Genomic DNA, 125,667 nt, shown 5'->3' with positions numbered 1-125,667 from the left:
TCTCTAGTCTAACGCTCTCCCAACTGAGTTATCCCCGCTGTTTATTAATGTAAAAATGCATAAGTAGAGTTATCCCCTAATTAGTTGAATATGCATAAATCCTCAATTTATTACCATCAAAATTAATAATGGGTAACTTTGTTATCAAAGTTTAAAATCGCAAATAACTTCCCCTTTTCCCATTGCAAGAATTATGAAATTAAAAATAATAAATAAAGTTTTCTAAGAACTTATCAATAAGTGCAATTTATAACAACTTCATCGGCTACTTCAACCATGTAAATGTTCACTTCTTAACCTCCAAATAGTCCTTCCTCAATCGAATTAGCTTGTAGCACATGAACTAATGGTTGAATCAAGCCTATCCAATTTTGTAAATGAAGAATGAATGCTTGTTGAATATTTTTGGTTTTTGATCGTGTAATTGGTATAGTTGGAACATTTAGAACGCTGTGATCCTTATCACGAACTTTCATCAAGGATAAATTGGTAACACGATCAGGTAAGTGATCTTACTGTTGGAGTTAGGTAGTTGAATAATGTATGATAGTGCATGTCCCGTAGCCCCTACCATGTTGTTTGTGTTATGTGTGTATATTCTATGTATGACATATGATTCTATGATATGTATGCATGTGATATCCATTAATATGCCAGTTGTAAATGAAATGAATTACTGTGTACGTCATGTTATGTATTGCCATGTAAAGTTATGTGCTGGATCATATGATGATTGTCATGTATGCACCATGCATATATAAAATATGTAATGGATGAAAAGAGAAAAGAAATAAGATTAATGTTATGTTAGGAATGAAAATCATGGGACCTCATGCATGTTTGTATGCCATGTGTATCGGGATACTTCCCCCATTATGTTATGTTAGTACGGACGCGTACGTTTGATATTTATGTTCGCCGTGATATCATGCAGGTCTTTCCTTTTTTGAGACATCAGGTGACGTGTAATGCATTGTGCCCGACCAAGCCAGACTTAGGGGGTACGCATACGAGCCAGCTTAGTGGGCCCATGTGCTCGTACATGGACCGTGTATGGAGAAATACTATGCATCCAATCCTGCTCGGGAGTAAAGGAGTCTAAGGTCATGTTATGTTTTTAAAAGTTAGGTCTCACTCATGTATTGTATGTGATTGAATTACTAACCCCAACAATGGAGTGACTTACTGAGTATTTCATAAAATACTCAAGTCATGTGCTACCCTTGTATTTTTCAGGTAAAGGTAAAGCCCGCATGCACGGACGACGGTGAATGGTGAAAAGACCATGGAAGTAAGAATTGGGTTGTAGATCGCATTGAATCTCAATTAGTAGTTGATAGGTGTTTTTAATGCAGTTTGTTTTACATTTAAACTATGTTATGTTTAATTTCGTGTTTTGAACTAAATATGTAAGTCAATGGCTTTACTATAAAGGTATTATTATGAATTTCAACATATGTACTTACATGGTATGACGTTACTAGTTAGGTTAAGCAAATTAGGGATATTACATTTCCGTTGTTGACATTACACTCCCCAACTCTTTGTATTGGCCACCTCATGTGGCAATCGTTGTAGTGACGTTTCTCTCTGTCTTCCCGTATCTTCATTCTTTTGTTGCCTTCATATCTAGCCGGCTGCTCCTTCTTGAACAAATGTTATTCTTGACATCTATTGTGACGTCATCCACCTTAGGCAAGAGGGGATAGTTCAAGAAATTCACGTGTCCTCGCTTCTTGGAGCATTCTTATAGAGTGAGCAACTCATTCTCTCATGCTCTACCCCACTCAACTAACCCTGAATTCTTTGCTTGCAACTATTGCCATTATTTCTATCATGTAATGACGTCTTCAAGGAATTTGTGAATCTTCTCCTACGGAGTCTATAGAGACAAAATTCATGAAGTTTTGTTAGGATTAAAGGATAGAATCGAAGGATCAAGCGTTCTGAAAAATACACGAGTTTACCTTTAGTTTGGTCCTCGATTTTCTCCTCTCTTGTGGCTCATTCATGCGCATGACGCCCATAGAGCTCGAGCTTATCCCTCAATGAAATAAATCCCCAAAACCAATAAATTGAACAATGAACTAGGAAATTAAAACAAGAAATGAACTTTTTTTTTGGAAATGAACAATGAACTTTGTTTGGAAATGAACAATGGTAACATTTAGAACATGTTTTTTTATTGAAAAATGAATTGAATTCATCAAACTTTAGAATTAGAACTTAGTTTTTTTGTTTGAGAAAAAAACAACTAAAAAATGTTTTTTTTTTTATTTAAAAGATGAGTCTAAATTCATCAAATTTTAATGTCTCAATCGACCATGCATGTTGGCCACTTCTTTCACATTGGAAGGACTTCAGCTATAAGCCCCACATCACTCTTCCTAGACGGAATTGTGAAGTTAGGAGAAAATCGTGAAAAGTATATATTATGTTATCACTCACGCTTGACTCGATTCCCGCTCCTTAGTTAGTACTGTCTCACTATTTTACCTCTCGCTCAAACTCCGAGTCAAAAATCTAAAAAAAAAAAAACCCTACTCCTCTCTTTCCCTTCACGAAACTTCCTAAAAAGAAAAACCCGACATACGAGTGATTAAACAACACAGAATAAACGTAAAGACATTGAAATAACGATACGAGGTTAGAAATCTAAATACCAAATGGCACGAAAGAGGTATGTAATTATGAATTATTACAAATTTAGGGTGATGGAAATCTAATGGAAAAATGATATGAGTGGAGAATAAGAAGATGGCATGAACTCCCAGGTGAAAGCAAAGGCAGCAGAGATTGGTATGAGTTAGGCACGAAACCAAAGGAAGTTGCATCACTATGATGAGGCTTTGGGTTCTGCTGCGGCTTCTGCTATTGCTTCTGCACCGCCACCTACCAACCCTACTTTCTTTGTGGTTTCTGTTAGTTTTAAATGGAAACTACAAAACACACTTACCCAATGGAATGTTTGGTGGGTCCTCAAAAACAAACAAACCCACTTTTCTTTCTCTTTTTCACTATATGTATGAGTTGTAGGGCATAGTTTTTATTATATTCTCCTCTGGTTGGGGTCAATTTGATGTACTGGTTTTTATTTTATCACGAATTGCATTTGAATAGTAAAATACCCGTATAAAATCCACCGCTCAAATCCACCCCTAGTAGAGATTATTTTGTTTTGACTTTCGTTTTTAGGGTTTCCCTTTTTAGGGTTTCCCTCCAGGTTAGGCTATGGAGAGGTTTCCACACCTTTATAAGAAAAGTTTCATTTCTCTCTCCGGTCGAGGTGGAATCTCATAATCCACGTCGACTATGGAGAGGTTTCCATACCCTTGTAGCGCCCGGTGACGGGCTCCAATACCATTTGTAACAGGCTAAGTCCACCGCTAGCAGATATTATCCTCACTAGACTTCCTAAGGTTTCAAAAAGTGTCTAAGGAGAAGTTTTTTCATTCTTATAAGAAATGTTTCGTTCCCCTCTCCAACTGAACTGATGTGGGATCTCACAATCCACGTCAACTATGGAGAGGTTTCCACACCCTTATAAGAAAAGCTTCGTTCCCTCTCCAACTGAGGTGGGATCTCATAATCCACCCCTTTACCAGTCCAGCGCCCGGTGACTGGCTCCAATATCATTTGTAATAGTCAAGCCCACCGCTAGCAGATATTGTCCTTTTTGAACTTCCCCTCAAGGTTTTAAAATGCGTCGGAGATGTTTCCACACCCTTATAAGAAATGTTTTGTTCTCCTCTCCAACCAATGTGGGATCTCACAATCCACGTCGGCTAGGAAGAGGTTTCCACACCCTTATAAGGAAAACTTCGTTCCCTCTCCAACCGTGTGGGATCTCACAATCCACCCCCTTGCAGGCCCAGCGTTCTTCACTAACTCACCTCCCAGTGACTGTCTCTGATATCATTTGTAACAGTTCTAAGCCCACCGCTAGCGGATATTTTCCTCTCTAGACTTCCTCTAAAGGTTTCAAAACATGTCTGCTAAAGAGAGGTTTCCACACTCCTATAAGAAATGTTCGTTCCTCTCTCCAATCGATATGAGATCTCACAATTACATAATTCATTTAGGGATTGACAACTTATCATGGGTAAATTTAATAATAGATGCCAGAGATTGACGAGTTACCCATTTAACAACTTTGGTATTGAACATTCAAAAAACGTAGTACTATCAACCAATAAGTTGGTATTTCTAAGCCTATAACATCAATGGGGAATGTAAAAAGGTTGCCAAGTAGCTCACAAATCAACAAAACAAAGTATTGACTAAACTTAATAAAGGAAGCTAAGCATATAGCATTTGCATCAATCGGATTAGCACAAGTCAAAAAGGTAGGGGGCATAGAGGGTTATTTAAAAAGGACAAAAAGGGAAGGGGAATGCCCTTCATTGGCAATGGGGCCTCAATGATCTGTCTTTTTCAGGTCGTGTGTAAGTAAAGGACTTATTCATGAAATGCAATGCTCTGTGGTGTGATTATTCCTTTCCTTCTTGGGATTCTACCTTGCCTAATCAACTTGACTTTGGCTACCTTTTTTCCATACATGAACATGAATGACATGAAGACACGACCTCTCGATAAGGCCTTTAATTATGTATTTCGGTCGAAATGGATGTTTAAGTGGAAGAAGAATCCGAGTGACCAAAATTTCCTTTTATTTTATGTAATAATCATGAAAACCTCTAAGAAACTTTTGAAGTTCACCAAAAAACAATGCTTCAAAACCGATACACAAAATAAAAAATGGAAGAGAAACACAAGAAAGGTAAAAGAAAAACCCTATAGTTAGTTTGTTCATCAAACTCCAAACAAAATCACCCCACCACCAACCAACACCAAGCTGTGGTAAAAAAAAAAAAAAAAAAAAAAAAAAACACCATTTTTCTTCATCTTTTTTTAGTAACATATCTATTTAAAGTAAAAAAAAAAAAAAAAAAAAAAAAAAAAAAAAAAAAAACAACAGTAAAAGAATGAAATTTTACCATGATCCACCACCCAACATCCCATTCCAAAATCCACCACTTGAATTATCCCCTCCATGCCGACCTCCTCCTCTATTCTGTTCAAATTCATCACTCCCATTACTTTGCTTCAAATCTTGAATTGGAAACATAACAGCCGTCTGATCTTGATGATCTTGATGATGATGATGATGATTCCCATACCCACCGCCACTCTCAAACCCATCCAGGGAAAAACTTAAGCTTGATGGTTTCAGCTCATTAAATCCAAACCCACCAGCGCCATTGAAGACTCCGGCCGCCGCAGCCGGCGGCGGCGGCGGCGGCGCCATGAAAGAACCGAAAAGGTGAGAAGAAGAAGTAGTAGAAGAAGGAGAAGAAATAGGGTTATTATTATTAGGAGGGAAGATTGCAAGATTGAGATCCTGATGAGCATGGTGGATCATTTTAGGGTTTTGATCAGAGCCGTTGATCTTCTTATCAACTGGTGCTGAAAGTGAAGATCTTTTGTTCTTCCTTGAGCCGCCACCCACTGGAACATTCCTTAAAGAGCCACCTTCCGTCCAATACCTCCGACAAGACTTACAAAAATACCTCGGCTGAGACAGGCTGTAATTGTTGTAGTAACAGAATTTGGTGTTGGTCGAATTACACCTCGGACAGTTCAAAGCTTGCTCCTTTTGAGGCCTTGCCTTTCTCTCCAACAAATTACCATTATTGTTATTATTATTAATATTAATATTAACATTATTAATATTAATATTACCAGCCTTTGAAGAACTCGACGACTCACCTCCTTCCATTTGTTTAACAACCACTCCACCACCTGCAAACTGATAACCAAATCCACAAAAATCAATCATTTCATCATCAAATTCAGCGTTTTTTTTACCCTAATCATCAAAAAAGACTCCATTTCTCAAACCCAGATCAAAAAAAGTGTTTCTCCGACGACCCATCTGATAATTAGAGAAAAAAATTATCTTTTTTCGATGACCCATCAAAGAACTAGAGAAAAAAAAGTGTTTTTTTCGACGACCCATCTGAAAATTAGAGAAAAAAAAGTGTTTTTCGGATGACCCATATGAGAATTAGAGAAAAAAACATGTTTTTTGGATGAGCCATTAGAGAATTTAGAGGAGTTGATGTAAAGGAAAAGGGAAAGAGAAGCCATGAAATGAAAAGTTAAAAAGCTTAGAAGTAGAGAGGTTAAGAGAGAGAAAGAGGAGGAGGAGAGAGAGAGAGATTACCTGTGGCCAAGGAGGAGTATCCATGGGGATTAAGAAGAGGAAGAGAGAAAAGGGGAAAAGGAAAAGGAAAAGGAAGTGATGAAAAAGGGAAGAAAAGGAGAGAAGAAAAAAGAAGAAATGAAGAAGAAAAATGGTGTGTAAAAGCAAACATGGGATTGGGATCCATTCATATCCATCACTCTTATTTGTCGGCCAACTCACTCTCATTTCAGGGTGTTTTCGTCATTTCACCCTCTCCAACCCTTTTGCTTTATTATTATTATTATTATTATTATTATTATTATTATTATTATTATTATTATTAAACTAAACTAATCCATGTTTTGGTTCAATCTTGTTCTTCACAGTGCTCACACTGTGGCCACCCCAATTTTCTACGACCATTCATCATGCCAACAACTGCCAATGTTCCCATACCCCATTTCAACGTTAAATTTCTATAATCTTTCTTTAAATCACTATTTTACTTTTTTTTTTTTTTTAATTAATTTTATAAGTATCGACCGAATTTCGATCCGTTGCCCGCTTTTTAAAAGCGTTTTTCAAAATTCAAGCTAAATTTTAAAAATCCAAAAATATAGACTACGTTCGATGACAATTTGCTTTTTTTTACCTTTTTCTTTTATAAAAATGAACTTTAGAGTTCTATCAAACACAAGTGTGACACTCGAGTAAATGAGAGATATATGAATGAATCAATACCATATATGAATGAGAGTGATCCTTAAGGATATGATGCTAAGAAAGCATGGAACTTCAAAATTAAGTGTGCTTAGCTTAAAGTGATTTATGTATTAGGGGAACTCCTAAGGAGTATGTAAGTGAGGATAAAGCATAATGAAGAATCCATGTTGAGTAATAAGTAGGTCATGTGATCATATCGCAGGTGATGCATAAGAATTGTAGGTCCTTAAACTATCGAATCTTTTCAAATCCTCGTTTAAATCCTATACACGGGGCGTTACAATGGCATTAGAGTGGAACATTTTCCAGTCGGATGTAGTTAAAGGATAAACTAAGATGGATGTAACCGCTCAAGCCCAACGTTAGCAGATATTGTCCTTTTTGGAACTTTCCAACTTTCCCTCAAAATTATTAAAATGCGTCTGTTAGGGAGAGGTTTTCATACTCTTACCATAGGTGTTTCGTTCTCCTCTCCAACTGATGTGGGATCTCAGAGCTGAAATATCTGATTTGATTACGAATATTTCGATCAAAACAACATAAAAGAGAAGATATATTTGAATGTGAGGTTGTTTCACCAGCTTGGCTTAGGGCTATCTTCTAAGTTTCCACTTTTGAAAGGATGAATTTATTAAATTTCCTTGGTTGGAGAGACATAGAGGAAAGTTGGTAGAAGGTAGGTTGGTATTAAAAGAATAAGGCCATTATGCTATGTGTAATGGCCAATATGAATAATATATCATATGCTCACTCTAATTAAGCTTTCTTAATCACTAATTAACTTATTTTAATCTATCAAAAACAAAAACATCTTTATTTCAAATCCAAAATCTAGCTCACCATAATATTCTTTGTGGAAAGATTTGATACATTTGAGCTAAGCTAATGAATATCTCTCAATGATCGATGACATTGTTTCGTAACCGATATATATATTAAAGTTGTAGCAATTGAGATCGTACGTCAAGTTGATAAAAAAAAAAAAAAAAAAACGAAGTCATGTGAGGTACATACCATAATTTCTATGTTATATTATCTTGGACTTCTAAACTTCTGATCTAATTCAGAGAGTTTGTGTAGGAGTGTGCATATAACCTAATAACCTGACAAACTCAGACTATTCAACCCAAATCATAAAAAGTTAAATTTGGTACGATTTTTTTTTTTTCTTTTTCTTTTTTAATTTGGTTTGTATTGAATTTTTAAAAAAATAAAAAAATTTGGTTCGGTTTGTGGATTGACATTTTTTTTTATCGAGTCAACTTGATTTACGTGCAAATAGGGTTACAATCCAACTCAGCTCAACCCTACCGTAGTTTTAATAAGATTAAGAATATTTAAACTTATAATCGATGTTAATAATGCGTTATAACATGTAAATGTTTGATATTTAAAATTTTATGAAATTTTAATTATTAATATAATATGTCACGTGAATTAGTAGAATTTTTTAAATAATTTTAAAAAAAATAACTCGACAACCTAATCCAATCCTACCGTTGATTAGATTGTGAGTAATATTTGAATTACTCGGATCACCTACTCGATCAAGTGAATGGTCTAAAAGAATTTGGCAACTCAGCTCACTCAATTCGTGCACACTTCTTAATTAATTTTGTGTATATAATTAATTTTGGTAATTCTTTTTGTTATAAAAAAGAAAATATCATTCTCACCGGCTAATTCCTTATTTAGTACTCCTAATAAAGGAGTCCTTAATTTATTGATATGGATGGAGGGGTCGTTGGAAGAGTGGTCCTATGTTAAATAGACATCCAAGCTCCATTTTTTAAAATATTATATTTTTTTACTTCATCGTTGAAAATGTGACTAAAGATTATAAGGTATATATAAGTAAGAGATATTCTAAAGATATAAGTCATGCACCGGGTTTTTCTGTTTAACGAGGTTGTAACAACCCTAAATTTCTACTATTCTAAAGATATAAGTCATGCACCGGGTTTTTCTGTTTAACGAGGTTGTAACAACCCTAAATTTCTACTTATTCAAAGTCGTTACTAATGTATTGTACTCTTCTAAAATGTGGAATATAACTTTTGAAAGAACATCTCATCTTTAGTATAAATGTCGAAAACATTTAAGACATCTTGTATCTCTAGAAAACACCGTCATGGTCTTACGTGTTTAAACACCAAATACTGAAATTTAGAGAAAATAAAAACAAATATGAAATTATTTAAAACAATGAAATGCAAAACAACTTATTCTAACCTAAGACTAGGAATTTAAATATGAGTTTATCCTATGCACGTGCCATAGTCTCTGCTCACGATGTCGCAGTCATCCGTACATGTGCGTCTTGCCTTTACCTGAAAAATGATGTGATACACAGCGTAAGTATTTCGAAGAATACTCAATAAGTGACTCCAATATAGGGGGTCATGCAAATGCAAGCAAATACAATCATGCTCTTGGGACCTATGTTTATCTCATCTAAGTAGCCTCCAGTCTTGGACTACTATGGATGTATGGTACTTCCCTACACACGACCCACGTGTGAGTGTGAATCTCCAAGGAGCTCGCACACCCCCTAGACCCTCTCTGGTCAAGCTACTCTATAGTGACATCCGGAAGTCAGCGGAACCCCTAGTGTCATGCTCCTCATAAACACCCTCATCATCATATTGTGCACGTCCGCACTCATCATCTCTAGGGGAAGTATCTCTATGCTTATGAACATACAACATGCATGAGGTCCCTCTAAATTTCATCTTATCATCTCTTATGACACAACCCTCTAGTCTCATCTTTTTGTTACATCAAGTAACACATGCTCGTTAATATATTTATATTATATCATTTTCATGTTCTTAGGGTTGTGCCCTATGTCAGTCTATCGACATGATGCAATACGATACTCATCATCATATAGCATGCTTAATATGAAAAACATCACCATATTAACACAAACGTCATGTAATCATCATATCGCCATAAAGTACATCAAGCATATCAAGTACGTCATACATTGAACTATATATATTACACACATCATCAAGTATCATAACTCATAGATCATCATGTACTAGTATAGTTATTGTTATTTAATTTCTAACTAAAATCTAAATAAGGTAACAAAATCAAGAATAAAATAGATTTAACTAACTACTCTAACAATTTGTGACATCCTAGGATAAATCCACCTAAAATCATTTTAGGGAAGGAGGGAGAGAGATGGAAAGAGAGGTGGTATGTTTTTTTACCGTTGTTAAGGTGGTTCAATAGTATTGTACCACGTGTCAAATCTTTTTTTTTTTTTCCTTTTATTTTATGAATAACATTTTATATATTTATATTCCAAAGAAAAATAAATTTTATAAAATTTAAAATTTTGATATTTTCAAAAAGTTTATTAAAAATGAAAAAGAAAAAAAAGTCATTTAGGTTATAAAACATGTTCTTTTATTTTTAGCTCTCAATTTCAATTAATTAATACAAAAATATATGAAATCTTTGTTAGTTTTAAATTAAATATATTTCACACATCATTATTTTCAACTCACAATTCTCAATTGTTTATAGAAAATAAATGGTAGTTTGCATATGATAAAAAGAAAATAAGAAGAAAATTAAATAATAAAAAAAAATTAAAATACAAGTAATATTGTTGAGATTGTTTATTATTTGTTTTAGATATGTCGGATAATTGATGACCAAAAATAAAATATTGGGTTTCTTTTAAATTTTTTATAAATTATATTTAATTAATTAAGTAAAATGTGATTGTAAATTAGAATTAGTATTATTAGCGTATTGTTATACAATTTAAATAATTAATCAGTAAAAAAAATATTTTTACATTGAAACATGAACTAAAAGTAATATTAAAATGAAATAATTTAATTTAATTACTAAAAATGATTAAATAAGTATAAATTAATTAAAAATATGAACAATAAATAATTATATTACAACTAAAAAATATTATTGCATAAGTTAATTGTTTTCAATCCAAATAATATTTTAAATCAAATTAATTAATTAATTAATTATAAAATAATAATATTAATTAATTAATTAGGTTATATTTTTACCCTTCCCTTCATCGATAATACTGTTTTTGAATTTAAAAAGGTGAAAGGTGTCAGCTGAGAAATGGGGCGGCGGCGGCCAATAAGATGGAAGCCGGCTGTATATCATGTGGGAGGAGGAGGACACGTGGGAGAAAGGTATTGGGCGGTGATGAACTTGCGGCATTCAACCGGGGAGCGTAACGTGTAATTGACGCGACGTGGAGAATAATTATTGTTTCAAAAACGTGGGTCCCACTCTGTCAATCACTTCATCATCCATCACCGTTCATTCCACTTTCCTCACGTGCATCTTAGTTCCCGCACGTGCACACCACTCTCACCTTCTCTTCCCCCTTCCATTCAAATCAATTTAGACTATTTATTATATATTTTTTAAAACATATAACTTTTTACATATATATATATATATATAATTTTTTAAAATCTAATTTCAAAATAAATGCGAAATAGATAATAAATAATTAAAATAAATTATAGAAATTGACACGATAATTAATGGGTAATTTATTAGGAATGCATAATTATCATCGAAAAAAATATGGTTAAAATTATTTACGTAATCAATTTTTACACGATTTGAATCGTAATTCTTCGATATGGGCCCATAAAATTTAAGTGGGCCCACACCCACTAACATGAGGGCCCAAAAGAATTTAAATAATAATTTTTAAATAAATAAATAAGACTTTTGGCTGACCATTTAAGTATTGAGCTAGAAGCTTCCCACATGAGCCAAGCACTTGTGTGGGTGTGGAATTTAAAAAATAATAATAATAATTAAAAAAGAGAAAGGTTATTTAATAATTAATAATAAATTTAATTTCACATCTTCCATAGAATCATTTTCTGCCTAACAACTCATCTTTATTTTAAATTTTAATAACCAACTGACCAATACCATTGAAGCTTAGTGCTATGATGACCCATCTTTGAAAACAATGGCCAAATTCTTTCTTAATTAATAAATTAAATTCCATTCAAGTTGTGATAAATAAATAAATTATTTATTATTAATATTTTGTGGGTGCTTATGGTTTTGTGCATTCAACCAAACTTCATCTACTCTTTTGCTTATTTTTAAATGATTAATGGTTAGGGAAAATTATATTAATTGTGAGAACAAAAAGCCATTAACTAAGGTTGTTTTGTCCCCTAAATTGGACATGTGAAATGAATGAGGCTTTTTAAAGCTAAGCATCAATCAATTTTATGTGCTTAAAACAAATTTGAGAGAAAGTTCTTAAATGATGGGAATGCACTCGTCGTTTTCGTAAAGGTGTGATTCGATAACATTGTATGTACCATATGAATATATCTGTCTGTGGCTCGAATAGTGTTTAGAGGTTACTACTTTTTGACATAAAATAAAAACGGATTGTTGTAATTTATACAGTAATTTACAAGAAGTTTTGAAGAAAGTTGGGAGATTCCACGTTAGTTGGTGAGGGGAACAAAACACTCTTTACAAGTACGTGGAAACCTTTTCCTAGCAAATGCTTTTTAAAAACTTTGAGGGAATGCTTAAAAGAGAAAGTCAAAAGAGGATAATATCGACCAGCGGTGAGCTTGGAATGTTATAATTAGTATCAGAACCAAAGATCGGGCGGTATGCCTGTGAGGACACTGAACACCAAAAAAGGGTGGATTGTGAGATCCTATATCGATTGGAGAGAAGAACGAGTGCCAGCAAGGATGCTGGCCCCGAATGGGATAGATTCATAATTTATTTGCAAACTTTATTTATTATTTTAATTCCAGAACTTCTAACAAAAGGGTGGGAAGTTACTCGTCAAAATCATTTTAACTTCCTTTTTTAGTGAACATTTGATTTTAGTGAACATTTGATTTTAGTGAACATTTGATTTTAGTGAACATTTGAAGGGTAGTGGGGAGCAACTTAACAATCATCACCACTAACTTATTTTAGTGGACGTTTTGGAAGCTTATTTTGCTGAGAGACTATGAATACCCACAAGTTACTGCGTCAAAAAAAATGAGATTTTTTAGGGATGAAATTGAGTACTAAAGTTGAGGCTATTTTAGTATAATCCTTATCATTTTCAAATCAATTTTTGTGGTAGATTGCATCCAAGCCATTCACAAGTTTGATTATGGAGTGAATGAATTTAAAACAAGGTTCGAAATTTTGCTTTTAGATCTTAATCCATAATCTAATTCTAGCTTTTATCTCTGTGTTGATTTGAATTTTGTACAAAGAAGTGTTAATTTCTTTTCGAAGGATTCTTGTTTCAACAAGAGGTTGTATAATTGGGTTGATGATTAGGATTCTCTTAATCACTTACAAGACTCAAGATAGGGATTCAAGGTTATGTTGTGGCCCATGCCTCTTCTCACTATGCCATGCTCTAGTATCATCATTCTTATGGACATGCACCAACAAAAGGGTAAACACACAACTGTTGTTCAGACCATTCTACTTCCCTAAGGAAAACAAGGAAATTCGAGAGGTTTTCATCCAGATCTGATAGACATGTGGGCATTTTTTACTTTAAGGTCGAGTTGTAGTCCAGGATAGAGCTTTAAACCCCAAGTACCATCGTAATCACTGAGGGGAGTGCCTTGCTAGAACAATTGGATGTTTCGGCATCGCGTAGTAGACTGTCCACACAAGAAGAATCTAGAGGATAACCGTCTAGTCGAGAATTACTTGAGGGGTCGAGGAGTCCAACAACAGTAGGGGCGTGGTGTAGCTCATGCAACCACGGCCAAGAGAGATAATAAGCTCAACATTGTGGTGACGGGTACATTACCCGTTTTTGGACATTTGACATTCACGTTATTTGATTCTAGTTCAATGCGCTCCTTCAATTTCGAGAGATTTGTTGAGCAAGCATACCTAAAACTAGAAACTTTAGAGTACACACTTACAATATCCACACCTGGGGAGAAACGGCTGATGGCTACCCACAGAGTTAAGGAAGGTAGTGTAACAGAGTTCGGATGGGACTTGGATGCTACTTTAATTGTTCTGTGCATACAAGACTTCAATGTCATCCTGCGAAGGATTGGCGGGAGAGAATTGTGTCTTATTGATTGGGAAACTACATGGTAACCTTCATAGGAGAGCTTTGTGTACAGTAAATTACATCCAAAGGTACCTCGAGAGTTGTCACAGTCGTGAAGATCAAGAAATTAATTCGCAAAGGTGCTTCGGCATTCCTAGCCAATGTGATAGTTGACTGTAGAGTTAAGAGTTACGTTGACAATTTCTTCGGTCCCCATGGTTAGAGAGTTCGAAGATGCCTTCTTTGAAGAGTTGTTTGGGCTGCCTCCGGTCAGAGAAGTCGACTTTGGGATTTACTTAGAATGAGGTATCGCACCGATCTCTAAAGCACCTTACGAAACGACATCCACAAAACTCAAGGAATTGATGGAGCAACATCAAGAAATTTTAGATAAGGGTTTCATTTGACCTATTGTCTCGCTGTGGGTAGCTCCTATGTTGTTCATGGAGAAGAAGAATGGAACTTACAATTGTGTATAGGCTGCATGGAGTTGAATAAGGTCACTATTAAGAACAATTATCTATATTGCATTACTGACGACCTATTTGATCAATTACAAGGTGCAACAATGTTCTCTAAGATTGACCTAAGTTCGGTGTATCATCAATTGAGGATCACATAGGAGGACATATCCAAGATGGCTTTTAGGAGTTGCTATGCACACTATGAGTTTATATTGATGTCATTCAGTCTTACCAATGCGTCAACGATGTTCATGAAACTCATGAACAGGGTGTTTAAGGAGTATCTCAATGCATTTATCATTGTGGTTATCGATGACATCTTGGTGTACTCTAAAGATTTAGATAGAGCATGAAGATCACGTAAAGATGGAACTGACAATCTCGTGGTATATAGAGATGCCTCGAAAAAGAGACTAGGGTGTATACTTATGCAGAATGGAAAAGTAATTGCCCACGATTACGAACACAATTACATATCATAAGAGCCTATAAAGTATCTGTTCAATTACAAGAATTTGAATAGGAGATAGAGAGTTAGTGAAATATTATGGCATGGAGATTTTGTAACGGCCCAAGCCCACCGTTAACAAATATTGTCCATCTTTGGGCTTTATCTTTCGCTTTCGGGCTTCCCCTCAAGGTTTTTAAAATGCATCTACTAGGGTACTAGGGAGAAGTTTTCACTTGTAAACAATGTTTTGTTCCTCTCTCCAAACAATGTAGGATCTCATAATCCACCCCCTTCAGGGTCCGACGTTCTCTCTGACACTCGTTCCTCTCTCCAATCAATGTTCATTCACAATCCACCCTCTCCTCAGGGCCCAGTATCCTCGTCGGTACACCACCTAGTGTCTGACTCTGATACCATTTGTAACAACCCAAGCGCATTATTGATACTGTCCTCTTTGAGCTTTCCCTCTCGGACTTCCCCTCAAGATTTGTAAAACGCATCTGTTTGGGAAAAGTTTCCACACCTAAAAATAATTCTTTGTTCCCCTCTCCCACCAATGTGGGATCTCACATCATGCAAGAAAAGCTAATATTGTGGTGGATGCCTTGAATAGGAAAATAGTCCACATATCTGTGTTGATCACCCGGCAGAGGGAATTACACAACGAGATTTAGAGGGTCGGTACCAAAGTGGTGGTCAGCGGTGTCACCGTGCAGTTAGCACAGTTGACAATCCAACCTACCCTCATAAAGTATATCGTAGATACACAAACACCCAATACACACTTTTGCAAGGTCTGGGTACAATGTGTTATTATGGCAGGCTCATTTGTATGTGCCTAGAGGAGATATTGAAGGAGATCTAAGACTTGAAGGGTAGTCAGAAGGTATATCAAGACTCGAAGGGTAGTCAGAGAGTAGCAAGAATTGCTTGTCTAGAGCCTAAAGGAAAAGCTAGTAGATACCCATTAAGTCAAGGATGCGATATGAGTTTACAACTAGATTGCTTATTAGGTATAAATTTTATACTCACCCTTTCTTTTATTGGTTTTCTTTAGGTGATTGATGTCACTAGTCGAGACAAAGGATGCATGGGAGCTCTATAGCCACAGAGGGTATCAACCCGAGGTGTCTAGACTGTCTACATATAATAGAATGTTTTACTTCGAAATTCATGTATTCCAATCTCATTCCCTATTTTGAAAACAGTCTTCAAAAGTGACAACTAGATTAAGAATATTAAAAGAAAACAAGTTTAAATTGGCTTCTCTCGATCCTTATCGTCTTAAATATTATCGTTGACAACTAGATTAAGAATATATTATGGAATATTTAAAATTAAAATAGAGAAAAAATGACCATTGAAGGAGTTTAGGTTATAGAATATAGCCAAAGAATAAAAAGATAATAAAGAGGAGTTTGGTTTGGTCTTCAAAAGTGAATCTAATTCCAAAACATAGTGCTTTTAAATTGCATGAAAGTGATAGAGAATATATATGGATTATTATTGATTATAATCTTTGAATTAAATTCCTCAACTTTGACTCTTTTAATTTTGAATAAAAAAAATTTGCACTTGGTTGACTGCTAAAGAATTTAAAATAAAAATTCTTTGGCACCGTCTGCAATGTGTTCTAAGCAGCATCGACATTCATTGAGCATTCTGCGTGGATTAGCTATGGTTTACGTCGGCTAAAGACTCCTCGATCCCATTTTTAGAAAAAAAAAAATCATAATTAGTGTTTTTATTTGTACTTCGGAATGTTCGAGTAAGAAACAAATACGGTATCAAACTCATTAACCTACCATTATTAGGATCGACCTATAATGACTTTCTAAGTACTGTTTTTTTCATTAAAAAAAAATCATTTGGAACAAGTTTTAGGTTGGATCAATATTCATCTTTTAATTTTTTAAAATTGTGTTTTTTTCTTTTATTTACACTAAATTTTTAACCAAATTTCACAAATTAAAATATTTTATATATATAAAGATTATTAATTAAAAAGAAACAAGAAGATGACAAATAAAATAATTAAAGTAGGAATTCACCTTTTGATGGCTTCATTTTGTTTCATAGTACACTTCAAATTTGTCACTTCCTCAATTTTGCAAAACTCATTAATTTTTACTCATATAAAAACCAACAAATATGCTGACGAAAAATATCAACGGGTTTGATATGACTTTTTACCATCGTTCGACTTTTGCTTATATTCAATATATAATGATGTAAGCTAACTTTGGTTGGTTAATCCAATCAGTTCATAGATGGTCGGCAAATATGTTGGTTTTAGTGATAATCTTGCACGTGTTTTAAGTGTATCTCATGAATGGATTTAAAAAACTTTGTGACTTGACTCAAATATTCTAATTTTAAATAATTATTACACTAAATTATTTTTTGAACAAGTCTAAATATTTGTTGATTTGTTTTTAGTGAATATTTATTATACATAGGTAACAACTTAAGCCTACCGTTAATAGATATTGTTCGTTTTGGCCCTTACGTATCGTCGTCAGTCTCACAGTATTAAAACGTGTCTGGCTGGCGGAGATACCTAACGGGCCAAAACGGACAATATGTGTTAGTAGTGGGCTTGAGCTGTTACAAATGGTATCAAAGATAGACAACGGGCGGTGTGCTAGCGAGGACACTAGCCCTCAAGGGAGGTAGATTGTGAGATCCGCATTAGTTTAGAGGTAATGAAGGGTGTGAAAACGTCTCCCAAGTAGATGTGTTTTAAAATCGTGAGGCTAACGACGATACGTAACAGGCCAAAGCATACAATATCTACTAGCGGTGGGTTTGGGTTGTTACAACATGAGTTTGGGTTGTTATACACACGAGACATAGATCACTTGTGTAGAAGACCTAAGAAAAATGTTTCCTTTGATGATGAAAGTAAGTCATAAGGAGGACCAGTTCTTTGCCCTAGAGTTCGAAACGATCAATAACTTTATGATCAATCTAACTTGCTTATTTTCGTTACTTATAACCAAATTAATGACCTGTAAAGAGAAGATCAACGCTCTCGTATGTTGGAGATCGTAGAAAATGAGAGAATAGTTTCACTCAAATTCAACCTTTTCAACCCGAAAAGTTTCTATATATCTGATGACGTACTAGAAAACCCTAAAACGCTTAAGCCTTTACAATAAAAAAAAAAAAAAAAAGTCACAAATGTCCACCAAATTACATTGGGCCTTAAGAAAGACTTATTGGGCCTTAAGAAAGACTTAATGGGCCTTAAGAAGGACTTATTGGGCCTTAGATCCTATCCGTTACCAAAAATATTCACTTTTAGAGGGTATTCGGCCCATTTGTGAGCCCATGAAGCTGAAACCCATTTGGAGCCCAGCGGGTGTTTAAGGCCCATAGGGTTTATGAAAGAGAGAGAGAGAGAGAAGACAACTGTCGCTTTGGTAATGGCGCTGAGTTTTGCCGGGAAACGAAAAAGCGCGCGCAATGCCCTAATTGGCTCTTCAAATACCCATTTCTAACACAATCTCAACATCCAGCCGATTTCTCCTTCTCCCAATCCGAATCCATCCATCCGCCAAAATGATGCAGAAACGAAGAACTCTCGCTCTGAAACCCTCAAGCCGCCATGATTTTGCGTCAGATCACGAGGAATACGACGACGTTTCCTGTCAGAAATGCGGCTCCGGCGACTCTCCGGCTGAGCTTCTTCTCTGCGACAAATGTGATAGAGGGTATCATCTCTTTTGTCTTTCGCCCATCCTCGTTTCCGTCCCCAAGGGATCGTGGTTCTGCCCGACTTGCTCCAACCACAAGAAGCTCCAATGTATGATGTGTTTTTCATCCGTTTGATTTTAATTTATTTTACTCGATCTGGACTCTGGAGTAGGCCTAATTTGTTCGATTTTTTTTTGCATGCGTTGTGGAATTGAAGACACATTGTGTATCTCCTTGTAAATTTTAATTAGTATTATGTGTTATATACGAATTGATTTATTTGTTTCCGAGCGAATCGCATTTAAAATCAAGTTCTTATTTGTTCTGTGTATTGTTCTGGTGGGTTAGGGATTTTCATAACAATTTCCTGTACATTTCTTTCGTTGCTAGTTACCGACTCAAAACAAGTTCAATTATTGATTTTCATTTTTTCTAATCGTTCTTACTCTTACTGTTCTCTTATTTTGCAGCCTTCCCTCTTGTTCAAACTAAAATTGTTGATTTTTTCCGCATCCAACGACCCGTTGACTCTCAAACGGACTTAAACCAAGGTAGAAAAGTCCTACTACTGGAGATTTGAGCTTACCGCCATCCATTTCATGGTTAAGGGTTTCTCTGGATCATGATTGAAATCTTTTTCCCTTGTATTTTGGTTTTTCAGAGAACCGAAAGAAACGAAGACGAACTGGTAGCTTAGTACTTAGTAAAAAGAGAAGAAAGCTCTTGCCATTTAAGCCGACTGCAGATACCGCGAGACGCTTGGAACAAATGGCATCACTGGCAACAGCATTGACGGCTACAGGCACAGATTTCAGTAACGAGCTTACATATATGCGTGGCATGGCACCAAGGTCTGCAAACTGCGCATCTCTTGAGCACGGAGGAATGCAGGTAAAGTTGAAACTCTCAACATCTTTCATAAATGTTAGTTATCATTATTGGCCATTTGTTCAGATATTATCGCTTCTTAGTGGATAACTTTTTAGGGGGTGCCTTTGTTATTAATTGGACGCAATGGAATTTCAAATTATAGAAATGCATAGACCAAATACTACTGTCATAACAATGAATTACTGAAGGTCTTTATTCTTTAAACTATTTAAGGACCATTTTTTTCGTTTACGCTTAGTGAGACGATGATGAGATGGATAAATGTAACGATCAACTACAAAATAAGTTTCTGCCTAACTTTGTAGGATTGTTGTTTTTCAGTGCCAAAATATATGATAATCTTCTATGATGCTGACGTCTTTTGGTTACTGCATTCTAGGTTCTTCCAAAAGAGGACGTTGAAACCTTAAACTTGTGCAAAAGTATGATGGAAAGAGGAGAATGGCCTCCTCTTATGGTTGTTTTTGATCCTCGAGAAGGGTATGTGAATCTGCAGTTTCCTATGTTTTCTTCTTTCTCTTGATAGGATCATCAATTGATTCATACATTATCACAATTCACAGGTTTACTGTGGAGGCTGATAGGTTTATAAAGGACTGGACCATAATTACAGAATATACTGGTGATGTTGATTACTTGAGGAATCGAGAACATGATGATGGGGATAGTATGATGACATTACTGTCTGCGACTAACCGATCTAAAAGCCTCGTCATTTGTCCCGACAAACGTAGTAACATTGCCCGTTTTATTAATGGAATCAACAACCACACACCGTAAGCTCATCCCTCGTTTACTTCGTTTATTATCATACTCTTATGTTTGAGAAGCCTGAGAGGAATAGTTCCCCATTCTATCCTTTTCTTTTCCTTGTTTTCTCCTTTTGATTTGAGGCTGTATCTTAACGCAGGGATGGTAGGAAAAAGCAAAACCTTAAGTGTGTCAGGTTCAATGTAAATGGTGAATGTAGAGTTCTACTGATTGCAAACAGAGATATATCTAAGGGTGAGAGATTGTATTATGACTACAATGGATATGAGCATGAATACCCCACTGAGCACTTCGTGTAACCCTTTACGTTGTAAAACCCACACAATGTCTATAGATTATATAGACACAAGCTGATCGATGAAAGCCTAACTAATTGTCTGGTTAGTTCTCTAATCTTCAAAGTCCAAAACCACATGTTAGTGCAAATGTAATTGTCCAAAAATGTCAAGTGTTTCTTCTTTGATTCAATTGTCCACATGTTCTGGTTTTCTCTCTTGAATGATTTCGATTGTTAAGAACTAAAGATACTGCCCTGAGCTCAAAGAACATATTGCTGGTGAAAGGTCCATAGTATGGGCCGAGTGTTGCAGAATTTCATTCACTCTGGCCTGTCTAGATGTCTTATAGGGACAAGGGTCTTTGTGTTTGTGTTGGAATTCATTGAAGAAAACCAAAACTGTGTTGGAAAGGATGTTGCTTACTTTAAAGGTTAGGTGAAGTAGTTATGGATTGTCAGCTGGGTTTTGCTTAGTCGTGTCAACATTACCATGAACTGATCTTCATTCCTATGCACCAACTAAAGAATCATTTGATGACCTCTTGAAATTCTGGATAATTTGGGTCATCAAATTCCTTTCTCTTTGAGTTCCACTAGAAAGGGATAGATAGCTAATTTTGAAAGATAATTGTATCCCAGATGTGCCTCAGAAGCCTTTTGATTGATTGATTGATTGTTTATAGAGTACTTTGTTTTGTTTTGTTTTGTTTGGTTTTTGTTTTCCTTTGGCAGCCGCTCTCTGCTTGTATCTGTGTGTTTTCCAGAGATCTCTTCCATCAGAACTCAGATCCCTATGAGTCTGCTTTTTGTGTTCATCTTTTGCATTCATTGTTTGATTATGACACAAGCTGATCTTTAAATTCAATGAAAGCCCCTCCTACCCAACTTCACTTCCTTCTTAGATATGTCAACCCATGTCTCTCAAAACCCATAAACTTTGAAGGGTCCTAGCAAAGCGACTGTTATGAGAAATTCGAAATGATTGAATCAGCAAAAAAGAGGGTCGGCCCCATAATATGAGTGAACACCCACTTGTTAGGAATGGGCGCCACGAGACCGACCTTAATCCAGCTAGATTTTATTTATGTGTCTAGGTCAGTGACAACCGAATACTTTTAAGGAAAACCTCCAACGATAATGACATTATATTATTTTAGGAATTCGATCAATGTAGGATTGAGGCATTAATAGTTCATGTTCTATATGGTATCGTTCAAAGTGGATGAGCAGTGGGAGGGCCGAAATAGTGCAGGGAAATGCAGCTATCAAGACCCTAAAGGCAGCACCAGCTTTGTTTGGTGGGAAGCTGTCTGCACCATTCATCAGAACAACACCCATGTTTTCCATTTTGCCATTTATTCTGTCTCTCTTCACTAAGCCGTGGTACTGTATATTGCTTTAGCCATTGGCCCACACTCCCTCTCTCTCTTTTATCAACCCCCTCACAAAATTATGCCATTTTTAGCCATAAAACTCATACCCACATTTCAAATTTTATGGAGCCTCACCTCCCAGTACAGTCATCATAAGTCATGCTTGCACGTGTACGTATTTTCCAACTTCGAAAATGAGTTCACTTACATATAAGAGTTAGAACATCTTAAACGAGTGACAATGATTGCTACAGAGACTTGTAATATTTTTGTTCTGAAAAATATCCATAATAATACATGTGGTAACAGTCAAAGTCGAATCCTAAGAGTAGGGTCGTTACATGATTTATTTATACACAGAAACGAGTGAATCTCACTAGTAATGATTGTGCGAATCTCACTAGTGATGATGCTATCAAGTCATTAAAAATAAGATCATTTTGTCTTTAAAAAAAGATCATTTTGTCTTTAAAAAAAGAGTATAGATAATGAAATGACATCAAATAATTTAAGGAGGTAACTTGTCAAAGCGTTTAATTGATATCATTAGCCAACACAATTTGACCTTTGAAACACAGTTTCACCGAAACAAAAACAAAACAAAACACATCTCCGACATTATGTCTCTTTAATCCACCACTTTTGGCTTCATCATTCTACTTTTACCCACCAAGTTTAGGCTTTAGTGGAATTTATTTTCAATATCCCATTTTAAATTCAATTAATAAATAAAAGCATAATTAATGATTCCACCCACGTTCGACCCCGACATAATTTCATGAACCGTCTTAAAATATTTTCGATTCAAATATAAATGAAGAATTTTTTGGTGACGAGAACGAGTAGCCATTCTCACACTGCACCCGATGAACATCTCTACTTGAATGTATCCAAATATTTTTGTGAGTTTGAAATTTGTGAAATGAGAGCTAAAAGAAATGGTGGAAATTGAGGAATTTTAGTAAAGAAAAGAGTGGTAGGGCATGTTATTTTATATGTCGGCCATCAATGTGGAACAATAATTATTAAAGAACAAACCCAATGCATCAAATAACATTACATGCCACTTTACCATCCAAACGTGTGGCCTTCTTTCACAAACACGCACATCATTCAACTCGTCTTGAAATACGAATCAAGAAGTCTAATATGTAAGTTAACGGGTGAGTAAATTGTAAGGTGTAAGGAAGCTAATGGGTGGAATTCCTTTAAGGCTTGCACCACCAATCAACCTTAATCTTTTGAGAAGGGTTCCGAGTGTGACCATGCTTGTCAAGAATCAAAAGATGGTGAACTATACCTAAGCAGGACAAAGCTAGAGAAAACTTTGATGGAGGCTTACAACAATACTAACGTGTAAATCGTTTAATCTAACTTGGGTATAGCGGTAAAAGACTATTTAAACCGTCTACTAGTTGATTCCCTCTCAAGTTTTCCACAACATAACTAGAGCCCCAAGTGAGCTCTATTGAGTAAACTCAATGATTAGAGGTATCGAGGACACAATGCCCACAACCTTTTCTCAAACTTTCAATAGGTAAGACAACACGACTACTTTATAAGTAGAAGTGGTGATGCGGGTAAATTGAAAGTCGGGTTACATAGCCTAAGTGCATGTTAACCGGAGGTTGGTTGATTAATGAATTTTAAATTTTGTATTTATTATATTCCTCGTCTCATAAATATTAAATACATCCCAAAATTTTCAATTTTTTATGGGATAGATTCCGCCGACATAAAAGTTTAATTTTTTTTTGTTTAATAGTATAATCAATTTTTAATTTTATATCTAATAAATATACGTTTAAGGTAAATCATTTAAAAATCAAGTTGATAATTAAAAAAAATATATAATTTTATTGCTAAGTTGTATGCAAATAATTTTCATTAAATAAATAAAATAATTGTATCTAAATTATGATTTTTATGATTAATTAAACCCATATCATGGAAAATGCAAAACCATGTGCTAGGCAGCTAATATGCAATAATCATAAACCCTAATATATATTTATTATATATTATATTGAATTAATTTGGAAAAAAAAAATATTAAAAAAAGAAAAAGAAAGAGAAGGGAATTAAGTGAAGCCACGTGGCAATCATTTATTTTGCTAACACTTTAAACTTCAACCATTCCCTTTTCCACTTTTCTTTTCCTATTTTTAATTAATTAATTTCTATTTAACAAAAACCCTAAAAAAAATACAAGAATTTTAAATATAGAATTTATATTACAAAAATAATCTAAGAAAATTCAAAAAAATTTATTTATTTTCAATTTCTTAATGGGGTAATTTTTTTTTCTTAATTTCTTTCTCTAAAAATTCATATAAATAAATAAATATATATATATATATAATTATTAATGTCAATACAAAAGTTGATGAAAACATTTTGAAATGATAACCCAAAAGCAAAAAGAGCTTTTTTTTTTTTTTTTTTTTAATTAAGAAAAAATAAGTGGTTGTTTGTAAATTGTTTGGTTAATTGGGAACACGAGTAGGTTTAACTTTTAGACTTTTTTGAAAATTGTATGGCTTTTTAGGGAACACACTAATTTATTGGCTAATAAAAGGTTATAATATCATATATTCTGGTTGTAATTATGAAGATTTATTACCATCATAATAATTATATACTCAACGTGAGGGTATTTTAGGCATTCCTTTAATATGTAGCGTTAGAACTACAAGAAAGTGTGTCGAGCTAATAATTAAAAAAATATAGAGCTTCGAGACAAATTATTCAATTCAAGCTAGTATTTAAAATAATATATATAGTTCGAGACAAATTATTCCATGTTTGTACTTTCCTCCCTAACCACTGTTAAATTCAAAAGAGGTTTATAAATTCGAAATATTTGTCTTAAAAAATATTATTAAAAGAATTAAATAAGGGTAATCAAAAAATACAATTTGAAAATAAAATAAACTGATGTTTTATTCATTATTATTCTAGTCTTCCCGAACAAACCTAACCAACATAACCTAAAAAATTTATGATTGAGTTGGGTTCGGTTCGGTTGGGTTTATAATTTAATAAGAGTTATCTTGGTTAAAAAAATTTATAATCCGAACACCTAAATCGATCTAAAAAATATCCCAGCTCGGCTCAAACGAACCTACGAATACCTCTAAAATTAAGAGTCGTTTATATTGTGGTCATTTTCTCTGTATTTTACAACGGGTCCTTGTTCCTTGTAATCTTAAATAAGATCATTTCAAAACACGAGAGCCTTTTCTACGTAACCGTTGATTACAAAATCATTTTTCGCTTTGATGCTTTTAAACTCGAGAACCAAATGTATGTGATGGTCAACTAATATACAAAAATGGCATATGATTTGTTAATGGGAAAATCAAAAATAAATTTGAAAATAAGGAAATGAAATTAAAGAGAGACATATGGATAAGAACCATATCCCACAAAGGGTACTGACGCGTTTGACTTTTTACTACGTATTTCTAACGGTATACTTGGAAAACTCCAAGGGTAATTGCGTCATTACACTTTATTGAATCTTTGTCAAAAGCAAACGGTGAATCGTCAATTTTCTAATCGTTGACTATTCCTAATCGCCCAGTCATCGTCCACCGCCACTTTTTTATTCCCTAAATAAAATAATATTTTTTTAAAGTATCTATTAAATTTTTAATTTTTTTTATTAGCCCGTGACGTGTTCAAAAATTTTATAAAATAATTGATTTGTTATATTTTATGTTAATTAAAATCTTAAAGCTTTCAGAATTTAAAGAATATTAAAAATAAATACCAAAATTTGAGTTTTTTTTTTTAAATTCAAATGACTAAATTTGTAATTTAAATTTTTAATTTTAGTTTTCACAAATTAAATTTATAAACTATTTTTTATGAACTTAGAAAATTTCATTTAATTCGTAAAATATATTTTTATTTATTTTTAAATATTTAATTAAATTTGGTTCAATTTCAATAGATACCTTCCAAATATACATACGTGTTAGAAAATAAATAATAATAAAAAAAATTATGAAATTAGTTAAAATATTCATTTAGTTTAGTTATAGAATAAGAGGAAGAATTATATATAGTTCAACAAAGTTCAGTGAAAATAAGAGAAGACAGCTGACCGGAGATCTCTATTCATTACCACCCCTTATATAGGTCGGGAAAAACAGAAGTGCGCTCCTGCTCGCTAGCGGAAGGAAGGATCTTTGATATAAAGTACCTGATTATTAGAGAAACGGGTAAGCCAAAACCAACTCCTAAAAAGTTACTGGATCGAAGTATCTCGAACATTCTCTATATGCCCGCCAGCTACAGAGAGGGTTCCATTCCCGTTATACACAATGTGGCATAAAAACAAATTCAACTAGATATGCCTTGCCTCCATTAAGATTATATATATATATAAATGAGTCAAACTTTGACGGTAACTCGAAGAAAAAAACATATTTAATTGGATTATATTAAAATTTGATTGGAATTGAAAGGTCAAAAAGTGATAGGTATTGACTTAATGATGTAATGGGAAGCAACAATTTGGGTAACCTACTACTCCTACCTTACAATTTTTATAACAAAAGAAAGCATAATTGTTTCCCAATTTTTGTTAATTAAATGCTTACTAATTTTAATTATTTCATTTTTTAGCTTAACTTTTCCATTGCATTTATTCAAATCTTACCCATTAAATGGAGACATTCAATAATCATTTCAATTATTTTCATCATTTAACTCATTCAAATTCAAATTCAAACCCGAAATACATCCATATAAAATTTATATATTTCACCCTTTTTAAAAATTTCAATATTTCGAACCAATCTTTAAAAATGTTATATTTTGAGTTTTTATTTATTTATTTATTGATTAAGAAGACGAAGAATCCATGATTTATAGCTTTTATTTCAAGCGATTAATTTTGATTTTTTTTATAGGATTAATTTGTTCCAATTTGAAAATTTGAAAATGAACCCATTTAAGATCTTGAATTTGATCATAAAAGTTATGGCCTTAATTATTTAGATCAAGAAATATACGCCCAAAATATGAATTTATCATTAATTAAAATAATTAATTTAAAAAAAAAAAAAAAAAAAAAAAAAAAAAGTAAAAATAGAGAGAGAAAGAGCACAAACATACCGAGTCTTGGAATCCGGGTTCGCGGTCGATTAAACCACGAATTACGAGGAACTAATTTTTCTTCCAATTTTATTTCATTTTTTTATTAGAAAATAAAATTATTTGTTCTTCCTGTTTTGTCTGTAATGGGTTTTGTTATAGCAGATAATTCCCCATTTCATAATTAGTGCTTCTTTCTTCTACTACCCTCCTCTGGTGTAGAGAGAGAGAGAGAGTCCAAAAAGAGCTCCAAATTTCCATGGCGGTTTCCATCTCCAAACAGATCTCATAGAAATCGAAAAACCCCTCATCCCCATGTAAGAAACTTTTTCCATTTTCCCTTACTAAACAAACCCTTTACTTCTTTTTTTATAATCATTCGATTTTCTTTCTCCATTCTTGTTCCCCTCACGTGTTTTCCTGTGATCTTCCATTTTTTTTGTTTATGGGTTTTCGAGTGAGTGTGTTATGAACTCATTTCTGTCTCTTAATTCTTTTTCTCTACTTTATAATTTTGTTTCCCCCATTAGTTGTGAACAATTTTTGATGATTTCTTTTTGTTCTTGTCTGCTAGACCAGGTTCAATGGGTTTCGCTTGGGATCCATGTTGTTCTTATTTAATTTATTAGTTTTTTTTTTTTTTTTTTTGTTCTTTTGAACTGATTTGCGTTTTCCATTTCAATTTTATTTGGGTTTTTTTGTAGTGGGTATTCGTTATAATGCTGTGTTCTTGAGGCGATTTCATGGGTGGAACTCTTAGGAACAATGGGTAGCTTTAGTGATGATGAAGAATGCCCATATTTTGATGCTCAAGAGATCAATGCTCCCTCGATATCTGAATTCAATTGCGATGGTATTGAGGCGGCCATTGATACTCATCCCAGATTCAAAAACTGGGTTGATGGCAGTTTGGTTTATGATGTATGGAACCAAAGCCCCAAGAGTGTTCATGAGCGTCGGAGGAAGTTTTTGAAATGGATGGAGTTGGGATTAGATCAAACTCTTCCTTGTAATGGGAATTCTCTGACTCTGTGGAGTGATTGGAGAGAAGGGGATGGAGGAAGATTGAGGGATAATTCTTGTGCTGAATCCTCTGATTTTGAAGATGTGTTTTGGTCGGGTCGATCTTCGATGTCGTGTTGGTCTAGTGATGATTTTGAATGTTCGGAGATAACTTCAACGAATACCATTATGTATATGGATGATGGGATTAATGGAGAATCTAGCACGAAAAATGGGGATCGAAGCAGCTCTGTTCGGTTCGCTATGGCTGAAGAGCTTGAGGAGCTTGAGGAGACTTCGAGTTCCTCACCATCTTTCCAACAAATGATGAGGATGGAGGCTGAGAGAGCAAACATTCCGTTGCGTACAGAACAACGAGTCAACAAACGTTGGCTTAAGAAATTGCGATCGGCAGCCTGCATTTTTGATAAGTCAACAGGATTGGTGGTTGATGATGATGATGATGATGATGATTCAGCTGCAGGGTCGAGAGTTCGGAGGGTGAAGGTTCGACAGTGCAAGAAGCAATTGAAGGAGCTATCAGCCCTTTATATGGGACAAGATATCAAGGCACATGAAGGTGCTATCTTGACAATGAAGTTTAGTCCTAATGGACAGTATCTTGCTACCGGTGGTGACGACGGGATTGTTAAATTGTGGCAAGTGATTGAAGACGAGAGATCTAACGAATCTGACATCCCCGAAATCGATCCATCTTGCATTTACTTCACGGTGAATCGTCTCTCGGAGTTGAGACCTTTGCTCGTGGAGAAAGAGAAGATGGCTAACGCAATGGTGTTGAGGAAAACATCGGAATCGGCTTGTATAATATTTCCACCGAAAGTCTTCAGGATCTTGGAGAGACCGTTGCACGAGTTCCATGGACATACCGGTGAAATTTTGGATCTCTCTTGGTCAAAAACCAATGTAAGTAGCAATGCTATGAATTTCCTAGAAACTAAACCATGTTTATGCATTGGTAATCATACGTTATTGTTTCCTCGTGCAGTATCTTCTGTCATCATCAGTCGATAAAACCGTTCGACTTTGGCGATTGGGATCCAATGATTGTCTCAGAGTTTTTTCACATAGTAATTACGGTGAGTTTGTAAGTCGTTTCTGTTTATAGAGTGATCGAAATTGTTGACATATTCTTAACGAGCGGCTCTCATTGTTCTCGCTTTTTTCATGTTGGCTGCAGTTACATGTGTTCATTTCAATCCCATGGATGAAAATTACTTTATCAGTGGTTCAATAGATGGAAAGATCCGTATTTGGGGAATTCCTTGTAGTCAAGTTGTTGATTGGATTGACATTAGGGAAATTGTCACTGCAGTGTCTTATCATCCTGATGGACAGGTGTGTGCTTGCTTGAATCTTTCGTTTTGTAGAAATTACGAAGTTCGATTCGTTGTTAATGGTATTTCGATCTCGTAATGTAGGGAGGAATTGTTGGCTCCATAAACGGTACTTGCCGGTTCTTTAAAGTAATAGGTACGTTTGTCGTATTAATTTGCAACTCGGGCTTATCTTTTGTTCTTTGATTTTGTTGCTCCCTATCTATTGTGATTATGAACTATTGGCTTGTTTTCTTGCTGACATATATATGTGACAATGAATAGCGTTGCATGTTATGAGCGGTATATGTTAGCTTCGGGGAGTTTTACCTTTTGCTTTGTAAGATTCCACATCGGTTGGAGAGGGGAACGAAGTATTCCTTATTAGGGTGTGGACACTCTCTCCTTAGCGGATGTGTTTTAAAAGCTTGAGGGGAAGCCCGGGAGGGAAAGCCCAAAGACGACAATATCTGTTAGCGGTGGGATTGGGCTGTTACAAATGGTATCAAAGCTAGTCATCGGACGGTGCTTTGGTTGGAGTAGGGCTAGACCCTCTCCCTATTAGACGCGTTTTAAAACCGTGAGGCTAACGGCAATACGTAACGGGTCAAAGCAGACAATATCCGTTAGCGGTGGGCTTGGGCTGTTACAAATGGTATCAGAGCCATACACCAAGCAGTGTACCAACGAGGACACTGGCCCCCAAGAGGGGTGAATTGTGAAATCCCACGTCGGTTGGAGAGGGGAACGAAGCATTCCTTATAAGGGTGTGGAAACCTCTCCCTAGCTGACACGTTGAGGGGAATACCGAGAGGCAAAGCCTGAAGAGGACAATATCTGCTAGCAGTGGGCTTGGGCTGTTACAAATGGTATCAAAACCATTCACCGGACGGTGCTTTGGTTGGAGTAGGGCTAGACCCTCTCCCTATTTGATGCGTTTTAAAACCATGAGGCTGACGGTGGTACGTAATGGGTCAAAGCGGACAATATCTGCTAGCTTTGGGCTTGGGCTGTTACAAATGATATTAGAGCCATACACCAGGCGGTGTGCCAGCAAGGAGGCTGGGCCCCCAAGGGGGGTGGATTGTGAGATCCCACGTTGGTTGGAGAGGGGAATGAAGCATTCCTTATAAGGGTGTGGAAACCTCTCCCTAGCTGACACGTTGAGGGGAATACCGAGAGGGAAAGTCCAAAGAAGACAATATCTGTTAGCGGTGGGCTTGTGCTATTACATGCTTGTATCATTCTGATGCGAAGAACTGATATCTAAGAAAAGAAAATCCCGAGAATTTTATTGGGCATTAGTGTGCCATTGTCTTAAGTTTGCAACGAAATAAACGAATACTCCCGTATATCTATTTATACGCATACCAACAGTATGATGTTATTGCCTCGGAGGAGTAGTTAGTAGGATTTTATGCATGAAAATGATTTGCAGAAGAGAGTATTCATCAATATAATCAACTATATATGGTTTTTACTTTGGTACAAATGAATACTAAACTACAATTGGATGAAATTTTATCACTGGAATTGCTATTGATCTTGGAGAAAGATTGTCTAAACCGATCACTCGATTTGTTTTGGTTAGGTGATAATAACCTCGAATTAGACGCCACATTATGTTTGTCCAGTAAGAAGAAGTCGCCCAGTAAAAAGATAACGGGGTTTCAGGTAGGTCGTTCGACTAATGTTCTAATTCACGTTTCGATATTATATTTGCTAATATTTTCTATGCGTTTTTTTTTTCTTCGGCCACAGTATTCTGCAGAAGATTCAAGCAGAATAATGGTGAGCTCTGCTGATTCTCGAATCCGAATTATTGAAGGGCTAAATGTGATCCAGAAGTACAAGGGTATGCACCTGTCTGTTCTTGTTTGTTGTTGATCTCTTCATTATATCAAGTATCAACAGCATGGTTAGTTCTGGTTGGGAGGTTTTACTGCATTGTGTATGCTCGGTGCGATGTCGGCTTGTTTGGTTGTTTCGATTATGAAGATTTTGCTTTTAAACCAAATGGTGTCGTTCGTTCGTTCGTTCGTTCGTTCGTCGTATCCTGTCTTCCATGTCTGCTCATAAGCAAGTTTCATCCTTTCTGTTCAGGGCCTTGTAATACCGGAAACCAGATGTCTGCATCGTTTACCTCGGATGGGAAACATATTATCTCGGCGAGTGGGGATTCTAATGTATATGTATGGAACTGCAATTATAAGAACGAGTCTGTTATTTCCCCGGTGAAAAAGATTAAGTCGTATGAATATTTCTCCGCCAATGGCACCATTGCAGTACCGTGGTGCGGTTCGAGATGTAACACGGAGGAAAGATGTTTTTCTGGCATGCGGAGGAGTTCTTCTGAAACTTCCCCGCTTCCATCACCCGCGTTTTTCTCTTTAAGCCAAGAGTTATTAGAATCCTTCCCTAAGGGATCTGCAACATGGCCCGAGGAAAAGCTCCCAACTTCGAGCCTACCAACGAAACCATCTATGATGCACAAATCTCGGTATAAATTTCTGAAGTTGTCTTGCCAAAATACATCGAGTTCTCATGCATGGGGTCTGGTCATCGTGACTGCAGGATCGGATGGACGAATCAGGTCGTTTCACAATTATGGGTTGCCTGTACCTGTCTGAAATTTTAGGATTTTCCAAAAAACATGAAGTGATTTCTTCAGATTTTGGTGCCTCCTCGCTGAGTATAAGCTGTGATGGAAGTCTGATCTCATTTTAGATGATCAACCAATGTTATCACCAGCTACAATGAACTGATAGCTGATACGTTATTGTTTTTGGGATTCGTCAAGCATCTCTATGGATTTTCTGATACTCTAGATCGTCTCTGTAGAGAAAACGACATCGAATCAGCTCGTGACCAAGGTTAGCTTACCTGGATTGTCCTCTTGTCAATCATTCTCTAGACAGTTTAATCATAGACTTCGTGATGCTGTGATTTGAGTCTTGCTGCTGGTCGGTAATGAACATGTGAAATGATTCAACACTGATACGAGAAGTTGTCTCGACGATACAGGTTACTGCGGGGGCTTGGAGGACCTCTTATCCTCCTTACCTCTTGTCTTTTGTGCTCTAACATGGTCAAGGAAATCAAGATTGGTGGTCTGAATTGATTGAAGGAGAATTGGTATCTTGTGGGCCATTTTGTATTGCTTCTGCTTCATATCGAGACGACGAGAGACATGAAGATTTGAGCATGGGGCAAACATAGTCGTCGGTCGATATCGTCTGATGAGACTATACCTGCCACTTTGAAATGAAAGAAAGAACAAGTTTGTTCTGTTTGCTTGCTGTATCATTACATACACTAACACAAGTCTACAGCAACCCTTTGCTAACAGAGATTATAGGTTGTGTTATTCATTCAACATCTTCTTAGATCTAAGCTATTTAGCATCCATCCTTTGAGTTCAATCTGTTGTAAATACAAAGCTCTCTGTGCAGGCTTTGCTTTCATTTTCCCCTCTCCTGTAAAACATGTTCTATAGAAGAAGCTACCATAAAATATAATATCAACAAATCCTTAGACTTTGATGTTGATGGGATTTGATCATATTCAAATGATTCATATTCATTCATACATTTACTTTTGAGAAAAATTTGGTTACAAATCTGTTCTTGGCTTCTCTATGTGTGAAAGTAATCTAAATATTCTTTTACACTGAGAATTTGGTATTAAAATAATGAATTAACAAGTGCTTATTTGCAGTTTCCTTGTTCCCCTTGTTGCTTTCTTCTGCCATTTCTGTCAAAGCTCTCTCTGCTCTGCTAAGCAAGCTGTGTGTGTGGCCATGTTCCTGCACTGAATCAGAAAGCAAATGATTGGAATCAATTAGCTGTACTGACAATAAGAGAAACTAATGTCCCTTTTGAGATCTAAACTCCAAATCCCAAGAAGCAGACAAGGAAATATGTAAAATCTTCCATTCTTCTGTCACTTTTGTTTTTAAATTCTCAAGAACAAGCTTCTTCACTCATGTTCTTCAATATTGAAATCTGGTTTTTCTTGTAGAGGGAGATTTATCTCTCGATCTCTCTGTTTCATCCAATATTATAATCCAGTGCCTTGTGTTTGCAGACATAAAATAACAATTGATGAGGTGTTCTATGTCTTAGATCAATGAAATGAATGACAGAACAGTACGAATGTTGTCTTTCCAACTGCCTCTAATCATTTCAGATTATGTTATCCAACTCCTAGACACCCCATATCATTAACTGCATTATGAATCATGACAAGCAATCAAGAACGAGAAGAAACAGGCAAAAAGGACAGAATAATCTCAAGTGGGCATGCTTTCAAATTTTCTAAACAAAAATGGCAGAAAGGAAGCTCAGATCTGCAGAATTTCAATAGAAAAAGGATATATTCCTTTTGTTAGATCACCGCACCACCCAGCGGAAACTCAGGGAAATGGTGGGTGACTTTTCATCTCATCCAATGGCCAGCAACACCATATTCATCTCGATACCAATTCTATTTGGTTTAATTCAAGAATCCTTTATCGGTTTAAGAATTTTGCTTCAGAATCGATGGACAAAGGACGGCAGGAAATCATGCAGCTCCAAGAAAGCAATGATCAAAACCACGCATAGATTTAGCGATTACTCGAGGAACGAAATTATTTATGATGTATTTCGAATACCGATCGGAGGAACCAACAAGAATCAGAGTAACATAATGTGCATCCGGTTAGTTTTTACTACACATTCCAGTCGTAATTCACAGAAGAGGAATATATCAACAAACGACGAAAACTGGTCGAGCACAAAATCCTCAATCAGAAAGTAAAAGGAAAGCAAAGACCAAAGACGAATATTATATTAAAAAGAAAAAAAATCAGAAAGTCATTCCAATCCCGTGAGAAATCTGAAGAAATCCTAATAAGGAAACGACCTCAGATCCACGGAGAGCGGCGCTCAGACAGGAAGATTGGCGACGTCGTTGACTGGCGGGGGAAGCGGTTCAAAGCTGCGGATGATGGAGGAAGAAGTGGAGGTGCAGTACATGAGAGGGCGATCGTGAGCCTCATCGGGATCTTCGTGGTCGTCGGAGGTAGAGAGATTGATGCAGGAACAACTCTCGAGAGAGGCGAAGAAGGCGGAGGCGACGCTGGTGCCTACCCAGGTCGCCACTCCGTTGAGCTTCTCATAGGACAAGCAGGTGCTCTGATTCTCCATGGCTATGGCGGATTTGTTCTTGGCTGCCTTAGATGTTCTGTGAAAACAGAGATAAAAATCAGGGAAGACAGAGGAGAAAGATGAAAGAGGATGAAATCCCTTTTTTCAAAATTTCTTAATTTAAATTTCTATTATCCTATTTTTAGTTTACTACGACCATTTCAAAAACTTCTTCTATACCTAAAATAGGAATAATCCTAGGTCATTACATAGCTCGTTTGTCCATGTTTGTTTGTGTGAGGGTTACAGTCTACTCGGTAAAACCAGAGGCTACCCGAGGAATCGTCCTGATTACTTAAAAATCAAAGGGCTAACCTTAAGCTCGTCTTGAGTTAGGGTAACATCATGGTTGCCTGAAAGCCATAGGCTATCTTACCGCTTATCTTGAGGTAGCATCGTGACTATTTAAAAATCTAGTGTTAACCCCAAGTTCATCTTGAGTTAGGGTAACCTCTTGGTTTTAAGCTTATAACAAGGTGCATCCCGATTACTTGAAGATGTTAACCTTGAGCTTATGTTGAGTTAGGGTAACCTCGTGGCTACTTTAAAACCAAGGGCTATCCTAAAACTTATCGTGAGGTAGCATCTGGAATATTAAAAAATCAAGTGCTAACCTTGGGCTTATCTTAGGTTAGGGTTCCCTCTCCGTTGCTTAAGAACCAAGAACTATCTTAAAGCTCATCTCACTATAAGTCGAGAGTGGAGTGACCTATAATTAATAAATGATTAATTATTAATAAAAATTTGAAAGATTCGAATTAGATATATTAAATATAATAAAAAATATATATTAATATTTAGCATATTATATATATTAAACATAAAACAAAAAAATTATACTTAGCTAGGGGTATGATATTGATGGGCTTGAGTTACTGTAAAGGCCCAGATCCACCGCCAGCAGATAGATATTGTTCTCTTTAGCCTTTTCTCAAGGCTTTTAGCAGATAGATATTGTTTTCTTTAGGCTTTTCTCAAGGCTTTAAAACGCGTGTATATGGAAGGTTTCCACACCCTTGCATCTTAGTCATTAATGTTCTTATTTAATACGGAAGATTTTTTTTTTTTTTTTTTGTTATTAAAATAAAAAGTTTCATATTATGCTTTTTAAGTCATGTTCATTTGCATTTCTTATGTTTAGATTTGCATGCGAGAGACATTCAAGTAGTCTTGATCAAGCTATTCTATAGAGTGATTCGAATTACGAGTTTCTTTGCTCCCAATCTTGGTGATCAACATAATTTGTTTCATAACTTTTTATTGAGTGGATTATTTATCATTTTTGAGCTTTTTCGATGATTTAGATCTAAGTCTTGTTCTTCAACAAAATTATTAAATCAAATATCAAGAGTTTCATATCATATATTCTTTCAAAAGGCTTCCTGTCATGACCCGATTTTCGAGCTTGTCCAAAGTCAAGATTGCGACTAGGATTGACTCGATCGGTAATAAAATGTTCAATTTTTTTTTGAATAAAACAAGGAGAATTTAAAACATAATATACAATTGATTTACTATTATATATCAAAATATAGCTTACCAAAAGAACCAACACAAAAACATTAAGACAAAATAGTTTTGCAGGCGATAATGTGACTTGTCTATGACACCGACCTCGACCAACTCCTTAATTATTTGTAGGCACTAAAATATGGAGTGAGTGCAAATACTCAGTAAGTAAACTATTTGTAGACAACTGATCATATCCTTAAGGTGTGCTTGAGATAACATTCTCATTACTTAAAAATCAAGAACTTACGTGCAACTCATCTTAATTTAGGAAAGCAAACTGATTATTTAAAATTCAACCGTTTTACTGAAACTTTAACATAAAACTTTAACATTTTAAGCCTTAAAAGGAATTCATTAAGGTGGGTAAATCTTGAGGTTAATTGTTCGGGGGCATTTTAGTCATTTCCTTTAAACCTTGACTTATACTCCTAACTTGGTTTAAGTTCTAAACTTGATCCAAACTATTCCATTTTGGAATAGTAGGTAAGCCTCCATGTTCTTACCCGTCCTAAACTTGGTTCGAGCTTCAAACATGGCCCAATGATTCTAAAAATTTACATAAGGCCCCTTTTAAAGTTTCATAACCTTCCGAGGTCGTGATCATGAACGGAAGTTAAGCTGAAGGTAATCTAATTCTAGCTTATCTCTTGGTTGATCCGAATTTTGTACAAAGGACGTGTTAATTTCTTTTATTCAAGAGTTTCTCTCCAACAAAAACTTGAATGGTTGTAATTTATATTTAAACATACCAATTTTAGGCAAAAACTCAAAATATAATTTTGACCATGAGATTCGCTTCAATTTTGTCTGAATTTCAAAAAAAAATTGAATTTGATTTATATTTAGTAACTTAATTTTGAAAATGACATATTTAGTGATTTTTGATTTGTCCTAAAATAAGAATGATGAGGTAATAATTAAACTAATAAGAATAGGTATACATTTTAAGGACCGTTCATGTAAATATGTTATAGATGGGGGCTAAAGAGAAATAATAGGATAATAATGGGACCGATGTATAAATAATATTAAAATCCTAAATTTCAAGTAACGGCCGCACACATTACTGTTGTCTGTTCCAACACAACGTCTAGGTTATCTTACCATCGTTCAAATTTGAACTCTTGGTTTCCTAAGATCCGTCTCACTGTTAACACTTTTTGAAAAATTATTTTCTGCAAATCCAACGGCTAAAAATCGATCAAGATAGTCTCTTACTTTGACTTGACTTGATCGACAACTCTGATTGGTTGGATGGGTCAGACACAGGAATCCAAAATGGAAGATACTGTATTGTATAACTTCCCGGAAATATTTACTATTTAAAAAATCAATCTGTTTTTGTTTTTGTATTTCAAATCTTTCCACTTTGCACTTCATCTCTCCCTCCTCTTCCTCTCGCTTCTCCACTTCTAGGGTTTTCAGAACGCCGTCTCGAGGATCTTCTTCCTGTGCCTTCTTCGAAAGCTCTCAATTTTCTACTCCCAGGTAATTCTTTCTTGCTCAACCGCGGCTTTTCCTCTGTAATGTGCTCACTGTATTGGTGCCTTTTGATCTGCGCATCAATGATTTGTTCGTATGGTTTTTTCTTGGTTTTCTTATATCGTGTATAGCTTTTTGTGGTGGCTTTTAGTTGATTTCAGTGTCGTGTTCTTTTGGAAAGCGTGGAATTTGTTTCGAGTGTCTGTGTGGATCGTTTCGATCTTGTGAGAATTTCTTGCCGTATTTTTTATGGTATAGGTCTCAGGCTTGAAGCTTGGTCTCATTGGTTGGAGTAACGTGGGGTTCTTTATGGATTAGTTGAAGTTTGGCTAGGGTTTTTTTTTAATGATTCTTCTGTATTGTTGAGATTTTCGATTTTGTTTTTTTGGTGCGATTTGTCTTAATGAGGCTTGATATTTCTTTGGGCTTCTGGATTAGATCAGATTGGGAGGATTAAAGTGGTTTTCGAGTGAACTAGTGATTGATCGTTGCTTGTTTTTCAGGTGCTTTGGTGAAATATGGCAATGGAAGTTACACAGGTGCTTCTAAATGCTCAGGCGATAGACGCGTCTGTGAGGAAGCAGGCAGAAGATAGTTTAAGGCAATTCCAAGAGCAGAACCTTCCCAGTTTCTTGTTATCACTCTCTGGTGAACTAGCGAATGAAGAGAAGCCAGTTGACAGCCGAAAATTAGCGGGTTTGATACTTAAGAATGCCTTGGATGCTAAGGAACAGCATAGGAAGTTTGAGCTTGTCCAGAGATGGTTGTCACTGGACGGCAACGCCAAAACCCAGATAAAGACATGTTTGTTGAGTACTCTTTCTTCGCCTGTGGCTGATGCTAGGTCAACAGCATCCCAAGTTATTGCTAAAGTTGCAGGCATTGAGTTGCCTCATAAGCAGTGGCCTGAATTGATTGGTTCACTTTTGTTAAATGTCCATCAACAATCAATTCACATCAAACAAGCCACCTTGGAAACCCTTGGTTATTTGTGTGAGGAAGTTTCTCCAGATGTGATAGATCAAGATCAAGTGAATAAGATATTGACAGCTGTTGTGCAGGGTATGAATGCATCGGAAGGGAACAACGATGTCCGACTTGCTGCCACTCGTTCTTTGTATAATGCTTTGGGGTTTGCTCAGGCAAACTTTAGCAATGATATGGAACGTGATTATATCATGAGGGTTGTTTGCGAGGCCACCTTATCCCCTGAAGTCAAGATAAGACAAGCAGCTTTTGAGTGCTTGGTCTCCATTGCTTCTACGTACTATGACAAATTAGCTAGATACATCCAGGATATTTTTGGCATTACTGCAAAGGCTGTTAGAGAAGATGAGGAACCCGTTGCACTGCAAGCTGTTGAGTTCTGGAGCTCTATTTGTGATGAGGAGATAGATATCTTGGAAGCATATGGGGATGATTTTACTGGAGATTCTGATATTCCTTGCTTTCGTTTTATCAAGCAGGCACTACCTGCTCTTGTGCCCATGTTGCTTGAGACTCTTCTGAAGCAAGAAGAGGACCAGGATCAAGATGAAGGAGCTTGGAATATTGCCATGGCGGGAGGTACGTGTCTTGGGCTGGTTGCACGAACTGTTGGAGATGAGATTGTCCCACTTGTTATGCCATTCATTGAAGAGAACATTACCAAATCTGATTGGAGGCAGAGGGAGGCAGCAACTTATGCATTTGGTTCTATTCTGGAAGGTCCTGCCCCAGAAAAGTTAATGCCAATTGTTAATGTGGCCTTGACATTTATGCTGACCGCCTTAACACAAGACCCAAATAACCATGTGAAGGACACAACTGCGTGGACCCTTGGACGGATATTTGAATTCCTTCATGGTTCAGATGTGGATACACCCATTATTAATCAGACTAACTGTCAACAGATCATAACAGTTCTGCTCCAGAGCATGAAAGATGTTCCAAATGTGGCAGAGAAAGCCTGTGGTGCTCTCTATTTTCTTGCTCAGGGTTACGAAGATGTTGGTGTATCATCTCCTTTAACTCCCTATTTCCAAGAAATAGTTCAGGCCCTCTTAAATGTTACTCACAGAGAGGATGCTGGCGAATCACGTTTGAGGACTGCTGCATATGAAACATTGAATGAAGTTGTGAGGTGTGCAACTGATGAGACGGCATCGATGGTGCTGCAACTGGTACCTGTCATCATGATGGAGTTGCATAATACCCTTGAGGGGCAAAAGCTCTCATCTGATGAAAGGGAAAGACAAGGTGAATTGCAGGGCCTGCTTTGTGGATGTTTACAAGTTCTTATTCAGAAGCTAGGTTCATCAGATGCTACCAAGTATATGTTCATGCAGTATGCGGACAATATGATGGGTCTTTTCCTCAGGGTCTTTGCTTGTAGAAACGCCACAGTTCATGAGGAGGCAATGCTTGCCATTGGTGCCCTTGCTTATGCAACAGGCCCAGATTTTGCTAAATACATGACTGAGTTTTATAAATATATAGAAATGGGTCTTCAAAATTTTCAGGAGTACCAAGTTTGTGCTGTCACTGTTGGTGTTGTAGGGGATGTATGCAGGGCATTAGAAGACAAGATTTTGCCGTTCTGTGATGGGATTATGGCTCAGCTTCTTAAGAATTTGTCTAGTGATCAATTGCATCGCTCTGTTAAACCCCCGATTTTCTCGTGCTTTGGTGATATAGCTCTGGCTATAGGGGAGAATTTTGAGAAGTACTTGGTGTACGCCATGCCAATGCTCCAGCGGGCAGCAGAGTTATCTGCACATACTGCAGGTGCGGATGACGAAATGACCGACTACACCAACTCTTTGAGAAATGGTATTTTGGAAGCGTATTCAGGGATCTTCCAGGGTTTTAAAAGCTCTCCAAAAACTCAGCTCTTGATCCCTTATGCTCCGCATATACTTCAGTTCTTGGATAGTATATACATGGGGAAAGACATGTGAGTTTTTAGCTGTGATCTCTCTCTATCGGGTTTGTGAATTGGATTTTTGTTTATATTTTTTTGCTTTGCTTGGTTTTTCTGTAGGGACGAGATCGTGATGAAAACTGCCATTGGGGTTCTTGGAGATCTAGCAGACACACTGGGAAGCAATGCTGGTTCTTTGATACAGCAATCTGTGTCAAGCAAAGACTTTTTAAGGGAATGCTTGTCCTCAGATGACCATTTGATTAAAGAATCTGCTGAATGGGCCAAATTGGCCATCAGCCGTGCCATTTCCATTTGAGGCTTTTGCTGGTTGGCATATTCTTGAGTCATTGCATGCATTTGGGTGTGTCGAGTTGAGTCGGGGTCGAAGATTGCATCATAATACAAGACAACGGAAGCTGTTCACTCCCAGTTGTCACTAACACTTGCATCATCATGAAGGCATTGCTAACTATTGCATTAGCAACGTGAAGTGTCGGTACTTCTCATTTTGTCATGGTGTAGTAGAAGGCGGGAGGAGGAATCGATGAAGTATACGGCTGGGTGGGTTCAAATGTATCTCTGATTTGAGATAAATCCTAGCCTAGAGAGGGAGGAGGGAGGGGAGGGGAGGGGAGGGGGTTACTGAACTTTATTGTTGAAAATGGATGAACGCAGGGAGTTGCTTAGCTCCTTGTTATATGCTGCTGACCAGCTTAGACACCCTTGTGCTACTCTTTCTCTGAACTACTCTACTCCCTTTAGCGGTTGTATTTAAGGACTAAATCATCCATTCATATTTTTTGTTTAAAATTTTCGGCATCAATGTTATGAATTTCAAGGTCTCCTTGTATTCTCCTCACCTCCTTCTCTCCACTTCATATTGTATTCTCACCTTTGTTCTTTACTTGAAGGTATATCATGAACTCGGGTGCCAACAAGGTGCCCTTGGGCCTTGAGCTTCTTTCCCATCACATCTTAAAGAGGTAAGAGCCTTCTTCCAGCCATTTTTGAATCAACTTCGTTTCACTTGGCACATGCTTTCGAGAATGTTTATGTGTTCACACAATTTGCTTTTAAGGGTTTACATTCAACCCAACAACGTGGACTGACCCAATAGGGATTGAGTTGGGTTGGGTTGATTTTTTTGAATTCGAACTGATTTGGTTCGGTTTTAAATTTATAGGACAAAACTTTGGGTTGACAAAAATTTATAAATTATATTAAGATGTTCAGAATACTCATTGGTCTGAGTGGTACTTTAGTCTTATTAGAATTATTCACGTATTTGTGGGTTGGTTTAAAAAAATCTTTCAGCCCAACTTAATCATGTATACCCCAATTCGTTTATGATATAATATTTGAGCGCTAGATTTAGCTTTTCCCATTTGGGCTTGTCATGTATCACTGTGAATTTCATCTCAATATATATATTTTTCATCTCAATATATATATTTTAATCTTGTAACTATGATATCAATTTATAAACTTCATCCTGATTTAATTTTTGATTGGTCAAAAAGTTAGATTCTGGTTGGTTGGTCAGTTGGTTGACAATGTAATGATACCATATTAAAATAATTAATTTTATTTTTGACCTGGGCACGATTTCAATGAATATTAATATAAATTTATCTTTACTTTTTTAAATATGAAAAGTAATTATATTTTTTAAAATATTTTTAAATTGATTTATTTTTTTTTAGATAATTTTAAACAGGCCAAGTTAATAAATATATCTATATTTTGTGTTAAAAGTATCTTATGGTATACTTTAAAGTTTCAGTAACACCATTAAATTATAAAATATAAATATTTTTATGTTTGTCTTGAATTAGAATGATTAATATTTTGTTTTTAAAATATTATTAAATTTTAAAAAGTATTTTAATAAATATTAATATTTTATTTATTTTTTAAAAAGTTCTTTTTATTTATTTGTTTATGTTAATATTTTAAAATTTTGAATATGTTTCGAAATTTTGAAACAAAGTCAAGGAGGAAGAGGAAGAAAATGTGAAAGCATGAATATTTTTTAAATAAAATATTAACTATTTCTATTTAATTATTTTTCAAAAAAAAAAAAAAAAAGAAATCAAATTAAATATTGAACTTTTTGAAAATTAAATTATTATTATTTTTTGGACATGGGTTGAAAAATTGAATCAATCCAACCCATTGCTTAAAATTTTGGTTAGGTTATAAATTTATTAATTTATATTGAATTGAATCAAAACAAATATAATTATATATGCAAATATTTATTTAATTTCAAAATTATTTATATTTAAAACAAGTTTTAAAAATAAATTATTGTAACTATTTAAAAGAAAATTGAATTACAAAGGTGTTGCTGGCATTGGAGCAATCCAAGTAACAAATGCGTTTGAACATATCTGATAAATCAGCTGCTTCGCATCACATAGTATGTGTCATGTTTAGACGTCCAAGATGATGCCACGTGTAAAAGGGAGAACATTACATGGAGATGAGGGATTTCCCAATATCGTGTAAGCCGCCGCTTTCAGTAGAGTCTGTGTTTGTTGCATAGGTATTTATGCCCTCCGCCAACGCCCACCTTCGTTTTCCCTCCTCGTAGATTCCGTTCCGATTCCAGGGTTTTACACCTCCTCGATCTTCTTCTTCGATCTCTGAACACTTCCCCCTTCTTTCCGCTCATTCCTCAATCCTCCTACGGATTGTATCCACTGCTTCTTCCTTTTCTCAATTGCCTCGCCATGGCAGACTGGCAAGACCTTCTCCAAACCGTCTTCATAGGTCTCATCTTCTCTTATCTTGTTGCTAAGTTGATCTCCATAGTCGTCTCTTTCAAGGAAGATAACCTATCTATTTCTCGTACCACTACTACTTCCTTTCCGAAATCCAGCGAAGGTGCTTCCACAACCAACCCAATCGAAATCGACCCGGCTGATGTCGGGTCGGGTTCGGGAGATTTCGGATTGGCGCATGAGGATGACTCTGTGATCGCCGAGCATGGTAGTGTTAGGAATGAGAGTTTTGGTGGGAGTGATACTGATGATGATGATTGGGAAGGGGTGGAGAGCACCGAATTGGACGAGCTGTTTAGCGCTGCCACTGCATTTGTTGCCGCCTCTGCTGCTGACCGCCTTTCACCGAAGGTCTCCAATGAAGTACAGTTGCAGCTCTATGGCTACTACAAAATTGCTACCGAGGGGCCTTGCAGCACGCCGCAGCCGTCTGCCTTGAAAATGACAGCTCGGGCCAAGTGGTATTGCTGTTTTTCTACGTTTATTTTCCCCTTACCTATTCGTTATGAAGATTCGTCACCACAGTTCCTAGCGATTGCTGGGTGAAAGACTGGTTTAATTGTTTACTGCTCTAATTATAATGCGCGTGAAATGGATTGTTTAAGAGTTTAAATGAAGGTTCCTTTTAACAAGGGTTCGGATAGGGAGGTAAAACCCTTGTTCCATCTAGCCTTTTTTATCAGGTTTTCACTGGTGGACACTGGGATAAAACTTAAATGATGACTATATTAGGAAATCCTGTCCAATTTAATCCATCTTTGGATCAGGGTCACTGTAGTAATGGCATGTGATGAAGTACGTTTAGGAATTTTATTCGAGTAGTTGGGTAGAAAAATAGTCACTATATCAACTAGACATGCTGCCGAGATTTCTATCGAGTTTAAGAAAGATTATGGAGTTCAAAGTCCACTTGCATGGGATAATGAAGTCCTAGTTTTTTGACAACCAAGTATTATAGGATTAGGTGGATGTCTTGTTGGCTCTAACACTCACAAATACATATATGGATTTGTATTAAAAAAAAAAGACTTATTGGTCTTTAAGCTGTATGATTCTTTACACTCTTCTCGTGAGTTATCATGTTGTTGTGTTATGATGAAAAGATAACGAAATAGAAATAATGAAGACGCCTGAAATCGACTGTGAGGAGGTAACAGTGTTATAGTTCATTTTGGCCCGAGTGTTTTATGTATACTTATCGGTAATTATCTTTACCAGGCAAGCGTGGCAGAAATTGGGTGCCATGCCTCCTGAAGAAGCAATGCAAAAGTACATTGATCTTGTTACTGAGTTGTATCCATCTTGGGTGGCTGGTGCAAGTGGGGTGAGTACTTAATTAGTTTATTTCACCATCTTTACGTGCCCTATTTGCTTCTTGTTTGTTTGTTTGTTGGTATTTTTATTCTCTTTATAATTAGCTTTGAATGCCTGTGAGGACCAGAAAAGCAAAGATGGAAATGCTGATGCTAAAAATAAAGATTCAAGAGGACCTATGGGGCCAGTCTTCAGCACTTTTGTATATGAGGAAACCGGGAATGATTTGTAAGGTTCCTTTTGATGATGATTATATTTGTTTTACTTATAAGCCACATTTTCATTTTCTTTTTCCTTCCCTTTTTAGTTTTTTGAAACCAAAATATTCCTTTCGTTGATATTATGAGCAGACCGAAATTTATAATTTATTCAAGTGTAAAGCATCCTATGTGAGCTGACAGACATGCAAAAGGAACTATGTATAGAGTGCCAATAGGAATAATGAAGTGCTGCCAAGTTAAAGGCTTCTCTAGCTGCTGCCTTAGTCCTTAAACATCCTATTATTGTCCTCACCATTCTGATATCTAGGATTAATTATTGTCCTCCTTGGTATGAAATTAAGAAGGTTCTAGTTTCATTTTGGATTTGTTGTTTTCAACACCTCTCTTTCCATTCTGATATCCTGGAGAAATCACTTGGCTCCTTGGTGTGAAATTAAGGACTTAGTAGCATTTTTTATTTGTCACCCCTTTCATACCATTCTGTGATAATGTGTCATGGTGGAATGAGGTTTTTGACTCTTAAGGTCTGGGAATGGCGTTGGAGTTTACTTGTGGAGGTTTGGAGTTGGAATTGCTTTGTGGTTGCTGAAGACTACACTTTTCAGGGGGATGGGGGATTGTGTTCGGCCTCCCACCATTTCCAAGTTAAACATGATCTTGTGAAGATCTTCATCGAATTTTGTGAGAAGGGGATCCTTCGGAACATTATGAATGAAATATAATTTGTTTGATTCCCAAAAGTTCTAGGGCTCATAAAAGTTATTTGTTCCATCAATGTAGAGAGTAATCTTTGGTAAAAAAAATTTCCACGACTTTGGTTGAAAGTACTAGAGAAGTGTTACAAAGTAGGCAAGTTTATCTTCTTATACTAAGGAGCTTTCATGGTGGAAGGACAAATTTTAGATAAGGTGTATGAAGTTATTGATGATTTTGAACGGTGGCGTAGTGTTATCCCTGATTCAAAACAATAGAAGAGTCTGGTTGCTCAACTCTTTGGTATCTGTATGCAAGTCTTTATATGTTAGCCTTCTCTCTTCTTTCCGTCAGCCTCTTCTTTCTCCTGTCTTTCCTAAGCTTTGGAAGGTTGAAGCCTAGGAAAAGATCAGATTTTCTCTTGGTTGGTTTGATTAGAGAGAATTGGTATCACGTGTTCATGGAGTTTTCCTCTTTCATGCTTATAACTTAGTGTAGGTTTTCTCTATTAGTAGGCTGTAATGGATCTTATTATATTCTTTGGAGGTATTCTACTGCACTTTTGGTGGAGTTTTTTCAAGAATTTTGGGTAGCCTTCAATTTTGAGAAAGAAAGTCTTGTTTTCCTATGCTGCAGGTTGTTCACTTACTCTTCACACTGTTTAACGCAGGATGTTGCTTTGGAAGTTTGGCTATTGGCTATTTTTCTCTTTCACCTGCCACCTAATCTTCTAATAGGTTGCTTAGTGGAAACTATTATTCATCTTTTGAGATAAAGGCCTGGAAGTGTGCGAAAACTGCTGGAACTATCTGGTTTGAAGGGAGAGGAGAGCTTTTCTGTGTTTAGAGGGTCCTGGAAGGTGTTTGGAATTGGACATTCTTTTATTCTTGTGATCAGCTTCCAATGATTAAGATTTATGGAAGGAGGAGGGGTCGGGAGAGAGATGATTTTGAGGGAAGCCAAGGTTGGAGGGGTGGGGGCAGCTATTTTGCAAGTTGTTAGAAGAATATATCATGTAAACCTAAGAAATAGGTAGAGAAGGGAGCAGATCTTTTTTGTAATATGAGAGTAGAGTGTTTTGGGAGAGATTGGGGAGCTCTCTAATTCTTCCTTGGTCATTGTATTCCTTATTGAACATAAACAACAATTGCTGAGTTAAATCAGCTTGCTTCTAGGCTGTTGTTTCCTTTTGTTTCTTGGGTGATGTTTCTTTGTTTTCTAATTCTCACTTGGTTCTTGTATTTCTCCTTGTTGTGTCTCGTCTTTTATAGCTCCCTTGTGCACCTGGTCTCTGTTTTACTTCTATGGCTTGGTTTGAGCGAAAATGGTTCATAATACTTTTGCAAAGAGATGAAAATGGTTAATAATATAATATATATAATTACCATGCATTCCTTCACCAGTTCAGTCTTCAAGAACTGACAATATTTACTAGGGTTTTTTCTTAGTTTACTATGATTACAACGGAGTGCCAATCTCAATGTGTTGATGATGAAGACATTTTGTCTTGATCATCATGTGTTGATGATGAAGACATTTTGTCTTGATCATCATACCATTAGTTTAAAAGGCTGTATGAGCTTTGTCCATTAATGAATTTGTTTTGTCATTTTATAAGAAATTGAATTTTTCATTTTATCTTCTCTCTCTCTCTCTCTCTCTCTCTTTTTTTTTTTTTTAAATTGCTTTATTAATTTTGAGATTTATACCAATTTCACCTCCATCTTTCCTTTTTTAGCTTTATTTTATGTTTTTGGGATATTTATTACGAGTGGAGTAGCTGTCCATTTTCATCATTTTGTTATCATTGTTTAAATAGGCCTCATTATTTTGTTAATTTGATATTTTATACTTAATATATTTTCCCGTTGCTGGAGTCTTATTGTTAATTACTGCTTACGGAGGGATTCTTCATTAGCCTTTTTGGATGTATATCTTTGCTGAAGCTTTTCAAGCCCACACAGGGAACCACACAACTGAAAGATTATTGTTTCAACTTTCAGGGAGCTGGAAGCCATTCATGCCTTTGCTAGAGAAGGAGAACTGGACAATTTGCTAAAGAGTGTAGAAAGTGGCGTTTCAGTGAATATCAAGGGTTCGTTTCTCAAGCAATCTCTGTTTTGGTTCCTAACAATATATAATTGTGCTTAATGTTTAATGTCTTTGAACATGAGTTACAAAGTCAGTAACCTCTTAGAAAAATAGAATTTATTGAAAGAAGTTCTTAACCTAATTTTTTTATTTCCAAAAATGAGATAGGTCTAATGAGTCATGGAGGTTGGTAAATGAATTGATTTATGATGATCTTCGAAGTTGGCATGTAGACTTGATTAAGTTAGTATGCCTCTATAGGACTCTTCACAGTCTAGGAAAACATATTGTTATGATCTTCGAAGTTGGCATGTGGACTTGATTAAGCAAATGAGGCCAACCAGGCTTAGTTTTATTGTTAATCTGCTTCCAAATTTGTTGTCCAAAAGAACTTTTAAGTGATTTAATGATGAGCTTGATGCCTCTGATCAAGGAAACGTTGTTTAGCATATCCACTATTAATAATGAGCCACAAATTAAATCCTGGTTTGTAAGAATTATGTATGGTTTCTAATGAAGTAGGTTACCTTCGTAGGGTTTTGAACCAGTAATTCAATTTTTATTATGATTCTAACTGTGGATAAGATTGAGTTGTCTTCTGGAGATGTGGCACTGTATGTATTTTTATTTAGATAACCTTCATTAGAAATCAACCGGTGAGTTGATGTGTGTTTTCGTTGTGTAAAGTTTCATTATCTATTGAATGATTCAATTAGGCGTACTATTATACCACTTTGCAAATGGCTAATATGATGACATCATTTTGATTTTAATCTGCTGCTTGCTTTTCTAATTTCATCATTGCACTCTAATCTACGACCCATTTTGTCCTCACATTTTATTGTGACCCTCCGTCAATGACTAGTAATGATGGTATGGTGGTGTCTACGTCATTCTCTCTCTCTGTCTCTCTCTCTGTCTATATATATAAGAGGGAGCTCGAGCTAATTGGATTTGTTTGTTTTATGTTTTTTATTTTTAAAATTTTAAAATTTTGTTTATTTATGGGTTGATCATTTTTTTTTTTAAATGAAACGAGAAACCGCTACATTTGGAAGCCATGAACTGTACAAGCTCACAAAAATAAACAAAAGAATTTTACTTATCTTTAAAGACCCTATCATTCCTGTGCTTCCAAATTAACCACAAAATAGCTTTAGCTACATCCTATTATATTTTTCCCCCTACTTTTTGCTTGTGCTATACCTCGTTTTCTTTCTTTCCTTTCTTTTTTTTAGTTTTTCCCTTTGAAAGGAAGCATAATTTCATTAATATAAAGTCATATACAGAAAGGGGGGAGAGTCCCCGCTGAGGCTAATTGGATTTACCAAAAAATGCCCTCCATGTAACCTTTAAAGAGTAATTAGAAAACATATTTCTAACTTACGTCAAGAGGCTGCTGTAGAAAGGATCTGATCAATTAGATAAGGGTAATTTCCTTCCTGTCCACCAAAAATTCTGTATTTCCTCTCAATCCAAGTATCTCAGAGGAGTCTTCTAATGATATTCGGCCAACTATTTTAGTCTTTTTCTTGATGGGGTGATTCAGTCAAAAGGAGTGAAGATCGGAGGTAATTGTTTTATTAAGAGGCAGGACCCAATCAAATGAAGCTCAGATTTGACTACAAAAAGTAGTAGCAATTTGACAGTGGACAGAGGTGTGATCTTGTGCCTGTAAAGATTGCAACAATTTGGGCATAGAGCTAGCCAGGGGCTTCTTTTCTGCATTGTTTCTTGGGTATTGCTGCTGTACAAAGGATTGATACTTCCTTCTGATATTTGTTTTTCCAGATCACTTTATAAGTTTCAGATTGGTAAATGCCCCTTAGGTTATTTAGGTCTCTTAGGAGAGAGCTGCAAATAAAAGTGACCGGAGGGCTCAATGTCCAAGTCCATGAATCCAGGAGATTGGTTGGAGTGAAGCCTAAAAAATATGACTCATGAGTGAGAGCCAATCCACATTCCTTCTTCATTGAGATTTCTTCTAGAATTGACGTTTCAGACTGAAACTTTGTTTTCAAGAAATTTTTAAATCATGAAGCCAATTGAAACTAAATTTTGCTTCTAAGACTTTCAAATTCTAAACTTCCCTATTCTGTAGAAAGAGAAACTTTACAGATATTCAAATGATTAGCCTTTTCGTTTCCTACAGCATTCCGGTGGAAATCCCATGTTTTCGTCTTCAGCATTTCTTTCTAATAACAAACACTAGTTCCATCTCTAACAAAGAGAGAACATTTGTTGAAGTATTTCCCATAACAGACTGCACGACCCTTGGATTTCATCCATCATGTTTATCCATTGCAGCAACTTAACATAATTTTCACTCAATTGATCTTTAAAAATTATGGGAGTACCCAGAAGGATAAACAATTAGGTGCCCGGCTTCCTTTGCTATGTCCAATTCTATTAGCTTGTAGATGCGCTATTGACTTTTTGAAGATCGATGCCAGGAGAGGAAGTCTGACCAACAAAAACTATTCTAATAGTCAGGTATAGATAATCAATTTTCCTCGAATAGTCCAATTTCATGATTTTCCTACAAGACCTCTTTTGTGTAATGTTCTTTTGTCCCAAGTTTAGTAAAGAGCCATTCCTAAACCCTCTGACAGATAACATCTAAATCTTTCTTCCCCAAATTCTTACATCTAGCTTGAAACTTGCTGAGATTTAAATCTGCACTCTTAGTATGGGAAGTCTCATGCCATCCCCATGAGAGAAGGGTCTAGCTGTATCTTCATATTCGAATTCTAAATTTCGAAATACTTCTTGAATCTGGGTATAACTTGAATTTAGATGAAAATAACATTTGAAAATATCATGTCATGCAGTGCTTCTACTAACGTTCTCTGTGTTTATTATTATTATTATTTTTTCTTGCAAATGATTCAAGGAACACGCTAGAGTGGCTACATTTTTCTTTTCCTTTCAAGGATGATATTGAGTAATATCTTTCCTAAACAATTCTTTTGAACGATTGCAGATAGTGAAGGCCGGACCCCATTGCATTGGGCAGTGGATCGTGGGCATTCTAATGTTGTGGAGCTGCTTGTTAGCAGGAATGCGGATATCAATGAAAAGGTACCTAGAATGTATTTAACATTATATTTACCGATCAAGATTGTTTGCGATGTTTTCATACCACTGATCCGAACCTCTACTCGGTGGCAAGCATTTTTCCTGTGTCATATTGCAAATTTACTGCCAATATTAAACAGAAATGACTCTTAATTAAGGCTAGCTTTAAAAGCAAAATTGTGCATTTAGATTGTAGATTTGTTTTTGAAAAGTTCTATACAAATTACTACTTAGTACTAGTGTCCTACTGGATCTACCCTTCGTTTCCTACGTGAATGAAATTTGGTGCACTCTTTGATATAGGACATTGATGGCCAAACTCCATTGCATTATGCCGTTGTATGCGACAGAAAATCGATTGCTGAATATCTTGTGAAGAACAATGCCAACATTAACGAAAAAGATAATGATGGAAAGTCACCTTGTGATCTTTGCGAATCTATCTGGCCTTTCATGGTCTCTGCGGGGAAGTAGAAACTGGCAGATGGATTACCATGTTCAGTGTGCCTTTTTCCCTTCTATCTTCTAATTGATTATTCCACACGTTCCTTTTGAATGTAAATACTCCCATGCATGGCCTTTCCTAACAACTTCATTATAAATAGATTTGGAGTATTTATCATACTTACCTGTTTCATATCAGATGATGCTGATGACGACAGTAATGTATCTCTCTCATTAATATTGTCATTCAGGGTAAAATAGATAGTAGATATTATACCATGTGATAATTTGACACCATTGATGTTCATGGAATTGTCTCTATTTCTGATAGTTTAATATCAAATGAATAGGACTTGACAACCATTGCTTAGGAAATGGTGTTTTGGGAAGAATATGGGATGATTTTATTGGGTATGTAGATAATCCATGCTGCTATCTTATTAATTCTTATGCAGGCACTCCTTTTCCACTGTAGATAAATTTGTCTTTGATGAGTTTCTTTACGGAAGCTCGCCCGACCTAACGATAGTTGCATTACTCGACTCACTCTTGTAAATTTCTAGTTGTAAATTGAATTGTTTGGTATAATAGTTGTCTGTGTTATATAAAGGATGATAAGAGGAAGGTATAAGCCATTTTAGCAAGTTTGGGATGAGTTTTGAGGTGATAAAATGGTATTTTACTCCTTAGTTATTTGTGATGTCATACTAAAATAATGATTTGAATGCTTTATGAAGGAACCACTCTTCATTTTAATGTGCTTCTGAATAGGTTTGTAAAGCTTGAAGTTGGGTTGGTGGCCTTGGGACTCGCAATCCTAACAAGCTTACTCTCATGGGTATTCGAGCCATTTATTAATGGAGGCATCGCCTATCTTCATAGCGGGGTCCCAACAAAAATTAATTAATACATAGGTTCAGTTTGAGGTCGAGTGTTGCAAATAGAGAGTTGGTCAGTCATCGGATGTTGGTAGAAATTTGGAACAATTGTTCATAATAATTGTTTTTGGAACCTCCTTAATGGTTGAAGTAAAGAGCATTGAATGTGTTGAGGTAGAGCTTCTTGTAGGTCCAAAATTATTTCTTGAAATAAACCCAACAGTTATGCAATTATAATAGAAGTCCACAATTTTCGATCTAAATGGGAGGTAATAAGTATTTTTATCGATTTGGTTAAGTTACAAGTTTAGAGCGCTTTTTTTAATTTAGTCTATGATTTTAAATCTTCAATTTTGTTCATATAGCTTCAATTTAGCTTAAGTTTGGTTGTTTTAAGTTCGTTTTATAGTTTGTCACTCACAATATTAGTCAAAGCGAAAATTTCTTTTCACAAATTGAAATAGTGACCGATTGGTGGTCATAAACTTTTAGAATCACCGGACTAGATCTAAACTATGTCCAAACTATATGGAACAAAGTTTTATACGATAAAAAGTGTAATTATGTAGCATATGTTTAAAAAAACGGAATACAAATGGCGTTAGGCGATCCTATTTCTCTTGAAATCTCTCAAGTTAGAATTTCCATATTCTCAATTGGAAGTGTTTAAGGTCGGCATGACTACTATTTAGTCAATCTAAAAATATTGGAGCCAAGTTTTGAATTAATTTATGCAATTATTTTAGCCGATTTTCCAATACAAAAAATGAGGCTACGTATTGAATATTTTTTTAATACTCAAGCCATGATTTTCCATTATTTTTCCAAGTAAAGGTAAAGCACCAATGTACGGATGACGACATACCTATCGAGACCATGAAAATAAAATCAGAATAGTTGTATTTTCTTTTAAGTTGTAGCCCTTAGGTTACATCAAGCACGTATGCATTTCTTTTAAAGTTCTTATTAGGAGTCGTTCTTCTTATATTTTTCAACTTCGCTATTTCATTGATGTTACATTTTTTTTAAATGAAAAATGAATTTTATGAATATTTAAGTTTATAACAACATTTATAGTAAAAATACTTTAAAAAAAATTTCACACATAATAAACACGTCATACATGCACTAATAACTTTATTTTTAAAATAAAGTCATTACAAATAATAAGCTAAATCCTAAATTAATTTTAATTCCATTCGATTAAACTCTAAATTTGCACTTAATGCCTCTTTAAAAATCAAATTAGAAAATTGCTCCCAAAATCAAAAATTCCAAACAAAATTCAATGAACAAAAACACCAAAAATCATGTTATACCAATGCCTAACCTACCAACTTAACCATAGGTTAAATCATTAGTAACTTCACAATTGATTGTTCTATCGTGGATCGGGTAGAAACCTTTTTTGAGTTAGTTTAGATCTTTTTTCAACCTCCTCGGGTTGATCCAATACCTAAGTTAAAGTTAAATTAAATTCATTTGTCTTCAACCTACTCGAATTGATCTGATACCTAAGTTTTTAAATTGATCCGACACAAACCAATTTAACCCATAATAATATATAATCTAAAACTATATTTTTAATCTAAATTAGTTAATGTTTTCGGCTAATTAATTATTTAAAAATTTTAGGTATATTTTGAATTAAAATAAAAATAATAATTGATATTTTAAAATGATTGAATTTTCCTCTTATTTTATCATATGACTTTTTCTTAAAAATTTTAATGATGATAAATTTGTGTTTGTCTTCTCCAGCAAGGCATCAGCGGACGTTGTGATTGGTTGTACAAGTCAGACCTAAAACCCTAAAATGGAACCAAATGCATCTGAATTTTTCTCTTAAATTATTGCTTTTTTGGGCGGAAAAAAAAAAAAAAAATAATTTAGTTTTTAGCATTTCAAGTCCAGCCCTTTGCGCCCTTCCATTTTCTTCTCCCTCCTCTCTTCCTTTTGCCCCTTCCCTTCCTCTAGGGTTCCTCCAACTGCCGTCTTTTCGCTCCTCCACACTCTCTTCTTCGTTCTTGCAATCCTTTCAATTTTCCCAATCCAGGTATTGATTTCTCTCCCATCTTCGAAAATCCCCTTCTGTTTTTTGTTCATTCGGTTTCATTTTGCTTGCTGATTTTTTTTTTCCCTTTTGATCTGTGCATTTTCTATTTGATTTTCCCCGATTCATCCATTTTCTGTTTTGTATCTTCGTTAGGATTCAGTTCTTGATGTTTTTTGTATTGCCTTTTCAGTATCAGTGTTTTTGTTTATTTGTTTAATTTTTTGAAGTGGAACCAGTATGTTTATAGTGGTCTGTGTAGCATCGCGTTTAAAGGTTATTTCGATCCTGTGAAAATTTGTTGTCATTTTTGTTTCTTATGGTTTGAACCGGAAGATATCGATATCGACATAGACGGTTGGTCCATATGACTTTAAGGGGCTGGGTTCTCGATAGATCACCTGCAGTTCAATTAGTTTTATTAGTTTCTTTTGGTTATGCTGTTGAGATCTGGGTTCTTGCTCTTTGTTCCTGGGTTTTGCGATTGCTATAGCTAGGTTTCGTTTTTCCATTATTATTTCTGATTGAGCTTTTTGGGATGGGATGAATATTTTCTTAGTAAATGAATTTAGGTTCCTCAATTAAGAATCTGTTGACCGTTAATTTGGAGTTTCAGGTGAAACATGGCATTGGAGGTTACGCAGGTTCTTCTGAATGCACAGTCAATAGATGCAAATGTGAGGAAGCAGGCGGAGGATAGTTTAAGGCAATTTCAGGAGCAAAACCTTCCCAGCTTCTTGCTGTCTCTCTCTGGTGAATTAGGAAATGAGGAAAAGCCAGTTGATAGTCGTAAATTAGCCGGACTGATACTTAAGAATGCACTGGATGCTAAGGAACAACATAGAAAATTTGAGCTCATTCAGAGATGGCTATCACTGGATAGCAATGTGAAGTCCCAGATTAAGACTTGCTTGTTGAATACACTGTCTTCAGCAGTGGCTGATGCTAGGTCCACAGCATCGCAAGTCGTTGCAAAGATTGCTGGCATTGAGTTGCCTCAGAAGCAATGGCCTGAATTGATAGGTTCTCTATTGTTAAATGTTCATCAACAATCATCCCATGTCAAACAAGCCACCTTGGAGACCCTTGGTTATTTATGTGAGGAAGTTTCTCCAGACGTGTTAGATCAAGATCAAGTGAACAGGATATTGACAGCTGTTGTCCAGGGAATGAATGCATCTGAAGGAAACAATGACGTACGACTTGCTGCTACGCGATCCTTGTACAATGCTCTTGGGTTTGCTCAAGCAAACTTTAGTAATGATATGGAGCGTGATTATATCATGAGAGTTGTTTGTGAGGCAACATTATCTCCTGAAGTGCGGATACGTCAGGCAGCTTTTGAATGTTTGGTTTCAATTGCGTCGACATACTATGACAAGTTAGCTCGCTATATCCAGGATATTTTTGGCATTACAGCAAAGGCTGTTAAGGAGGATGAAGAGCCTGTTGCTCTTCAGGCCGTTGAATTCTGGAGTTCTATTTGTGATGAGGAGATAGATATCTTGGAAGAGTATGGGGATGACTTTACTGGGGATTCTGATGTACCGTGCTTTTATTTCATCAAGCAGGCACTACCTGCGCTTGTGCCCCTGTTACTTGAGACACTTCTAAAGCAGGAAGAGGATCAGGATCAGGATGAAGGGGCTTGGAACATTGCCATGGCTGGGGGTACATGTCTGGGGCTTGTTGCACGCACGGTTGGAGATGATATTGTTCCACTTGTTATGCCATTCATTGAAGAGAACATTACAAAATCAGATTGGAGGCAGAGGGAGGCAGCCACTTATGCTTTTGGTTCAATTTTGGAGGGGCCTGCTCCAGAAAAATTAATGCCAATTGTTAATGTGGCTTTATCGTTCATGCTGACTGCATTGACTCAGGATCCCAATAACCATGTGAAAGACACAACCGCATGGACCCTTGGACGGATATTTGAATTTCTTCATGGCTCCAATATAGATACACCCATTATTAATCAGGCGAACTGTCAGCAGATCATTACAGTTTTGCTTCAGAGCATGAAGGATGTTCCAAATGTCGCAGAGAAGGCCTGTGGTGCTCTCTATTTTCTTGCTCAAGGTTATGAAGATGTTGGCCCATCATCTCCTTTAACACCATTTTTTCAAGAAATTGTTCAGTCCCTTTTGACTGTTACTCACAGAGAAGATGCTGGGGAATCGCGTTTGAGGACTGCTGCATATGAAACATTGAATGAAGTTGTGAGGTGTTCAACTGATGAAACAGCACCAATGGTGTTGCAACTGGTTCCTGTCATTATGATGGAATTGCACAATACTCTTGAGGGGCAAAAACTTTCATCTGATGAAAGGGAGAGACAAGGGGAACTACAAGGCCTGCTCTGTGGGTGCTTACAAGTTCTTATTCAGAAGCTAGGATCATCAGAGCCAAATAAGTATGCCTTTATGCAGTATGCAGACCAAATAATGGGACTTTTCCTGAGGGTATTTGCTTGCAGAAATGCCACTGTACATGAGGAAGCAATGCTGGCGATCGGAGCTCTTGCCTATTCAACGGGCCCAGATTTTGGTAAATACATGACTGAGTTCTATAAATATATAGAAATGGGGCTTCAGAATTTTGAGGAATACCAAGTTTGTGCCGTCACTGTTGGTGTGGTAGGGGACATATGCAGGGCATTGGAGGATAACGTTTTGCCCTACTGTGATGGAATTATGACTCAGCTGCTCAAGAATTTGTCCAGTGATCAGTTACATCGTTCTGTTAAGCCCCCTATTTTCTCATGCTTTGGTGATATAGCACTGGCTATAGGGGAGAATTTTGAGAAGTACTTGATGTATGCGATGCCCATGCTTCAAAGGGCAGCAGAGTTATCTGCACATACTGCAGGTATTGATGATGAAATGACTGAGTATACGAATTCTTTGAGAAATGGGATTTTGGAGGCATATTCAGGGATCTTCCAAGGTTTCAAGAGCTCTCCAAAAACTCAGCTTTTGGTCCCTTATGCCCCTCATATACTTCAATTCTTGGATAGTATTTACATCAGAAAAGACATGTATGTACTTTGCTGAGCTCTCTCTCTCTCTCTCTCTCTCTCTCTCTCTCCCCCCCCCCCCCCCCCCCCCCCCCCAGCTGTGAGTGTGAATATGTGTTCTTAAATTGGAATTATTTATTTGATGTTTTCATACTTGTTTTCCCTGTAGGGATGAAGTTGTTATGAAGACAGCCATTGGAGTCCTTGGAGACCTGGCCGACACACTGGGTAGCCATGCTGGTTCCTTGATTCAGCAATCTGTCTCAAGCAAAGAATTTTTGAGTGAATGCTTGTCCTCCGATGACCATTTGATTAAAGAATCTGCTGAATGGGCTAAGTTGGCCATCAGCCGTGCCATTTCAATTTAGGCCTCTGCTGGTTGGAAAATTATTTTTTTTCACATTTGAAGTCCTTGCATGCATATGGGTGTGTTGAGTTGGGGTCCGGATTGCATCTTTCAAGTCTTCACTCTCAGGACAACGGGAAGCTGTTCACTTCTAGTTGTCACTAACACTTGCATCATCATCATCATCATCATGAAAGCATTGCTAACTATTGCATTAGCAGCGTCAAGTCGGGATCTTGTATGTCATGGTAGAATGGGAGGAGGGAGCGTCCATTAGCGCCCCCAGTTCGTATGGCTTGGTCGGTTCGAATTGTATCTATCTCTGACTTGAGATAGTGTCCAACCTAGTGGGGTTTGCCTTGCCAACAAATGGTTTTGGGTTGTGGAAATGGATCAAGTACAGGAGTGTTCGTTCACTTCTTCTTCCCCTGATTAAACACCCTAGTGCTTTTTTCTCTAAACTTCTACTCTCTAGCAGATCTAGTTCGACACTTTTTACCCTTTTGTTTATTTTTTCTGCATCAGTCTTGTGAATTTTTTCATGGTCTGGTTGTATTCTGGTCTTTCCTGTGAAATTCACTTCATATTTGTATACGTCGTTTGGTTCAGTTTCTCATAGCAACAGAAAGCATGAAGGGTCATCATTATATATCATATCCTATCTTTGCATTTCCATTTGGTCGTGTTTTGTAAGTTCATCATACATGATCAATACGGTGAATTCACATAAATCATTATATATCCCACAGGTCATTTTTGAAGTACAGTCCGTCTTTCTTTATTTGTTTATACATCCGATATCTTATTATTTTGCAAGTGAAAATTGTATTGGAAACATCTTAAAGGTTGTGATGCTCGCAGCCCCTGTAGGAGTTGAGGATTTTGTTGGCTTGTATATATTGTCTGTATAAGGAAAGTTTTGATGATTGGTAATTGAAGTTCATTTTTGAAAAAAGACCATTGTTATATATTCATAGCTAAGATGTCATTTGTTTAGTACTTGCTTATCATGTTCATAGTGTTTTGTGTACACTTTCTCGTTCTTTCCGTAGCATTTTTGTCTGTTAATGGCCATTTGGATCATTAAATTTTTGTGTCATTGTGGCCAACTTTTCATTGTTTACAAGATATAATGAGAATGAGATCATAAAACTAATATTTTCTAGATGTAACGTTGTCTTTGGTCTTAGTATCTTTTTATAATTTATTTATGAATTTTCAAACTCAAGCTCAACATCAGAATCATTTGATGAAGCCACAAGGTCCTTTTTGTGTTGCTGGATCTTTCGATTTGTAATTGGAGTATCACTTTGATTTCATCTTCTTATCTATATAAAAAAAATTTTGGACCCACTCGAAATTTTCAGTTTTTAAATTTTGATTCGTTTGTTGAATTTGTCAGATTATCGTTTTTAAATAAATGATTCTGTTATTTATTGTGTTAGGCAGATAGAATTTGTTGACCATTTGGTTATCTAACTTGTTTTGTCCATCTAACCCTCTTCAATCTCTTTATTTAATTCTGTTCTTATCCACTTTTATCTCTCTCTAATTGATCCACCACCAAGTTTCAATGAGCCAAACCATGAAGCGTTTGAGCTTAAAACGTCATCAAATCATCGATATCTTACACGAAACAAGAGCTGCTCAAACATAACCACAAACCCAATAGCATATGTTATTTAAACCATAAGCACCAAAGACAGACCCTCTTTTAAGGCTTTCCATTTCCGGGCTTCTTCGGATCGTGCCTATTATTCGCTTTCGTATCATCGTAGTCCTCTATGTCGAGTCTCATAAGCTTCCTTCCATTCATTCCGACCCCACCAACCTTTTCACATTCAAGAAAAAAAAAAACCATTTACTTACACGATAACAACACTTTAAATCTCACATCTTTTAAACATTACTTAATACCATGTAAATCGTCTTATCTGCAACCTTGACGTCTCGAACCGATTCAACCATGCCTAATACAAAGAAATATACATACATTAGCATCGATCGAAACAACAAAACTATGGAACTTAATGAGAAAGCAGAAGTCAGTTACCCGAAGAGAAAGGAACGGAGATGGAGAGGAGGAGAAGAAGGAGGAGAAAGAATTTAAGGCTTGGAGACATTGTATTGTATTGTATTGAGGTAAAAGCAAAGGTAGGGGTAGGAGGGCATGGGAGTGAGGGTTTTATCCTTGATTTCCAAAGGAGAATGAGAGAGCAATTGAGAAGGTGTTGTCATGGTGCTTCCCCCCAATAGCTACACAATCATGATTTAGTGCATTAACTTTTAGCCCACATCCATTTAAGTCAACTCTTTCCACTGTTCATATTTTTTGGGGTTAAAACTTAAAAGAAACAACAAGTGTGATTATATGCATGTCTATAATGTATGCAGCCAATCCCCTTGCATGGCCGAACCTGTTGCCAAATTTAGTGCTTGGCTTGACTTGACTTGACTGTCGGTTTCGGTTCTTTATGTATTGTCGTTAGGCTCACGGTTTTAAGATGCGTCTATTAGGGAGAGGTTTCTACACCCTTGTAAGAAATATTTCATTCCTCTCTCCAACTGATTTGGGATCTCACAATCCATCACCCTTGGAGGCCCAATGTTCTTGCTAGCACACCATCTAGTGTCTGGCTTTGATACCATTTGTAATTGCCTAATCCCACCGCTAGTAGATATTGTTCACTTCGACTCGTTATACATCGTTGTCAGCCTCATGGTTTTAAAACACATCTACTAGGGAGAGGTTTCCACACCCTTATAAGGGATTGTTCTCTTCTCCAACTGATGTGAGATCTCACAATCCATCACCCTTTGGGACCTAGTGTCCTCGCTAGCACACCGCCCAGTGTCTGGCTCTAATACCATTTGTAACTGTCCAAGCCTACTGCTAGTAGATAGTGTCTGCTTCGGTCCGTTACATATCGCCATCAGTCTCATGGTTTTAAAATGCGTCTACTAAGAAGAGGTTTTCACACCCTTATAAGAAATGTTTTGTCCCCCTCTCCAACTAATGTGAGGTCTCATAATCCACCCCATTTGGGAGCCCAGTGTCCTTGTTGGCACACCGTCTAGTGTCTGTCTTTGACACCATTTGTAACTATCCAAGCCCATCACTAGTAGATATTGTTCGCTTTGGCTCGTTATGTATTGTTGTCAGCCTCACGACTTTAAAACACATATACCAGGCAAGAGTTTCCACACACTTATAAAAAATGTTTCGTTCTCCACTCCAACTGAGGTAGAATCTCACGTAAAAAGCTTCTCAATTTCAAATGGGTACAGTTAGAAAACTTCATACATATGAATCTTAATATCATGCATATAAAGTAGTGAAAATTCCAAAATGCCGAGTCGTAACAAGCTAGCCGTACTAAAAGGTTGAGCCGGATCGATTTAGACTACCATTTCTGTAGGAAAAGAGAGTTGGGTTTCTATCACTTTCTAAGTTAAATAGATGCACTAAGGCATGAGAAGGAGACAACTCAGCATATCAAATTCTGTAAACAAATATTTTAAAATTTTTTAATCACTTGTTTACACAAAACACAAAGCTTAATTAATAATGATGGTGTTTATGTTTATGGGATAATGATTCACTAATTAAACTTATGACTAACTTTTATACCATATTGGTATTTTAAAAAAACATAATTGATAAACTAAAAAAGGAAAAAAAAAAAAAAGGATATCTCTAAAAAATTGTGGACGGTTTTCGGTTTTGCCCTGTCTGTTAGATGAACACGACTCTCCACAATGGTATAAGACTTTCATCCAACACCTCCGCTTAATCGAGCCTCGACTCCTTTTCTTTTGAAGATTTTACAAACATGGCTAAGTTTAGGGCAGGACTCTAATACCATGTTACGAATCACGGATCTCTAGAATGGTATAATATTGTCCAACAGAGATATTATTATTTGATTATAAACCCATGATCATTCCCTAGATGAGTCGAGGTGGGACTTTCATCCGACACTGCATTGTGAACATCTCTTAAATTTAAGGGTCGAGTTATGAGATTCAAATTTTCACAAATTAGTAAGACAAACCAATTTGAATATAACTTAACTGTAACGTAAATGATTTGACGTAACACTGATAAATTTTTTTTAAAAAATAGTAAAATGGCATCATAATCATAATGGGTGAATCAAATTCAAGAGTGCGATTGAATATATATAGCTTTAGTGATACAGATCAAAAGCTTGGTACAATCAAAGTGGTGTGTGCTATTCAGTTCGTTTGATGTCTATTTAATTTATGGAAAGAAAAAAAAAATTACCCGTGATTTTTATTTTTTTAATTAATAATTTGAATTTTTATCCAAATTTTAAACTAAGCTTATAATTTATAGTATTTATAAATTTTAAAATATATATATTTTAATGAATTGGGAAACTAAATTGTAACCATTGTTTTTGCTTCAAATGGGATTGTGGTTGTCACATCATTAATAATAATAATAATAATAATAATAATAAAAAAAAAAAAAAAAAAAAAAAAAAGCCTAATTCCACTTTCTCTTACGCTTCCATCACGACATTATTCCGATACAGTGTTATTCCCTTAAAAGAAATTAGATATGAATCTAATTTACATCTCGACATTACATCATTTGTTGTTTTGTTTCTCGTCCGGAAGTAAGCATTAAGAATCAGAGGTCTCTTTTGTCTTCGAGAGTTTTGAACATTTGACATCATGGTCGATAGATGTAATGTATAGAATTTGAGCTGTTTATGCTCGGAAGGTAATTTAGTTTCTCATTTCCTCCGCTCTACCTTAATGAACTCAATTTTTTTTTTTTTTTTTTTTTATCGAGTTTAGTTGTGATGAAGAGATTAGATGATCCGTTCTAAGTCCTCTTACTCGTATTTTTACTATTTGTTCATCAATAGATGATCCCTTTGTTAAAAGGTAACCTAAAACATCTGAAATCAAAGTTATAAAACGGGAAAGTTATATAGTTTTCAATCATCTAATCTAAAAGTTTGCAATCGATCATATGGAAGCTTTAATTGTTTCATAAACGTAATAACACTTTCATTTTTTGTTACCTACTGAATAAGTTAATGGGTAGATTGTGTTAACTCACGGCAAGACCACAACTTACTGCTATTCCTATTCTAATGTATCAAGAATAGAATAGGTAGTACGTGCCAGCTATCACAACCATGCTATGAGTGTGTCAAGATTACGACATCTCACGGTTGAAGATGTATAATGGCTAAGTTTTTTATTTACTTGTATCCTATTATTGCTTGTAGAGTGGTTCGAATCTCAAACAAATGTTCTTGCCTTGAGATATTCGATGAACAAAGTAATTCGAATCCTACGTTTTTTTATAGTTTTGTAGTGATTTCCTTATCATTTTTTTCATCTCTTAACAAAAAGAAGAAGAAAAAAAAAAAAAAAAACTAAATTCATAAAAATACCTTTAAACTTAAAAATATACATAAATATCAAAGAGTCAGAAATATAATTGGGATCGAAGGTGTGTATTCTATTGGATGATCGAGAACAGTGTGCCAACCACAGTCCTCGGTCTAGTAGAATGATTGAGAATATCTGTAGCCAATTCAAGACCCAGATTAAGATTAGGAGGCTACCTGTCGATGACGAAATCTGGATAGCTCGTCACAAACATCAAAGAATCGCTAGAGAGACCAGAAATTAACACTTTTCAAATGTGGGCTTAAAAGGATGATATATCTTGTGGAAGGATGATATATATCTCAATTCATTCGTCATCCTCCGTTCTAATTTCTGTCACTTTTCTTCGGTTGTTCCTCTTTTCCTACTCTAAGATTCTTCGAACATGATGAACTAGTGGGTCTTAGTTTGGATAGAAATTGAGTCTAAAACAAAGCCATGATGGAAAAATCCTTCCTTAAACACGGTTGGTTTGTGGAACAGTGGGTTTGGATTTTGGAAAGTGATGGTACCGTAGGAATTGTAGGTTTGCGGAATAGGCATATAGATTTGCGACTTGTGGTGATGTATGGACTAGTCGAGGACTCTAATTTGTGACTTGAGGACTAGTAGTGGTTGCTTAAGGTTCGGAAGTAACGACAATGGTTTGAAAGTTGTTGAAAGAAGGAAGTTGTGGTACTCGATTGGACTTATCACGATGGATGATCGACGGTGGTAAAAGCTTCTCTGATTGAGTTAGGGTTTGACTTTAGGCTCTGATACTATGTTAAGAATGAAAAATAGAATTGGGATCGAAGGTATGTATCCTCGTTAATATTCATAATCTTTAAATAGAATACAAGCTCCCAACTAATACCGTTAAAGAAAACATAAACTAATTAAATAGTGAGAATAATAGGATACAAGTTACCAACTAATACGTAACGATATAAACTAATTAAATAGTGAGAATAAAATAAAAGATACTCAATAACTAATTATTATAATATATTCTTCAAATATTATACTTCCACGATAGACTTCCAATAATATTTTTAATCTTCTAAAAAAAAGTTTTAAAAAATACCATTACTGTATTTTTTTACTACTATATTTAATAACCGTCCATAAAATTTTAAAATTAATATTATATTCTTTTAACTTTATAATTAAAAATTAAAAATTCTCTTAATATAGAGACGAACACGGTCTATCGACACCTCATAAATATCTACAAAGATATCGACGACACCGGTTAATGTTACTTTAGAAATTTCATGATTATTTTTTTTTTAAATTAAGTTTTTTAAACGTTAAAATTATTTTTAAATCAAAATACAAAAATATTTTTCTATTTTGTATTTTGAAAATTTAAGAGTATTTTTTAATTTTAATTTTAAATTTATTTAATTGTAAAATTGTAAAATATTTTTGTTAGTTTAGCGTTCAAACTTTAACCTTACAAACATTCAAAAGAGATGATTGAAACTTACTTACAAAAAGATCATGGAGCTCCGCCGCTCTCCGGTTAGCTTTTGGTTGATTACCGACATTCTTGATTTTTCCAATGTGTGTCCGCCGCGCTCTCGCGCCAACCACTCAATCCCCTCTTTGACTGTTATCACAACCCAATTCCTGAAATCCCCTATTCACCAATACCCAAATTTGTTCTTCGTTTTCTTCTTCACCTTCCAAATATGCCGTTCATTGAGGTTAACACCACCGCCCCAGCCGCGGAGGACGCCAAGATCAACACACCCATCAAAATTTTCTACAGAACTTACGGACGCGGATTAACCAAGGTCCTTCTTATCACAGGTCTCTCTTCTTTTTTCCCCTTTGATTTCTACTTTCTCTTGGAACTCGTTCTGATGGCTGTAAAATGGATGTAGGCTTGGCCGGAACCCACGATTCATGGGGACCCCAAATCAAAGGGTTTATAGGGACCGATGTGCCCAACGAAGACGGCGACAGGGACGTCGTCGGTGACCGAAATGCCACTGGTCTCGGCGAGGGAGTTACCTTCGAGAATGGCGGTGGGATCGAGGTTTGTGCATTTGATAATCGGGGAATTGGTCGGAGCTCCGTCCCCACAAAAAATTCTGCATATACGTGAGTTCGACATTCTTTTGTTTATGAATCACTTTCTCAAATCTCTTATCGTTGTTGCATATCTGATAAAATTAATTAGAATTTGGGGATTTAGGTCAAAATACCCAAAGAGAAAGATAAACCCTTCTTCATTGGGTTTCATGATCCAGAAGAAGCTATTAGAATGCCTTGCAATTAGTTTGTAATCTGTTTTTCTTGTCTGGGTTGTGCAGAACAAAGATAATGGCGAAGGATGCCATTGCCTTATTGGATCATTTGGGGTGGGAAAAAGCTCATATTCTTGGTCATTCCATGGGTGAGTGACTTTTTAACTTTGCTCAATGACTTCTGGACAAGAAATTGTGAAAGCACCACCTTCTTTTAGTTATCAGTTCTTTGTTCTAACTTGTCATCTGGGTATCCGAATAGGAGGTATGATAGCTTGCAAATTAGCGGCTATGGCGCCAGGAAGAGTCAAGTCATTGGCCATGCTCAATGTAACTGGTGGAGGTTTTCAATGTTGCCCTAAGGTATCTGATTAAATGTTTAGTGTTTCCACTTTGCGCTGTTTATTTGTTTTATCATCTTCAGAAAAATGTCAAAAGCTGCTAGCATGTTCTTTCCTTCGTTTAGTGTCTAAATATAATAAGTTACTACTAGTTCTAATGTGAGATCCCAAATAGGACAATATTTGCTAATGGTGGGCTTGGGCCGTTACAAATGGTATTAGAGCCAGACATTGGGAGATGTGTCAGCGAGGAGACTGAGCCTCAGAGGGGGTAGACATGAGGCGGTGTGCCAGTAAGGACGCTGAGTCCCGAAGGGGGGTGGATTGGGGGGTCCCACATCAATTGGAGAAGGGAACGAATGCCAGTGAGGACGCTGGGACCCAAAGGGGGATGGATTGTGAGTTCCCACATCGGTTGGGGAGGAGAACGAAGCATTCTTTTATAAGGGTGTGGAGACCTCTCCCTAGCAAACACGTTTTGAAAACCTTGAGGGGAAGCACGAAAGGAGAAGCCTAAAGAGGAGAATATCTGTTAGCGGTGGGCTTAGGCTGTTACATCTAAGTTGGTGAAGATGAGACTTAGAACGTGAATTTAACATATAAAAGCCATTGATTGAAACCGAAAAATGCTAGTCAGTTGTGGTGGAGCTGTTTCTTAAGGAATAATGCTAATGCCTTTCTTCTCACTTTTTCTTGTAGCTTGACCCGCAAACATTCAAAATTGCAGTGAGATTCTTAAAGGCCAAGACTCCTGAACGAAGGGCTAGTGTAGATTTGGATATCCACTATTCGAAGGTAAACGAAATCGTCATCTATCTTCTGTTATCTTCGACGCTGTGAATTTGAATGAGGCTGTGTAGATGAATGACTGTTAACATCTTGAAGCATGTCAATAGAAATATTATTGTATCTTTTGGTGCAGGAGTATCTTGAGGAGTATGTTGGATTTGAAAAGAGAAGAGCAGTATTATATCAGGTATGTATGATGGGCTGGTCATTCTCATCTGCCTTTATGTAGCCTTAATAGTTGGATTCTGGCTCTCTTCTCTTTTTATTAAATCCGATCCTATCCCCGTTACCGCTCCCTCTTTTTGAGCCATGCTCTCCTCGTGGGACCTCCCGAAAAAGGAGGGAAAATGGAAACAATAAGTTAGTTATGTGAGATCTCACATCGGTTGGAGAGGGAAACGAAACATTCCTTATAGGGGTGTGGAATCCTCTCCCTAGCAGACGCGTTTTAAAACCGTGAGGTCAACGACAATACATAACGGGCTAAAGCGGTGGGTTTGGGCTGTTACAAGTTCTTTCTATGACTTCAAAAGCTTGCTAATGGTGTTGAAATTAGTCTGAAATATATCTCCATTGCCATGTAGAGTTGTATTCTTGTGAGATCCCACATTGGTTGGGGAGGAGGACGAAGCATTCTTCATAAGGGTGTGGAAACCTCTCCCTAGCAAACACGTTTTAAAAACCTTGAGGGGAAGCTCGAAAAGGAAAGCCCAAAAGAAAACAATATCAGTCGTAAGGAGACTTGGTTGAGAACAGTCCACATTCTTCATGGATATCGAGTTCCTTGGCACGACATTGCGATAGTATGTTCTTGAGTCTCAACTCTCGAGTATAAATAATTCCCTCCCGTTTCTTTGATTGATCAAAGTCGTTAAATGACATTTAAATGTGTTTGTATAGATGTATTTATGCGTAGATACTTGGTAAGGAATCAGTACCAGAGAAATATGATTCAGATTACTTTGTTGATCGAATATCTCAAGGCAAGAACACTTGTTTGAGATTCGAATTACTCCACAAGCAAGATCGATCATGTCAAGCTTGAATAATTCTAAACATGCAACCTAAACTACATAGAATTGCAAAGAAACTTAGCACTTGGCTAAAAGAAAGGTAAGAACACTTTGTCCTAATGATAACGAATCACTCCAAGGGAAAGTAAGATTCAAATTACCTTGTTGATCAAATATCTTAAGGCAAAAACACTTGTTTGAGATTCGAATCATTCTATAAGCAAGATTGATCATGTCAAGCTTGAATGCAGTCTAAACTACATAGAATTGCAAATAAATTTGGTCACCGGCTAAAGGAAAGCACAAATGTTCTTTTTACTATATTTTCCAAGTCTACTTTACAAAGACAATATACGTGGTTTTATACAATACAAAATGTCCTCAACCTTCCACGAGGCATTCAAAGAGATGTAACTTTCATATCTTACGACCATAATTAGCTATTATGTAAATGTAACCTTAAAGAAAATAAAAAGTCCTAAAATACTTTAATGAAATACCATATCTCTAAATTATCATCGCATAAGAATAATTTAACCTTCATTCTTCTTTAATGTAGCATGAATTGCAACATATTCATTGAAGTTTATCGTGCATGATTGATACCTTGGTTCATATCAAAACCTCTCTTCCTAAGTGGATGATTTTTGTTTAAACCACGTGTACACATTGAGAGACACTTGTTTGGGAAGCTAGTTAAAAACTAAAGGTGTCTATGACACCATCTTCATCTGTTGATCGTTTATATCGATTCTTCACGTTATCTCTATGAACTATGTTTCTCTGGACATATAAATTTGGATTCTTAGTCAACTCGAAACAATTATATTTCAGGAATATGTTAAAGGTATATCAGCAACAGGAATGCAGTCTAATGCTGGTTTTGCTGGTCAAGTTAATGCATGTTGGACGCATAAAGTGACAAGAAAAGAGATAGAATGCCTCAAGTCTGCTGGATTTCTTGTATCAGTCATTCATGGCAGGTAAACAATCAGCAAAGTTTTTTGTGCACATATTTATATAACTAATTGACCTCGACGTCGATGATGACTGAATCCTTTTCGATCACTAGGCACGATGTTATTGCTCAGATGTACTATGCTAGAAGACTTGCCGAAAAGCTGTATCCTGTTGCTAGAATGGTAGACCTCCACGGAGGTCATCTAGTCAGTCGTGAGAAAACCGAAGAGGTATAATTTTCATCCAAATCAATCGATAAGTTGTGAACAGAAACCGAAAAGTTGAGTTCGTTTTCTGGGAAATTCAGGTAAATCGAGCTCTTCTCGACTTAATCAGAGCCTCGGAAATGAAGACGAGTCCACATGAGTGGACAAACTTGGCAAAGAAAAGATCATGTGAGCATTTTTGTTCTAATGGATTTCTCTATGGTTGTTTGGAAATGCTGAAAAATGTATTTTGGTTCTAACAGGGTGGATGGAGGAGAGAATGGCTTTTGTAACACTGAAGAATGAAGGAGGAGGAAGCAGTATCTCCTCCTCCTCCTCCTCCGCCAAACCTTTCTTCTTAGAGAGACTCCATCTTTTCGTGTTGTATCTCTTTGGTCTGATTCTTTTCGTGTTCGAGTATCTCCGGAACGGCCTGAAAAGCTTGAAACCGGTCCGAGACTGAGCCTCCCTTACTCCAAATCTTCTTACAGGTCAGCTATATGATTGTTCTTCGTTGCAGGATCTGTTTCATTTTTGCTAAACTGTAGTTGGGGAATGAGTTCACTCTCAATATTGAGAACTTTCAAGGGAAACCATCAAAAGGACCTATCTTACAAGGCTGATATACCCTCCCCTCCCCTCCCCTCCCCTATTGAGTTAAACTATATATATATATATATATACCCTTCTATATAATTTATAAAGTGTTCATATTGTATCAAATAAATGTGTGTTCTTCTTGATTTAAACTAATATAGGGCGCACCAACCCGAAATCTAATCAAGCACCAAGTCTGTGGATTTCTTTCGAATCGAAATATTTCGAGAAAAAGTTATGAACGGGCTAAACTTATATGTTTATTGTTAGCCCTGGATCGAAATGGGATGAACTGTAGCTCATCGAGGAAAATAAATTGCTTAGAACTACAAAGAGAAAAAACATGGAAGAGAGAGAAAGAAGAGAGAGAAGTGCCTGGAAGTTGTGGCGGAGAGGTGTGTGGAAGGGCTCTCGCTCAACGGATCAAAAATATGCCGGAGATAACAGGGTGATGACTCCAAAAGTGTGTTGATAAGGTGCACAAGTGTAGGAGGAAGGAATATACCAATATGAATTCATATATATGCCTTTGGAATATACCAATATGCCCACATAAATACCACCAAATATGACTCATTATATATATATATATATATATATATATATATATATATATATATATATATATATATATTTCAAGTAAACATGACTAACCTCTAAGAAAATATTGGACCAGAGTAGGTTCAGTCAAAATCGAGCCGAACCAACAAATATCATTTTTTTAAAAAATATTCATAAACTTTATATTTGACGTTACACTTTCTAAATTTTTAATAACACCTTAAATATTTTTAGAGGTAATTTAGAGGAATTAATACTTTATTTCAAATATATTATTAAACTTCTGCTTTTACATATTCATATAAAATAGTTAACCATGTTAATCATTTAAAATTAAATAAATATGTGAAAATAACTCATAAACGATGTCATGAGTTTAAACAGCTTTTTATTAAGATTAATAATATGTAACTTCGATGCAATGGACATAAGAACATTTTGACTCAAGGCACTTAGTGCGGTGAACGTGGAGCGAACACGTGACCTTCAGATCTTCAGTCTGACGCTCTCCCAACTGAGCTATCCCCGCTTTTCATTATAATTAATAATATGTAACTTTGATGTGGTGAACTTAAAACATTCACTATTACTATTTTTATATCAAATAGTCGAGTTACGCCTCAAGGCACCAAATACAATGAACATGGGTCGAACATGTGACCTTCAAATCTTCAGTCTGACACATCATCATACAAGTTGTCCAACAAAGCCAAGAGTGAAGTCACTTATTTGGTTGGTCTAAGTCAATGTCACTAAATTTCCCAAGTTGATGTTCTTTTGATCCTACTCGTCGAGGTCTAGTTCCGAAGTTAACTCCAAATCGACTTCCTCCACTTTTTTTTCTTCTTGTTATTCTCTAAATTGGTGTCCGCTCGACATAAAAAAAAAAAAAAGAAAAAAAAAAGTAGGAAGATTAAGAAGTAGAGAGATGAATGAATTAGGATAATGAAAATTTTAAGTTAATAAGATAATTTACCGAAATGGAGTAAGTGGAGAACTACATGAATCAATTAAAACCTATACGTGACTGCTTAATGAATATTTTATACTCACTCATGCTACTTTCCTGTTTTTAGATGGGTCATGAAGTAGCCATCGATGACACGAGAGTATTTAGAGTACGTGCCGCTGCTACAAAGGACCTTTAAATTTGTAGTTGGTAATCTTCTACCTATTTGGTTTTTATATTTGTATTTAAATATTATATTTTTGTATTATAATATTTTATGAATTTTATGTATTTTGATTTCAATTTTTGAATTTCATCGTGCCATTCTTTGGTTTAAATGTGATATTTTTATCGAGTATTTATCAACCCTGTATTAATACATAGTCGTTCCTAATTCATAATCTTGAAGAACAAATCCTTATACCTTGATCCATTAAACTATACTGAAATTAACTATTGTTGAATTATTTATTTACGTGAGATTTTGATAACATTTTCATGCCACACCAAACGTAAGTAGTTATTTGTTTATCAGACACGTAAAGTAAAATCTCAAATCAAACCATCTATTAGTACAAAAGTTTTAAAATAAAATGATGAATAAAAGTTAAATAAATAAATTAAAAAAACCACATTTGGTCTTTGAATTTTGAGCACGGTTTTTATTTAGTGATTGAATACCTTTTAGCTTTTATGTTTTAAACTATTTAACTGTGTTGGATGATGAAAGTACACATCTGCTAATTTAGAGAATGATCATGGGTTTATAATCAATGAATACTCTCTCTACCTATTGGCTTGAGGCCTCTAGGGAAACCTAGAACAAAACCATGAGAGCTTATGTTCAAAGTGGACAATATTATACGAGGAGGAGTCGTGTTCATCTAACATGATATTAGACCCATACCCTAAACTTAATCATGTCAATAGATTGGTAAATCCTCAAATGTTGAACAAAGGACTGACTTAACATGGTAACAGAGTCATGCCTTAAATTTAGTCATGCCAATGCCTATAACTTCTTCGAATAAAAAAGGACTAAAACTCCAAAAGAATTACTTAAATTTTGAATTTTATGGTTGGTCTTAATTTTTAAAATATTACATTTTTCATTAATTTATTATTTTAATTTTCATCTCATCTATAAACTTAAATTTAATTTAAAAATCAAAATTTTCTTGGGTCGAAAATATACATCATAATTATTTTAATTAACTAATTGAAAGTTTATTTACAAATTAAAACATAAACTCAAGAATAATTATAAAAATATATTTTAAAATTTACTGAGAAAAAAAAAAGAAAAAAACGAAGAACAAAAGAGAGGGGAAGCATCAAATCGAATTCGGCGTTTGACCTGGACTGACACAGAACCAGACCTCCGCAGAGCGAAGGGAGGGAGGTGGAGGAAGAACGCCAAGCAGACTCGTTTCGCTGTAATCCGCAGCGGCTGCTCGTCAAATTCTTCCGTTTTTCATTCATATCAGACCTCAATTTCTTAATTCTGCACTCATTTCAGCAGCTCGCCATGTTTCACCCAAACAATATGCAGGCATCTCTCTTCTCTCTCTCCCTTGCTTAATCTGTCTGGTTTTTGCGTACTCGTAGACCTAGAATTTGCTTCGGGCTTGTCGGATTTTCCTCTTCCCCTGCATTTTTATTGAGGCTTTAGTAGAGCAGTAGGTGGCTGTTGTTGCGTGCTTCTGTTTACGATGATTTATGAAGAAATTGGAGTGGAGAGCTTGTTGGGGTTTGATTGTTTCTGAATTTTCCTGAATTTTTCCTCAGTGTTGGCCTCTAATTGTGCTCTTTCTGGCAGTTGGCTATTCGGATACCGACATCGCCGGCCCAAGATTCTACGCAGTATATGCAAGTCGATCAGAGCGACAGTTCGTGTGTCGTGAGGAATGATACGCAAAACGGGGGCTTCGCTCATGCGGAATACATCTTCAATTTTTCCAAGGTGTCATCATCATACTCATTTGGGTTTCTTTTTTTTTATACAAGTTTGTTTTCGGATTACGGTGGTATGGATAAACAATGCACAAGTGTGGGGAGCATGTTGTAAACTCTCGGTTGACAGTGGTTTGCTTGTATTCGCTTAGCTAGTAAATTGCTAGTCTCATGCATCATTGGACTGATTCCTGCAGAAACTTCAAGAGGATCTACAGACGTTCGGAATGAAAATAAAGCAACACGAGGACAACATTAAATTTCTCAAGACTCAGAAAAGCAAATTAGATGAATCCATCCTCGATTTGCAAGGTATTTTATCTATAATTGTTGGGAAGTGAATTTGTTCTTAGATGGAGAAACGTGGGCAATATAACATGCTTGCAATCGTTTGTCATTTACCATCAAGGTGATTGGTCATGGCAAGCATTGCATCAAAAAAGCATATATTAGTTTTGGTGATTTTATTATGTATGGTTTGTGGGGTTTATGTTATATTACTCACCAAAATATATTACACGTTTAAATTTCAAGCTTGCATGTGGTGATTTTTTTTCCACATTAGATTCTTAGACATGTAGCATTGGTTTTCTCTTCCTCGTACTGTTTGTGTGAGGACTTATAAATATTCCCTTTAGTATCTTTTATCCACTTATATAGTTGTCTTCAGTTATTCTAGGCAAGTATAATCATTCTTCAGGCACGCCTGTGGCTGAAAACGAGATTCATTCCCATCCTCAAAGTGATGAGGAAACGATGCAACAGATTATGCAGCAGGAGAAGTCTGCTGCTGGAATTATTTGTAAATTGAGCGCACATCATAGTGTTCAGGCTTACAATATCATGTTGACCAAAGACGTATTGGGCATTGTTGCTCGCCTGGGAAAAGTTGATGATGATAATCTTAGCAGGTCCGCGTTACTTCTACTTTTTTTAATTCTATTTTCCTCTATTTATTTTGGAATGTGGAATTTGTTATGAATCAACTGACGTTCCCTCACCTTTTCCTCAGGTAATTGTGGGTGGGTTGGATGGGGGTGTTGAGATTGAATTACATCACGTCTGATACATAAAACTGAGCTTTACTGTATGTTTATGCATGTCTTATTGGGCGAGGGTGGTTCACCAGATACTATAGTGGATCCAAATGGATCAGATAGTCTTTTACTTGTTGGTTGTCACATTTTTTTTTGAAGTGTAGCTTAAACAATTAGAATGTTTAATGTAATTGGACATCTAAAGGTGGAGGTGGAAGATGAGTGTTCTTTTAGCATAATCTTTGATGTCTGGCCTCTCGTTTAACTATTTTAATTTTCATTGATGTTGTGATAAAAGTTAAAAATGCTGAGGGATACTATATCATTTAAATTTGTTTTTAATGATAGAGAAAAACTTTTGAAGTGGACTACATACTATCTGAAAGCAGAAGTGAGATGAGTACTTGAGCATGTGCCTTCTGTTCTTCCTGTTATGAATTATTTGTTATTATAAGAGACAGTCTTATTACATCATCAAACAAACAATATGCATAGTGTTGCACTTACATGATTTTTTTTTTTAATTATTTCAATTGCAGACTTCTCTCTGAGTACTTGGGAATGGAAACCATGCTGGCAATTGTCTGTAGAACTTACGAGGGAGTTAAGGCATTAGAAATATATGACAAGGAAGGTTGCATAAACAAAAGTTTTGGCATTCATGGTCTTGGTGCTTCAATTGGGAGGAACTTGGATGGCCGGTTTCTCGTAATTTGTCTTGAACATTTGAGGCATTAGTCTTATATACTGTATCTGCTTGAAATTCTGAAGCTTAAGTTTGTAAACTTCTTTGGAGGTTTTATTTATCCATGAAAATGCTAAAAGACCTTTTTTTTTTTTTTTTTTTTGCAGACCATATGTTGGCGAGTTTATTGCTAATGACCCACAAAGGAGGCTTGACCTTATAAAGCCGAGATTACCTAATGGGGAGTGTCCACCTGGCTTTCTTGGCTTTGCTGTTAATATGATTGATATTGATAGCATGCACATATTTTGTCTCGCAGCCAATGGATATGGTCTCAGGGAGACCCTGTTCTATTCTCTCTTTTCTCGTCTTCAAGTATATAAAACCAGAGCAGACATGCTACAAGCTCTTCCTTGCATTAGTGATGGTGCACTTTCTTTAGATGGAGGGATAATTAAGGCTACTGGTGTTTTTTGCTTGGGCAACCAGTATGAAGCTATCTTTCAAAATTGTATTTCAATTTTGTCTGAATCATTTAGTAGACCATGCCTTCCAGTTTAATCTATTTTTTATTTGTTAATTTCTTTTGTCAATTAATCTGATATATATATATATATTTTGCTCAAATGTTTAAGATTTCAAGCGATAATTCTTGGATTCTTTAATGCTATTGGTAAAAACTATTCTGAAATGTCGTCTATCTTTTTCCAAAAATTCTTCATTCACTACTTTATAATGTGCTTTGGTCTCTTAAATTTACTGAAACAAAAATTGGATTTCTGTTATGGCTTGTGGACTTATATTTGTTGTTCACTTAAAAGTTTGGATTTTATCGAGTGCTAATCTCATTTTTTGTATGTTTGATGACAGGGAAGATGTTCAGTTGAGATTCCCAAAGGCCTCAATGAAATCAAGCCTTCCTGAAAACTACATTGAATCTGCGAGGCAGATTAAAGAGCTCAAGTGGAAAAAGGAAAAGATGATTGAAGATATAAAGAGAGAACATGCGTTGTTGGACAATTCTAAGCTCAATTTTGACAGGAAAAAGGCAGAGTTTCTGAAGTTCCTGGCTGAAAGCTCATCATACGCAGCTCAGGTGAGATCTAAAATCCTTTGATTCGGAGATAAAGGTGTAGGCTTAAAATGTTCTTAAACCACAACATTTCAAGTGAAGTATATTGAATTTGTTTCTTTTTGGAGATTTTGACTGTCCTACTTCTCCCTTTTTTTATTCTCCTCTGTTGAGTAAATGTAGCAGTCTATTGAAGTAGTGACTCAATTATTAATCTTCTATTATTTATATTCTTTTTACTTCTACAAATTCATTCATTGAAAAAAAGGCAGTGGAAGGGGAATCCCTTGCCCAACTAGAGCTTACAGAAACACCCCAATCAAGATTGGTGAGAAAAACTTCTAAAATTGCAAAGAAAAACTCCTGATGACCTCTCTTCCTTCCCTTCGTCTCAACGTAGTACCCCCTTTAACATACTCTCTGATTATTAGTTTCGGCTGCCATGGCATTAATCCTCAATCATCGAACCTCCAGAGTTACTCCAACCAATCCATTTCCATTGATAGAAAATATTTTACCATCACTTTTGACAAACACTAGCGAGGAGAACGAGCAAACATCGTGGAAAGTAGTCATACCTTCACCCAATCAATCTCACTGTCTAGGAATTCCCTTAAATGGCTTGGATCCTCCTTTGATACTATGGTGCATCAACTCTGTTCCTTCTAATTCCTCAAAGAACTTCGTGGTAACAATTATTTCCTCGAAGTGAAGGAACAAAGTTGTATACTTTGTTGAATTGATCCAGATTGACCAAAATGGAAACAGAAAACGTCTTTAATAGTTTCTCTAGATCTATCCATCTTTGGTAAAAAAGACTTTATCACTTATCTGAACCCAAGTAAAAATCTACGAAAAGCCCCACCGACTTAGTTTCTCTAGACCTATTCATCTTTGAGGAACCTCAGCCTTTACCCATCAACCCAATGCCATCCTCCCTAATACAACTAGTAGACCCTCAACTGATGATGGTTTCACTTGAAATTGTTTGTACTTCTACCCATGTCGCTGGAGACCCAACCCCTATTATTGCACCACCCCATTTTAACCGCCCCACTTCCCTTTGCATCTAACCCTTCTCACTAAACATGGGTTGTGTATTATTTCTATCCTTCCCTAAAATACCAACAAAATAATTCAATCAAAGCCACTCATAAGTGATAACCTAGATTATCTCTCCCAGGTCATCAGTCATAATCTTAGTAGGTTAAGACTTGGATAGCTCCTCAATGCTAAAATAGTCTTACTTCTAGTTCAGTTGACCCATTTGAGCTCATAATAGGATTTTTATTCTCAGGTTACACTCTATCAAGCTCCTTTATGTCTATCTCAATCATTAGATTTACGTGACCTGACTCCTCTAAGTTTATCTTGATGATTAGGTTCTCTCATGCATGGTAGAAAAATTCACCATAGGTTCTATCCGCCCCAATATTTCAAAAGGACCTATGAAGTTCGGGTTCAACTTTCCTTTCTTACCAAATCTTAGCACTCCTTTCATGGACACTAACTTTAAGAACATGTGATCACCCACCATAAATTTCAAATCTTTATTTCTGGCATCAACATAGCTCTTTTTTCTGCTCTGCATTGTCAACTTTCTTGTCTTGATTTTCTGCACTGCCTTCTTTGTGATCTAGACTAACTTAGGTCCCAATCGTTAATGTTGTCCACTTCATCCCATAATATTTGGATCAACATCTCTTACCCTATAAATCTTCAAACGGTGCCATCTATATTGTTGCCTACAATTGTTGTTATAGGAAAATTCAATCAAATACGGGCGTGTGTCCTAGTTAGCTACGTACAAAATCTAACGCACAAGCCAATAGCATATCCTCAATAATCTATAAGTCTTTTAGCCTATCCATGAGTTGAGGATGAAAATTGTGCTAAAATTCAGCTCAGTTCCCAACGCTCTTTGCTAACTCCATTGTGCTAAAATTCAGCTCAGTTCCCAACGCTCTTTGCTAACTCCAAAAGTTGGACATAAAACAGGTGTCTTTGTCTCATACAATGGACATAGTCACGTCATGCAACCTATCTCTTCCACATACAACTGTGCTCATTTATCAACTGAATATACAAGTTTTCCATTATAATGTGCTGACTTGGTCAATTCAACAATGACCTTAATTACTGAAATCTTTCAGGGGTTGCAAGAAACTTGAGGGTCTCACCTCGGTGCTTTGACTTGTTGACATACTAAGCATCTACTCGCATGCTCAATTATTAGTATGATTTCAAATACTGGTACATCTTTATACTACTAGGGTATATCAAGTTAGGAGAGTCATGAGCTTCAGATGGTACTTCTTGCTTGAGCTCATCATCATTAGAAATGTACAAATGTTCGTGCCAAAGGAAACCGTTATTGGACATTATAGAAAACCTTTTTTCCTCATTTGTTCTACCTGTTGCAATACTCGAGAGAAGTAGGGATTGTTCTTTTGAGAATCAACAAGTCATTGTCTTAGGTAGACTAGAGAATTAATTGTGTCTACTGTGCTGCTTCACCTCTAACCAGAACAACAATTCCAACTCGCTCCAGGTCAACTTGTTTTGTAATTGAAGCTGACATATGAGCCGTCTTTTTACTAAGCGCATTGGTAACCATTTGCTTTACCTGAATGATGAAGAATTTCAACATCATAATTTTTAACCAACTTCAACCACCTTTGTTACATTGTGTTTAACGTTTTCTATGTAAATAAATACTTTAAGCTTTTGTGGTTTGTATAGGTTTGAATCTTCTCCCTGTACAAATAATGTATCCATGTCTTTAGTGCAAAGGCCACCGTTGCCAACTCCACATCATGAGTTGGTTAGTTAAGCTCATAATCCTTTCATTGACAGGAGACATAAATGATAACCTTATCATGCTACATCAACAAAAATTTTGGTCTCGTCTGGCACAGTTAGTATTGGTGTCATAACTAACTAGTCTCTCCTTTAGCTCCTTTAGCTCCTTTCACAAGCTTTGTTCCATATAAATAAATTCCTCTTAAGGTTTGTTCTTGGCTTGAGCTCAATACTAAAATTTACTTCTCGAACCGGAGGTAAACCCTGGCAAATTATCCTGATAGATATTCAGGAACTCATTCATAACTGATGTTCATACTCCTGGTGTCAACAATATTGGCTAACCAACCCCATTCTCCAAGGCTTATCACCTTTAGTGTTGAAATAACTTTATGGGTGTCCTCAAACTCAAATCCCCTAAATTCAAATCTCACTCCTACTTCTCTGGCGTAGCAATTAATGTTGAAGTGGTCCTCAACTAACCAATCCATGCCAAGAACAACATAAAAGTTTGTCATGTCCATAACGATTATTGTCACGTTCAAAAATCATCCCGACACCTCAATCTGACAAGCCATAACTTTATGCCTCGCAATAATACAATTTCGGTCGGAGTAAACACTGTCAAACTAAACCCTAATGGGTCTAGTTTTAGTTTTGTTTGTTTCACAAATGTGACAGATATAAAAGAGTGGGTAGACACAATCTTATAAAAGAAGAGCATGGTGACCAAATATAGGGAATGTACCTGTCACCAATGTATTCACATTCTCAGCTCCTCTGCTAGTCATCGCATGAGTCATGCCTCTTCCTCGGGTCTGACCTCATCTTCCTCTCTGGTTTGATCCTGGCAGTTGGTTTGAATAATGATTTCCCTCATCCGGGAAATTTGCAACCAAAACAAGCACCAGCTCCCGTCATACTAAATCCCTCATGGACATGTCCACACACTCTACATGGAAGCCTCCCAACATTAGGGTTGGTTGTCTATCAGATTGTTGTTGCTGTGATGGCTGTTGAGTTCTAGGAAAAGCTCGATTTAATCTTCTCTTATTCCTTGAATCTCCCTGCCCACCAGATGTATGAGGTGCCGTATGAGTATGCATATCCATCATCATAGTGGCTCGAAGAGCTGCAACATAATCTGACGGAGCTAGAGCTTCAACTGTGCCTTGAATCTCATTCCTTAGGTCCATTATGAACCTCTTGCTTTCTTCGTTAGTATCTACAAGTTCAGGAGCAAAGCAAGCTAATCTAGTGAACTCCGAGTAATACTTAAACAGTTTTCTCTCCCTGTTTCAAATTCAAGCATTTTTCCTGCCTCCGATATCAGATGAATTGGTTACTGGTATCACTGTTGTCATTTGGCAAGAGAACTTAGAGGCTTTCACTTTTGCTCTGTCAGGGTTGTACCATTTGCCCACCTCTTATATTGAATGTTAAGATTACATTTCAATAATCACTCTTTTTGGATCTTGTGGTGATTTAACTACCAAGCACCTTAATGATTTGAATGTTCATCAGTTTTTCGTATTATCACAAATTAGTTGAAGACTGAAATATGCTTATGGAACTCAAACTAACATCAAGCTGTTGAGAATTGAGACAGTTTGCTTCTCAATAGTTTTCTCTCCCTGATTCAAATTCAAGAATTTTTCCTGCCACCGATATCAGATGACAGTTGGGTAGTACTTCTAGAAGACTTCTTTGAATTGAAACCAAGTAATCAGTCCTTCATTGATATCCATTAACTGCTTTGCCGATTCCCACCAGAAGTGGGCATCACCTTTTAGCATCAAGGTTGCATAGTGGACCTTTCAGCATTTCTTTTTTCCTCTTGCCGAGATTAAATTTACTTGTATTACCCTCAGCTCTGCCCATTCACAATTCAATTTTGTTTGTATAATCATTTGTAGCTCTCAAATCTCTATGATTGAGCGATGTGAATCTTTTATGCTTGAAAATGTATTTTGATCCGGAAATTCAATCTTATGTCCCGACATTTATAAATATCAACTTTGATGTCTATCATTCCACTTTCCCGTTAACTGGAACACCTGCTCAATCCACAGCTATTAAATTGACTTGCCCTTTCAACATACCGAACAAAGTTTTAGTTTTGTTAATAATAGATAACTGCAGAAGAATATAGTTATTGGCTGCTATATTATTGAAAATGTCAGCCTGTTGTTAAACTTGTGTATGCCGCTAGTGGCCTGTTAAAGTAGCATGACTGCTCAACGAACTCAACAAACTCTGAGAATCAAGAACGATACAGATCACAAGAGCTTGTTTTAGCTAATGATAATATATGTTAATTACCTTCTTAGTTTTTTGTTGTTTCTATTTAGTTTGTAAGTATGCTCACTAACTTTTCAATTGTGATTCTATGTAGTTTTATCATTTAGACATCACACGTCTCAAAATATAATGATGACATGCAACATTCTTGTTTTATGAGGCTATACTGTGTCATTTGTCTTTGCTCTATGTCTGCCACGTCTATTCAAACTAGCCAATCTGTGGCCAATAAATATACTTCTATCGTTGAGTTAACGTCAAGTAATTCATGAAATCATAATTCGAAGTTTTAAGGATTTAATTGAAACTTTTAAAACTTTGGAGCTAAATAAATATCATCATCAAAGAGAAGATTCTGGATTTGTGTGCCTGCTGTTTGAAGCCCGATATACTGATTGCTTATAGTTCAAACTTTGTTTTAACAGTGGTGTAATTCTGAATGTTATTTTGATGGTGAAATTACAGCAACAACTCTCAGCCAAGCCGGAGAGGTTGACGCCACGGTGAAATTTGCAGTAGAGGACCGAGTCTTCCACCGAGCAACTTGGGGGTGGAACTGTGAGAGCAGTCAGCTGCAATATTAACTCTGGGAAAATGCATAAGCTTCATATTGCATTTTCAGGTAAATATCTTATGGTTTAGCTTAAAATTTTCATGGAACTGGAATAGGCATTCTTTAGTGCTTGCTGTCTAAATTTATTGAAACTAGTGTTCCTAACAGCAGAGACAACGGGGTTCTATTGCCCTGCAGTGGGTTTAGATGGGATGGCTGTTTGTATTGGTCACCTTTGTCTTATCACACTAAAAATTAAAAATTTAAAAAGGAGAAAGAAAAAATATCGTTTATTTGTGTTGTATGAGTGATTGTTTTCATATGTGTCTATATATATATATATATGGAGATATATTCTTTGATTTGACTTGCTTTGAAGATTGTTTTAAAAATAGTTTTCTATTATTTGAACTAAAAATTTGGTCAAAATATGTTCTTTATCGATCTTTTAGTTCATTTTTCAAATAAATATTCTAATTGTTCTTAGAACAATTTAAATTATTGTTGTTTCTTTTTAAAGATTATGGTTTGTAAATAAGAATTTTAAAGGGTTGAATTTTGAAGTGATGTTAGATAGTGTGGTAAGAGTGCATATATTTTTTATAATATGCTTTTATGATCATTATTATTTTTGGAGGATACATTTGCTTGGTGCATTTGGTTCCTAAGATTTTAGAATGAACAGTTTTAGTTCTTGAATTTTAGAAACCGTTGCTGTGCAAAGTTGGTCGTTAGTTCACTAATGGAAAAGTAATTTGTCATTCTCGACATAGCGATACTTATTGGTTTTATATTACTATTATCTTAGGTAGCACGTTTTTCTTTTCCTCCTTTCCTTCCCCTTCCTTGCCACATCGATCTCGATAAAATCTGCCCTCTGTCTGGATCGCAACGTGCCCGAACATTATGCCTATATTAGGTCTCCCGATTTGCTTCGTTACCGAATGCCTGATAGGTCAAGAGTGAAGCACTGAAAGCCATCTCCAATCATGGAGGTTTGAAAAAAAAAAAAAAATAATGACCATCTACTTCTCACCTTCAGCACACTTGCCAGTTCCTATGTCCCAAAGAATTGCGCTATCCTCCAATCTACAGACCTCTGAGTATTCAAGTTACTCATCTTCCTCCTCTCGTGCGACATACATCGTCGAAGTTACTGCTAAGTGTGGTGCTGGAGGATCGAAGCAATAAGGATCGTGCAAGAGGATCGATTTGGAGAGGCTGGTGCAGGAAAGGGAAAGCATGTTTGGAAGAAAGATGGAAGACCTAAATGATATATTAGTTTCGAGGTATTAGTTTCGAGATAGTCAACTAAAGATCAACTTCTAAATAAACGCAAACACGAACAACCAAATGATATTATGTCCTTTCATTTTTTCAATTTATTATTGAAAAAGAATTGAGGTTGTTTTTATTTTTTCCATTATTTCAAAGTTGTGTTAGTCATGGAAGTGCATGAAGTTGAAAACAAAATTATGCATTTGCCATCATCTCATTGTCAAAACTTTATTGTCGGTACACTTAATTTTAATTTGATTTTCTTTTCTCCCAAGTCTTCCAATAAAATAAATATATAAAATTTAAATTCTAATTACGTAGAATTTGAAGGTTTAATTTTTAGTTAAATTATGTTCCGATTGATAATAAAATTTATTTAAGAAGATGAATGAATTAAAGTATGAAATACTAAAGAGATTGTTTATGAAATCAAAAGACGTGGTTGATTGGACATCGAAGATCTCTGTCACATTTGAGTTTATATAATATATTAAACTAAAAAAAAAAAATTAAAATATCATTTTAGCATTTATAAAATATTAGAAACTAATAATATTTTATTTTAAAAAATATTTTTTAACAAAGTGTTCGTGAATGAGTTAACCAAGATATTATCATAGCACTGAATCCAGAGTTCAAATTCGATTGAATTTGCTGAGACAGTTCTTCAATTGTGCCATCAATGAGGCCAATTTTCTTTTTGGCAATAAAAGCATGCATAAATAATTTACTCCAAGTCATTTGTTTCATTTAATTTGATTGGAACAAGTGAATATCCTCACTGATTAGAGTGATGAATATAATAAGGATGTATTAAATCAACCTCCGAAATTTTGAAGCTGGATTTGGCTGATTCCACCATAAAGGAAATTTTGATATTTAAGAACACCAAGATCTGATCGGTGCTTTATACCATGTTAAAAATGAGAAATAGAATTGGAATCGAAAGTGCAATTTTCATTAATATTCACAACGTTTAAATAGGATATAAGCTATACTAATATCTTGAAATAAGGAAAAATATAAACTAACTAAATCGAGAATAAAATAAAATATATTACTAATCAAATCATAAAGAAAAAAATATTAATATAATATAAATAACGGTTAATAAATCTAAATATACTATCAAAATTAGATTAAAAAAATATATAATTTAACAACATTTTTTTCACTTAAAAATATTTTAAAAATCATTCGAAACTGGGACGAATTTCTCCCCTCAGAATTTGTAATATATAATTAAAAAAAAAAGAAAAAAAAAAAGAAAGATCCTTTAGGTAAAATAAAAATTAGAATATATATAAATAAGAATAAAAGGTTGAAGTGTTTGTTGCTGCTCCTGTTCTCTCCTCTTCTCATTGTGGCTGCCTTCTCCTTGAAGAGAAGCAAAGCTTCTGTGAAAATTCTCTGCTATTGTATTTCATTCCTATTTACATTGCAGAGAAAGGGGGATTTTCCTGTTCTTTATATTTTTTTGATTAAAAGATGGATTAAGAGATAATGGGCGCTGAGAAAGAGGCAGAATCAAGCGGTGAGTGGATTCTTGAGCTTCATTTTCAATACCCATTTAAATTTTTTTTATGGGTTTTGTTCACCAATCGCCATGGATGATGATGATGATGATGATTAATTCCTTTTGTTCTTTGAACCTAAACGACAAAACCCTCTTTCCCCCGATTCTATTAGGGATTGGAATTGAGCTTTTTCCCATTACTTTTCATTAACTAGAAAGAAAGTGTTCTTCAATCTGTTCTCACACTTAAGTGGCGTCATTTTCACTTTAACGCATTCGATTACATGTTCTTCTGTGGATGCTTCTGCTTTGTGTTTGATATGAGATTTTGGAACTTTTAAACTGTTTGGAATCATGGGTTTCTTTTTGTTCCTTGAATTGTAGATTCTGAATTTGGGAGGTCAAATGTTTAGCCCATAATCTCCCTGTTTTAGATCTCTTTTCTCTTTTCGGAAATTGATGTTTTCATGGAATCTGGATTCTCATCGCTTTAGTGGTTGATCGTTCTCGTCCGCTTCCCAGTTCCGATCGAATTGTTCGAATCGAGGTCGTTCTGATTTTATCATTCATTCCAAAGATTCTTATTCGTGGTGGATTTAACTATAGTTCTTAATTTAATTAATCGTTTCGTCTCTGTGTTTGGCTGTTGATGAACTCTGAAATTCTGGAACTACAGATCTTTAATCCATGCCCATCATTTGCTATAGGTTGTGGAGATTCATGTGATCTTTGCCCCATTTGTTGGCAACGAACAACTAAAGGGTTATCTATTTTGAACTTTACTTGATTCCTTTGCCTGCTTTTGCATTTTAAAGTTCTTCTTTGAAGCTAATATCAAGCAATCTCTGTGATAAACATGAATGTTAAGCTCTATGAAAATTTGAGATGATTGAATGATTCTGTATCTGATTTTGAGCAAAATGTGTTCTAAGCCCATTTAGAGCCCTTATATTTGATATTACCATTCAAGGCTTCTTGATCTGGATTCGAGTGCAACCGGCTCGTGCTTTTGTTTCTCTCACTATTTATCATATATTATTTTCATTGACGAAATATTGTAAAATCGAAACGTATTTGCTTGAGTTCATATGGCATTTATTGGATGATTTGTTTCTTCTTTCCTTCTGGTAAGGTTGGTTGTAATCCAGTATGTTCGGTGTGATGCAATCAGTTGACGAGGACAGTAAGCAACAGAGTTTGAAGCGTTCAAGGCCTCTTTCGTACAACATGACCGTCACGAACTCGAGTGTTGCTCAGAGTTTGGATGATTCTTTCCTTTTCCCAGTTGAAGAGATTGTACAATATCCATTGCCGGGATATGTTGCGCCCACTTCAATAACGTTCAGTCCAGACGATAGTTTCGTCACTTACTTGTTTAGTCCTGATTGTACCTTAAATAAGAAGGTTTTTGCTTTCGATATCACAACTGGCAAACAGGAGTTGATTTTCAGTCCTCCTGATGGTGGGCTGGACGAGTGTAATATTTCACCGGAAGAGAAACTGAGGAGAGAAAGATTAAGGGAACGCGGTTTGGGAGTGACTCGGTATGAATGGGTGAAATCAAGCACCAAAAGGAAAGCGATTATGGTGCCTCTGCCTGCTGGGGTTAGCTCTTTTATCTCTTCGACGTTATTGTACTATTAATCGTTTCGTCCAAATATTATTCGAAATTAAGAATCTTGATCTGATTCAATATAGTTGTACTTGACATTCTCCTTCTATGCAGATTTATATTCAGGACTTTCTTGGCTCAACGCCCGAGCTTAAGCTTTCCAGTAAACCCTCTTCGCCGATCATGGATCCACATCTCTCACCAGACGGGACCATGCTTGCGTTTGTTAACGATGGGGATCTTCATGTCATGAATCTATCATACAACGAAATGAGACAGTTGACTGTTGGTGCTAACCGAAACATTTTGGTAAATCTACAGCCATTCTTGATGATCTCTCTAGTTTTCTATTGATTGAAGCTAAAACATTCTCGATTTTTTAGTTTTCTTTTACCATTGTTTGTGTCGTTCTTGGTCAGAACAGCGTGTATGATGTCTTTTCCTATCGAGTTGTTGGAGTTTTATCAGATGAATGTTCGACTAGATCACCGTTACCGTTTAATGTTTTCACTCTTCGTTTTTCCCTAGAATTTGACATTTACTTTTTTTTTCCGAACTGCAGCATGGAATCGCAGAGTATATAGCTGAGGTGAGGATACCAACATCTGTTTTTCGAACGGAATCTTGAAATTATTCTTGCTTGGGAAGCTGAAGGAAGTCGAATTTTCACTATTGAAACGATCTTCAATGACGCCTCATTTCGTTTTCTTTGAAACCGTAGTTTGACGTTTTCACATTTTTCTTAAAATTTTTCCATTTTCAGGAGGAAATGGATCGAAAAAATGGGTACTGGTGGTCACCAGACAGCAAATATATTGCGTTTACACAAGTTGATACTTCAAAGATCCCTGCATTTAGAATCATGCATCAAGGTAAGAGTTCGGTTGGTTCGGATGCACAAGAAGACCATGCTTATTCATTCGCTGGAACTTCCAATGCCATTGTTCGTCTCGGTGTTGTCTCTGTTGCTGGAGGCTCAATTACTTGGATGGATCTTCTTTGTGGAGAAACAGCTGAAGAGGAATATCTGGCTCGAGTCTGTTGGATGCACGAGAATATTCTCATCACTCAGGTTCTGAATAGGATACATACGAAGCTGAAAATTCTCAGGTTCGATATCAAGACGGGAGAGAGAAAAGTTTTGCTAGTAGAAGAACAAGATTCATGGGTTAACTTACATGATTGTTTCACCCCACTAGACAAAAGTATCAGCAAATTTTCTGGGGGATTCATATGGGCAAGTGAAAAAACTGGATTTAGACATCTTTATCTACACGATGGCCATGGGTCGTGCTTGGGACCGATCACTGAAGGTGACTGGATGGTCGAACAAATTGCCGGTGTAAACGAGGCAACCGGGCTAGTTTATTTTACTGGAACTCTCGATGGTCCTCTCCAATCTCATCTGTACTGTACCAAACTAACTACTGCAGGGAATGCCCCCTTGGAGCCACCAATAAGACTGACTCATGGCAAGGGGAAACATGTCGTTGTACTCGATCATCGGATGAGAAGTTTTATCGACATTCACGATTCCCTCGATTCTCCCCCGAGGGTGTTGCTCTGTTCCTTGAAAGATGGAAGTGCCATTTTGCCAGTTTATGAGCAAACACTTGCAATTCCAAGGATTGAAAGGCTTCATCTCGAGCCTCCAGAGATCGTTGAGATACAGGCCGGTGACGGGACATTGCTCTATGGGGCTTTATACAAGCCTAGCGAGACGATATTTGGACCGCCGCCCTACAAAACTATGATCATTGTGTATGGTGGTCCAAGTGTGCAGCTAGTTTTCGATTCGTGGATCAATACGGTCGACATGAGAGCTCAGTACCTACGTAGCAGAGGAATCTTAGTGTGGAAGGTTTGTACTTAATTCATCCCTTTTCCTTTGCCAACTTTCGTGTTCATACCGACATTGTAAATCACGGTGTTTTGCACCTGATCTTCTACGGTCCGAGCATGTTCACACCGGAATCTGTGTTGTGCAAACGAATCCTGTTTTGGTTTACTTTTGAATTGCGTCTTCGTTCTTGGCTCGAGTTAATTTGTCCATGTCTGTGTTGGATCATTAGTTTTCATTCTGATGTCATTTTGAATGGTTTCCTGGTTGCAGTTAGACAACAGAGGAACGAGTCGACGCGGACTCAAGTTCGAAGCTTCTCTGAAATACAATATCGGCCATATCGATGCAGACGATCAAGTGGTTGGAGCAAAATGGCTGATCAGACAGGGTCTAGCAAGGGCTGGAGAGATTGGTTTATATGGATGGAGCTATGGTGGCTTCCTGTCAGTAATGAGCTTGGCCCGGTTTCCAGATATCTTTCGATGTGCGATATCCGGTGCCCCTGTTACATCATGGGACGGGTACGACACGTTTTACACAGAAAAGTACATGGGATTACCATGTCGGGACCCAGAAGTTTACGAGAAAAGCTCGGTGATGCATCATATAGACAAGATGACAGGGAAGCTGCTGCTTGTGCATGGGATGATTGATGAGAACGTACACTTCAGGCATACAGCAAGGCTTGTGAATGCACTCATATCGGCTGGAAAGACGTATGAGCTGCTGATATTCCCGGATGAACGACATATGCCTCGACAGCATCGAGATCGGATCTACATGGAAGAAAGAATCTGGGAATTCATTCAGAGGAACTTGTGAGGCAATCTTGTTTTTGTTCATATAATCTCTTTGTTATTTATTGGTGCTTTCAAAATAAATGATGTCAAATATTTTATGATAGTTTAGTTTCTTTCTTAGATTTGTACGGAATGTGATGTGATTCCCCAATTCCAAACCTCTAATTTTTGAACAATTTTGAACAATTTTCAATTTGGTCCTTAATCTTTTAAATATTTTGATTTCCTTCGTTTAAGGTTAAGATTGCAATATTATGGATATGAAATTTAATTTTAAAATTAATTAAAATACCCCTTCCAACAAGTGTTTCGGTAACGACACTATTTTTCTATTATAATAAGTCATTACTACATGCATGTGGATTCAGTGCTCAACAAAGGACAAGTCACATTGTGGGGAACACCAGTCGACGATTCCAAGCACACAAACGGTGAAGAAGAGATCTTGATACACCTAGGTAGTGGTGGTAGTAGTACGAAGATTGGGTTTGACACTCTCCCAACCGAGTTATCCCCCCACTAAAGCACTTAATGCGGTGAACGTGGATCGAACACGTGACCCTTCAAGATCTTTAGTCTGATGCTCTCCCACCTGAGCTATCCCTGCTTTATATTTAATAAAAATGCTTAAGTAGAGTTTTGCTTAGATTGGAAGTTAGTTACAATCAAAATTAATAATAGGTAACTTGTCGAGTTTTGACTAGACACCTAATTTGGTGAACGTGGATCAAACACGTGACCTTCAGATCTTCAGTCTGACGCTCTCCCAACTAAGCTATCTGATCGCTTGTGGATGTATATAATAAAATGATGTATAATTCACAAGAATAAGTGCAAGTATACACTATCACAAGTAGCAAGTAATAAGTAAATTATCGATTCCACAGGGAACCTATCTTTTTGGTTAATTTTATCGCGAATTTAAGTGAGTTTTTGGGTAACATTCAAATGGGTGTTGGTGATTTTAACTACTTAAACAAAACTAAAACAGAGTGCTACTGCGTTCGAAAAATAGAAAATAATGAGAAAATCAACTACAATGAAAAAGATTCGGCTAAGAGAGATTAAATAGATAAGTTGTTGAGTTTTGTGGTAGATTTTAGTTCCTTTTAATAGATTCTCAAGCCCACTTCCGAGCGTCATGAATGTGATTATTTCCATAATCGTTGTAATTTCTATTAACAAGGCTCTAGGAGAAGAATTATTCCTAACCCTTCTATTATCCTTCAAGTCTCGTTGCTATAGAACTAGAGTATTAAAAAGGATTTCATTGCTCCCTCTCTTCTTCCGGATAAGAGAACAACTATGTACGTAAAGTAGCTAATTAAACATACATGTAAATCATTAACAACAACTCTTTAATAAACTAAAATCATACCGTCAACATACTTAAACTATATAAAACTCTCTCGCCTCCCCTCTTAAGTTTAGCTCTCCATACAAACTGAATTAAACAGAGGAATCCGCATCTTCATCATGTAAAATTAATGGAATAAGGAAAGAGAATAAGGAAATAGAGAGTTATTCTGGTTTGTTGCCGTTCGTCAATGGAAGTTTCCTTCTCTTGAGCTCTCACGTCCACCTCTTTGCCCTAATCAATCCTTGTTGGTCTCCTTTTCCTTCTACCGTTAACAACTGCTGGATTAGGGGTTTCTTCTTCTTCTCTAGTTTCACAGCAGTTCACTGCAGCAGAAGCTGCTGTGTAATTCGATTTTCTCCCCCAAAATGTGGCTCCTATCCTCTTAGTCTTCCTTTTCCTTTTATATTGAGCATGAGTTCACCTTTAGGGCTGAAAAGGAATAAGTAGTCCACATAGGATGTTCCTCATGGTAGTCAATGACCCACTTGGACTGATGATGTGGATTTAAAATTTCCGTGTCATCCCCATTTGTTTCCAAATTTGCTACTCCCACATGGTTTAGCATAAATGTCTGAAATTTTACCATATAACTCAATTAAATATACAATTAAGATCGATTTATGCCAAATCATATTTTTTTTTCATGTTAGACCGCAACAAACGATTTCATGCTCACTAAGTAGAATAAATGGGGTAATAAATGAGAAAATGGTGAATAAGAGTGGAATATTAACTACAAAAAGACTTGATATAACTCTACTTTTAGAGAGTTATCACACCCCAAACTTTAAAAGATTGCTCATCCTTCAGCAATCATTCTCTCCACTCTCCTTTTTTTTTTCTCATTAACAAAATGTTTGTAGAGTATTCATCAAAGACATGATTTAGATCACATTCTTTATATTCCTTCCTCAAATTAGTTTTTCTCCACATTTCACCCTACGCTTATCACCAAATCTTACAAGAAAAATAACACATTCCTCACTTCCACCGTATTCCCCAAAACACTTCTAAAATGATTACCATTCCTTTTACTTTGCTTTTGTGACTTGACTTCATAATTTATTTGATTAACTTTCTACAATTTTTTTTTTCTCCGAAGAATCCAAGTCATCCCCCTATTCTTTGGGTGCCTCCACTTGTGGTGCAAATCACCTAAGTCTTCAAGGGATGACTATATAGGCTAACATTCATTCCCCCTTAGCTCGACTCTCTTGCTAGCATCCTGTAGTTTTCAGTGTGGCCACATCTGTGATGCAACTCACTTGAACAATAAGGATAACTTCCTCTCTGTTTTTTTTTTTTTTTTTTACCTCCCAATTACTTTTGATTCAGACACCTCCATTGGTGATGCAGATTGCCTGACAATGAGCAATTAAGACTTTTTTTTTTTTATTTTTTTATTTTTATTTATTGAGTGTTCAAGCTTTAGGTTGAAGAGGAGTGATCTCAGGTATGATTTTTTTTTTGTTTTTTTTTTATATATATATGGGGGCCGATGAAATTTGCTTTAATACCCCCAAACTTAAACTAGCCATTGTCCTCCATGAGCATTAGTGTGAGTGTGGAATCATTCTTGAAAGTAATTTGAGGTGTAGAAGCTCTTGGTTATTGTTTGGGTTGGGAAAATGGTTTAAAGGTTGGGTGAATTATGGGAATTCTTTCTGATTAAGGTGGATTATGATAGATTGGATCCTCACTTTAACTTTGATGAATACTCTTCAATGTGAGCTTCAATTTCCTTTAACCTTTTTTCTTTTAGGAAAACACATCACTCACCTCTTACTGTTTTATTTATCCTATTAAAGCATTTTATATTAGATCCCTGGTTCTTGAAAAAAACATCGGTACTGCATAATAAAAGATGCATGATATATTACCCTATCTAATAAAGCTCATGTTTCTAGGGTGTTTACATGGACATCTTTCAAAATTATATGCAGTCAACAAAACAAAAACAGGCAACAAAATATGGATGCATGCTTCAAAATAAGATAATAAGATTGTGAAAGGTGTGTTCAGAGAATTCCCTTATCTTTAGGCATCGTGAAGATTCTTTGCGGCTCCATTCTTTTAAAATTTTCTCAAAAAAACTTGGAAATACTACTGCTGTAAATCTGCTATCAGTCCAGCTGTTGGTGCTGCTATTGTATGTCTACTGTTGCAGGTGAACTATGATGTCTAGCAGCTCCTTTCTTAACATTTCAAGCTTACCCGAGAATGTATAAGGATTATTTTCTGTCCATTTCTCTTTTCCATATAAATTTCTTTCCTTGGGGATTAGAAATTTTTTTAGGATGTTCCTAAAAAAAATTTCTTTGGTGGTGATGCCTTGACATGTAGTGGATGAGAAAGTGAACAACATTAAAATGAAATAAAACCACATGCAAATGAAAATGGACAAGAAAACTATGTGGCAACGTGCACTACGAGAGAAAAATATTTGTCATCAATCACATCCTAGCATGCACTAAGTGTAATTAGTCTCCTTTATAGGCTGAAATTAGCATTCCTAACCACATCTAAATCCCCCTAATTCATCTACAAAATTAGCTAACTTCCTTGGGGCATGAGTTATTCACAACAACAAGTAAAATAAAATTAAAAAAAAAAACTATCATTCTAAGGAAAGTGAAGATAGCTATTTAGAAACAACTATATAGGTGCATAAATAAAAATAAAAGAAAAACTAACTTGGTTTACTCAGAGCTTCGTATATTTGCTTGCAAATTGTGACTAGCTCCCTCTTCCTCTTTTCATTTTTTTTTTATCCATTGTCAAAGTGATGCCCCTTTAGAACTCTTCATCTTGAAGTGGGTGGGAATAATTTCGTGAAGTCTATCTCCATATATCAAATAGTTCTTCTTCTAAGATATAGTTCAAGGGTGTGTCATTGGTAGATAACTTCATTGATGAATTTATTCTTTCCTCTAATTCCAGTGATTCAAAAACTCTTTACAGTTTTCTCCAATTCTGCTTGTTGTGTAGTGCAATTATCCAGCTGCTGTCTTCTTCTTGCTGCTGTTTCCAACTATCAATTGCTGGATTCTCTGTTAATTTATAAATTGCTGAGCATTCCTCTACTACTGCTGGATATTTCATGTTGTCATTCATATGAAATTCTATTTGTTGATCATTCATACTCAACATTATGGTTCCCTTGTGGACATCTACCAATGTTCTTCCAGTTTTCAAAAATGGTCTCTCCAAGATAATTGGCACATCATGATCCGCTTCATAATCCAAAATGATAAAATCAGCTGGAAATATGAACTTGTCCACTTGAATTAGGATATCTTCGATTTTTCCTTCTGGATGAGTGAAAGATCGATCTGCTAGTTGAAGAGCGACTGTAGTTGGTCTAGCTTCACCAATACCTAACTTTTTGTAAATAGACAGCGGCATTAGATTAATGCTTGATCCCAAATCACATAATGCTCGACCTAGCTTCTTCCCTCCTATTGATATTGGAATTGTGAATGAACCGGGGTCTTTCTCTTTTAGTGGGATCTTGTTTTTCAATATTGCACTACACTCTTCATTCAATGGTACCACCTTGAATTCTTCAAACTTTCTTCTACTGGTGAGCACATCTTCAAGAATTTCACATAATTTGGCATTTGCTTCAAAGCTTCAACTAATGGTATATTTATGTGAATTTTCTTAAATATGTCCATGAACTTCTCAAAGTGGGCTTCTTCCTTCTTTCTTTTTATTTTTTGTGGAAAAGGAGGTGTTGGTGTGTATATTCTGCTTTCTTGTCCACTGCTGACTGATGTTTGCGTTTTAGGAGGCTTCACAATTTCTGCATAATTTCTGCTGTGTTCTTTCTGTGCAACACCTTCCTCCTTTGGTCTCCTCCTTGTTCTTGGATTTCTTTGAGTCATAATCCATCTCATAATCAATCATCCAAGTTGGTCTCCTCCTTGTTCTTGGATTTCTTTGAGTCATAATCCATCTCATAATCAATCATCCAAGTTGGTCTCCTCCTTGTTCTTGGATTTCTTTGAGTCATAATCCATCTCATAATCAATCATCCAAGTTGATCTCCTTCTTGTTCTTGGATTTCTTTGACTGTGATCAAGATCTTCTTCTACTGGATCTTCTTGTTGAGCTTGTTGGAATTTATGCCATAAAGTCTCGTAATTAATTATTTAGTTTTTTAACAATAATTTTTATTATTTTATTTGTAATTTAATTGTTATCCATTGTACGAAAATCCAAGGTTATTTATGTAATCTTGAACAGCGGTTGACATACAAGAGGATCGTGTTCAAGTAATAACTTAAAGAGTCTATAGTATATGGATAAGGTTGGGTGCCTTATCCTGGTAACACTATTGATACGACCCACTTTGTAATCGTTACAAATGATTTGATCCAAATCGTTCATGTAGAGACATTTAGGTGGGGGTATCCTATACACTGAGTTTGTATAAGACTGGACCAAGAAATATTTAATTTCTCTTTATAAATCCGTTAATTGAGAAGATTATATTTCACATGATGATCATATGGGACTCGATCTTAATCCTGAGTGAGTTATGAACTCCTGCCTGTGAGGGCTTGCCTTTAATTTACATGGGTGAGAATAGCTTTTTTAGCCGATTCAATATGCCTACCATTTTGGGGACTTGACCAAATAGGGAGTTGGGAACATAATATCAAGAGATGAAATTCACTCCTTTCCATATATGGAAAATAGATGAGTTGTTCTTTTAAGTACTGATTTCGGGACTTAAACAATGGGGCCCACCCTCTCATTGGCTCGAGAGGGACTTGATTTATGATTGAATCATAAACAAATTGTTCATTAGAGAATCAGTGGTACTTAAGGTGAAAGATGTAATTACAGGGGTAAAACGGACTTTTGACCTAGCTGTAATTATGAACAACTCGTGAAGGATCGACTTGCTTGTACTGATTATATCAATGAACGTAACTTGTTCTACAGTGCATAAGAGTGCAACTCTAGGTCTATAGTAGAGTGACCTATAGTTAATGAATGAAAATTGATTAATTAAAGAGTTTAGTTAATTAACTTTGTATCATTGGAGCTTATAATATGTAGGTTCATAAAATCCCCTTGCTAACTCATAGTAATACTAAGAGGTTCAATTTATTTGAAAGAAAATTTGAACGGTTAAAATTGATATTTAATATATTAGATATATTAAATATAAAGTAGAAAATAAATTTAATTTGAAATGTCAAATTAATATTTAATACATTAGATATATCAAATAAATAGAGAAAATATGTTTAATTTGAAGGGTTCCAATTAATATTTAATATATTAGATATGTTAAATATAAATAGAGAAAAATATATTAATTTGAAGGGTTTAAATTAATATTTAATATATTAAATAAATTAAAGGAAAAATATATTTATTGTATTTGATACAATTAAATATTAAATCAATTAATGTATTTTACGTTAAATAAAAATATTTAAAATTTGAATGAGATTCAAATTAGTTAAATATATATTAGGATATCTTATAATATCTAAATATGATTTGTATAAGGTATAATATCCTAATATATTAAATATGCAAATATATTATTTGGCAAATATTCTCCGAGAGTCCCTATAAATAGAACCTTCGGGTTGAGCCAAAGACATATCAATCTCTCCCACTTTCTCTAGAGAATGAAATTACATCTCTAGAGAATTCTCGAAACTCTTTCAAGCCTTGACCTTGTGTTTGAGTCATAGTAAGGAAGATCTTGTGCAATGTTGAAGAACTTCTACATGGCTGGAATACTACAAGGAGTCTTGCAAGCTAGGGTTTCTACAAAGATAGAGTTCTTACTCTCTCGAATTTGTTGCTTTGTTTTAATTCATAATAAACATTAAAACGGTTTCCAATGCTTCCGCTACATGGATAAAGAGTTCATTCCCTTCAGAGCTCTCTCTAGGCTCATAATGAGGCTGAATAGGGGCTTCAACTTGTTCTTCTTCAAGATCTACAGGAATCTGCTGATTCACAATGATCTTTTCTTCCCATGTCTAGGTCTTCTTTTCGTCAAAAGATTACATCGCGGCTTACCACCACCTTCTTTGTCAAAGAATCATAGAGCTTATACGCCTTAGAAGTCTCGCTTATTTCAAGGAACACACATTTCAAAACTCGTCTTCAAGTTTCTTCCTTTTCTCATCAGGAATGTGTGCATATACTATGCACTTAAAGTTTCTAAAGTGGTCTACCACGTGCTTCCTTCTGCTCCATGCTTCGTGTGGAGTCATATCTCTAACAGAGAAAGTAGGGCTTCGGTTGAGAATGTGAACGGACCACACAATAACTTCTGGCCAGAATTCCTTCGGAACTTCTCCTTTATTTAGCAAACTTCGAACCATGTTGAGAATGATCCTGTTCTTCCTTTCGGTCACACCATTTTATTGTGGTGTATATGCTGCTGTCAACTGCCTCCTTATGCCTTTCTCTTCACAAAATTTTGTAAACTCGTTACAGCAAAATTCTCCACCTCTGTCAGTTCTTAAAGCTTCAACTTTTCTTACAGTTTCGTCTTCATCATAACACAAAAATTCTTAAGGCAATCAAAGGCTTCTGATTTGACATGCAAGAAATAAGTCCATGTTTTTCCTACTAAAATCATCCATGAGAGTCATGAAATATTTCTTGTTACCATTTGATGCTGGAGAGAACGGACCACATATGTCTGAATGCACAAATTCCAAAATTGCTTGAGCTCTTCTCGATTTTTCGGAAGGAAATGAATCTCTTTCATGCTTTGCTACCACACAACTCTCACAAATTTCTATTGGAGGAGTGATGTTTGGCAACCCAGTCACCATCTTCTTTGAAGACAACGTCTTTAACCTTTAAAGTGTAGATGAAACTGATTGGTGGTCATCTTCATCTTAGCAATCGATCCTCTTTCGGAGTCAAAAATCTCACATTCATTATTTTGGAATGTGATTACTGTTGAAAATCTGAATTTACAAGGAGGGCCGTCTACTCCTCACTGAGGAGGAATTGCTTGCACGCCTAAAGATCCGCAACAAAACCGCCGAGAGCAACGGGCCCTCTAGCTGCAAAGGCGGTAAGAAGCCATGGCAGTCTCATGCGCGGGAAAGATGGTGATAAAAAAAAAGAGTCGATCGTGGCAGGCCGATCTAGTGCTCGAACTATGGGAAGAGAGGTCACCTGAGCAAGAATTGCTGGAGCAATCTTAGGAACAAGGAGAAGGCCGAGAAGGCCCATGTGGCTCAATCCGAGGAGAACGAGCCACCTCTCTTCATGGTAAGTGCATCGGTCTTATCCGACGTCCCCAGTTTCGATTCCAAATCCACGGAGGTGGAGGTAATTGATGACGGCGTAACTACTTCTCTGGTGAGCGTCGAACCCGCGGAAGAACTCCAGCTGGGCGTAGCAAAGGCGGGCCCAGTTGGGGAGCCAATTCAACTGAAGGAGGAGCGAATGTTCGCTCAGATCGGCGAGAGGGACGAGTAGCATGAGCACCGGTGATGGGTCCTCAACACAGGGACAACAAACCATATGACCGGGGCTAGATCTGCATTCTCTGAGCTCGACTCGGGAATTCGCAGGTTGGTGAAATTTAGCGACGGCTCTGTCGTCAAGATCGAAGGGCGCAGCACCATCCTCTTCATCAGCAAGGGAGGCGAGCACCGCAAGCTGACCGACGTCTACTTTATCCCGAGACTCAAGGCTAACCTTGTGAGCCTGGGTCAACTCGATGAGGCCGGCTGGTTCATTTCCATCGAGTGTAGGCTACTTAAAATCTGCGACGATGGACAACGGTTGCTCACGCAAGTTCGGCGCACGACAAACTGTCTTTACATCCTGGAGTTAGAGATAGAGCAACCCATCAGCCTCTCGGGCAAGGTACGGGCACTTAAACTTTCCTGCTTTAGAAAAACTACAGAAGGAGGAGATGGTGCACGGTTTGCCGGCAATCAAAGGCGTGAACAAGTTGTGCGACGGGTGCCTCATTGGCAAACAGAGGCGCACCCCTTTCCGTCTCGGACATCCTACTGCGCCGATGAGCCGTTGGAGCTTGTACACGGTGATATCTACGGGCCCATCAAGCCGACGACCCCAGGCGGTAAGACCCTCTTGCTCCTGTTGGTCGATGACAAAAGCCGCTTCATGTGGCTGATCCTGCTGCAAGCGAAAAGTGAGGCGGCAGAGGTGGTTAAGCGCATTCAAGCGCGAGCGGAGGCTGAATGCGGGAGCTGCGCACAAACTAGGGCAGAGAATTCACCTCAACAAGTTCGGTAAGTACTGCGATGAGTTCGGTATACAACGACAACTAAAGGCGCCCTACTCCCCCTAGCAGCACGAAGTGGTGGAATGCTAAAATCAGACCATCGTCGGGACAGCAAGGTCTTTGCTGATGATGGCCGGGATGTCTGGGAGATTCTGGGAAGAGGCGGTAATGAAGGTTGTCTATCTCTTCAATCGGTCGCCAACCCGAAGCCTCGACGGGAAGACGCCATTTGAGGCCTGGTACAACAAAAAGTCAGCAGTACATCATTTTCGAGTGTTCGGCTGCGTTGCATACATGAAGGTAGTGCGTTCCCACCTTGCCAAGCTCGATCCTTGGAGGCTGAAGGTCGTCTTCATCGGCTATGAACCCAGTTGCAAGGCGTATAGACTCTATGATCCTGCAGGAGGGTGAGCTCACGTGTCTCGCGACGTCATCTTTAATGAAAGCACCTTCTAGCAGTGGAACGACGTGATCGAGGTAGACCAGAACCTAAATCAATTCACGATAGAGTACCTCGTCACCGAGCCAGGAGAAGGAGGAGCGCAGCATCGAGAACTGTCACCACCGCCAGCAGCTGCAACTCCTGAACCAGTGGAGTTTGCAACACCACGGACTGCGGATTCGACGCTGGATATCGATCATGATGATGATCTGGTGGCCAGGTACCAAAGGATGGACAACCTAGTGGGAGGAGGTGAACCACCTAGACTGGCGGCGCACGAGCTCGAAGAAGTGGCCGAACTGCATGCCATCAGCGCAGATGAACCGAACACCTTCGCCGAAACAGAAAGGAACCCATGCTGGCTGAAGGCAATGCAGGAGGAGATGACATCCATCACCGAGAACCAGACGTGGAGTCTGGAGGATATGTCGCCGGGACACCGAGCCATAGGGCTCAAATGGGTCTTCAAACTGAAGCGCAACGAAAAGGGAGAAGTTGTGAAGCACAAGGCCCGTCTGGTGGCGAAGGGCTACGTCCAAAAGCAAGGAGTGGACTTCGAAGAGGTATTTGTGCCGGTAGCAAGTTTAGAATCCGTCTGCCTTTTGCTGGCAATCGCCGCACATTGCTCTTGGGAGGTCCACTACATGGATGCGAAGTCCGCTTTCCTTAACGAAGAGTTGAAGGAGACCGTCTACGTTCGACAACCATCTGGCTTCCTGGACAACGACAACCCGGGTAAGATACTGCGCCTGCACAAGGCACTCTACGGGCTTCGACAAGCACCACGAGCCTAGAACGCGAAGCTTGACAGTACCCAACTGTCACTGAAGTTCAAGCACTGTGCGTCTAGCATGGCATGTACACGCACTGCCACGGCGAGCAGCGACTGATTGTGGAAGTGTACGTCGGCGACCTTATAATCAATGGAGGCGACATGGAAGTTCTTGAAAGGTTCAAGAGGGAGATGTCAAAGAACTTCAAGATGAGCGATCTCGGTGTACTCAGCTACTACCTCGGCATCGAAGTGCAACAAAGTACTACCAGCATCACCATCTGCCAAAGTTCGTACGCGAAGAAGCTGCTGGACACTATTGGACTTGCGGATAGTAACCCAACAAGGACGCCAATGAAGGCCAAACTCCAACTAAGGAAGGCCGGTACTACGATGACAGCTTACTTAGTTGGATATCCGGTAAACACACGCCCTGACCTTGCTTACTTAGTTGGATATGTGAGTAGATTTATGGAAGCACCTCGGGATGAGCATCGTGTGGCTGTCAAGCGCATCCTGCGCTATGTGGCTGGAACTAGTGGCTGGGGTGTGAGATACAACGCAGGGAAAGGAAAGACGAAACTTGAGCTGGTCGGCTACAGTGATAGTGACATGGCCGGTGACGTTGATGATCGTAAGAGCACCAGTGGGATGATCTACTTCCTCTCAGGCGGCGCAATCTGCTGGCAATCAACAAAACAAAAGGTAGTTGCTTTGTCTTCCTGCGAAGCAGAATACATCGTCGCTTCGACGGCGGCAACACAGGGGGTCTGGCTTGCGCGACTGATGGAGGAACTCATCGGAAGAGAAAGCGATCCACCAATGCTATACGTGGACAACAAAGCTACGATCTCCCTGATAAAAAATCCAGTGTCTGCACGACTGGAGCAAGCACATAGAAATCAGATTCCACTACATCCGAACATGTGCAGATCGAGGGCTCATCAAGATTGATTTCATCCGAAATGAGGAATAGCTTGGAGACATTTTCACTAAGTCCCTGGTGCAGATAAAATTTGAAGAACTACACTCAAAGATCGGAGTTCAAATAATAAGGTAGATATACCACAACTTTTAGGAGGAGATTGTTAAATAAAAGCTATGATTTTCTTAGATTTCGTTAGTTGTTTTTATGTTTCAAAAATCTTAATTAATGCTCCCCGTTGGATGGAAGAGCGTAATTTTTGCCGGCCATTTTGTCCATCTTTGGGCGCAAGTTTTTGCGCACTACTTCCCATTTTTAGGATTAAAGTTGTTATTTAAAGTATTCAACGGAAGGAAATCAAATCATCGAGTCTTCAGCAAATCTCTCTCCTTTTACTTTCCGTTATTTTTCCTTCGAAGAAATTTTCCTTCGGCCAGTTTTTTTCGTCGACGCTTTCCTCCCAATTGCCAGAAGTCAACAATTACATACTCCTTTTCTTGCAATTGATCGATACTAAACAAGTTGGCCTTCAGATCAGGAATATAAAACACATTAGAAATTGACTTTACAAAGCTATTTCTAGTCTTAATATCTACCGCTCCTTTCCCCATCACTTGGACTGTTGCATTGTTGCCAAGACAAACAGTAGTATGAAAATTTTCATCCAAAGCTGAGAAGAATTACCTACAACCTGTCATATGGTTGCTGCATCTACAGTCTACGACCCACACACCTTGATCTACAACCTTCATGACATGATCTACAACCTTCATGACATGGAATGATATTAAAAATGTTTCTTCTTCTCTTTTCTCTACAAAGTTGGATTGATCTCTTTTGTTCTCTTGGAGCCTGGTATAACATTCATTCTTGTAATGTCCAAGGCATCCACATCTGTAGCATTCCACCTTAGACTTGTCAAAATGTCTCTTGCCTTTGTTGTCATAATCGTCTCCGACTAGATCGGCTCACCTGCCAAGATCTCCACTTCTTTCTCGACCACCCCTTCCACGACCTTTGCCTCTTCTTTGCCCTCTACCTCTGGAGCTTGAAGTTTCATCTGGTGTGGAAATCTTTAAGGCTTCTGCTTATGCACTAGCAAGGAGCTTTAAAGTAAATCTATTTGTATCTCTTCGACATTGTTTGCTTCTTCAATAGAACATACAATGTAATCTAACTTTGGAGTTAGAGATCGCAAAATCTTTCCTACAACCGTAACATCTGTGATTGAATCACCATGCATCCTCATTTACTTCCAAGATTCATAACCTTGCCAATATAATCATTCATCGTTTCTCCCTTTTGCATTTGAAAAATTTCAAAGTTTCTTCTAACTGCTTAAAATTGAGCACGCTTTACTCCCGTTGAGCCTTGATACTTTCTCCTCATTGAATCCTAAATCTCCTTGGACGTCTTCTTCTGAAGCATTGTTTCCAAGATAGTCCGATCAATGGACTAGAATAAGTAGTTCTTGACCTTCATGTCCTTCAACTTCGATGCTGCCAACTGTTGCTGTTGAACAGCTGAGAGTACCTCGCCTTCGTTTGGCTTTACATAACCTATCTCCACCATATCAAAAAACTCCTTTGATTTCAGGAAATTTTCCATAAACATTGCCCAATGATCATAGTGACCATTGAACCTCGGGATAGTGGGTCAAACGAAGTTATCAACTTGCCTCTCTGCTACCATTCTTGTTGCTGCAAGATCGCTCTGATACCAGTTGTTGGTGACAGTAGAGAAATTTGGTAGAATTCCTTGGGAGAAGAGAACTTTGTATAAATATGAAGGAATGCTTAATTGATTTTCTACCTCTTCCAAAGAATTCTACAAAATTTCTCTACTGCCACCAACATAAGCATGCCTCAGCACACTCCCAAACCACCTGCAAAAGAGAAAACACAGAGGAAAAGAACAAGAGAGAGAGAAGTCAACGAAATTTTCTGGCGAGATCCAAAACCACGAAACCTTAATCAAAACAATCGAATTCGACGTCAAAACACTCGATTTGCTTCATGAAAGAGATTGTCGACCATTATACGTCCACCTAAGGTACGTTTCGCGCCACGTCATCATTTGTTGTCATCCGAAAAAGGAATCGAAGGTTCAAACTTTTGAAACCTCGTAGATATTAAATAAAAGTCATGTGCCTTATTTAGTTAGGTTTCTCAAAACATCTGGATTCACGCGAATGGAACAGCGTAATCCTAGGTGCCATTGTTTGGCCAATTTGGGCAAAGTCTTCGTCCACTTTCCTATTTTTGTATAATTGGTTTTTCTATTTTTGTAATTAGATTGGTTATTTAAACCGTTCAACTGAAGGAAAATAATATATCAAGTCTTCAGCAAATCTCAGCGAATCTCTCAACCTCTCTCCTTTAAATTCCGCTAATTTTTCCTTCGAAGAAACCTTCGGCCAATTTTTCGTCGACATTGTCCTCCGAATCGCCAGAGTCAACAAGTGGTATCAGAGCCTCGTTGAAGCGATCGGTAGTATACCATCACAGAAGAGCCAACTTACCAACAATCAAATTGAATAGCTCAAGTGGTTAGAGTGTCGACCTAACAACATACAGGTCTCAGGTTTGAGTAGAAGAAAATGCAAAGTGCGAAAATAAGCACATCGGTCCATCTCGAGCAAGCTCGCTCACTCCTCCACGTTTGTGTACAACGAGTGAATCCAACATCGAGTAGCTGCAGAAAGAGCTCTCGGAGAACCGCTTTAAGGACGACGAATCTGTCGACGATTTTTCAATGCGGATCGGGGATCCGCGGGACGGTGAAATTCGGCGACGGCTCCGTCGTCAAGATCGAAGGGCGCGACACCATCCAGTTCGTCAGCAAGGGAGGCGAGCATCGCAAGCTGACCGACGTCTATTTCATCCCGAGGCTCAAGGCTAACCTTGTGAGCCTGGGTCAACTCGATGAGATAGGTTGCTTCATTTCCATCGAGCGCGGACTACTCAAAATCTGCGATAATCAACGACGGCTACTCACGCAGGCAAGGCGCACGACAAACCGTCTTTACATCCTGGAGTTAGAGATAGAGCAACCCGTCAGCCTCTCGGCCAAGTCCGAAGAGGTATCTTGGAGGGGCACGCAAGGTACGGGCACTTAAACTTTCCTGCTCTAGAAAAGCCTACAGAAGGAGGAGTTGGTGCACGGTTTGCCAACAATCAAAGGCGTGAACAAGCTGTGCGACGGGTGCCTCATCGACAAACAGAGGCGCACATCCTACCGAGCCGATGAGCCGTTGGAGCTTGTACACGGCGATATCTGCGGGCCCATCAAGCCGGCGACCCCAGGCGGTAACAGTCTCTTTCTCTTGTTTGTCGATGACAAAAGCCGCTTCATGTGGCTGACCCTGCTGCAAGCGAAAAGTGAGACGGCAGAGGCGGGTTAAGCGCATTAAAGCGCGAGCGGAGGCCGAATGTGAGAAGAAGATGCGAGTGTTGTGCACAGATCGAGGCGAAGAATTCACCTCGGCAAGTTTCGGTAAGTACTGCGACGAGATCGGCATACAAGGCACCTAATGGCGCCCTACTTCCCCCAACAGAACGGAGTGGTGGAGCGCCAAAATCAGACCATCGTCGGGACAGCGAGGTCATTGTTGGCGATGGCCGTCTATCTCCTCAATCGGTCACCAACCCGAAGCCTCGACGGAAAGACGCCATATGAGGCCTGGTACAACAAAAAACCAGCGGTACATCATTTCCGCGTGTTCGGCTGCGTCGCATACATGAAGGTAACACGTCCCCACCTCGCCAAGCTCGATCCCAGGGGGCTGAAGGTCGTCTTCATCGGCTATGATTCTATAGGGGGGCAAGCTCATGTGTCTCGTGACGTCGTCTTCGACGAAAGCACCTTCTGGTAGTAGAATGACGTGATCAAGGCAGACCATAATCCAAATCAATTCACGGTGGAGTACCTCGTCACGAGCTGGATGAAGGAGGAGCCCAGCATCAGGAGCCGTCACCGCCGCCAGCAGGTGCACCCCCTGAACCAGTGGAATTCGCAACACCACGGACTGCGGATTCGACGCTGGATGCCGATCACGATACTGATCTGGAGGCCAGGTACCGAAGGATGGACGACCTAGTGGGAGGAGGTAAACCATCTGGATTGGTAGCGCGCGAGCTCGAAGAAGTGGCCGAACTACATGCCATCAGTGCAGATGAACCGAACACCTTCGCTGAAGCAGAAAAGAACTCGTGCTGGCTGAAGGCAATGCAGGAGGATATGACATCCATCACCGAGAACCAGACGTGGAGTCTGGAGGATATGCCGCCGGGACACCGAGCAAAAAGGCTCAAATGGGTCTTCAAACTGAAGCGCAACTAAAAAGGAGAAGTTGTGAAGCGCAAGGCTCGTCTGGTGGCAAAGGGCTATGTCCAGAAGCAAGGAGTGGACTTCGAAGAGGTATTTGCGCCAGTGGCAAGGTTAGAATCCATTAGTTTCTTGCTGGCAATTGCGGCACATTACTCTTGGGAGGTTCACCATATGGACGTAAAGTCTGCTTTCCTTAACGGAGAGCTGAAGGAGACCGTCTATGTCCGACAACCACCTGGCTTCCTGGACAACGACAACCCCAATAAGGTACTGCGCCTGCACAAGGCACTCTACGGGCTTCGACAAGCCCCACGAGCCTGGAACGCGAAGCTCGACAGTACCCTACTGTCACTGAAATTCAAACGTTGTGCCTCTGAGCATGGCATGTACACGCACGGCCATGGCAAGAAGCGACTGCTCGTGGGAGTGTGCATCGACGACCTCATAATCACTGGAGGCGACGTGGAAGTCCTCGAAAGGTTCAAGAAGGAGATGTCAAAAAACTTCGAGATGAGCGATCTCAGCGTGCTCAGCTACTACCTCGGCATTGAAGTGCAACAAAATTCTACCGGCATCTCCATCTGCCAAAGTGCATACGCGAAGAAGCTGCTGGACACAACTGGGCTTGTGGACAGTAATTCTACAAGGACGCCAATGGAGGCCCGACTCCAACTAAGGAAGGCCGGCACTACATCGACAGTCGACTCCACCAATTACCGTAGCATTGTCGGGAGTCTGCGCTATCTGGTAAACTCTCGTCCTAATCTTGCTTATTCTGTTGGATATGTGAGCAGGTTTATGGAAGCACCTAGGGAGGAGCATCTAGTGGGTGTCAAGCGCATCCTGCGCTATGTAGCCGGAACCAGAGGCTGGGGTGTAAGATACTGCGCAGGAAGCGGAAAGGAGAAACTCAAGCTGGTCGGCTACAGTGATAGTGACATGGCCGGTGACGTTGATGATCGTAAGAGCACCAGCGGAATGATCTACTTTCTCTCAGGCGGCGCGATCTGCTAGCAATCAACAAAACAGAAGGTAGTTGCTTTGTCTTCCTGCGAAGAAGAATACATCGCCGCTTCGATGGCAGCAACACAAGGGATCTGGCTTGCGCGACTAATGGAAGAACTCATCGGGAGAGAAAGCGATCCACCAATGCTATACGTAGACAACAAAGCTACGATCTCCCTTATCAAAAATCCAGTTTTGCACGACCGGAGCAAGCACATAGAAATCAGATTCCACTACATTCGAGAATGTGCAAATCGAAGGCTCATCAAGATTGATTTCATCCGAACAGAGGAACAACTTGGAGACATTTTCACCAAGTCCCTGGCGCGGGTGAAATTTAAAGAACTACGCTCAAAGATCGAAGTTCAAATAATAATGTACAGCTTTTAGGAGAGATTGTTAAATAAAAGCCATGTGCCTTATTTAGTTAGGTTTCTCAAAACATCTGAATTCACGCGAATGGAAGAGCGTAATTCTAGGGTGCCATTGTTTGGCCAATTTGGGCGAAGTCTTCGTCCACTTTCCTATTTTTGTATAATTGGTTTATATAAACCGTTCAACTGAAGAAAAATAATATATCGAGTCTTCAACAAATCTCAGCGAATCTCTCTCCCTCTCTCCTTTTACTTCCGCTAATTTTTTCTTCGAAGAAACCTTCGGCCAATTTTTCGTCGACATTGTCCTCCGAATTGCCAGAGTCAACAGTAGATCTATCAGTTTAGGCACCTACAAGCTACAAAACTTCATGGAAGAGAGGAGGAAAGGTCAATAGAGAGATAGAGGAGGAAAGGTCAATAGAGAGATAGAGGAGGAAAAGGAACGAGAAGAGACGTTAGAAACGACCGCGGGAAACCACGCAGAAGTGAAATGAAGAAGACAAGATCCATTGGATCCGGATCCGGGTCATATTCAACCCGTAACCCACTGCCCGTCCATTCGCCCGAAGCCCAACCAGCCACCAACCCAGCCCCCACGTACAGCGGCCCACGTCTGCAACCCACAAACCGAGGATCACCTTATCATCCCAGCCTACAACAGCCAATCCACGTTTGCAGCCAATAGAAACCGAGGCCCAACCTGCAACCGGCCCAACCCATACGATGAGCCCATGCAGCCTGCAGCACCTGTGATCCGTGACCCGCGACCTGTACACCCACGCCACGACCCAAGAAGAGCATTGCGATGCATCCCTCTCCCTTGGTCACACGTGGCATGCCCGCAGACAAACACTCCTTAGCCTCAGCGGCTTTGATCGGCTCGGCTCGATTTCTTGCGCTTCTAACTCTGATCGACTTGGGTTTCCTTTTTAAGCCCAATTTTCACCGTTTCAAACCTATTTTCAACCTTAATTAAGGTAATTGAGATCGTTTTAATGTAGAATTTCACATATGTCAGTTGGAATTATTATGAACGTGTGAAATACTAACAGAAGGTGACAAACGATTTAATAGGAAACGAACCCGTTGACATTTAGAGCAACTTTCAAGGAGCCGGAGCAATCGTTATTTAAATTAGGGAGAACGCCGGCTAAGGCTAACCAAGTAAGTAGCCTTATTATAGGATAAGTTAGTAACTTGCTTGATATTTGACGACATGTGCCCAGTGGCATCGACATGTGTCCTTTACGCTTTATAACTACGATGAATGACGTGCATATTATGATGTATGATGACTTGTATCAGTTTTATGATGATGTATGATGACGTCGGGCGACGTGTAATGATGAGCATGATGTATTTTCGATAGCATTATGACGACGATGTATGATGATGATGATGCATGATATTGTTTACCTTAATATGACGTTGTTTTTCATATTAAGTTAAGATGCACATTATGAATGCCATATTGCATTATGTCGTTAATTCGGCATAGGACACAACCCTACAAAAAATTAATATGACGTTAAGAAGAGAAGGTAACACGCATGTATTGCTAATAGTTTTACAAGATGAAACTAGGGTTGTGTCATAAAGACATTTCAAAGAAGAGAAAAATTAGAGGGACCTCATGCATGTTTATATGTACACGAGCATCGAAAAATTTCTCCTTTTTATAATGATGAGTACGAACACATATACTATGATGATGATAGTGATCATGTTGAGCATGACACTTAGGGGTCTGCTGACCTCTAGACGTCGCTATAGACAACTAGTTAGACGATGATGGGTCCAGGTGGGGTGCGAGTCACCTGGGGATTCACACTCGCACGTGTAGATCTTGTGTAGGGAGTGCTACACATCTAAGTTAGTTCGGAATAGAGGCCACCCCTAGGATGAGATAATGATGGGTCCCTAGAGCATTGTTGCATGTGTTTGCATTATTCATGGCCGCTATAGTGGGGTCACTTACTGAGTATTCTTTGAAATGCTCAAACTGTGTGCTACATCATTTTTCAGGTAAAGACAGCCCATGTACGGTTGATGGTGGCATCGCAAAGTAGAGACCATGACATGTGCATAGTGTAGAAGCATATTTAAATTCCTAAACCTAAATTAGAATAGGTTGTTTTGCATTTCATGTTTTTAAATTATTTCATTTCGTTTTTTATTGCATTTCAATATTACGTGTTAAACATGTAAGATCATGGTGGTGTTTTCAATAATGAAGTTTGTTTTATTGTTTTGAAACTTATTACATAAATGATTATGTTTAAGAGTTATATTCCCCATACCAGCTTATGTAGCTAAAATCTAGGGTCGTTACATCTCTCCTTCCCATGAAACTAAATATGCAAACTTGAAGGCCTTTCTTTCCGTTTATTTTTTCAATAATTAATGATGATGTTTGAGAAGGGATTAGTTGAGGTGTTTGAGGGAAGGAGTTTTGAGAGGTTGACAGACATATGAGATAGATTATCTTCTTTTACTAATTAACTTATTTTATTTATTTTTTTTATTTTTTTTAACGGTTGAACGGCGACCGGCCTCTGTGCAGGGGTATTCACCTATTGGTACACCCTATGTCCCTGTTCTTGATACATCGTGTACCACACTCGATGCATAGAGAATGACGAGTTGTGAGCCTTGGTTAATATCTCATTCTTTAGTTCCTCCTTTGCTAGGACGCATAGCCGTCTTTGCATAGTAGCTACCCCCTAGGGGCCGCTATTACGAGTTGTGAGTCTTGGTTAATATCTCATTCTTTAGTTCCTCCTTTGCTAGGACGCATAGCCGTCCTTGCATAGTAGCTACCCCCTAGGGGCCGCTATTAAGTGATCCAAAATCTTGGCTAATCTGGAGTCCTCTTATTGAGATTTGATAATCAGCGTAAGAGAAAATACTATGATGTACTATGTATGACATGTTATGATATGTTTTTAAATAAGGAAATCTACCACGCACAATCCCTATGCCATGATTTGAAAGTTAGGTTATGCATGAAATCATTTTATAGGAGTTTATGTATGTATATTATCGAGTGTAATATGTGATGAAAGAATGAGGATTGTCTTGCATGATTTATTACGCCATGATGGAAAATATGGGGACCTCATGCATAATTGTACATTCACATGCATCAACATACTTCTCCTTTATGATGAGTACAGAAGCATACGCTATGAGATTGAAATGGCCATCATGTTTACCATGATGCTACAATGATCGTTATTCCCTCCAAGTGTCCGGCAACATGCCAAAGAGTGCTAGCCCGACCATTAAGTTATTTCTTAAAATATTCAAACCTTGTTCTATTCTTATATTTCAGGTAAAGGCAAGAAACCCATGGATGAATGACAACGGCGTCGCATTGAAGACCATGGAATTGGTGTTAGGGTAGTTGCACTTATTTATCTCATGCCCTTAGGTTAGATGAGGGCATTGTTTTAAGGTTTTATTTGTTTTATTTTCTAGTTTTTTGAACTATTTAAAATGAATTTTTTCTGCATAAAAAAGGTCACGTCCTCCATATGATAGCACTTCTATTTTAGAAGGAAAATAGGGTTGTTACAAAAACAATGTCATAAATTTATATGCTCATAACAAATCCTTAAAACATATCATAACACGACCTTTGGCAGCTTTCTAGTCAGGTAAGATTAGATGTGTAGTGTTTCTCTATACATGGTTCACGCGTGCGAGCATGGACACATCAGGTGGGCTGCACACCGTCTAGGCCTGACTCGTTGATCGCTTGTGGATGTATATAATAAAATGACGTAAAATTTACAAAAATAAGTGCAAGTATACACTATCACAAGTAGTAAGTAAATTATCGATTCTAAAGAGAACCTATCTTTTTGGTTAATTTTATAGCTGGAAATTAAGTGAATTTTTGGGTAACATTCAAATAAGTGTGTGCTTTTTACTAATTAAACAACCTAATGTAGAGTGACTCTGCGATCGAAAAACAGAAAATGATGAAAAAATCAACTATAATGAAGAAGGTTCAGCTAAGAAAGATTAAATAGATAAGTTGATGAGTTTTTGTGATAAATTTTAGTTCCTTCTAATGGACTCCCAAGCCCATTTTCGAGGGTCATGCATAGTGATTACTTCCACAATCGTTTTTTATTAGGAGAAGAATTATTTCGAACCCTTTTATTACCTTCGAGTCTCTTTACAATCGAACTAGAGTAATTGCTCCCTCTCTTCTCCCGAATAAGAGAACAACTATGTATGTAAAATAGCTAATTAAACACACATGTAAATCATTAATATTAATAAACTAAAGTCATACTGCCAACATACTTAAACTATATAAAACTCTCTCGCCTCTTCTATAAAATTTAGCTCTCCATAAAAACTGAATAAAACAAGGAACCCGCATCTCAATCATATAAAATTGATAGAATAATAAAATAGAGTAAGAAAATAGAGAGTTATCCAACTTTGTTATTGTTCTTCAATAGAAGTTCCCTTCCCTTGAGCTCTCACGTCCACCTCTTTGCCCCAATCAATCCTTCTTGGTCTTCTTTTCCTTCTGCTATCAACAATTGCTGGATTAGGGTTTTCTCCTTCTGTAACGACCCGAATTTTTTACTTAATTTAATGTTGTTACTATATACATATCATGAACATTGAATACGAAAAGACTTCATTTAAATTCCATAAAACGTAACCTTTGTCTTAAAACACAGCCATGGACTTACGTGTTTCGAAAACATCTTTAAAATGACACAACAAAAGGCTAAATAAAGTAAATAAACATTTAAATTAAAAACATCTTATTCTAGCCTAAGTCTAAGAAACTAAATACCACTACCCTATGCATGTGCGATGGTCTCGAATTGCGATGTCGTCGTCAGTCGTACAGGAATGCCTTTCCTTAACCTGAAAAATGTAGTAGCACATGACTGTATTTACATAAATACTAAGTAAGTGACTCCACTATTGGGGTTAAATGCAAGAACATGCGAATACAATGACGGGACCTATCCTTTCAATCTATTTTCCTACGGTACTGTCCTAACGGGTAACTTGGATGTGTATCATATACTCTACACACAGCCCACACGTGCGAGTATGGACTCACCAGTCAATTTGCACACCTCTGGGCCACTTTCCTTGTCGGGCGAGCATACTCTGGGAGCTCCTTAGACCAGACACCCGTTAGAATTAGTTTCCGCCACGGCAGTATTCTGTAAAACAAAATGATCGTACCCTTGCCAGCAGCATTATGTAAAACATAATGATCGTACCCCTGCCCATCGTGATGAAATAGGGGATCCCCCAATGCATGAACACACATAATGCATGAGGTCCCAATATTTTTTCATTTTCGACATTATTAAATATAACCCCGCTATCGTTTTACATTAATATCATATTTTTTCTCATTTTTCAGTTCTCATATCATGCATAATTCTAACAGGGTTATATTTCATTTTATTTATCGTGATATCATGTCATTCATAACATGCTGTATACATACAATTTAGAAAACATAACATAACGCTCCATGCTTTTAACATATCATTTCATAACGTGCAATTCATACAACAATTACCTCAATGGTCACACAAAACATCTAAACATAACATATCACATCACAACATGTCGTATCATAAGCATGTCATATCGTAAATACTTCGTGGTCATATCGTTCCCTAACTTATCATAGCCTTAACGTTCTTATACCTATCACAGTCATATCGTTACGTGAACGTACCTTAGTCATATCATCACAGGAACATATCCTAACGGTATCGTTCTATCAATCTATCACAAACCTATCCCTTTCTACCCATAACCTAACCGTATTCTTTCATCAATCTCTCCTATCCATAGCACTCCGATATGTAACCTAACCTTAACGTTTATTGAACGTATCTTACTCCTATCGTGTTACATTTCGTTTTGTGCATCCTTCTCGTATCCTATCTTAAATATATCATTGAACACATCATACTGTAATTATTATCATACAGTTCACATATTATAACATATACATAATATATAAGAAGCATATCGATCAACAGACAATTCACACATATCAATATATATGACACGTGTAGAACCACGGAGCACGTGTCAACATCAAATATAATCATGCCGATAGTAAAGCCACTTACTTGATTAGCTTAGGCTGATGTCCGGATGTTATCCTTAAATGAAAGTCCATTGAAATCCAAGTCAACCTATATGAGCCCATGACATTAGTTTCAAGTTTCAACTTCTACAAAATTGTTTCTCTAATTTATATTGATCCATGTGTTATACTTCATGCGAACGTTAAATTCTTTGCATGAGTTAAGTCTTGAGACATTTATGTATGTTTGTTATAGTATTATTTTCATACAAACCATTTAATACCCATTAACATTTTCTAGATATTCTATTTTACGTGTGTTTAATACCCTAGATAATTTGAATTATATTCACAATCTTCTCTCCCTGTCTCTTCCGTGTTTCTCCTTCTTTTAATTATATTCACAATCTTCTCTCTCAAATTAGTTTTATCCAATCTTTTAATCAATTCTTACTCTTTCCAGATGATTTTAACCCCTAATTCAAAACTAACTAATTGTAACCAAGTTAATAAATTAATATCATTCAATAAAATAAAAGAAAAACTACTGACCTCTCCAAATGCAATATTTGTTTCTAGCCAAAACTAAATCTAAACCTTTTTGTTTTTATGTTTGTGTTTGTTTTGGCAAGAAAGAAGAAATTTTAATCAATTCTTACTTTTTCGGGATGACTTTCACCCCTAATTCAAAACTTACTAATGGTAATGTTTTGGCAAGAAAGAAGAAATTTTAATTAATTCTTACTTTTTGAGGATGACTTTCACCTTAGTTCAAAGCTAACTAATTGTAATCAAATTAATAATTAAATATCATTAAATAAAATAAAAGGAAAACTACTAACAATATTTCTTAATACCAAAACTAAATCTAAACCTTTTTGTTTTTATGTTTGTGTTTGTTTTTGCTAAAAAAAAGAAATTCTGATATGTTAAATCTGCTTAAAACTTTTTTTTTATTTTTGTTGGTTACATTTTCAATTATGTTAGCAATTATTTTGACCAATTTTCTTTTTTTTTTGCTATGGATCATGAATGTATTTTTCTAACAGGTAAATTGCTAAATAATACTAAATAATTGGATAGAAGGAAAGGAGATATGAGATATAACTACAAATCTCAAATCTCTCTCTCATGTAAATTGGGAGACATTTTGTTTTTCTGAAATCTAATATTTTTTCATTTCTGTTTCATTTGCAGGAACATGAGTTGATGAGAGATTATTGGAAAAGGGACTATGCGGAAGAATTGTTTTTATTTTATTTTATTTTATTTATTTATTATTGTTTTAAACATAATAATAATTTTTGTTTATAATAATTTGTATTTATTTATTTATTATTATTATTATTATTATTTTTGGGCTATTACACTTTCTCCTCTGATTTCACAGCCGTTAACTGGGGTGTGTCCCAAGGTGTGACTCCCTCCTTTTTAGGTATCATTTTTCTTTTATAATGTTTTTTTTTTTTTTTTCTCATGTAGGGTTGAGAAAGGATAAAATTGTCCCTCAAGATGTTTCTAATCGGCAGTAAATGACCCACGTGGACCATTGATGTGGATTAAAATTTTCATGTCATCCCCGAATAGTTTGCTTTCCGAATTGTTTCAGCATCACGGTCAGCAATTTATTTCCAGATTTGCTACAACATCATAGTTCAACCTAAATATTCTGAAATTTTACCAAATAACTGAATTAATGTACAATTAAGCTCAATTTATGCCAATTGATCTTCTTTTCCTGTTAAACCATAATTTGACTATTTCATGCTTGCTAATTAGAATAAATGGAGTAATTGATGAGAAAATGATGAGTAAGAGTGCAAAATTAACTACAAAAACTCTTGATATAACTCTACTTTTGAAGAGTTATCACTTGTCGAGCTACTACTCACTAACAGGTTCTTGCCAAACACCACGAAGGGAAATGACCCACATAACATCATGACAAACATAAAATGTCGAAAATCATAAGTCGTAATGTACACATCCATATTCATCATATTCAGGAAGTATCCTTCTCCATCTTCATAAGTAGTTAACATTTTTATTCATTAATTTACTGGGTTTTCATGATTTTATCGAGATGGATGATGTCAACAATGTTACCTAACCTCTCCCAAAAAATTGAAACCTTCAGTAATTACTCAGCATTCTGATAGATTACGTATTGCATTACTTATCTATGAAAGACCTAACCACCTTCAGAAATTTTGATAGTCGAAGAGCTTCTTCGAATTTTGGTGCGATCTATTTTAAAATTTCTTTCGAGTTCATTGGTAGAGTAAATTCTTCTTTTAAATAATCTCTTTCGAATTTTAGTGACGATCTATAGAGTATCTTTTAAATAATGTTTTCTATTTAGCTTTTCCATTAACAATATTGATGTGATATTTTTAAAATGGACATGTTATATAAAGGCTAATTTAATGGTATTAATAGTAAATGGAAAATTCCAATAACATTAAAAAATAATAAAATCTACCATTTATTGTGATTATTATTATTTCTATAATGTCTTCATAGCCATAGAAAAAGGCAAGTAAGATGAGAAATTAAAACTCCTATGTATGAGAAAAGGAGATGGAAATTGTATTTTTTGATTGGATATGCTTTTTTTCCATTCTTAGTCATAGGTCACAAAAGCATATACTAAAACAAAAATAATTTTGACATCAAAAGTTAAAAAGGCAATAGCAATGACTCGACACACGTGAAAAGCATATTCATCAAACAGCATATACATAAATCATTTATCTGTTCATCTCGACCTATAAGAATGTGAGGAAAAAAAAATAAAAACTTTAAAGACCCGAACTAAATTTTAATAAAAGAAAGTACATGATTGAAACAGCACAAACCCTGGAGTACAGAAACAAAAATGATATTTTAATCTAGCCAAAGTAGTATTTATTTATTTATTTATTTATTTTGAATGGTTTAGATCGATCCAATTAATGTTTTTAAATTAGGGTTTCGGGTTCAAGCTCATACATGCAGTGGTATAGACTCTTTTTCTTCAAAAGTCCTAGTACGGTTTTCTATAGAAATATTAAGATATTAGAGAGTCGAATTTTTTTTTTTTTTTCAGAACTGTCTTAGAATATGAGCAAAAAGTCGCTAACAATATCGTAAAAATCAGCCGAGGATGAAACCATTTTCGAGTATTGGCTATCGACCATAAGTGGTGAATTACATTTACTATCTCACTATCTCAATGGATAGAATTGCTGGTAACCTTTCAAATCAAAAAGATATTTTAACCTATTCAATAAAAGGAATACCGTTACATTTATAGTCTCGAGTCACGGTCATGCTTGTCCAAGGCGTGTTGCCTATGGTTGCATGCTCGTTCTAAACCCCTTTTTCATGCTTTCATCTTAGGTAGGCCTTTACAATTTCATATCGGGTCAATACGGGAGTGTATAACTGTTCACCAGAATTGCGTCTACACCCACCTGGGCAAAAATGCCCGAAAATGTACTATAGGGAGATATGACTAGTTGTCAATTTCTCCCTACCCGATAGTTATATGCAGTAAGCTGTTGTTGTTACCTTTTGCTTACATTCCCATATAACACCAATTTCAATTTCTCGAATCTTGCTTTCAAAACTCTCTTTTGAAATCTCTCTACTCCCGTTTTCTAAAACTTTCTTCTTGAACCAGGGTAAGAGGCTCAAGCATATGTCGTTTGGCCGTAGGCGACGCAAGAACGAATAGACTTAACTCACTTGTTGCTGAGAAAAGAGTGTCGCACAATCGCAAGTCCGATTGTATTGAAGAGGAGATTGGGATTATTATGTTAATTATTGGTCCCTTGCCGACGGTAATGAAAAATATTATTCCATTTGCTATTTTTTTTCTCTTGTCCCCATCAACCACTTTGTCTACCCACCAACCCAACACCAAAAGATAAGCTCATTTTCCTCCTTCAACCAATTTTCTTCATCTTATCTTTTTTTTTTTCTTTTCAAATCACTTACCGATTACAATACGTTCGAATAATATTTATCGCTTACCCGACCGTTATCGTCATTGACTCGGTCAACTAACGAAATAATCATCCACGTTTCGAGTTCTGGTAGCTCCATTTTGTACTGTTGTCAAATATATATGTTTATGTACGGTTACTTCCATTAACGTTTTAGGTATTATTATACTTTTTATATTAATTATATGAATAGTCGAATTTGTTGTCGGTGATTTAACAACTCTAGCCGACACACGATACAAGCTAAATCTGTCATTTTTATTAATAATGAACCGTTTTATAAAACTTAATCACTAAAAAGTGAGCTTTATACAACTGGCAATTTAGATTGATAACGACAATATGACCTAATATCGTCATTTATTATGTAAATCGACCATTGCTCTAAAAAAAAGTCTCACTATTTTTATTCGTCCGATGTAACCTAAAGAACACACACAGAGATATATATATATATATATATATAATATATATATATATGAAAAAGAAAAAAAAAACAAATTTGCTCTCAAAAGTATGTAATATTGACACAATATAATATAATCACAATTATAACAATATATATCTTTGGCCATCTTTATAATAATGTTCATATACCCCCATAGTTTGATGTGGCCATATTATTTGCCAAGAGCATGATCTAAGAAATGAGATTGTACACGTGTCATTTCTGCCACGTCCTAAAAATAAAAATGAAAAAAAAATAATTTTTAATTATTTAAATACACTTGAAAGTAGAGTAAAATATATATATATATAGTATGTATATTAGTTAGTAGATAATCCAGCTGAAAACGACACTCCAGTAGAAGGCAACCAGGAGGAGCCATAAATAAACTGTCCGACAGTAAATTTGGTGGCTTCTATAGCAGAAGTTATTACTCGATAACCTGGCCATTTAACCCTCTGTCCTACAGCGGCACCTGACCCAGAATTCATATACTCACCGTAGTAAAGAGTGTCAAGAGCAAAAGAGCCTTGCCATTCGAGCCAACCGCGAGGATGAATATGGTCTCCCATAGAAGATACCATGTATACGACTCTAGAATATAACTTCCAAGGGCGGCCGAGGTAGGTGGGGAAAGATCCTTTGGAGGCTTGGAGGTCACCCGTGGCGATGATTTTACAGGCGTGGATAGAGATTCCAGTGTTTTGGTTTGGATCTTTTCGGTCTTGAGCTGTGATGGTATTCTTTTGTCCTGACATTGGCTTACGAGCATAGATGTTGCAGCTTTGGAAGACAACAGCAGCATTACCAAAGATGAAGTCAATTGTGCCGTAAATATCGCACTCTCGAAAGAACTGACGATTCGAGTGGACATAAAGAGTGTCTTGATAACCGATAACATTGGAACGAAATACCACGGCGTGGTCTGCACTCAAACGTAGTGCCACTGCTTGGTGCTTGTTTGGTCCTGCCGTGTTCTCAAATGTCATGTCTCGTAGAATTAGTCCTGTCCCAGAGCCCGCTGCAAAAAAAAAAAATAAAAAAAAAAATAAAAAAATAAAAAAAAAAAATAGAAAAAAACATATATGAAGACATATATATATGAACGGTGGGCATTTTTCATATGATTATTTGGATAAATCAAACAATTATTTTTGTATAGCCCATTAATGCTGCAAAAATAGCTTAATTTGTTGCTATCTTTAAATCTATAATAATTTCCTTTTTTTTTTTAATATATATATATCTATATATATATATATATATATATATATATATATATATATATATATATATATATATATATATATATATATATATACACATATATATATAGCCTCCGATTTATCTAAAAATGATAAAGTGAAGAAGAGGTTCTTGTTTTTTTTCCAAAATTTATAATAATATTTTCCCCAAAATAAATTCAAAATGTTTTATTTAAATTAGATCCTAAAATTTTGAATTTATTTCATTAAATTAAAAAAAAAATTAAGTGAAAACACATTTTTTATTCTCGAAATTTTATTTTAGTAACATTTAGATTCGTTTTTCTTTCATTAAAATAAAACTTAATTTAAAAAAAACTTAACTAAAAATTTAAATATTTCTTAAAATCTATAATAAAAAAAAGTAAAAAAGAAAATTGAATTTGAAAAAAAAAAGGGGGTGGCCATATTTGGACCAGACGACCATAATTCTGAGTCCTAGATATCCGGTGTCAGAATTGGAAGCCTTAATTTCGTGACACGTCATCACTATTTTATTTTATTTATTTATTTATATAAAAAGAATATTAAAAAAAAAAAAGGTTTTTGGAATAAAATTGAAAAGGAAAAAAAAAAAAGTGCGAGAGTATATACCAAAGGTGGCGGTCCGGAAAGTGGTAACTTTGTCATAAACGCTTTTACCACCTGAAATGACGGTTATGCCCTTCCCATCTCCCACAAACATCAAGTTTGTTTTCTTCCTTCCTACCTTCAAATTCTCCTCTTCGTACCTGCAAAATTACATTAATCTCCCTCTTAGTCCCACCCCATTTCCAATTATTATCTGAACTCAAAAAAAAAAAAAAAAAAAAAAAAAAGAAAAAAACTAAAATTCTCGACGTTAAATACCATGACTCTCGTGATCGATCCATTGCTGTACCGACCGCTATTTTAAATTATTTATATGTTTGGCTTCGGTCGGTATAATTAATATTTGTTGTAAATTAATTAATTAATTAATTTTTAGTTGTTGTTGTTATTATTATTATGAGGGCAACTAAATTGAAAAGGACTTAAAATATGAGGGGACATTTTATATTGTTTTTATTGTGTAATTATTATTATGAAAACTATGGACTATAGGAATTGGTAAATTACAGCTTTGAATGATTACGACACTGAAGTCAATAAATTTAATAAGGAAAAAAGTTGTTTAAAAAAAAATGGAATTAATTAAATAATCATTCAAAATTTTTAAATAAAAAAGGGAAAATATTGTTCTTACTTTCCGGCTTTAATGTAGATCACAATCCGGCGGCCACTGGATGACGGAGCCGCCGCAATGGCCTCCGCCACTGTCTTGAATTTGCCACTACCATCCTTAGCCACCACGATATCCGCCTGAATTGACGATATGGGAGCAGCCAAAAGGCGGCGATCTTTCCCACTCACCCACCGGGGAAAATCTCCATCACCATTATTTTCCTCGGCTAACCAGTGTTCATCACTCTCCATAAGCCGGCGGCGGCGGCGATTCTCCACCGGCAAATCGTCACCACCAAACCCAGAAAAAATGGCTAAAGAGTTACTTATCATCTCCGACAAATCACTCAATTTGGCCGTTATCTGATCCTTGATTGGGTCAGCCACATCAGAAAATCCATCCGTACACGTGTCATGGTAAGTCAACGCTGCACTCAGCCACGTCATCACGTCGTGGTTGGTGGCGGTTGTGGAGAAGAGAGAGAGGGAAAAAGCTTCAACGGCGTCGTTTAGAAGCTCCATACAGTCTTCATAAGCGGATTGGGCAAGAGGGTCGTTGGAGATTTGGGAGATGGGGATTTGTGAAGTGGAATAGAGAGCTTTGGTGAGATGTTGGAGAGTTAGGTTGAGAGAGATATGGACGAGGTCGTGGACGTCGGCGGAGAGAGAGCCGGGGGCGGAGAGAAGGGAGGAGAGGCAAAGAGAAGGGTAGAGAGTGAGGCTGCAAGCCCGGGAGATGGCTTGGGTAGGCTTGTTGTGGGGGAAATGCGACTCCGTGGAGGCGGCGATGCGAGAGTGGACGAGAACCACAGCCGAGATGGCGGAGGCAGTGATGAGAAAGATGGAGAGGAAGGAGATGAGGAGGATACGGCGGCGGGAGGAGGATGGTGAAGGTGGCGGCAGGGGAACGGATTGATCATTGGAAATGCGGAAGCTGGAGGCCGGAGTGTCGCCGGAGCGGGAGGAGTGGAGCTTATTGTAGTTGTTGTTCATGGTTGAGGGATGTAATAATAATGATAGTGAGAATATGAAGAATGGGAGTGAGTTTAAATAAAGGGAAGGGGAGAAAGGGTTGGTCGGAGGTCTATGTCGAGAGGGAATAGCTAGAGGGCTGTTTGGGGATGAAGGTATGACATGAAGCATAAGAGGAGTACATGAGTATCTTCTACACTCTTTTTTCTTTGCCACTATGTTTCAAATGTGGGGCTCCCCTTTATTTTCCTTCTAAATCTTTCTATGTGTCAATACGTGTGTGGGGATGCCTTCTTTATTATTCTAGCATATGCTACTTAGGGCACCTCGAACATAATTCAATGGGTTACGATATACTATCATTTACTGATAGATTAGAAGTTTGAATCTCTCACTCTCCTACGTTGTTGATTTGTCCAAACTTCTAGCTATTGTAACAAGAATGTTAAGAAATTAACCTTACAAGTGAGTTTTAAACTAGTTATCCCTATTGCTCAACAATTTAGACTTGCATTTGAAAGTGTCGTGAAGTAGATGAATCATAACGTCTTAGATATTTCGTCTCAAATAATCTTGTATATCTGATGACCTGAAATTTTCTACTTAATCTAAGGTCGCTACTATATAAATATCATGAACATTGAATGTGGAAATAGTTCATTTAAACTTTCATAAAACGTAACTTTCATCTTAAAACACAGCCATGGACTTACGTGATTTGAAAACATCCTTAAAATGACACAACAAAAGAATAAATAAACGTTTAAATTAAAAACATCATATTCTAGCTCAAGTCTAGGGAAATAAATGTGACTATCCTATGCATGAGTTATGGTTTTGAGTTGCGATGTCGTCGTCAGCCGTACATGAATGTCTTGCCTTAACCTGAAATAGAAGTAGCACTTGGCTTAAGAAATACTCAATAAGTGACCCACTATTGGGGTTAAATGCAAACACATGCATTTTCATGAATGGGACCTATCATAACAATATGTTTTCCTATGGCGGCTATCCTAACGGGTAGCTTGGATGTGTAATTAATTTCCTACACACGGCCCACATATGCAAGTATGGACCCACCAGTCAGTTCGGGCACCTCCTGCACCTGTTTTCGACCTCAATTAAGGTAAATAAGATCGTTTTAATGCCATATTTCACAATTTCAAGTTGGATTCATGATTATTATTGTGAAATACTAACAAAGCGATGAACGATCCAATAGAAGCCGACGACCGGCGTAACGTAGGACGCTTTTGAGGAGCGGGAGCTTACGTTAAATTAATTAGGGATTACGCCGGCTGAGGCCAACCAAGTAACTGATCCTACCGTCGTTAGGTTATAAAATGCATGTTGTATGTTGGCACGTATCGGTGGTTCGTACGTGTCATAAATTGTATGTTAGACTGTTATGAATTAGTACATAAATGTTATGTGATGTGAACGCTATGCTGTCTTTGGATGAATTTTTATGATTTGTGATGCTATGTGTTATGATATGCTCGGATTGCATTATATGAATGTTATGATATTTAACGTATGATATGTACGATATGAACTGTTATGTTTGAAAGCATGAAAGTGTTACGTTATGTCTTGTGAATTGCATGTATTGCTATGGATGACATGAAAATGATAAATAGCATGAAATATAACCCCTTATAAGAGAAATGAAAATATGATGAAAATGGATGAATGTTATATTTAATAACGATGAAAATGGAAAAATATTGGGACCTCATGCATTAATGTGACTCATGCATTGGGGGATACCCCTATTCCTTCACGACGGTACGAACACGTACATTACTAGGCAGGAGAACGACCATTATGTTTTACATAATGCTGCTGTGACGACTACTACTTCTAATAGGTGTCCGACATAGAGAGCTCACAGAGTATGCTCACCTGACAAGAAAAGGGGCCTAGCGGTGTGTGAACCGATTGGTGGGTCCATACTCGCACGTGTGGGTTTTGTCTGGGAAATGAATTACACATCCAAGCTGCCCATTAGAATAGTACCATAGGAAAATAGACAGTTTCAGAGATGTCTCGTCATTACATTCATGTGTTTTTAAAATACTCAAGCCTCGTACTATTATATTTTTCAGATAAAGGCAAGGCGTCCCTATAAGGCTAACGGACACATCGCAACCCCAAGATCGTGGCACATGCATAGGATAGATTTGCATTTTCTTTAGTAGTATAGGTTAGTGTAGGTTGAGTTGTATTTTCCATTTAATAGTATAAGTTAGTTTAAATCGAACTTTCATTTCTATTAGTAGTATAGGTTGAGTTGGATTTTATTTCTGTATTGTTTCTTTGTTATTTTCTTTGTATTTGTTTATTCGAAGGTAATAAATAAGGTATGAAATTGATGTTGAATTTATGAGAAGGCCTAATAAAGTTAGTTCCGCATTAAATATAGAGTAGTGGCCTTAGGTTAAGTAGAGAAAGTTAAGATTGTTACAGTATATCTATTGATATTCACGAGACGTTCCTCGTCTAGTTCATGGCTAATAATCCAAGTGAAAGACTTTGAGAGGGTACCAAGTGGATACTAAAGTACCTTAAGGGTAACTAAAGTACCTTAAGGGTACTAAATTGAAGTGAATTCACGGTTGGTGAACTCTGAATGAACTCTCAATGGCTAAGGTCTTAAAGGATTGGAGGGTATTCGGCCACGTTTTGTCCCATTCTTGGAGCTATTGACCATTGAACACACGACCGGACTCATTTGAGCTCATTTTGTCCAACTCGTGGATTTTCAACACTGATTTGAGTTCATTTGTGTCCTACAACTTCATGGGACTAAAAGAAAGATCTCAAAATTTCCAGTTCTAGGTGAGAGCTTGGACTTAGTAATCATGGTGATCCTAGTCAGAGAGCGATCGGAAAAGAACACCAGATGCGCATTTCTTGAGGTACATGAAGTTAAATGCGACTAGCGTTAATCAGTCAACAGACAACCCAATTTTGACCATTCGACTATTGTTTATATATTTTAGTCATTTAGAGTTTGATTTTCAATTTTGTTTTACTAGTTTTTTTGTTTGGACTTAATTTAGGTCACCTGATTGAAAAGTTTAGAAGAATTTAGATTACAAGAAGGAAAACTGCGACCCTAAACATCTCAAACGCGGTAAGTAATCTTTCAAACTTTTCATTTAGTAATACTGGTAGGAATCGATTAGAAATTGATTAAATGAATCTTGAACATGTGTTAGAGCAAATATTACTTGCACTTGAGTATGGGACATAGTAAATAAAAATTTGGAACAGCTGAATATCTATTATTGTAGTAAGAGCTTCCAACTTGTAAGAAAACTCTAATTTGATTTGATTGAACTATTAAGACCATGGCGAGAATGATTGTTATTTACGATACCTAAGTAGGTAAAGATGCTTGATATTGAATGCTAACATGCTTGTTAGGAGATTAAAGCTATATGTATGCTCATATATAAACATCGATTGTCTTACATGTGAGCTAGATGTGTGCATGATAGAGGATTTAGCCATATAAGTTACTTTACGTTGGTCTATGAGTCTCGATTGTGTTGGTCTATGAGTCTCGATTGGTGTCATATGAGTATGATGTTTGGCTGTGATGCATGATAATGTATGTAATTTATATATTTCGATGTATGACATACATGATAAATTTGATGCATTTAATGGCGTTATGATGAGTATGATGATTGCATGATATTTATCCTAATAAGTTATGTTTTCCATATTAAGCATGATTTATGAAGATGAATGTCATATTGCATCATGTCGATAGACCAGCATAAGGCATAACCCTAAGAGTATGAAAATGATATTAATATAAATATCCTCGAGCATGTGTTACTTAATGTAACAAAAAGATAAGACTAGAGGGTTGTGCCAGAAGAGAGGATAAGATGGAAATTAGAGGGACCTTATGTATGTTGTGTGTTTATAAGCATAGGAATACTTTCAATAGAGATGATGAGTTTGGACGCGAATAGTATGATGATGAGAGTGATCATGGGAAGCATGACACTAGGGGTTCTGCTACCCTCCGAAGGTCGCTACAAAGTAGCTTGACTAGAGAGGGTCTAGGGGGTGTGCGAAGCCTCTGGGGATTCACATTCGCACGTGTGGGTCGTGTTTTTAAGCACTACACATCCATAGTAGTCAGAGACTGGAGGCTACTCCCAGATGAGATAGAGATAGGTCCCATGAGCATGATTGCATATGTTTACATTAGCATGACCTCTATAGTGGAGTCACTTAGTGAGTATTCTTTGAAATACTCAGGCTGTGTGTCATATCATTTTTAGGTAAAGGCAAGGCACTCATGTACGGATGACAGTGGCATCGAGAATAGAGACTGTGGCACGTGTGTAGGATAGTCACATATTTAAATTCCTAATCTTAGGTTAGAATAGAATATTGCATTTCATCACTTAAATTTAACGAGAAGACTACCATATGAACTGGTAGCATTATTGGTTAATCGATACCGAGTTGATCTATGTGTCTAATAGATCGATCCATAGTGTCAATTTTAATTTTTGCATTAATTAGGATACTAATTTTATAATCCCTATTTCAAAAAAGATTTGGTTTCTAATAATTGTCCCTTCAATGCATTGCAACCCATGTGCTACATCACCATCATGTTTTATTGTATAATTTAATTAATTTAATTATATAATGAATATAAGATTATCCATTTCTTTAATTTCTTTATTTATTTTTAAAATCCAATGTATTGTTCCCTTGTTTTAAATATTTTATTTTAATTTTTAAATCTATGTTTTATTATTTTTTAATAAATTGTTGAACAAAAACTTGTTGTACACTTATTTACATGACAAGTGGAAAAGGTAAGTATTTAAGATTTTTATTTTGTTTTAATAGGTTCCTTATTTATGTAGATGGAGGATTTTTGAAAAATATCAAAATTTTAAGGATAAGCATATAACTTTGAAAGTTCATGTAACCGCTTGAGGAGGCGGGTCACCACTAGCTGTTATTGTCCTCTCTTTAATTAATGTGGGATCTCACCATCCATCCACTTGGGAGCCCAACGTCTAACGTCTTCGCTAGCACATCGCCTGATGTTTGGTTCTGATACCATTTGTAACTCCCCAACCCCACCACTAACATATATTGTCCACTTTGACCTATCATGTATCGTCGTTAGCCTCATAGTTTTAATACGTGACTACTATAGAGAGGGGTTAGTTGTACTTCGATCAGTAACTCACACCGTCCGGTGACTGGCTCAATACCATTGTAACTACCCGAAGCTACCGATAATAAATACTACTTTGGGAGAATTTTGAGTTTTTTCTTTTCTGATCTAGCAATCCCTGTTCTTCTCCCGAGTTTCTAAATGTAAGGTTGTCAGCGCACTGTTTTGAAATGTGTATATAAGGGAGAGGTTTCACACTCTTGTAAGTAATGTTGTACATCGAACGAGGACCAAACAAATACGAAATTTAAAAAAAAAATCATTATTAAAGGGTTAAGTCTTATGTCTCAATAGGCATATGTGGAGAGAAAAAGGTGTGAATAGGAGCAATGACAACCTTTTTCAATGGGACCTATTAACAATTAGATGGGGGACACTTAGCTTTTAAATGCAAAAAAGTGCCACATATGCCCATTTTTTCCTCTCCAAATTAAATTTCACCGACTTCATAATATAAATTGGTCTATATATATATATATATATATAATATATTTATTTATGGTTGAAAATAACAATTTAGTCTATATTTTAAATTTTGTAATAATTAATTTGTGTTGTTTGTAGATGTTTTCGAGCTTGATTTTTTCATTGAACCTCTTCCTTATTCTTTCCTCTAGCTAAAGGAATTAGTTTGGAGGAATATCTTTAAATGTGTGACCTTAATTTTGAGAAATTTTTCTCGATCTAAAGCTTATCCGAAAATGGAGAGGATCGACTTCTTAGACAGCTCGATCTAGGATGTTTTAGCTCTTGATTTCTTCATCAAAGTTACTCAGTTTAATCCTCTAAAGGTAAAGGAATTCTCAATTTAAAGAAAAAATGAATAGTAGATGGGAATTTGATACTTACCCCTAATAATCCTCTGTAGATAAGCTATACTTACCCTCAATAATCTCCCAATATTTCTCATCAAAGTTACTCAACTTAATCCTCTTTAGATCAACTATACACATTCTTGCCGTGATCTTTTGTACAATCTCATTGGTAACTCAAACTGACTCCAGTCTCATTAATTCTACAATCTCATTGGTAACTCAAACTAACTCTAGTCTCATTAATTCTCATTCTCCGACCGTATAACGCTT

General features: G+C 36.8%; 13 protein-coding genes and 1 non-coding gene across 20 annotated transcripts; 8 read left to right on the top strand and 6 right to left on the bottom strand.

Annotated features, from left to right (window-relative positions):
* Positions 1–4,781: 4,781 nt before the first annotated feature.
* On the bottom strand, positions 4,782–6,368 carry LOC111808092 (uncharacterized). Its single transcript, XM_023693896.2, has 2 exons — positions 6,227–6,368; positions 4,782–5,809 (listed from the first exon to the last, which is right to left on the bottom strand). Exons 1-2 carry the CDS (start codon positions 6,248–6,250, stop codon positions 4,994–4,996), a joined length of 840 nt encoding a protein of 279 aa, XP_023549664.2. The 5' UTR covers positions 6,251–6,368; the 3' UTR covers positions 4,782–4,993.
* An 11,974-nt stretch (positions 6,369–18,342) lies between these two features.
* LOC111809026 (histone-lysine N-methyltransferase ATXR6) lies at positions 18,343–20,744 on the top strand. Its single transcript, XM_023695341.2, has 6 exons — positions 18,343–18,714; positions 19,076–19,156; positions 19,267–19,496; positions 19,876–19,976; positions 20,060–20,272; positions 20,407–20,744. The coding sequence occupies exons 1-6, from the start codon at positions 18,471–18,473 to the stop codon at positions 20,564–20,566; spliced, it is 1,029 nt and encodes a 342-aa protein (XP_023551109.2). The 5' UTR covers positions 18,343–18,470; the 3' UTR covers positions 20,567–20,744.
* A 6,428-nt stretch (positions 20,745–27,172) lies between these two features.
* On the top strand, positions 27,173–32,952 carry LOC111809336 (uncharacterized). Of its 2 annotated transcripts, XR_015411443.1 has the most exons (9): positions 27,173–27,340; positions 27,728–28,952; positions 29,035–29,125; positions 29,227–29,384; positions 29,468–29,519; positions 30,954–31,036; positions 31,124–31,217; positions 31,466–32,235; positions 32,387–32,952. XR_015411443.1 is itself a non-coding variant. In XM_023695779.2 (8 exons), exons 2-8 carry the CDS (start codon positions 27,789–27,791, stop codon positions 31,990–31,992), a joined length of 2,169 nt encoding a protein of 722 aa, XP_023551547.2. In that variant the 5' UTR covers positions 27,173–27,340; positions 27,728–27,788; the 3' UTR covers positions 31,993–32,952. The 2 variants fall into 2 exon arrangements, 1 of the variants encoding a protein (XP_023551547.2); XM_023695779.2 differs by having other exon boundaries at positions 31,466–32,952.
* Positions 32,924–34,680, bottom strand: LOC111809337 (uncharacterized). Of its 2 annotated transcripts, none has more exons than XM_023695781.2 (2): positions 34,268–34,680; positions 32,924–33,167 (listed from the first exon to the last, which is right to left on the bottom strand). In XM_023695781.2, exon 1 carries the CDS (start codon positions 34,549–34,551, stop codon positions 34,291–34,293), a length of 261 nt encoding a protein of 86 aa, XP_023551549.1. In that variant the 5' UTR covers positions 34,552–34,680; the 3' UTR covers positions 32,924–33,167; positions 34,268–34,290. The 2 variants fall into 2 exon arrangements, with proteins under 2 accessions (XP_023551549.1, XP_023551548.1); XM_023695780.2 differs by having other exon boundaries at positions 32,924–33,172; positions 34,268–34,679.
* A 2,720-nt stretch (positions 34,681–37,400) lies between these two features.
* Positions 37,401–41,292, top strand: LOC111809335 (importin subunit beta-1). The gene is made up of 3 exons (XM_023695777.2): positions 37,401–37,551; positions 38,049–40,480; positions 40,568–41,292. Exons 2-3 carry the CDS (start codon positions 38,064–38,066, stop codon positions 40,764–40,766), a joined length of 2,616 nt encoding a protein of 871 aa, XP_023551545.2. The 5' UTR covers positions 37,401–37,551; positions 38,049–38,063; the 3' UTR covers positions 40,767–41,292.
* A 1,683-nt stretch (positions 41,293–42,975) lies between these two features.
* LOC111809334 (acyl-CoA-binding domain-containing protein 2) lies at positions 42,976–51,437 on the top strand. The gene is made up of 6 exons (XM_023695776.2): positions 42,976–43,697; positions 44,455–44,560; positions 44,678–44,778; positions 47,468–47,559; positions 50,539–50,636; positions 50,937–51,437. The coding sequence occupies exons 1-6, from the start codon at positions 43,186–43,188 to the stop codon at positions 51,105–51,107; spliced, it is 1,080 nt and encodes a 359-aa protein (XP_023551544.2). The 5' UTR covers positions 42,976–43,185; the 3' UTR covers positions 51,108–51,437.
* Positions 51,438–53,851: 2,414 nt separating this feature from the next.
* Positions 53,852–58,134, top strand: LOC111808398 (importin subunit beta-1). The gene is made up of 3 exons (XM_087117029.1): positions 53,852–54,011; positions 54,625–57,048; positions 57,197–58,134. The coding sequence occupies exons 2-3, from the start codon at positions 54,632–54,634 to the stop codon at positions 57,393–57,395; spliced, it is 2,616 nt and encodes an 871-aa protein (XP_086973155.1). The 5' UTR covers positions 53,852–54,011; positions 54,625–54,631; the 3' UTR covers positions 57,396–58,134.
* Positions 58,135–58,944: 810 nt separating this feature from the next.
* Positions 58,945–59,579, bottom strand: LOC111808397 (uncharacterized). The gene is made up of 3 exons (XM_023694334.2): positions 59,427–59,579; positions 59,291–59,343; positions 58,945–59,204 (listed from the first exon to the last, which is right to left on the bottom strand). Exons 1-3 carry the CDS (start codon positions 59,494–59,496, stop codon positions 59,088–59,090), a joined length of 240 nt encoding a protein of 79 aa, XP_023550102.2. The 5' UTR covers positions 59,497–59,579; the 3' UTR covers positions 58,945–59,087.
* Positions 59,580–64,236: 4,657 nt separating this feature from the next.
* Positions 64,237–69,108, top strand: LOC111808098 (uncharacterized). Of its 2 annotated transcripts, XM_023693905.2 has the most exons (9): positions 64,238–64,606; positions 64,681–64,900; positions 65,113–65,195; positions 65,309–65,409; positions 66,087–66,182; positions 68,024–68,172; positions 68,262–68,379; positions 68,457–68,544; positions 68,619–69,108. In XM_023693905.2, exons 1-9 carry the CDS (start codon positions 64,486–64,488, stop codon positions 68,816–68,818), a joined length of 1,176 nt encoding a protein of 391 aa, XP_023549673.2. In that variant the 5' UTR covers positions 64,238–64,485; the 3' UTR covers positions 68,819–69,108. The 2 variants fall into 2 exon arrangements, with proteins under 2 accessions (XP_086985624.1, XP_023549673.2); XM_087129498.1 differs by lacking the exons at positions 68,457–68,544; positions 68,619–69,108 and adding an exon at positions 66,310–66,363 and having other exon boundaries at positions 64,237–64,606; positions 68,262–68,385.
* An 861-nt stretch (positions 69,109–69,969) lies between these two features.
* Positions 69,970–70,042, bottom strand: TRNAF-GAA (transfer RNA phenylalanine (anticodon GAA)). The gene has a single exon. It is a non-coding gene; the product is annotated as a tRNA-Phe (tRNA).
* Positions 70,043–71,789: 1,747 nt separating this feature from the next.
* On the top strand, positions 71,790–81,169 carry LOC111809012 (protein DEFECTIVE IN MERISTEM SILENCING 3). Of its 2 annotated transcripts, none has more exons than XM_023695314.2 (8): positions 71,790–72,014; positions 72,282–72,425; positions 72,613–72,727; positions 73,095–73,326; positions 73,992–74,183; positions 74,305–74,625; positions 75,008–75,233; positions 80,778–81,169. In XM_023695314.2, exons 1-8 carry the CDS (start codon positions 71,991–71,993, stop codon positions 80,817–80,819), a joined length of 1,296 nt encoding a protein of 431 aa, XP_023551082.2. In that variant the 5' UTR covers positions 71,790–71,990; the 3' UTR covers positions 80,820–81,169. The 2 variants fall into 2 exon arrangements, with proteins under 2 accessions (XP_023551082.2, XP_023551081.2); XM_023695313.2 differs by having other exon boundaries at positions 71,792–72,014; positions 73,086–73,326.
* A 2,299-nt stretch (positions 81,170–83,468) lies between these two features.
* On the top strand, positions 83,469–88,150 carry LOC111808880 (uncharacterized). 3 transcript variants are annotated; one of them, XM_023695109.2, is made up of 7 exons: positions 83,469–83,677; positions 84,367–84,403; positions 84,792–85,264; positions 85,386–85,580; positions 85,834–85,860; positions 86,035–87,132; positions 87,385–88,150. In XM_023695109.2, exons 3-7 carry the CDS (start codon positions 84,809–84,811, stop codon positions 87,934–87,936), a joined length of 2,328 nt encoding a protein of 775 aa, XP_023550877.2. In that variant the 5' UTR covers positions 83,469–83,677; positions 84,367–84,403; positions 84,792–84,808; the 3' UTR covers positions 87,937–88,150. The 3 variants fall into 3 exon arrangements, with proteins under 3 accessions (XP_023550877.2, XP_023550873.2, XP_023550874.2); XM_023695105.2 differs by lacking the exon at positions 84,367–84,403 and having other exon boundaries at positions 84,831–85,264; XM_023695106.2 differs by lacking the exon at positions 84,367–84,403.
* Positions 88,151–92,229: 4,079 nt separating this feature from the next.
* LOC111808690 (uncharacterized) lies at positions 92,230–92,679 on the bottom strand. Its single transcript, XM_023694832.2, has one exon. It carries the CDS (start codon positions 92,677–92,679, stop codon positions 92,230–92,232), a length of 450 nt encoding a protein of 149 aa, XP_023550600.2.
* Positions 92,680–116,202: 23,523 nt separating this feature from the next.
* Positions 116,203–119,563, bottom strand: LOC111808872 (putative pectinesterase/pectinesterase inhibitor 61). The gene is made up of 3 exons (XM_087117051.1): positions 118,406–119,563; positions 117,775–117,911; positions 116,203–116,936 (listed from the first exon to the last, which is right to left on the bottom strand). Exons 1-3 carry the CDS (start codon positions 119,524–119,526, stop codon positions 116,236–116,238), a joined length of 1,959 nt encoding a protein of 652 aa, XP_086973177.1. The 5' UTR covers positions 119,527–119,563; the 3' UTR covers positions 116,203–116,235.
* Positions 119,564–125,667: the final 6,104 nt, after the last annotated feature.

Source organism: Cucurbita pepo, chromosome 13 (assembly GCF_057944985.1).
Source record: "Cucurbita pepo subsp. pepo isolate OVF chromosome 13, ASM5794498v1, whole genome shotgun sequence".
NCBI classification, from domain to species: domain Eukaryota; kingdom Viridiplantae; phylum Streptophyta; class Magnoliopsida; order Cucurbitales; family Cucurbitaceae; genus Cucurbita; species Cucurbita pepo.
This window is presented reverse-complemented; position numbering and strand designations above follow the sequence as displayed.

Coding starts and splice junctions, on each gene's coding strand:
- LOC111808092 (XM_023693896.2), bottom strand. CDS start 6,250: ATGGATACTCCTCCTTGGCCACAG. Junction 5,810..6,226: donor ATACTCCTCCTTGGCCACAG/GTAATCTCTCTC, acceptor TTTGGTTATCAG/TTTGCAGGTGGTGGAGTGGT.
- LOC111809026 (XM_023695341.2), top strand. CDS start 18,471: ATGATGCAGAAACGAAGAACTCTCGCTCTGAAACCCTCAAGCCGCCAT. Junction 18,715..19,075: donor CAACCACAAGAAGCTCCAAT/GTATGATGTGTT, acceptor CTTATTTTGCAG/CCTTCCCTCTTGTTCAAACT. Junction 19,497..19,875: donor TTGAGCACGGAGGAATGCAG/GTAAAGTTGAAA, acceptor ACTGCATTCTAG/GTTCTTCCAAAAGAGGACGT.
- LOC111809336 (XM_023695779.2), top strand. CDS start 27,789: ATGGGTAGCTTTAGTGATGATGAAGAATGCCCATATTTTGATGCTCAA. Junction 29,126..29,226: donor TTTTTCACATAGTAATTACG/GTGAGTTTGTAA, acceptor TGTTGGCTGCAG/TTACATGTGTTCATTTCAAT. Junction 31,037..31,123: donor AAAAGATAACGGGGTTTCAG/GTAGGTCGTTCG, acceptor CTTCGGCCACAG/TATTCTGCAGAAGATTCAAG.
- LOC111809337 (XM_023695781.2), bottom strand. CDS start 34,551: ATGGAGAATCAGAGCACCTGCTTGTCCTATGAGAAGCTCAACGGAGTG.
- LOC111809335 (XM_023695777.2), top strand. CDS start 38,064: ATGGCAATGGAAGTTACACAGGTGCTTCTAAATGCTCAGGCGATAGAC. Junction 40,481..40,567: donor ATATACATGGGGAAAGACAT/GTGAGTTTTTAG, acceptor GTTTTTCTGTAG/GGACGAGATCGTGATGAAAA.
- LOC111809334 (XM_023695776.2), top strand. CDS start 43,186: ATGGCAGACTGGCAAGACCTTCTCCAAACCGTCTTCATAGGTCTCATC. Junction 47,560..50,538: donor CGTTTCAGTGAATATCAAGG/GTTCGTTTCTCA, acceptor GAACGATTGCAG/ATAGTGAAGGCCGGACCCCA. Junction 50,637..50,936: donor ATGCGGATATCAATGAAAAG/GTACCTAGAATG, acceptor TCTTTGATATAG/GACATTGATGGCCAAACTCC.
- LOC111808398 (XM_087117029.1), top strand. CDS start 54,632: ATGGCATTGGAGGTTACGCAGGTTCTTCTGAATGCACAGTCAATAGAT. Junction 57,049..57,196: donor ATTTACATCAGAAAAGACAT/GTATGTACTTTG, acceptor TTTTCCCTGTAG/GGATGAAGTTGTTATGAAGA.
- LOC111808397 (XM_023694334.2), bottom strand. CDS start 59,496: ATGTCTCCAAGCCTTAAATTCTTTCTCCTCCTTCTTCTCCTCCTCTCC. Junction 59,344..59,426: donor CTCCGTTCCTTTCTCTTCGG/GTAACTGACTTC, acceptor TCTTTGTATTAG/GCATGGTTGAATCGGTTCGA. Junction 59,205..59,290: donor CAGATAAGACGATTTACATG/GTATTAAGTAAT, acceptor GAATGTGAAAAG/GTTGGTGGGGTCGGAATGAA.
- LOC111808098 (XM_023693905.2), top strand. CDS start 64,486: ATGCCGTTCATTGAGGTTAACACCACCGCCCCAGCCGCGGAGGACGCC. Junction 65,410..66,086: donor GTTTTCAATGTTGCCCTAAG/GTATCTGATTAA, acceptor TTTTTCTTGTAG/CTTGACCCGCAAACATTCAA. Junction 68,545..68,618: donor CTTGGCAAAGAAAAGATCAT/GTGAGCATTTTT, acceptor TGGTTCTAACAG/GGTGGATGGAGGAGAGAATG.
- LOC111809012 (XM_023695313.2), top strand. CDS start 71,991: ATGTTTCACCCAAACAATATGCAG. Junction 72,728..73,085: donor ATCCATCCTCGATTTGCAAG/GTATTTTATCTA, acceptor AGTTGTCTTCAG/TTATTCTAGGCAAGTATAAT. Junction 73,327..73,991: donor GATGATGATAATCTTAGCAG/GTCCGCGTTACT, acceptor TTTCAATTGCAG/ACTTCTCTCTGAGTACTTGG.
- LOC111808880 (XM_023695105.2), top strand. CDS start 83,647: ATGGGCGCTGAGAAAGAGGCAGAATCAAGCG. Junction 83,678..84,830: donor GAAAGAGGCAGAATCAAGCG/GTGAGTGGATTC, acceptor TGATGCAATCAG/TTGACGAGGACAGTAAGCAA. Junction 87,133..87,384: donor GAGGAATCTTAGTGTGGAAG/GTTTGTACTTAA, acceptor TCCTGGTTGCAG/TTAGACAACAGAGGAACGAG.
- LOC111808690 (XM_023694832.2), bottom strand. CDS start 92,679: ATGCCGCTGTCTATTTACAAAAAGTTAGGTATTGGTGAAGCTAGACCA.
- LOC111808872 (XM_087117051.1), bottom strand. CDS start 119,526: ATGCTTCATGTCATACCTTCATCCCCAAACAGCCCTCTAGCTATTCCC. Junction 117,912..118,405: donor ATCTACATTAAAGCCGGAAA/GTAAGAACAATA, acceptor GTAATTTTGCAG/GTACGAAGAGGAGAATTTGA. Junction 116,937..117,774: donor TTTCCGGACCGCCACCTTTG/GTATATACTCTC, acceptor TTTTTTTTGCAG/CGGGCTCTGGGACAGGACTA.